The sequence below is a fragment of the Stomoxys calcitrans genome, chromosome 3 (assembly GCF_963082655.1).
Source record: "Stomoxys calcitrans chromosome 3, idStoCalc2.1, whole genome shotgun sequence".
In the NCBI taxonomy this organism is placed as follows: domain Eukaryota; kingdom Metazoa; phylum Arthropoda; class Insecta; order Diptera; family Muscidae; genus Stomoxys; species Stomoxys calcitrans.
Window position 1 is genome coordinate 95230953 of NC_081554.1, and position 144179 is coordinate 95375131.

A 144179-nucleotide genomic window follows, 5' to 3' on the forward strand; every position below is an offset into this window, starting at 1 on the left:
TATACAACGCGCTTTTCGTGAGGGCGTTTGGGGGCGTGGTATGGAAAATAGTTAAGAATTTTGTTATTAGAACGGAATTCCCAACTTTTGATTTTCTTTAAGAGGTTACATTTTGGTATTGAGAACGTACAGTAAGCCGATTACTGGCTTAGGTGTATGTCCGCAGTGGCATGGGACGGACTAATATATGCACCCTCCTTTCAAACTACTAATTGATCCAATTAAAAAATTAATTGGCTATTCCGGAAATTTCAATAATTTTTTTAAATGAACCAATAAAAAAAGGTTAATTGAAAATTGCAGTCATTTTTTAATTGAATATGCAATTTTTTATTATTTTCGTATTTGAAGCAGTTTCAATTAAAAAATTAGTTGGATCAACTAATTTCGTGATTGAAGTCCTTTTTTATTTTTTGCTATGTAGAATACCAACCTTTATAGTTAAAAAACTGGAAAAACTCATCAACATTTTAGTGTTGCCATATGACAACCCCGGAGCGTTCCGGGTTAAACATCTTAATTTTGGCTTTAAATCCAACTGTAGGTATATATCCCATACAAATGTTACCAGATTTTTGGCATTTTTGCCTTAAAAAACCCACACTTTTTTTCAATTTTTCTAAAATTTTGCACGCGACATTTTCTCGGCATAGCAAAAGTATATTCCAACCCATGGATGAATCGTTTAATATTTTGTTGAAGCTCCCACATAACGGTACATTTCGCAAATATATTCTTACACCGAATTTATTGGAGTCTACGTGGAATTTAAAGTAGATAAAATCCGAATTAGGGAATGTTTTATACATTGTTGGAAAGGTATGGAAAATTTCTATAATGGTGACGACTACAAAAAATGGGCGGCAAGGTCTGCCGCCTCAGTATACCACAGTCTGCTACTACAACAACAACAACATCCTAATTCGTATTTAATAGAAAAACACATCTTATTGTATGTATTACATTTATGATATTTATTTATAAAACGTTCGACTTCCGCTATAGACATGCGTGGGGTTTGGGTTTTGGAAGAAGAAGTCATACAAAATGACAGGATTATTAAGACACACTGAAAAAACAGGGCAAAATTTTAATGTTTTAAAATTAAACTATTCATGTGTCGTTAAAGGCACACAATGGCATGGTCAATTATGCCAAGGTCTTACATCAGAGTCCTACATATTGCAAATAAGTTTAGTAGAACAAAATTATACCCTCTAGAAGTTTGGAGAAGTGGATAGTGGTCCACTTTGACACCTTGTTTTAGATATATCGACCATTTACCTGACAAACAGATAAGTTGTGGACTTATTTCCAATTTTATCGCCGTAATAATATAAACCATAAGGACTTGTTTGAATTAGCTGATGTGAACATACTTAACTTTACTTTCATTGGCTATGACACAACATAGCCGAATGTAGAATCGCGTTCCAAGCGCCTCGATCTTCTGCGCTTCTTCTATAATCTCCAACACAAAGTTTCGAGGTGTCTCTCACCACTTGACTTTTCTATCGGGCTTTTGATCGCCCGGTTTGCGTGTACCATCGTGATCGCCTTCAAAAGACTTCTTCACTGTAGCTTCTTAATCCATTCTGACAAAATGATCTAGCAAACGCAGCCGTTGTATTTTGTTACGGGTAACTATGCTATCGTCGTCATACAGCTCGTGGTTCATACGACACCTACATTCTCCATTAACTCAAACTGGTCCATATATTTTACGAAGAATCTTTCTCTCAAACACTACAAGCACTGCCTCATCTGCTTTACAAGTACCCATGCCTCAGAACAACACAACATATAACAACACGGGTAGTATCAGGGTCTTGTATAGTGTAATCTTCGTTTTTCGAGAGGTGGCCTTGCTTCTAAACTGTCTGCTTAATCAAAAGCAGCATCTGTTTGCCAGTATTATTTTTCGCTTTATTTACGGTAGTGCAGAGGTAGATAAAGTTGCTATCTCAAAGTTGTGGTTCCCAACTTTCTCCATTTTCTTTATCTGATCGGTTGTACAAGGCGTTTTGGGAGCTGAAACCATCCATTTCGTCTTATTTTCATTTACTGCCAGACCCATTTTCACTGACTCTCTTTCGATTCTTTCACAAGCTGCAGTTACTACTTCCGGTCACCGGTGTCCTATGATATCGATGTCGTCGGTATAGGTGAGTAGCATTTGTTCTCTTGTGAGTAGTGTGCAATATCTATTCACATCTGTATCTCGTATAATCTTCTCCAGCAGGATATTAAAGAGATCACACGATAGACTGTCTGCTTGTCTGAAACCTCGTTTGGTATTGAATGGTTCGGAGAGATTCTTTCCTATTTTTAGTGAGGAACGTGTATCCCCAAGTTTCCTCCTGCAGAGTTTTATAAATTTTGCAGGGATACCAAACTCAGACATGGCTTGAAATATCTTTGAACGTATAGAGGTATCGAAAACGGCTTTGTAGTCAACAAAGAGTTGATCGATGTTGATTTGTCCTTCTCGGGTCTTTTTCAGGATTTGGTGCAGTGTGAATATCTGGTCCAAGGTGGATTTACAAGATCTAAAGACGCATTTATAGGGCCCAATTATTGGTATGGTAGCATTTCCAGACTTTATTCCGACTCCTGTATGTGAACATTCGCAAGTTATTACACTATAAAGGCCAGCCTTGAACCAGATCAAGGCTAGGAACGACAAGGCATCTTCCCTCAGCTGTGCCTGTGGTATAACATTGGATTTAAATGTCTGACTGACGACTATAATTTTAAGTTGTAAAGTAGTATACCGTTTGGACTCCGCTACAAAGCGTATACATTTATCATTGAACTAAAACTTGAATCGGACAGCACTCATTGATATGAAAGAAATTGGTTGGGCTGATAACTTAGTCTTTTATAAGGGTGAATGAAAACAACCAAAGTGAATGAAAAAACCAAGGTGCCGGTTGTACGTACCGGATTGACCTTATGGAGTTCCTCATCGGCCAGGGCTGCCGCCTCAGTGTATAACACACTGCTACAACAACAACCAAGGTGAATGAAAAAACCAAGTACTGATCCGATTGATTTATTATGCCGTTCAAAAATTGGAAATATTTCATCCATCCAAACAATTTCTCTTTAAAGGAATATCGGGCAGTTTTCTCACATATCATCATTTTATAAGTAATGTCCGACTCAAGTTAAAGCTCAATAATATGTGACCTCCTTTTTGCAGGTCTCACAGATGTTGGCAGAATAAGTGAATAAAAATATGTTCATATTACATCAGTAATTTGTAAATGCAACAATTACAAAAAATCTGTGGTCGTACTAAACTCGCCCAAGCCAAAATAAATAACATCTCACAAAAATCCATTTGTAATCATAGTAAATTTTTGAGATAACCAATTGTTGACATATGAGAATACCAGTGTACGATGCGCTATCAAAGATAACAAAAGATATCACACAACATACAATAGATACCTGACCAAACAATTGTATCTGCACTGCAAATAGAGACAAAAAACGACTCATTGTGGAGATGGGTTCTTTTGTTTCCTGTACATACGCAGTATCATTTTGTTTTATTTAAAAATAGACAATGAATTGATCACAAACTTAAAAAATCTGACTTCATAGAATTCTTAGAAAGAATATGACAAGTTCCTTATAAGTAGAGTTAACTTTTTTTAAGTAGACCATTCTCTGAACACTTTAATTTTATATCTTCGATGTCCTATTTACAATTGCTTCGAGTCCAGCTTCGATTTTAATTGATCGGCTACATATTGCCAATATTTACGACGAATTACGTCGTGTTTCTTCGACATATCATCACACAGCGAATAGACTTTACGTGATAGTGCCTCTTTTTCACCCAAGTCAGAGGTTTGCAAACATTTTTCACAGTAAACATCGATTAAAAATGCAATAAGGTACGGAGATCGGGAATTATTTGCGTAAAGTTCTTCACAAAATGCTATAACTTCGGGGAATTGGGACAATGAACCATTGCCACTGCGCCGCAATATACCTTTGAGGTAATTCCAGGAGCTTTCATTGTTCTTAACAATACGTATGCGATTCAAAGCATAGTCAAGTTCGCGTTGTATGACTTCTGTTGTAAATCCAAAATGTTTGAGTACAAAAAATCGTTGATTCCATGCTGAATTGTTGCGTATATCTTCCGAAATGAGACGATCAACGAAGGCCAGCTCATCGTCGTAAAGACTGAAAAACAAGATTAACAAATAGAAAAAAAAAACGACAAGACGTCAATAAAGATTTAAATAGTCAATTTGTTTATAGATTTGCGTCATTTAATGAAGCACTTGGTAGAATTTTTCAAAATATACAAATTGTTTTTCAACCCCCTGAAGTGAAGTATCTAACGACTACTACATGTCTTATATAATATAAAAAAAGTTTATATTTAGGGTGTAATGTTTGTAATATTATGCGACTAAATTAAAAATATTGTCATCTGCACAAGCTGAGTCACATGCAACCGATTGCTTACAAAACGCATCATGTTATTATCTTAACTAACGATGCTCCTTCTCTCTACACAACAAAAAATAGTTTATTATGATTGCCTATTACGGCTGCTCAATGAATTATGTTAACATTTTTTCTCTCAAAGGGTAGAGCTGATGATCATGAGAATAAATGTCACCAGAAATTGAAGGATTTAATTGATTACTCAAAAGAAATTGCCTGGTGATATCCATTTTCATGGTTATTAGCTCGACTCACTCCCTTTTGGGAGGAATAGCGTACACATTTTATTGTTGTTGGAGCCACATTTGTATGTGGACGTAGCGATCCTCTTCAAGTTCCATAGGTGAGCCAGCTCGGTCTGGTACAAAGGCCGATCGGTGCAGTAACATTATGGCCATTGGTTATTTAAAGGCGCTAATAACTCGCCTTGGCAAATCGAATATCACAGGCACTCAGTATTTAAGCAAGAGCTAGCTGCAGTTGCAGCTACTCTGTATATGGAGCATCTCATCCCGAACATGTGGAGCATCCCATTATCCCCAATCCCCGGCACGGGTTGGCTGTGAGCACCACACGGCGCTACCGGACGCCTTCACAGGTTGCGGATAGTGCAATGCTCTAAACGAAGTAACTGCAACTGCATTCGCGGACAATCAATCCTCTGGAAGCCGGTTGTACATACCGGATTGACCTGATGGAGTTCTTCATCGGCAAGGGCTGCCGCCTCAGTGTATAACACACTGCTAAATCAACAACAATCAACAGTATCGAGTGGAGAGTCTCAGTAGGGCCTGGCGGCACCGCCTCTTTCTTAAATACTGAGTGCTAATGATGCTCGATATGACAAGGTGAGTTATTAACGCCTTTAAATAACAAATGGCCATACATTTTTCGCGGCGATCTTTCCTATGAACTGGAACGAGCTTGTTCACTTATAAGAGCTTTCCGAGAATCGCTACTTCCACATGGAAATGTGGTGACAACAACAACAACCCAACCGGGAGGCAACAGCATTGTTTAGAGTTCACTTCAAACCTGTAGATTTAAGTCAAAATTTTGCGATTAGAAAAAAAGACTAAGAAAAACATATTTCTCAGGAGAGTGATTCACTTTAGCCGCGAGTATACCCCAATAAGTATTCCTAACTGTATACCTGTGTCGGGATTTGTTCTACTTTTTCTTTTCCTCCTAAGAAGCCTTATATCTTATAAGAAATTTTTAATTTTATAAGATGGCTTATACAGATCTCTAGTTTAAACGAAGCTGGTTTGAATAACGATTTTTTGACTGTGGTCAATGTTTAAGACTTAACGCGCCGAAATCGAAATCGTGACATAAACATAACAGAGGTCGTTATCTCTTCATAAAAATTGTAGCCGTAAGCGTTCAGCTATAAACAGAGCATATATTAAAAGAAGTCTCCATCTGTTTCTTGCTAGGATGGAAGAGGGCAAAAGTAAGATTTTTCATATTGAATGGGAATTCGAGAAAAATGTCCAATTTTGTACTTATTTTTTCATCGTTTTATCTCCTGTCAACGCAACGTTAGTTGAGGAATGATCCATAACCGACCCCTTACTTAAGACATGCTTGCATTTATCTTTCGTATTTGTTCATAGAGGATTGACCTTTATCCCTTTTGCTAAATTATATGAGAAAGATTCACTTTTCAAACATACGGATAATGTAGTTACTGCTGCCACCACGATAACTTACTTAAAGGTGCTTATAGCCCACTGCCTATGTTGCCATGCATGATAGTTTTTGGCGTCGGTGCGAAGAGCCATCTCCGTCAAATCCAATTCCTTTGAGGCATCATTCAGCATTTCAACAATAACTCGACGGTGGTGCCAAACCTGGTAATTCTTGGCATTCTCAGTAATGACATCCTCAATGTACCCCAGCTCCTCGCTTAAATCGCTTCCCAGTTCACGCAGAATATCTCGCCGATATTGCCACACTGTATAATTGGCTGGATTTAGGCGTAAAGCATCTGTGGTCAGTTCCAAGGCACGGGAGGATTTCTCTTGGCGGGCAAGAATAGCACGAAAGTAGTCAAAGATTTCGCGAACTAAAAATTTAATAAATTTGCATTCAAGGCGACACATAAATGTGAAAGCAACTTAATACTCACATTTTGCACTGTAAGCTATCTCTACGACTGGATTTTCACCATCATCCTGCGCCAAGGGTACCACATCTTTCCAATCACTTCTTTGGCTGTATGGTATCCATGATTCACTCCACTCTTCATCAGAAGTATCACTCATTTTTAAGGAATATTACTTTTGGGGAAATCGATAGAAAAAGCCAAACCAAAACTATCATACGTCAGAGATAGTTCATTCAACAAATAAATAATCAAATATGTGCGGCACGTCTTTTTTAAGGCTTTCAACTTTTTCTAATCAATGACTGCTTTCACAGAATTTAATTAATTTTCGACTAATCGATTGTTTTATGTGAAAAGGTCGATAGATAAAAAATTTAAAAATCGAATAATCGATTATAATATCGAGTCATCGACTTTTCTTTTAAATCATTGGACTCATGGTTCAATTAAGAAGGTTACGTCACCTGTCCAGCTGTAAGAATTTTCCAACTCCACAGTTGTATCCAAATCCCACTAGAACGTCAAATGCTTTGTTTGGATTATAATTTTTTCCCCATTTTGTTATTTTTTATATTTTAATTGCTTTAATTTATAATCATTAAGTTTTGATCTTGATCTTCTAAATATTATTATGCAAATAGTAATTAGAATATCAATTAAGAAGTGGCCAGAAATTTTACAATCTAGTGGGAATTTGCGCCAACATTCCCACAGGGTTGTATAGTTGATTTCGTTGTTGTTGGGCAAATGACTTAACCTTAATTGAACCATGACAAACTTTCTATAATAATAATCTATCGCTCTCAGTGAAAACTGACAACTACGAACAACGATTAGAAATCTGAAATGTTCTTTTATTTGGTTTTTAAGAGTCGCCCAAAGGCTGGTAATATGTTTACTTTAAGCTACGTTTTTCTATAAAGACTTTGAACAAAATAACTTGTTGATTTCATTCAGTAGGCATTCCCTCATTAAACCATGTTTACACTTGGAGCCAATCTAGAAATTTCGAAAAAAAATAGTTTCTCCTATTTAATTGCTGACTACAATATATATGCTGAACACAATACAAATGCAGATCACAATAAAAACGCTGTCAAAAACATCCCTGTTGATACACAGAGAGATATTTTCCTTCATAAATGTAATGATCGGGTTTCATAACCTTTTCGTTCATAAATATTATGAAAAAGTTTTATAATATTAATCAAACAATCACAAATATTATGAAAATTCTTAATGAATATGATCGTTTATGAAAAACAGTTCTCGTATTTATGAAACGTCGTTTCATACATGTAAAGAAAATTTTCAAAATATTTATAATTTTTTCATAGCTATAAAAATTTGTTATTGAAATATGTCTACGTAGGTATACAATGAAAATTGTCGCATTTATGAAAATTTGGAGGGGGAATTTTCCAAGTCAAGTCCATGTAAACTGTTTCATGAATACTTGGAAGAAGTTCAGCATTTTGTAGTTATTTCTTGTTTGTTTTCCATTCTTGCTCATATTTTCTCTTGTTTGGAAAAGAACAAATGTAAAAACACACACACGCATACCTATGTATATGTATGTTTTACATTACAACAATGCCTAACAACATGACAACATGCACAGTTAGATGTCTGCGTCATTATTCTACGTAAAAGCTTGAAGGTATTTGGTGTTTTTAACTTTGCAGTGAAGTGAAAAGTATTTTATATAGTGGTTTTTGTGCCACACAAAGTTTTCCAAATTCGAATTCGATAATCTAATAACAAATGTTTAAATTTTTAGGAGCACCCCGAACTGACTATCGCCTGTACGAGGAATTGACGCGTAAAAACTTCGTACTTAAATTGCAAAGTGAAACCATTGATTGTCCATCAAAATTTACACAAAAAATGTGACCGTGAAACAATGTTTTGTTTCAATTGTGCAACGCTTGTATTTGTGTACATAGTCGGTTTAACGAGTCGAATCGATTCAGACTTCCCAAAGGCTGGTCAAGTATTGCTACCGCTAGCCCCCTTCCATATGCAAGTGTGACTACAACAACAACAGCATAGTACCCAGATTTGTCTACAAATTTTATTTCAATAAATTTAACTAAATATCCAAACTTTTGGTTTTATTTTTATATCCACCACCGAAGGATGGGGCTATATTCACTTTGCATTCCGTTTGCAACAAATCGAAATATCTATTTCCGACCGTATAAAGGTTATATATTCTTGATCGTCTTAAAAATCTAAGACGATCTATCCATGACCGTCCGTCCGTCTGTTGAAATCACTCTACAGTCTTTAATAATAGAGATATTGAGCTGAAAACAGTTTTTTTGTCCATAAGCAGGTTGAGTTCGAAGATGGGCTATATCGGACTATATCTTGATATAGCCCAATATAGACCGATCCGCCGATTTAAAGTCTTAGGACCATAAAAGCCACATTCATTATCCGATTTTGTTGAAATTTGGGACAGTGAGTAGTGTAAGGCCATTTGACATCCCTATTCAATTTGGCCTGCATCGGTCTAGATAGATTTGGATATAGCTGTCATATAGACCGATCTCTTGATTTAAGGTCTTGGACATATAAAATGCGCATTTATTGTCCAATGTCGCAATTTGGGGCATTGTTGTATTAAGCCCATCGACATATTTCTTCAATTTGGCTCAGTTCGTTCCAGATTTGGATATAGCTGCCATACAGACCGACCTCTCGATCAAGATATAGTATATCTTGATATAGCCCAATATAGACCGATCCGCCGATTTAAAGTCTTAGGACCATAAAAGCCACATTCATTATCCGATTTTGTTGAAATTTGGGACAGTGAGTAGTGTAAGGCCATTTGACATCCCTATTCAATTTGGCCTGCATCGGTCTAGATAGATTTGGATATAGCTGTCATATAGACCGATCTCTTGATTTAAGGTCTTGGACATATAAAATGCGCATTTATTGTCCAATGTCGCAATTTGGGGCATTGTTGTATTAAGCCCATCGACATATTTCTTCAATTTGGCTCAGTTCGTTCCAGATTTGGATATAGCTGCCATACAGACCGATCTCTCGATTTAAGGTCTTGGGCCCATTAAAGGCACATTTATTGTCTGATGTCGCCGAAATTTTGGACAGTGAGTTGTGTTAGGCTTTTCGGCATATTTCTTCAATTTGACCCAAATCGGTCCAAATTTGGATATAGCTGCTATATAGACCGATCTCTCGATTTAAAGTCTTGGGCCTATAAAAGGCGCATTTATTCTCCGATTTTGCCAAAATTTAAAGCAGTGAGTTGTGTTAGGCCCATCGACATTCTTCTTCTATTTGGCTAAGTTCGTTCCAGATTTGGATATAGCTGCCATACAGACCGATCTCTCGATTTAAGGTCTTGGGCCCATTAAAGGCACATTTATTGTCTGATGTCGCCGAAATTTTGGACAGTGAGTTGTGTTAGGCTTTTCGACATATTTCTTCAATTTGACCCAAATCGGTCCAACTTTGGATATAGCTGCTATATAGACCGATCTCTCGATTTAAAGTCTTGGGCATATGGAAGGCGCACTTATTGTCCGATGTCGCCGAAAGGCACATTTATTGTCTGATGTCGCCGAAATTTTGGACAGTGAGTTGTGTTAGGCTTTTCGACATATTTCTTCAATTTGACCCAAATCGGTCCAACTTTGGATATAGCTGCTATATAGACCGATCTCTCGATTTAAAGTCTTGGGCATATAAAAGGCGCACTTATTGTCCGATGTCGCCGAAATATGAGACATTGAGTTGTGTTAGGGCCTTCGACATCTTACTTCAATTTGGCCCAGATCGGTTCAGATTTGAATATAAATGCCATATATACCGATTTCTCGATTTAAAGTCTTTGCACCATAAAAACGCATTTGTAGTCTGATTTCGCTAAAATTTGACACAGTGACTTATGTTAGGCTTTCTAATAATTGCGTCATTCTGTTTGTAACTACTCGAAATATTCCTCTGAGACGCCATAAAGTATATATATTCTTGATCGTTGCGACATTTTATGTCGATCTAGCCATATCCGTCCGTCCGTCCGTCTGTCTGTCGAAAGCACGCTAACTTTCGAAGGAATAAAGCTAGCCGCTTGTAATTTTACACAAATACTTCTTATTAGTGTAGGTCGGTTGGTATTGTAAATGGGCCATATCGGTCCATGTTTTGTTATAGCTGCCATATAAACCGAACTTGGGTCTTGAGTCTCTAGAGGGCGCAATTCTTACCCGATTGGAATGAAATTTTGCACGACGTGTTTTGTTATGATATCCAACAACTGTGCCAAGTATGGTTTAAATCGGTCCATAACCCGATATAGCTGCCATATAAACCTATCTTTGGTCTTGACTTCTTGAGCCTCTAGAGTGCGCAATTCTCATCCGATTGGAATGAAATTTTGCACGACGTGTTTTGTTATGATATCCAACAACTGTGCCAAGTATGGTTCAAATCGGTCCATAACCTGATATAGCTGCCATATAAACCGATCTTGGGTCTTGACTTCTTGAGCCACTAGAGTGCGCAATTCTTATCCGATTGGAATGAAATTTTGCACGACCTGTGTTTTTATGATATCCAACAACTGCGCCAAGTATGGTTCAAATCGGTTCATAACCTGATATAGCTGTCATAGAAACAGATCTGGGGACTTGACTTCTTAAGCTTCTAGAGGACGCATTTCCTATCCGATTTTGCTAAAATTTTGCATGACGTATTTTATTTTTATTTTCAACAACTGTTTCAAATAAGGTTTAAATCGGTTCATAACCCGATATAACTGCTATATAAACCGATCTGGGATCTTGAATTCTTGAGCCTCTAGAGGTCACAATTATTATCAGATTTGCCTGAAATGTTGTACGAATTGGCTGACATTTTACACAGGTCTCCAACATATAATTTAATTGTGGTCCAAACCGGACCATATCTTGATATCTCTCTAATAGCAGAGCAAATCTTTTCTTATATCATTTTTTGCCTAAGAAGAGATGCCGGGAAAAGAACTCGACAGATGCGATCCATGGTGGAGGGTATACAAGATTCGGTCCGGCCGAACTTTGCACGCTTTAACTTGTTAATCAAATCAAATTGCCATATTTACTATTGGGTTGCCCAAAAAGTAATTGCGGATTTTTCATATAGTCGGCGTTGACAAATTTTTTAACAGCTTGTGCCTCTGTAATTGCATTCTTTCTTCTGTCAATTATCAGCTGTTACTTTTAGCTTGCTTTAGAAAAAAAGTGTAAAAAAAGTATATTTGATTAAGTTAAGTTTTATTAAAAATGCATTTACTTTCTTTTAAAAAATCCGCAATTACTTTTTGGGCAACCCAATATTTTACCAGTCTAATTTGTCAGTCTATATATTTGGTGCAGTGGCGATACTATTAAACCATGTAAAACAAAGAAGTATTGTCCAGTAACACGTCATTTGGTCTTGTCTATCGATGAGCTAAAATGGTTACAACCTTAACGTTAAGGTTTGCAACTCATGTTATCACGCTGAACGTCACAATTCCGGAGCTATGGCGGCCTGTATTTGTTTGTGTCCCCACACATTAAATTAATCACACAGTGTCCCGTTAGGTTATTATAATTGATCGACTATTTTGAGTTGAGATGGTCCACTAGATATATGTGCAGAATAATGAGATCTGGTTCGCAGTTCACAACCTTATACCTTTAATTTAACCCCATATTGTCATGACTGGTGTATACAGCCGTTTGGTGGAGGGCGTCTATATGAAGGTTGTACGCCACACTGCCACTTGAGCATAAATTTGAACGACGCAAATTAATAGGTCAAATAACCTATTGGAGGCGATTTTAGGAGGTAAAGCACCACCTAGATTCATGGACACAAAGTTTAATGTCATATTCGTAATCTGCTCTCAAATACCTTTCATTTGAGTCGTATATGGCTATGATCGAGTAAATTTCGTATTTGGGGGGCTTTTTGTAGGTGGGCCGATCCGCAAATACTATGACATCATTTTTTATGTCATATTCGTAATCAACTCCCGCATACATTTCATTTGAGTCCCACATTTATATGTACGTCCAATATGTTTGCTCATATTGTCTCTATCGGTCCACTTTCAATTTAAAGTGGTGTTTTTGGGGTAACGGGGGCGGGACCGCCCGCTTCCAATATCAACAAACTAAATAGCCTTTTCCTCCTTCCTGACCATTTTCGTAATCTACTCCCGAATACCTTTCATTTGAATCCCATATTGTCCAGATCGATTCACTTTTATTTTGGGGTCGTACTTTTGGGATAAGGGGGAGGGCCGCCCCCTACCGATATCAATAAATTATATAGCCTATTGCTCCTTCCAGATTATTCCCCACAATCTGTCAAAATTTGAAAGAAATCGGTTCAGCCGTTTTTGAGTCTATACGGAACAAACAAATTTACAAACCCACAAACAAACATTCAAACAAACAAACAAATACAAATTCATTTTTATATATATAGATAGATAGATAGATATATTATACAAGTGTTGAAAAGTGCGAATTGCCTTGTCTGCCACTCTGCACTCCCCTGCTGAAAGGCAGGGAGATCCAAACGACCAGTTGGGTCGATCAATTGAGAAAACCGTTAGCAGTGGTGGTTTCAAAGCAGACTCTCTTTTAATTGATCAATTTCAAAAATATATATATTTTCCTTCGATCACAAATTGAACAATATTAATTATTATTAATTTAAGCCTTAATTTAAAGCCTGGAAAAAGGAATCGGAAGTAACACTCATGTATGCGTTTCAATGTTATCTCTTGTGGGCTTTTCGTATGATATTGGTCTTAATTCTTCATAAAGCCATGAAGTTAATGGCTATGTGCTAAGTGAACTTTTTATGTTTGGTTCATGAAGGCACCACAGTGAGTATGGGTTACCAGGGATATATTGGTGAATACTAGGTGACTTGGATGGTTGGGCGTAGACTTTTCAGATTGCAACATCTATAATCTGAATGAAACAGGCTCTACGAAACCTAATTTCTCCTCTATTTCCTACTGCTTGTTTGACATTTCGTCCCCATCTTATCTTAATGTTGCGCGCTTTATAAACAACTTCTTTAAAGTTTTCTGGTAGCATTTTCGAGCTGGGCAATGACAAGATCCCATACCCACCGACGAGCATAAGGCCGAGCCAAATTAGCGTGCGAATGCCATTTTGTGTGCTCATAGACATGACTAACTTGAACTGGCTTTTCGAGAAATTGATCGTTGTATACTACAATGCCCCCTATGCCTTACATGTCGTAAGCAAATTTTCAGGGTCAGGCCCGAAGGTCTACGGATGATAGATGGTCACAAAGGGGGTCTGTGATCATTCCAAAATTATGTGGCCTAATCTTGACTTGAAGAGGTCTGCCGCTTTGCTGTCACTGGGTGGAACAGACGTATCAGTCATTTCGTCCGTCTTGACATGTTACTGTCTTATCGGAAAACATGCTGACAGACTGAACGTTGACAGTAACGACTCTCGCCAAAGCTGTGAAGACGTCAAGGAAGAAGAGGGATACTGATGATAGATGGTCACTAAGGGGGGCTGTGAGCATTCCAAACTTATGTGGCCTAATCTTGACTTGAAGTGGTCTGTCGCTTTGTTGTCACTGGGTGGAACAGACGTCTCAGTCATTGTGTGAGTCATGACAGGTTACTGTCTTATCGGAAAACATGCTGACAGACTGCGCGTTAACAGTAACGACTTTCGTCGATGCTGTAAAGACGTCAAGGAAGAAGATACTATAGAACAACTGCTGTGTGTTTGTCATGCACTGGTAGTCCGAAGGAGGTCCACATTAGGTTCTCATTTCTTTGAGAACTTTTCTGATTTAGCGGTAGAAACTAAAAGGCATCTTCCTTCTCCTGTTCCTCGGTATCACAATGGACGAAAACGTCTAAGTGAGTCTGATGCCAGAGTGTCACTTTAACCCAACCTAACAAGGAAACACAAATTTTACATGCAATCGAATGTAGGGCAAATAAAAGCCTTTTTTTGATCTAATGGTTAACGCTGTTTTGTTTGTTCTTGAGCAAACAAAATGTGTTAAATAAATGTTTCTTATGTGAAAATAAAATCAAGAATAGATGAATTTGACATATTTTGGGCAAAAATGATAAAACAGATTGGGTCAATTAATTGACTTTTTTGAACGTGCCTTACGAATCATGTTGTTGTTGTTGTAGCAGTTTATTGTGTTCTAACTTTCGTCTGCTTGATTCTGTTGAGTGTCAAGACCCAGGAACTCTGCGACTAAGATGGGGTGCGTCCACAGGGATCTGGGTCCGAGTTGAGTGGGTCTGGCCGGGCAGTTAAACAGGTGACGTGTATCGTGCGGTCCCTGGTTACAATCGGGACATACATCTTGCACGTTGGCATCAATCCTAGCTCTGTGGGAATTGAGGCGGCTGCATCTGCCGAAACGTAATTGAGCCAGAACCGCTCTGGTTTGCGGGGGAGGTCGATTTCTTCGGGTGCAATGGGTAGCGGTCGTTCTCCAAGGACTACATTCACCCGGTAGCCAATTACCGCGTCTGCTACCGTGTCTGCATGAATGTTGTTCAGACCCGCTTGATATGCCGCTTGATCTAGAGGTTCTCTCTTGTAGCGCTGAACCTCACGCTCTAGATCGTGTAGATCTACCTTAAGGCTTCTGGGCGGTGGGTATCTATCCACAAGATGATGATTAGGATGGTTTCTGCGATAACAGCCCAAAAGGTATTGCTTAGACAGCATGTAGTTATGTCTTCGCACTGGTAGGATCTTTGTCTCCTGATGGAAGTGGTCCACATGAGAACTGAGGAGACAGCCCGTCGCAGTTCGGAGGGCGGAATTCTGACAGATCTGAATATTATTCCACTGCGTGTCACAAAGTTGACGTGACCACACTGGCGCTGCATAACTTACCACAGACCGGCCAATTGCTTTGTACGTGGTCAACAAGGTTTCTTTGTCTGCACCCCAAGTGCTGCCGGCGAGTGACTTGAGGACCTTGTTTCTACTTTTGACTCTATTGCAGATTGCTGTGGCATGTGAGGAGAATGTGTAAGAGCTGTCAAATGTGACGCCAAGTATTTTGGGACACTTGATGGTCGGAATCATTTCTCCATCGACCATCACAGTCAGCTCAGTATTCACCTCACGCGTATTTGTAGTGAACAGTGTGGCTGAAGATTTGGTGGCGGATATCTTCAGATTTCTTGCAGCGAAATATGAGGCAAGCTAGTTGAGGTATACGTTCTACCTATCGCAGATGTCATCAATGGGTGGGGGGCGTGATGCCACGATCGTACAATCGTCCGCATATGATACGATCTCTATGCCGTCTGGAGGGGGTGGAATGGAGGATAGGTAGAGGTTAAACAGTGCCGAAGATATCACCCCACCTTGGGGAACTCCCTGTTTCACTCTACGGTGTTTCGACTTCCTATCCCTAAATTCCACAAACGACTGGCGACCACACAGATAATTCGCGACCCATCGTTTCAGGCCTGGCTGGAGGAACGTGTTGGCGATGTCCACAAATAATTTGGCATGACCGTGTCGAATGCCTTCAAAAGGTCCAGTGCCACGAGGACCGTCCTATCACATGGCCTGGGTTGATTGAAGCCACGGCAAATGTGTGTGGTGACGGCATGCAAAGCTGTTGTTGTGCTGTGCAGTCTTCGAAATCCATGTTGATGCTCGGCGAATGGAAATTCTCCTACGAGGCTCGGGAGGAGTAATGCCTCAAGCGTCTTTGCCACTGGTGAGAGAAGGGAGATCGGTCTGTACGACTCCCCCAAACTCGGGTCTTTCCCAGGTTTCAGTAGCGGGATCACTCTGTTCATTTTCCAGACATCGGGAACTTTAAGAGTGTTCAATGACAGGTTGAAGACAGTGGTAAGGTACTCAACTCCAGGTGAATCCAGATTCTTCAATATCAATGTAGAGATTCCGTCGGGGCCCAACGCCTTAGAAGATTTGGCGCCACGGGTCGGAGACCACGAATACGGCGAATGGCTCTCCTCCTTGCCCTTTCTCTCTCGGGATGCACAATAAATTGACGGTTGAACAACCTGGCGCATCTCTTCGGATCAGTCACGGTTATCTCGCTAAAAGTGACTGAGGTCCTGTCGTCCCGTCGACCGGGGTTCGAGAGTGACTTAACAGTGGCCCACAGTTTGCCTACACCGGTGCCTAAGTTACATTTCTCCAAGTGTTCCACCCACAAATTCCGCTTATGTTCGTTGACTACCTTGTTTATTTCCAGATTCAGCTCGCTGATTCTGGGGTTAGCGGGGTCCATAGCACGAATCTCATCACGCTCGTCTGCGAGTACCACTGCTTGCGCCGGGAAATTGGGTCGCACTTGGGGTATTCGAGCGGCTGGTATAAAGCGAGCGGCTGCTGCGTTAATGATGTCTCGGAATTTCCTCCTTAAGAATCATAGAAATCGGTTTACGAAAACTCGTTTTACTCTACTTTTACTTTACTTTAATTGGCCATGACAGAACGTGTGTTCCAATAGCCGAACTCAGAATAGCCTTCCAAGTGCCTCGACCTTCTGCGCTCCTTCTATAATCTATGAGACCAAGTTTTAAGATGTGGAACTTGGTCTCGGTTTGCGTGTACCTCCCTGTTTGCATTCAAAAGACTTTTTTGCTGGAGCTTCTTCATCCATTCTGATATCATGACCTAGCCAATGCAGCCGCCGTATTTTGATACGTGTAACTTTGCTATCGTAGTCATACAGCTCACACAGCTCGAGGTTCATACGAAGACTATATTCTCCATTAACGCAAACTGGGCAGATTTTCCCTCTTGGAGTCACTGCAAGCTCATTTATTGATCAAACTTCCCTCGACGACTATCACAATATCTAAGAAGTTTGCTTGAGATCGGTTTAGATTTAGCTAAAGCTCCCCTATATATGTTCGTCCGATATTGCGATAAAGTGCTTATTTGTTAACCGATTTTTCAGATGCATTTCATAGAAATCGGTCCAGATTTAGATACAGCTGCCACATATGTGTATCGCCCGATTTTCACTTCTAGAGCCACTGCAAGCGTAATTATTGTACGATCTTGCACAACGCTTTCCTCGACGACTACCATAATATCTAAGAGGTTTTGGTCGAAATCGGTTCAGATTTCGATGTAGCTCCCAATTTGAACATATTTGCACGAAATTTGATACGGATTGTTTAATAACCCACCAGAAAACATCCACTTAGGCCTATCAATATTGGTTCAGAATTAGATAAAGCTCCCACTTATAGAGTAGGTATAGGGTATTGTATAGTCGACTCTGTCCAATTTTTACCTTTCCTTACTGGTTTTATTTATTTATTTGCCCAATTTCCCTGCTCTTATACCCTACACCACTACTATGGTACAGGGTATTATAACTTAGTGCATTTGTTTGTAACACCCAGAAGGAAGAGAGATGAACCCATTGATAAGTATACCGATCGATTTAGAAACACTTTCTGATTCGATTTAGCTATGTCCGTCTGCCCATGTAATTTGTGCACAAAGCACAGGTCGCAGTTTTCATCCGATGGTCTTAAAATTTTTTACAGGCATGTTTTTTAGCCTAGAGACGAAGCCTATTGAAACTGGAAAAATCGGTTCCGATTTGTATATAGCTCCCATATATCCAACCCAACCCACATTTATTCAAAATCTGAAATTGCCAAAATTCGTGTTACTGCAAAATTGGTAAAGATACATTATTATTTTTTTTTTTTTGAAAATTGTGGTGGCTATTGGGTGCAGGAACTGACATATCGACGGTGACATTTTGTCATAAAGTCAGAGCTGAATTTTACACAGTGCAGATGTCTTTTGGAAGTTGTATTAATGGCTTCGAACGCTAGACAATGGCAACGGCTCTTGCTACGTGTGCCCAGGTTCGCATTAACGGTGAAAATACCCAGGAATAGAGCTGCCTTAGAAAAATTTTAGCCCGAGTTAGGAAAAAGGTATCGTAATGAAGTTTAGGTTGGCTAAAGTAGACGACTTAAACCAGGTACAACAATTTTTCCTGTTATGTTTTGGAAGAAAATTGGCTTGTCATAAGTCGCCAATTTTTTATATCCCAAAATCAAACGAAAAATTCTTAGGAGCGAGATTTCTGGAACCAGTTTTAATGTCTTGTTGCATTTAATGGTTTCTATAAAAAATAAATGTATGGCAATAATCCTACATTGTTTGACAGCAGGTTCTATTGTATGTCAAAATAATTTCTTCGCTAAATGGTCATAAAAAATTAAGAAAATGTTTTTTTTTGTTGTAGGTGTAGGAAATAAAATGAGAGAACATTTTGAAGGTTTTTGTGCCGAAATGTGCGAATTAAAAAAAAAAAAAACTCTAGTCGACCGATAAATATTGTCAAGGTGTAACTGTATCGCAATTTTGAGATCTTTAGCTCAATCCGTAATGAATTACCATTTTGTACGTTTTAGCACCTAAATGTACAAATATCAAAACAATATTGTATCCCTATTTTCACAGATGTAGTTCAGTTTGTAAATAGGGTACCACTTTGTACGTTTTAGTATAAAAATGAACTAATATCAACAAAATCTTCTAGTCGTCCGGTACATACTGGGGATATGTGTCTGTATCCCAAATTTCAGATCTGTAAAGAAATCTATGTATAAGGAAAGTACTTAATAGTACCAATTACAGCACTTAAGTACTTTTTATTTCAATCCTGGTACGCTTTCAACATTTTCATGACATTTCATAGCCTACATATATTTCTGAGTAGAATCTACGTGTTAAATTTCAGAGCTCTAGCTCAATCTGTAACGAAAGTATGAAATGGTGTCAAATACGGTACTAAATGTACGTTTCTTCCGTTTCCATTACTATTTTTCATATTTTTTCTATCTACCCCCTTTATTTCGTAACAACAACCATTTAAGCCAAATTTCGAAGTTCTAGCTTTACCCGTTCGCCCTATGCAAAGTTCACCAATTTCGTACTTTCTTTTTGCTCCCCAATTTATGCTGCCATAGTCTACCAAAATTCCAAAATTCAAAGCTCCAGCTCAATTAACAAACAACCATTTTTTCCAATTCCGGTACTACAATATTTTTTGGGAAATTTTTGTCACCAAACCCTTTTTTTCGGAAAATCATAATTCTAGCCCCATCCGTTCGCGCTGGGTAAAAAGTCAACATTTCGTACTTTTTAGTACATAAACGTACGAATATCACAACACCACATCTTATCGCGCGCCTACAACTCAAGACGCACATTCGTTCCAAATTTCATGAATCTAGCTTTAGCCGTTTGGTTTCAGTCAATAACGCGTTTTTATATATAGACATAAAATTTCATTAAAGTCATCAAAGCATAAAATATTTATACAAAATTTAAATTTTGGTTTTAAAAAATAATCTCGAGGTTAGGTTATCTTTAGAGAGTTTTTCCCTGAAAGTTAGTCCTTAAAAAATTCATTAAAATGTAGTCTTTAGAACAAATTTAATCATTTTTTTATAAAAATTTTGTCTTTAGAAAAAATTTTAGAGAAATGTTGTCTTAAAAAAAAAATTCGAGGAGGTTCGGCCCGTGCTCAAGTTTTGTCATAAGAGAATATTTTGCTAAGAAATTCATTACAATATTGTCCTTAAGAAAAACAATTTGAAGGGGGCCCTGGCCTCAGCAAAATGTTGTATTTGTATTATAAATTTAAGACAAAACCATTTTGTGGGGGGGGGAGGACCCCCCTGGCTACGTCACTGGCTTCCATATATATGTTCGTCAGATTTTGGGTAATTTGTAATAATGTTGTCATTTTTTATTACAGTTTGATCATATTTGCTCGAAATTTGATACGGATTGTTTAATAAACCATTTGAAAACATCCGCCGAGGACCATCAAAATTGTTTCAGTATTGGATATAGCTCCCTCATTGTACTTATAGGGTAGGTTTAGGGTATTAAACAGTCGGCACCGCCCGACTTTTGACTTCCTTACTGGTTTACTAACTAATTTTCATAAGTGGTATAGTAGTTGTATATTATTGTAATTAAAATCGTTATCCGTTTTGTAGGCAATTTGGAACTCAATATTTAAATATACCTCTTAACAATCCCCTCATGAATGAAGCAGAACAATATTTCAAAAAACAACAGACTTTACAGATGACTATATACAGTTCTTAAATTGCAAATATTTTGTTAAAACACAAGAACTGTTGCTAAAATAGTAGCAAGATTAACTACGATAAGGTAGCATACGGTTTTTGCGGTTATAACCAGACTTTTTCTGTAAGTGGAAAATATTTCATTCAATATGCACGTCAAGGGATGTAGGAGCCACTTTATCACTTACCATTTATCGGGCGTTACACGTAAGAGGCCGATCAGTTTTAACTGCAGTCTTATCTTCTTACCCGTATCGATCTAGGATCACTACGAACTGCTTCCCGTCCGCAATTCTGCAGCTACAACAAAAACAATTGCAACAAATATGCAAATATAAACTTTAAAGGTTACGAAACCCTGTTTCTATTGCGTCCCACAAAAACGCCAAATCAATTATTTTAATAATCGTAGAGAGCCGACGATTTGTTGACATAATCACATTCATTTGTAAGTCATAATCACAAACGTTAAGTTGCAACCCCCATTGTCATAACATTTGCTGGTGTTCTATCGATTGGGTGGAACTAAATGAATTCCTGCTGAGGTGTTAAACTCCAATGCATGTTGGCCAGATCACCAAGGATACAAAACTACCAACGTACACACCCTTATCTGGCATAGACACCTTGTCCAGTTCGAGGCTAATAAAATCAAGTGCAAGTGAATTATATACCCCTGGTATGGATTTATTTGTTGTCATTGTACTGTAATTGTACATGTGTGTGACCCTCTTCCAAAGTGGGAACATTCCAAAGAACACGTATCCTAACCGAAGCAAATGAAACAAAGAACACAGTGTCTGGACAAATATTTGTAAAAAAAAATTGGGTTGAAAGTTAAGAAAAGTTATCAAAATAGGTTAGTTTTATATGGCCATTATTTTTTTTCGTCATGTCGATATTTGTTTTGTTTTATTTTTATACCCTACACTAGCACTGTGGTATAGGGTATTGTAAGTTTGTGCATTTGTTTGCAACACTAAGAAGGAGAAGAGCTAGACCCATTGATAGGTATACCGATCAACTCAGAATCACTTTCTGATTCGATTTAGCCATGTCCGTAGGTACGTCTGTGAGTTCATGAAGGACTCATATTCCCATACAGGAATTTTAGATTAAAATACAATGTTGGAAAATTATATATAAGGTAAGTTACTTTAAAATAATTAGTGGCAAGAATTTAAAAGACAAATATCAAAGAAAATAGTATTTGAATTAAAAAATCTCAATTTAAAATTTTAGTTGATCTTTGAAATTAGAGTAAAAGTTAAAAAAAAGGAAAAAAAATATAATAATATACAAGTAAAGGGGGAAAAAAAAGCTTATCAGAACTTAAAAACAGTTGATTGAGCAGATAAATCGAAATATTAATAAATTGTTTAAAAAACTTTGAACAAAAAAAATATAATAAATTTTCACGTATTTATTGAACACAAAACTTTCAAATGAAAGCGTACATCTCATATCTAAATCATTTCCTAAGTTATTACATAAAAAGGAGACAACATTTTCCTAAAGTTTACCGCATTTGTAATAGTTTGAGTGTTATAGGGGAGTGAGTTCCAAAGACGGAGTGAGTTCATAGAATTGCCACTCGGATGTAAAACATTTATGGCGTAACAAAATCAATCGATTGCCTCTATTAAATCTTGAGAATCGCAGACGCTGGTATAATTGCGTGGGTTGACAACTATAAATTATCTTGTGCAAGAAAGTTAGAACTCTTAATTTAAGAGGATTTTGAAAACTCATGTCGTACAACTGTTCCGAAAAACCAGAAATGCTGTCATATCGCCGTAAACCATAGACATGTCGTGTAATACTGGTAAACGTTCTATCCAATCACAACCTACTCTGTGCATCACATTTGTCAATCAATTTACACCCACATGTGATGATTGGAATTCGACACGACTTCGCCAATATAACCCTTATCTTAAAGGGTGTACAACGTTGTGATCGCCAAAGCGTTCAAGGCATCGAGTAAACATGACCACATGACGATATAATATGATCCGACCATGTCAAATAGCTGTTGAAACCATACCAAGATTATTCGCTCGATCAACTTTCTCAATTCTCTGATTATCCACCATAATACCAGCATTAAACTGAGTCCGTGAGGTTCGTCTAAGAATAGTAATACTTTTTAACTTCTTCGGATTAATAGTTAGACCGTTACCAGTTGCCAATAATGAAATTCTAGTCAGGTCCTCGTTCAAAGCAGCCACACAATCATCAATTTCCGACAATGTAGTCCCAGTATATACTTGGACATCATCGGCATCATCTGAATACGACAATTCCTCAACTGCGATGGGAGATCATTGATATACATCGAAAAGAGTAAGAGGTTCCAATATCGAACCCGGCGGCACACCTCGCCTGAGAGGCCGCGACCAATCCCAACGTACTGATACCGATCGCTCAGGTAGGGGGGCAGCAATCTTGCAGACGTGGCTGAGAATCCAAAAAAGTAACGTAATTTAGAGCATAGCAATTCGTGATATACAGTATCAAACGCTTTTGAGTGATCCAGGAGAACTAAAAATTCAATATTTCTATCATCCAAATAGTTCCGTACATCATCGGCAACGTCTATAAGAGCTGTTGTACAACTATTTCCCTCCCGGAAACCAGACTGCCTGTAAGACAATAAGTGATTCTCATTCAAATGTCCGTTAACTTTATCCTTCAGAATTCTCTCAAAAACTTTTGAAAAAAAATGGCAAAATAGCTATTGGCCTGTATTCCCCATTCGTCTTTGGGATAGGCATAATCCTTGCAGTTTTCCATTGTCGCGGGTAATAACTGTTAGTTATTATCTTGTTAAAAATTAATGTCAGGAATGGTAGAAGTGGCCGCAATAAAATCTTAAAAAACATTGGATGTAAACCATCTGCACCAACTGCGTTATTGACATAAAACTTGAGAAAACTTCCAACTCACTTAAACCGATAAAGTCAAAGCGATCATCTAACATATCCAAAGACATGTCGTAAAATGATTCGTCAACATCACACATCAGAATGTCCAAAAACTTACTGTTAATGCCATCAACGTCAACCATAGCAACGTCCTGTTCAGGGTTAGCCATTCTACCAATATCAAGCTATTGTATTGTCTGTCAAGTCTGTTTCGTATCAATAACATTGGAGAATTTTTCCATATAAAACTCCGATTTTGCCCCCTTTATCACATCGTGAGCCGTTCTCCTTGCATTCCGGTATTCATTGTGTAATTCAGGAGTTTTATACCGCTTCCACCTCTTATAAGCACGATCTCTCAACCGTAAGGCATTAGCAACAACAGGTGTAAGCCATGGCCGTTGTTTTGGACAAAATGTCTTAGTTCTCACAGGCACCGTGCTATTGAATATATCAACAATATTCTCCTCTAAATATGCTAATTGCTCATCGATAGATACTATATCACAAATTACACTCCATTCAACATTGTTAAACTCCACGTCAAGGCGTTCATAATTAATATTATTCAAGTCATGGTACGTAACAGATTCACACCTCGTCGCCAAATCGAAATCATATGTATGTCAAGAATATAATATCATGAGAAGAAAAGCAGGGGGCCGAAAGTTGATCATACAACAGGATATTCGACTCCTTGCCGACAAATAACAAATCTAGCAGGGTCACATTCGTAGCGGTGTAGTGGGTTGGTGTTAGTATATTGACAGAGGTTATACCCATTACTAACATGGAATTAATAAGCCTCGAATCAACGATAACATAACTATTGAAGTCCCCAGCAATAACCGCGTCCTCATTTGTGATTGTCGGAACCGCATTCGCTAGTACTTACGTGAAGAGTTTGAGTTGAAGAGTTTGAAAAAATTAACAAAAACGTCATCTTTTAGCCAATATTCATATAAAGGGTGATTTTTTTGAGGTTAGGATTTTCATGCATTAGTATTTGACAGATCACGTGGGATTTCAGACATGGTGTCAAAGAGAAAGATGCTCAGTATGCTTTGACATTTCATCATGAATAGACTTACTAACGAGCAACGCTTGCAAATCATTGAATTTTATTACCAAAATCAGTGTTCGGTTCGAAATGTGTTCATTCACCGTAACATTGCGTCCAACAGCATCTTTGAAAAAATACGGTCCAATGATTCCACCAGCGTACAAACCACACCAAACAGTGCATTTTTCGGGATGCATGGGCAGTTCTTGAACGGCTTCTGGTTGCTCTTCACTCCAAATGCGGCAATTTTGCTTATTTACGTAGCCATTCAACCAGAAATGAGCCTCATCGCTGAACAAAATTTGTCAAAATTTGAACACATTTCGAACCGAACACTGATTTTGGTAATAAAATTCAATGATTTGCAAGCGTTGCTCGTTAGTAAGTCTATTCATGATGAAATGTCAAAGCATACTGAGCATCTTTCTCTTTGACACCATGTCTGAAATCCCACGTGATCTGTCAAATACTAATGCATGAAAATCCTAACCTCAAAAAAATCACCCTTTACCTTTGTACTTTTATGTTGAACCTTTTCTTGAAAATTTAATGAAGAAAGAAATTCGGGAACAAATTTCGAATTTTTAATGTAAACAAGTAAAGAGCTGCAGCTATAAAGAATCTTTGCGATCAGTTTATAGATGATCAGTTACAGATGATACTCTAAATTTAATTTATTTTTAAACATACTGTTTTTACTTTTAAAATACAGACATTATAAGACACTCCTATTATTCAATATCAAGTAAAAAAATCTTTCACCAAAGGAAATATTTCCTTAAAAATTTGGATAATTTGACATCTTTAAATAATGTTTGTTATATATGACTCAAATCTTTAAAGTTATGACAAAATTCAAATCGAAGTGATGGAAACTGATGAGGAATTAACATAATTTTTGTATTTTTAGTTTACAGGTCACCAATATACAAAGCTCAAATTGCGCTCTAGTTGCAAGGGTTCAAATATGGAATGTTGGATAGGGACTTTGATGAAGAAGTCAAAATGTATCATATTATTAACAATTAAAACATTTTGTTAAATAAAAAAACCCAAAAACATAAAAGTTCGGTATTCAAATTAGTTCAATTCAATTATTCTCAATATTTTAATGTATGAGGAAGAAAAATAAAAGAAAGAGCTTAAAAAACATTTAAAGTTACATTTGTCCTGAATATGTTTTTTATAATTTTTTTGCGTAGGTAAAATTGAGTCAGATTTTTTATGCTAAAAGGGTTTTTTATTTTAGTTTTTATTTGTCAACACCGGTATTCATTAAAATGAAAACATCTTTATAGCTGGCTTATTTGTCAGTACTATAAAGGAAATCTGCCAAATAAGCCTACTTTATCGCTTCTTTAAGTTTTGTGGATACGGCCCCAAGTTTTTAGTTTGTCTGTTTGTGCTTTTTAATTTTGATCTTTGAAATCTTTTCGTGATTTATCGGACAACATTCTAGATCGAGATCATATTTAATGCTTTCTATTCAAAGAAAAGCATAGAAAAGAATTTATAAAAGTTTTGCAAATGTGTGTGCTGTTATTCAAAACACTTTGACTGGGATGGTAGATAGCGATTTCTGATTTTTTTCTAATTTTTCTAATTGATTAAGGTGCTCTACATACCCAACGAATATTGACTACTGTGTAAAGCACACTCAACCAAATTTGTTATTCAAAACAGCAACAATGTTTGCTAAAACATCAGTTTTTGTCTGCTGAAAATGAGAAAGCAGACATTACTGCTATTTCAGCAAACTTAAGGCTGCTGTATTATCAAACATTTCGTACTGCTTTTTTCAATTTACAAAATCTGCCGTTTTGAGTACACAAGTCTGCTGAAAAAATATTTTTATGCTACTTTTTATGGTTGCCTGTTACTTGTTTTGATTACTTTAGGCATTTTTTAGAAATTTTGTTGGAAGAGATGATATTAGTTTGTGGTACATTACTGTAAAGAAGCTACCTGATCCATCCATGGACATACATTTCGGCTGAGCTAGCTCGCATTTATTGTTATTGTCTTTTGTACCTAAATTAAAAGAAAAAAGCTAATGGAAAGTATACATTCAGTGGTGTTTATAAACATCCACTGGGACACACATTTACATATGTGTTCTTTTTGTTCTTCTAACCATTCATAATGAATTTGATCTCGAGCTAGAATTTTGTTCGTAAAATCTCTTTTAGTTTTCAACATTAATATTGGAAAAATTATTTTATCACAAGTTCAATTGTATATTCATGTGTTTAAATTCTAAATGTTTATATATACTTTTTTATATTTTGTGAAATGAAACTTCCGTCCTATCAATGTATATTCCACTTTGAGATAAAAATAAATATCTACTTATCTAATTTGATTGAATATGAAACTGGAGAAAATTTTGAGGAGCCATCTGTCGAAAAACAAATAACAGTGAGATAACTCTATTGTTTAAAAATTTACTAAACTTTTATTTTATACTAGCTGAACCGGGCCCGCTACGCTGCGCCTTCTTGTACTTTATGTGGAACATAATTATCCTTTGAATATTTATTTTCGATAATTAAAGAGCTTTTAGCGAAATACTATTGTACGAAAATAGTACATGTGTACCGATTGACTAACAGTATAACAATATATTCCTTTTTCTGAATCCAAATTATTTTTATTGGTCTATGAATTTGCTCGGAGGGTTTAGGGTCATTAAAGTTTGGATGTTGATGTACTCCATTTTTAAAAGTCTTTATTTGAGCTCGATATTTCCATGGGGATTTTAGGAGTCGGCAGAGTGGTGTGGACCCCCAGGGTGGTGTGGACTCCCGAAAGTGGATATGAATTTTATGCTCCCAAATACCTTTAATTTGAGCCCCATATTGCCATGATCGGTAAATATGTATGTCCGATTTAGGGGTGTTTTTGGGGGTGCGGTGGTCCCCCAGATACTTAGCCCTGAAAAGTATCAGCATCGTGATCTACTCTCAAATACCATTTATTTAAAGTCCATATTGTCATTGGTTTATGGGATGAGGCGTCCCCCAAACAAGACCTCAAAATTGGTCATCAAATTCGTTTTCTAATCTCAAATACCTTTCACTAGAGCCACATATTGCCATGATTGGTCAATTTGTACTCATTTGGGGGTGTTTTGGGGAAGGGAAGGTGCCTTTAGTATATGGTCCCAAATTTTGATTTCAGATTCGTATTCTACTCCCAAATACTTTTATTTAAGGCCCATATTGCGATGGTCAGTAAATAATTGCTGTTTGTGAGATGTTTTGGGGACCCCCAGAAAATTTGTTCCGAAAGTGAGTTTCAATTTAGTGCTTTACTCCCTAATACCTTTCATTTGAGCTCTACATTGATATGGTCGGCAAATAGCCCTGAAAATATGTCAGCATCGTGCTGAATCCCATATATTGATATGAGATTCGTGATTTACTACCAAAGATCTTTCATTTGACCACCATATTTCTATGGTCGTAAGTTTGTCCTCTTTGGGGGGTATATTTGGGGAGGGGCGGCCCCCAACCACTTGGTCCCACATTTGGGTATCAGATTCGTATTCTACACCAAATACCTTTTATTTGAGCCCCATTTTGCCATGCTCGGTAAATATGTCCGATTTAGGGGTGTTTTGGGGTGGTCCCCTAAACTCTTGGTCCCACAATTTGATTTCAGATACATTTGCTGCTCTTAAATACCTATCATTTAAATCCTATATTGTCGTGATTGGTCAATAGCTGTAACGTAACCTGACAGTAACGTAGTTAAGATAAGATGTTGTCGCAGGATATTGTTCTGCTTTAGACCATTGTTTAGTGTTTTCTATTCAAAGAAAAGTATAGCAAAAATCATTTTAAAATTAGCAAAAGTGTGTTGTTGCTAGAAACATTTGACTGGTTTCCCGTATCGCGATTTCATTTTCGACCAAGAAAAATCATCGGCAGGAGATGTCAAATGGATCATGATGCTTTACAACCATTCTAACTAGAGTAAGTTGTAAAACACACATTTGAATTTGAACAGGGCTCTTTAAGATGACTCGATTCATAAGCGCAATAGAAAATAAATCAAATCTTACTTCCCTTATTCAAATCCAACGATGCTAAAAGCAACAAACACAAAGATCTTTTGCAGAACACTTTTGTTCTTCGCACAGCGATCGCCCTAGATGTCAGCCGAATCGGACAAAAATTGCAGCTTCCAGGGGCTCAAGAACTCAAATCGGGAGATTGGTTTATATGGGAGATATATCTGGTTATAGACCAATTTGGACCGTATTTGGCACAGTTATTGGAAGTCATAACAGAACATTATGTGCAAAATTTTAGCCATATCGGACAGAAGTTGCGGCTTCCAGCGGCTCAAGAATACAAATCTGGAGATCGGTTTAATGGGAGCTATATCTAAATCTGAACCGATATGGCTACTAATTTCGTCATTCTGTTTGTAACTACTCGAAATATTCGTCTGAGACCCAATAAAGTATATATATTCTTGATCGTCACGACATTTTATGTCGATCTAGCCATGTCCGTCCGTCCGCCTGTCTGTCGAAAGCACCTTAACTTCCCAAGGAGTAAAGCTAGCCGCTTGAAATTTTGAACAAATACTTCTTATTAGTGTAGGTCGGTTGGTATTGTAAATGGGCCATATCGGTCCATGTTTTGATATAGCTGCAATATAAACCGATCTTGGGTCTTGATTTCTTGAGCCTCTATAGTGTGCAATTCTTATCCGATTGGAATGAAATTTTGCACAACGTGTTTTTTTATAATATCCAACAATTGTGCCAAGTATGGTTCAAATCGGTCCATAACCTGATATAGATGCCATATAAACCGATCTTTGGTCTTGACTTCTTGAGCCTCTAGAGTGCGCAATTCGTATCCAATTGGAATGAAATTTTGTACGGCGTGTTTTGTTACGATATTCAACAACTGTGCCAAGTATGGTTCAAATCCGTCCATAAACTGATATAGCTGCCATATAAACCGATCTTGGGTCTTGACTTCTTGAGCCTCTAAAAGGCGCAATTCTTACCCGATTTGAATGAATTTTTGCACGTAGTATTTTCTTATAATACCCAACAATTGTGCCAAGTATAATTCAAATCGGTTAATAACCTGATATAGCTGCCTTATAAACCGATCTGGGATTTCGATTTCTTGAGCCTCTAGAGGCCACAATTATTATCTGATTTGCCTGAAACTTTGTACGACGGATTCTCTCATGATCATCAACATACGTGTTTATTATGGTACGAATCGGTCTATAGCCTGATATCGCTCCCATATAAATCTATCTCTCTATTTTACTTCTTGAGCCCCCAAAGAGCGCAATTCTTATTCGAATTGGCTGACATTTTACACAGGTCTCCAACATATAATTTAATTGTGGTCCAAACCGGACCATATCTTGATATCGCTCTAATAGCAGAGCAAATCTTTTCTTATATCCTTTTTTGCCTAAGAAGGGATGCCGGGAGAAGAACTCGACAAATGCGATCCATGGTGAAGGGTATATAAGATTCGGCCCGGCCGAACTTTGCACGCTTTTACTTGTTTTTACTAACGGTTAACTATCATCTTTTTGACCACACTGGTTTAAACAGCTCACTCACGTTTCGTGCTTTTTTCACTGTCAAACATCTTTAGTTTGATCTATAATTTAACCATGAATCGTCTTACAAACGAACGCTTGCAAATTATTGAATTTTATTATCAAAACGCGTGCTCTGTTAATAAAGTTTGAAAGAAAGAAATTATGTTCAGCAACGAAGCTCATTTTTGGTTCATGAGTACGTAAATAAGCAGAATTGTCGATTTTGGAGTGAAGATCAGCCAGAAGCATTGCAAGAGCTACCAATGCATTCAGAAAAGGTCACAGTTTGGTTTATAGGCTGTTGGCATTGGACCGTACTTCTTCGAAGATGATGCGAATCGTAACGTAACTATGAATGGTGAACCAACTTTTTTTGTCCTAAATGCAAGAGCTTGACTTGCATGACATGTGGTTTCAAAAGGACGGTCCCACACAGCTCAATAGTGTAACCATGGAACATCTTCATTGAACATTTTATTTCATGTTCGGGACCGGTCAATCGGGCTGCTGGATCGTGCGATTTAATGCCTTTAGACTTTTTTTTTGTGTATTAAGCCAAGCCCAATTGACGCATTGGAAGACAACATTGAAGCATTTATTCGTGAGATACCGGCCGAATTGTTGGAAAGAGTATGCCAAAGTCAATGGACCATTTGAGGAGCAGTCACGGTCAACAATTGCATGAAATAATCTTCAAAAATTAAATAATATGGACCGTACTATCGATTCAAATAAAGATTTCATGCATTTATATACCCTACACCATAGGATGGTGGTATACTAGTTTCGTCATTCTCTCTGTATCACCTCGAAATGTGCGTCTGAGACCCCATAAAGTATATATATTCTGGATCGACCTGCCATTTAAAGTCGATCTAGCCATTGCGATGAAACATTCCTAGTTCCAGGTTTGATATATGCTTATGAACTTTTGTCGAATTGCGATTCTCTGAGCCTCCGAAAATTGAATGTAGCTTTTAACAGCATAGTCCGTTATGTGTATAGTTTAAAAAGGAGTCAGCATGTGTCACAAAATATAGATTCTCTATTTAGACTTAGTTTCAACAATCTTCTAAATACCAGATCATTAATATTTTTACATAAGATTATTGTGGAAAAGAAACCCAGATATTTGTTTGAGAGACTGAGGTTTGCCCAATCTGATAGAGGAAGAAAGTTAATACCTTTTAGAAGACGGAGTCTTATGTCTGAACCACAATTTTATATTAGCAACATACGTCTTTGGAATAATCTACCACACGATATTCAATGCATCAGCAACTCGATTCCATTAAAAAAAACGGCTTATTCAATTTTTCTCATAGTTAACTGATATTTAATTTCTTTAAATTTTGCTTTGAATTTTTTTAAAAAATTTTATTTTTGTAATATTTTTTATTTGTGCTTTTTGTTAAATTCCCAATTACATACGGCTGTTTTTTTTTAACACTTTTTATTTGTAAACATTGTTTCCACTTTTTATTTATTGTAACCTAGTTTATTTATTAAGAACCGACTTTAGTCGGATGTATTATATAACAATAAATCTACACTCTAATTATAAGATTATTATCTTGTTGTGAAGACAATAAATCCATAAATAAATGTCCATCCATCTGTCTGTCGAAAGCACGCTAACTTTCGAATGAGTAAAGCTAGCCGTTTGAAATTTTGCGCAAATACTTTCTAGTAGTGTAAGTCAGTTGGGATTGTAAATAGGCCAAATCGGCCCATGCTTTGATATAGCTGCCACATAAACCGATCTTGGGTCTTGACTTTTTGAGCCCCTAGAGGGCGCAATTCTAGTCTGATTTGATTGAAATTTTGCACGTGGTGTTTTGGTATCACTATCAACAACTGTGTTACTAACCGATATTGGATCTTGACTTCTTGAGCCAATAGAGCGCGCAATTCTCATCCGATTTGGAAATTTGGCATGAGGTGTTTTGTTATGACTTCCAATAACTGTGCTATGTATGGCGCAAATCGGTTCATAACCTGATATAGCTGCCATATAAACCGATCTGGGATCTTGACTTGTTGAACCTCTAGAGGGCGCAATACTTATCCGATGTGGCAGAAAATTTGTACAAATACGTGTCCTATATGGTGTGAATCTACCTATAGCTTGAAACAGCGCCCATATAAACCGCTCTCGATTTTGCTTCTTGAGCCCCTACAAGGCGCAATTCTTATCCGAATGAACTGCAATATTACACAATGACTTCTACAATGTTCAGCATTCATTTATGGTCCGAATCGTAACTTGATATAGCTCCAATGTCATAACAATTCTTATTCAATATTCTTTGTTTGCCTAAAAAGAGATACCGCGCATAGAACTCGACAAATGCGATCCATGGTGGAGGGTATATAAAATTCGGCCCGGCCGAACTTAGCACGCTCTTACTTGTTCTGAATTTTATGTGTTTTTTGAAGAACTTTCCTATAGCTCCTAAAAAAATCACACTTTATATATCAATATCACATGTAATCGGTCAAATTAAGGTCTTCATTCTTTTTGTTTTCATGTCATTATGACGATAAATGTAGATTATAATACAACATTTTGACTATTTTTTATTATAGAAATCTTGTACAGCGATAAACAACATGTGTTTTTCAGAACACTGTATTGTCTGCCACAATCGAGAGTGAGCATGGTTAACCACAACAACAATCATGAAGCTCACATGTAAACACAATTATCCTTTCAATACTCATACGTTGGTTATTTTATCACTTTGGGGGAGGGAGTGCTGCTTCCCATTCCCACTTATAAATAATTTCTTTGACTATAATTCGTTGGCATGGCATTTTCATTTGAATTCAGTTATATTTTAGAACTCGAAGTGTTAAAACTCGTTTCCGATTAGCGACTCTACCGAAAAGGATTTAAATACTTGCTACCAATACATACATATATGTTGAAAGCTATCGGTGGATCATAATGACATTTTTTTCTTTAAGATTTGTCAAAATTCTTTTAATACATTTTAATTTGATTTTGCAACAAAAAATTACGCTTGTCTCATCACAAACCAGTCAAAATATAAATGTTTGTAAGTAGAGTGCAAATTAAGGGAGTTATTACTCAAAATCAAAAACGGGCCAGTCGGTCCAATAAATTAAAAACCCGAGCAAACATTTTCCCCTTTTGTGATTCTAAAGCCATTAATGTAGGGGATGATCGCATTATTCTAGCCCTGTGGTGTTATTTAATCACTAGATCAAAATCCACAAAGGACAACAACAAACGGGTCTTCTATCGTCAGCGTAATAAATGACACGATTTTATTTTGAGTTATTCCCCTATTGGAGCAATTGTGAAAAATCAATATATGCAGCGATGACTTAATGCCATATAATTGTTTGTAATGGAATTTCTAATTCAAGTTGACTCCATTTAAAGTATTTTCTATGTATAAAAGTTAAATTTGTATAGAGAGTGTATCCAAAGGATAGCAGTTTATAATAAAATCGTTTTATATCATAGATTGTGGAACGAAAATCTATGTACGTGTTTAAAAAAATATTGTTTTATAATTTAATTCTTATCAAACTAAAATCTGTGGTAAAATTTTAAATTGATAATTTCGAAATTTTACGAAACAGTACATATGTATGTACAAACAAAAGTGGTTACTAAAAAAATTAAGGTTTTCCCTTTGTTCGAAGGATTTTGCATCACACTAAAGTGGGGAGTCCCTATATGAGGAACACGATTCCGAGATGCCGCCTTTAAGCTGCTAGTTGAAGCCGCTTCTGCAGGAAAGAAGAGTTTAATTGTGGGAAGAGATGCTAACACTGAAAAAAAGTTGACCCACGCTTAAAGATTTTGTCCATGGCGTAAGGATTTTGGTAATGATTGGGAGAGAAGGTGACGAATCTTTAAATTTAAGTAGCAGTATACTAACGGATACAACCGATTCGAATTTCAACTTTTAAAATTCAAACATTTAAAGAGGCTCCTATTTGTTAAGCATTTTTTCGTCTTAAACTAACGTACACCGTTGTCCTTGTCCCAATCTCAATATCTTAACATTTAAGGATATTTTGATCTTCATCTGGTGATTTTTGCCTTTAATTATAAGATGTAAAAGTAAGGATATATTAAAATACATTTTAAGATAACAATTCATTACCAACAAAAATATAAATAAAAAAACTTTGATCAAAGGAGTGGTTTCCTTTAAAAATTGTAAAAGTGAGCATATTAACATTAAGTATTCCATCTTTGGCTCGAATACTTAAAGTGAAAACAATTTTTTTCAGTGAATGCAAATCACCAGATATGGCGAAGTTCGGATATCAACGTAAGGGGTGAATAAATGGAATAAATCGACCTTTAGAATTAGGAACAAATTGGAGGTACTAGATGTTACCTTTATATTGGAAGACATAAGCGGCAATACAAGAGGTCACAAAGAATATTCAAAAATTCAAAAAGCTAAGTCTGTGTACTATAGAGAAAAAAAATTCAACGGCTGTTGGCAGCAAAAGTAAATGGAAAAAATATGGAGATAGGTATTGGCTAAAAAAATATATCCCTTTCAACTGTTGATATAAATATTAACGAATGAAACTCAAAGTTCGCTGGTAGTAACTGCATAAGCGACTCTGTGAATGTTTACTCGAAATTGAAAATCGTGCAAAATGAAACTGAATTTTCTTTTAGATGTATCGATCGAGATGAAGTCTTTGCTACTTTTAGAGAAACACCATCGAACGCTGAGGGAATGAATGGCATAAATGGAAGACTTTAAAGAATAGTTTTGCCAACACTTCTGTCTTATATAAAGTTTATTTTTAATACTGTTCGGATAAAATCAGTTTTTTCCGATTCTTGGAAGAGAGCAGAAATTGTGCCACTTCCAAAGCCGAATAATGATTTTCGTCCAATAGCATTATTGCCACTACAATCTAAAATTATAGAATGTTTAATTGTTAATCAAATTAGTCAATACCTGGCCAGCAATAACCTACTAACCGAACGAAAATCCAGATTTAGAAAGGATATAACCTGTGTCACTACTCTAATTGATGTAATTGAGGAGCTCCGTTTCAACATGGACAATATGAACGACTCCTTCCTTGTATTATTAGACCAAAGCAATGCATTTGGTATTGTACACCCTTCAATTTTGATACAACAGCTTGAAAAGTTATTTAATTTTTGAGTGTCTGCTTGCCGGCTGCTATCTGCTCCTTTATCTCCAAATAATGGTGTCCCACAAGTTTCAGTTTTGGATCCTTTGCTGTTTTGAAAGTTATGTGGATAAATAATCACTTGGACAACATTAATACCTGAGCCAACACAGAGTGATAACCAACAAAGAACCATCCTATCTTATCGATCGGATAATATTTGCTAACTCTAAAAGAGGCAGAAAAGTTATACAAGTGAAGTTTAAAACCTCCAAGTCAGAGAAACAGTTTTTTATACCAAAAATCCGTCTTTGGAACAGACATCCATCAAGCGTATAGACAATAAGCAACAACCTGCATTTTAAAAGAGAGTTAAAAAATTTTTAAGTATAAATCATTTATAATATTTAAGCATGTGCGTTTTATCCACTAGCACTAATCTATAAGAATTATATTTTTCTTATTGTGCTATGCTTACATCGTATGAAATAAATAATTAAATATGCGATTGGGAAGTGTTGGATGACCACAGCTTCTCTGATCATCGTTATACTAGCTAAAAAAGGTTCCGAAAAATTACTGAGTAGAATTCTGCAGCTCCGTGAAGGTTACATCTGTGGCTTCTAGGCATGGAAAATACCATCCTCAAAAACTATTAGGGCGGTTGGATACATTCAAAAGTCAGAGAATATATAGACAATATCTAGTGGGGACACACTGGAACTACTCCTTGACACACATCTCTAGCGGACAACGAGGCGCATGAAGAGATTGTCACTGGTAGCTTATTGGGAAATTTGTGTCTGAGTCGAAAATCCTTTGGGCGATAAAAAGTTTCGACTCCTTTAAGTCACCAGGCTCTGATGATGTATCACTTTGTCCTGCTGGATGCTTGGATTAGGTAGATATACTCTGCTTGTATCAGTATGTCATTTTCATTCCAAAAGCAGGGAAACCGTCATTAGTCTGTCATCCTTTATTCTGAAAACTCTCGAGAGGTTGATAGAAACATATATTATGGCAAAGATCCCTGGAGATCGCCTGTTTCGTCAACAGCATGCTTATAGCAAGGTTATGTCCACTGAAACAGCCCTTCACGAGCTAGTCGGCTACAAAGAGGGTTCTCTAGCTGTCAAGGAATATACAATGGCAGCGTTTCTTGACACTAAACGTGATTTCAATAATATAAAACCGTCATCCATCATGAAAGGGATTTAGTTTCTAGGCTTCAATACTACCGCTAGAAATTTTATTTATAACCTATGGCTGGTACTATGTTCGTTTTAAACACTTTAAATATTTGAACGATAATTTTATTAAACTTTTACCGTAAGTAGTAAGGAAATGTCCTACTGTATGAAATCAGCAAGTTTTTTGCTTTAAAATCAATTTTTAAAAAATAGTAATCGAAAAAATATTGCGAAAAGCGAACATAGTACCCGCCATTACTTACTAATGATGCATTACAGCAGACTTGGAATGGTGTAAAATGGTTATGTGTGCTGATGATGTGGGAAAAGTGTAAGTGTAAGTGATGTAGGGAAAAAGTTTCCCAGCACTCTTAGAGATATATTGTACTTCAGGAAGCTCTACCGACAGCAAAGTAGGCTACCGAAAGGAGTCTAGGCGTAAATCCGTGTAAAAGTTACCTTCAGTACATTGTGGCTAGCCAAGTTGCTGCGGCCAGTGCTGTGAGGCAAACAGAAATTTCTCTTTGGTTATGTGGCGGCTACGGACACTGTGCGGCCAATCCATCAGAGGGAGGTAAATGGGAGCTCATGGTGCAATGTATTAAAGGGTATTGCGGCTGACAATGAAGGATACATCGCCAAAAGAACACATCCTGCAGTCTCTTCTCATTGAAGAGGAGAACATAGTTAATTCGAGACCGTTGACACTCCACATGATGAAGAACCTCCCACTCCGAAATACTTCCTGCTCGACCAGCCGAGTGTCCCACAGATTCCAGCCGTCAGCACTCCTGACTTTAAACTCTTTGCCCTGAAGAAGTAGTGGCGTGTAATGAGAAGTTTAGTAACGGATTTTGAAAACGATGGGTACTCGAGTATTTGCAAATTTTGCCCATGAACAATCCACTAAGGAGCAGGGGCAAACTTCTCACATATCAATTAGTGCAGTCCGATACAAGTTTAAGCTCAATGATAAGGGGCCTCCTTTTTATCGCCGAGTCCGAACGGCGTGCCGCAGTGCTACACCTCTTTGGAGAGAAGTTTTACATCACAAATCTTGCCAGCATTAGGAGACAAAACCACAGCTGAAAAATTTTTTCCGGTGATCTCGCCAGCATTCGAAACCAGGCTTTCTGCGTCATAGGAGGACATGCTAACCTCTGCGTTAGGGTGACCTCCAATATTTACCAACTATAAATAGGGGAGTCAAATGGGGTGAGCACAGGAAACCGTTAAAAGAAGGGGATGTTATGTTTGTTTGCTAACCCAATCTTCTACAAAACCTATGGCGGCGGGGTTTGGTCACACGTTTGTAAAATGTTTTTGACGGAATATTAAGTTGATGTCAAAACAGCGGTTGGTGATTTGCAGAGAACTGTCTCACAATTAGCCCTTCTAGATCTTGATGATGGTGAAGCTGGTCGCTCCATGGGGGTGAGGGTGTCGCCGATCGCCCAATCGCATTCCAGCTGATTAGTGACGATCATTGTTCTCATTGACATCCACTGTGAATGACGCATTATTTAGGTGTTTTTTAAGCCGTTGTTTTTGCCTTAGTTTTTGTCTTTCCGTTCATTTTGTGGTGTGGAACAAATCCGTCATTAAACGTTAAAGTGTGTCCAGTATCCGTACGAGAGGGAAGTGCAAAAACTGCGGTTGGTAAAATTACAATTTTTATTTGTTTTTTAATTTAATCTTTCGTTACTTTATAGAAATAAACATTTAATACCCAAACGTGAAAAGAGCGTGTTCTGTATTTTGTTCCACCGCAAACCTTCTGATCGGGCTGTATTCGGGACAAGTCGTTTAGAAATTCAAAAAATATATACATATGATTTCCTTCAAAAGTTATACATTTGTAATTTAAAATCAGCTAACAGTGCTTGCTGATATCAGCAAACTTATTTCTCTGTGTGTACGAATAGGTGTTGGCAGCGATGAGAATTATGCTGCCTTGCTTGCTCGAGGCCATTTGACATCATTAATCACTCTATACTTTCTAGGAAATCGATTAACTACTTAAACTTTTCTAACATTTAACATTGCCGGTGCCAGGCTAAAGCCATTATATTTATAGCAATATATTTCCAACATATCTACGAATAGTAGCTTAATTTCACTGCCACTGACAAGAGAAATTCCACAAAGTTAAATACTTGAGCCACTGTTTTATGCCATATGTATAGGAAAAAATGATTTACCAAATGAAGTACGATTTTCTTACATGAAGGCTGCTATATGAACTTCTGGCTTAATAGTGTAAATGCAATTTTTTATCATCAAAAATAGTTTTATTGTTTTCAGTGTGTTTATACACTTTTTCATGCAAATTGCAAATTTTACCCATGAACATTCCACTAAGGAACAGGGGCAAACTTCTCACATATCAATGAGTGCAGTCCGATTCAAGTTTAAGCTCAATGATAAGGGGCCTCATTTTTTTATAGCTGAGTCTGAACGGCGTGCCGCAGTGCGACACCTCTTTGGAGAGAAGTTTTCCACTCTTGATGGTCTAGCCAGGATTCGAACCCAGGCGTTCAGCGTCATAGGCGGACATGCTAACCTCTGCGCTACGGTGGCCTACACTTTTTTATTCTCTTAAATCAATTGCGGAAGAACTTTTGCTACTCCGACTGAAACACCTCTAAAACATGGGTATTGAACGCTTGAACTGTATTTCTTGGCGACATTAATCATTGACCACGAATTTTTAACTTAATGTGCGGGAACAAAATAAGTCATTAGGGATGTACAGTGGATGAGTCATCAATTCGATGTCTTGGCTTTGTGATGATGTGGCTTCCAATCAAATTGTTATATTCTACAATCAAATTGTGATGTACCACTCAGAATTGATCGTCCTAAGTTGCTCAACGAGAGCAGTCGCCACATGACCAGGTTTGTCGAAGAAACCATTTGATTCAAAGTGCTTCTTCGACTTCGAAGACTCACATGGTCGATTGTTGTTTTGTTTCGGGGCCATACGCAAGGATAAAAGACTTTGAAGCACCGTGATCGTATTTTTCAAATTTCTTCGCAATAATCGATTACCAAATAGTGAGGAATCCAATGAGAACAAACTTTTTTCGCTGGGTCTTCATGCAATATTGAACGTATGGTTTTTGTATAAATGCCCAAGGATGTGTCTATCTCGCAGTATGTCACATAACCACATTGCATTATAAGTTTTTTAAACAAACTTCACGAAATTCGACCTTGAGCGAGCATTACCCACGACTGAATTCATTCAAGATTTAAGTTCATCAATGTACTCTTATCGTGATAGTTCACATCAAAGTTGAACGAAAATGTTCACGAGTTAATTCCTTTTTTTCAATCACTGTAAACAACACAATGGGAGATGGCCGTACGCCATGATTTTGTTGGAAAATGTTAACAGGCAACACTTAGCGATGCCAAAACCAGAAACGTATATAGCAGCCCTCGTATACATATGTATGTATGCCGACGTTTACGTTACATTTCTCAAGCAACTCCAATTCATTTGATACTTATGTACCAACATAATATTAATACAGATCTCTCTAGGGGATATAACAGGAATACTGCTTACGAGCTCTTAATACAATAATATGTAAGCCCTCCCCCATAGAATGAGGGGTATACTAATTTGGTCCTTCATTGTTATTGTATTTAGTCATGTTTTTATATTAAATGTTGAGTTTTTAGATTTTATTAATATCTCAATACTTTACATTGTGAACGGAACTGAAATTTGAAAGATAATACCAGTATGAATACTGGTATTATCAATCAATGAAATGAAAAATTAAATAATATGAGTTATATACACCCTCGAAAGGCCTTTACAGTGCACATATGACATTACAAAACTTCTGGATTCAAAAAGTGTTGATCTCCAGAGCAAATGGAACATGTTTATGGCAGTTTACAGAACAGTTTAAATACAGGCGGCCCACTCATATTTTGAAAAATTTCTAACGATTAAAATATGCAAGGAAAATGTTCACCTCACTTTTCATATTTTTTTTAATAGAAAAGTTTCAATTATTTATCAAAGGAATTGAAGATGAAATCAAAATTAACTGATAGGTTAGGTTAGGTTTAAGTGGCAGTCTGCCATCAGACTCACTTAGACCTTTTCGTCCATTGTGATACCACAGGAACAGCAGAAGGAGGGTGCCTTTTAGTTCCTACCGTTGAACCATCCAGATCGCTTTAAAAAGCCCAATAACTTGTGAATGTTCACATCCGCTAAATCAGACAGGTTCTCAAAGAAATGAGAACCTAAAGTGGAGCTCCTTCAAACTGCTAGTGCAGGACACACACAGAAGGTGTTCTATAGTCTCTTCTTCCTCGACGTCCCTACAGTTTTTGCAAAAGTCGTTGCTGGCAACCTTTAGTCTAACAGCATGCATTCCGATTAGACAGTGACCTTTCATGACAAAAAACACGCATAGATGTCTGGAATATCTATTACTTTTTATGAGATACTAGCCTAACTCTCTAATATCTTTTTAGGGTGGGGACACTTCGCCCTGAATGCGGATATCGAATTCGTGCCATTGAAGCATATGACGCTAAACGCGTTCGAATACTGACGAGAACATCGGACAAATCGGTGTTAATCCCCTCTTAATGTTGGCGACATTTGCGAGGTACAATGCCATGCATGGTAATTTAAAAAATTTTCCCTAAAGAGGTGTCGCACTGCGGGACGCCGTTCGGACTTGGCTATAAATAAAGGTCCCTTATCAATGAATTTAAACTTGAATCGGAAAGCACTCATTGATGTGTGAATTTGCCCCTTCTCGGTTCCTGGTGGTAATGTTCTTCCTTAGGGTACTGTTCTCATTGGGGGAGGGATGGCACCTCAGACATTTTGACTCAAAGATGGATATCAAATTCGTGCTGCACTTCAAAATCCCTTTAATTTGAGCCCCATATTGACCTACTCCCGAATACCTTTCATTTTAACCCCGTATTGAAAGTAACGTCCAATATTTCTTTTTGGAGGAATTTTGGGGTTGGAGACTCGAATTTTAATACCATATTCGTATTCTACTTTCCAATACCTTTGATACCTACATTGTCCCGATCGGTCCACTTTTGATTTTGGGTTATGTTTTTTAAATAAGGAGGAGGGTCCGTCCCCCTTCCGATACCGAAAAATTATATAGCCTATGCTTCGGTTCTGCCGTTTTGCAGTCTATACGGAACAAACAAACCGTTTGGGTGTTTTTGTGGGGGTGGGGTGACTCCCTATACTTCGACATGAATTTGTATGCCAGATTCGTAATCTACTCCCACATATTTTTCATTTGATACCCATATTGTCCTTATAGGTCTACTTTTGATTTTGGGTGGTGTTTTTGGTAAATTATAAAGTCTATTCCTACTTACTGACCATATTCGTAATCTACTCCCGAACCCGTAATCTTTCATTTGAAACCCATATTGTCATGATCGTCAAATAAACCATTTTAAGGGGTTTTGGGGTTGGGGCGGCCCCCCAGATACTCGGACCCAACTCTTATTACGAAATTCGTACTCTACTTTTGAATACCTTTCAATTTAATCCCGATCGGTCCACTTTTATTTTTGGGTTGTACTTTCGGGGTAAAGGCGAAGGTCCGCTCCTCTCCCGATATCAAAAAATTATATAACCTATGTTTCCTTCCAGACCAAACATCTGTGAAAATTTCAATGTAATCGGTTCAGCCGTTTTTGGGTCTAACACAAATTGAATTTTATATATAAGATTGGAGTTACAAACATTTTTTTAAAGATTTCAGTGAAGGTATCGTCGGCATATTTGGAATTGTGGGACTGATTATTCCATTGGACAGGTTACAAAATTCTCCAAATGATTAAAAAAAATTTATTGACATTTCCTATTAAAAGTTATACGCTTCATAACCGAAAAAACTAAATTACAAATTATGACGAAAATTTTACAGAAAATTTAAAAAATGTTGAAAAAAATATTTAAGATTTAGTTGATAATTTGAAAATGTTAAAGCCTTAAAAAAGAGAAAAAAATCTGAAATTAGAAAAAAATTCACTCCACTTAGTTAACATTTTTTTCCACAAAATTTGATTTGGTAACCCATAACTAAGCACCTTAAAGCCGTAGCACCCTTTTTAAGCATTCATGTTGTAGGCTGAACGCTTGTATATTCCCTTCAAATCATTCAGTTATCTTTCTTGGTTCAAAAGATATGATTTCTGCAACGAAAACCCTCAAGTCGGGCCATTGAGCAATGTTTCATCGAATTCCCCACATGCCACGCACTTGCCGCACCCATTTTTTTTTAAGTTGTTAATCACTTACTAATTAAAAGATGTGTTACGGAAGGGTTGGGACTTACACATATGGGCCAAGATGGAATCTTCAAGGAGATGTGCCGCCTCCACTTTGAAATATACCTATTAAAAATATATTATTTTCTCTGGAAGAATAATGTGTAAAAAGTTGTTACGTTCGCTGCTGACATGGCTGTCGCTGTTAGGGTAACGTTTCTCGACACTCTTAGAAAACTACGTCAAGAAATCCTGCATACGACAAAGTTAATAACTGTCAGTAACTTACTTAATAAAGCATGTTTCACGGCAAGCTTGGGACCTACACTTACAAGTCAAAGATAGATTCTACAAGGAGGTATACTGTCTCCACTTCATGGAATATTCCTATTTACACTATAAATTTTTGTTTCTGGAAGAAAAGTATTTTGAAGTGGTGTTGAATCGCTAATACTGTTTGGGAATGCTTTTTAAAAGCAACGCGGAAAAGTTAAACAATATCAACTTTGACGCTTGAAACCGAGCGGCATTTGTTGTTGCCACACCTGAAGTAGGTTTTTTGGTCGTCAAAGTTAAAAAGTGAGAAACTTTATTGAGTTACTTTTTTAAAATTTAGTTTGCAGAGTTGAATTTTTCAACGCGACGCTCCTCAACGCGCTCATTCTGTTTAGAAAAAAGTTCAAGAAATCCTATGTACGACGAAGTGGACGACCGAAAGTGGTGTATGTGTAAATATGTCTTAAACGAAAGTTCTTTTTTGTAAGCAGATGCAAGGTAACCACAAGACACCTGTTTTCTTGGGAGTAGTGAATAGGTCTGTTTGCGTGCTTTTCCAGTGAAAATTTGCCAGTTTTCAGCATAACATGAAAGTAAATTTTTTTTGTATTTATTTGAATTAAATAGCTGGTTTTCAAAAACAGATTTTCGATGCTGCAAATTTCTGCTAGGAAAAAAACGTCCAGTAAAAATTTGCGTGCTTTTCCAGTGAAAATTTGCCAGTTTTCAGCATAAGCAAATAAAATGCACGATCGACTTCCAGTAATAATTTGCACAAATTTTTGAGTACGCGAATACAAAGAATTACTGCGTTTTATCTACCAGTCTAGCGGATTCGCTTGCTTATGGATAAATAAAATGCTCTTTCCGCTAAATGCTTTATACTTTAACTTTGTATAAATCCTAAGAAATTTGAATTAATATGTTGTTTCTTCCTCTTTAGGTTTTGTCTTTCAAATCTTCTTATCTTCTTTTTTTGTATATAAAAATGAATTTATGTTTGTTTGTTTGTTTTTGTATGTATGTTCCGTATAGACTCAAAAAAGGGCTGAACTGATTTTTTTTGAAATTTTCGCAGATGGTGCATTATGGACCCATGGTGAAAATAGATTACTTAATTTTTTGATATCTGAAGTGGTGGGGGGACCCTCCCTCTTACCATAATTTTCAGAAATACCATATCTCGGAGATGGGTAATGCGAAATTTTGTGTGCTCTCTATAGTAACCTAAAAACAAAAATTTGGTATCCGAATTTTGGATGGGGTACATAGGGAGGCCGCCCCACCCGCAAAACCTACCAAATATATATATTGACCAATCACGACAATATGGGATTTAAATGAAAGGCTTTTAAGATCAGCAAATTTATCTGATATCCAATTGTAGGAGCAAGAGTTTGGGAGACCCCCCCAACTCCCAAAACACTCCTAAATCGGACATATTTACCGACCATGGCAATATGGGACTCAAATGAAAGGTATTTGCAAGTAGAATACGAATCTGATATCCAAATGTGGGACCAAGTTTCTGGGGGTCCATCCCTTCCCCAAAACACTTCCAATCAGGGCTTATTTTCTGACCACTGGCAATATCGGGCTCAAATAAAAGGTATTTGGGCGTATAATACGAGTTTGATATCCAAATGTAGGATGAAGTGGTTGGAGGGCAGCCCCTCCCCAAATATACCCCCATGAAAGATCTATGGTAGTAAACATTGGGGACAAAGTGTCTGTGGGGCCACCCCACCCCCATAACACTACCCATATAGGACGTATTTACTGACAATTGCAATATGGGGCTCAAATAAGAGGTATTTCAGAGTACAACAGGAATTTGATATATATTTTCAGGGGCAAGTCATTGAGTAGCCGCCTCATCCTCCAAAAAACCCCCAAACCGAACATTCTAACCACGATTCCAATATCAACATTCGGGACCAACTGTCTAGGGGATGTCAACCCCCATATAGGACGTATTTGCTCACCATGACAATTTGGATCTTAAAGAGAGTGGAGCTCGATACTGATTTTTTAGGGTCCATACCCCAACCGGATATATTTACTGACATTTGCCATAAGGGCTTTAAATGAAAGGTATTTGAGACCAGAAAACGAATTTGATAACCAGTTTTGAAGCCAATGGCAGTGTGGGGTTTAAATAAATTATATTTGAGAGTAGATCACGATGCTGATATATTTTCAGGGTTAAGTGCTGGGGGGACTACCCCACTCCCCAAAACACCCCCAAATCGGACATATTTATCGATCATGTCAATTTAGGGTTCAAATGAAAGGTATTGCGGAGTAGATCACGAAATTGATAACCACTTTCGGAAAAAATTTTCTGGGGATCTACCCCTTTCCCAAAACATCTTACAAACAGCAATTATTTACTGACCATCGCAATATGGGGCTCAAATAAAGGTATATCGGAGTAGAATACGAATCTGATATCCAAATGTGGGACCTTGGGTTCAAGTGTTTGGGGGACGCCTCATCCAATAAACTCCCCATAAACCAATGACAATAATAAATGGTATTTGAGAGTACAGCACGATGCTGATTTATTTTTTTAGGGCTAAGTATCTGGGGGACCACCGCACCTACACCTACATCGGACATGCATATTTACCGATCATGGCAATATGGGGCTCAAATAAAAATTATTTGAGAGCACGAAATTCATACCCACTTTTGGGAGTCCTCACTGGGGGTCCACACCACCCTGCCGACTCCTAAAATCCCCTTGGAAATATCGAGCTCAAATATGACCTTAAACCCTCCGAGCGAATTCAAAGACCAATAAAGATAATTTGGGATTCAGATAAGGGCATTTTTAGTGTTATAGTGTTAGTCAAGCGGTATACATGTACTATTTTCGTAGGATAGTGTTTCACTAAAAGCTCTTTAATTGTCGAAAATAAATATTCAAAGGATGAGTTGGTTCCACATAAAGAAAACGAAGGCACAGCGGAGCGGGGCCAGTTCAGCTAGTCTTTTAATAAACGGCGATAATTAGTGATAAGATTAGCCACTAAGCTAAACGGGGATAGCGTTTTTCTCCATACAAACTAAGCATTAAAATCCGCTCAACGGGTAAATAAAACACCTCTAATGTTTGTTTTAATGAAAGCGCGAAATACCTGTGTGTTTTGTTAGACAGGAAATTGAACTTCGAATCCAGCATTTTGGAAAGGGCAATTTATATCCCTTATAACTGCAAAAGGACTGTTAGCAACATTTTGAGGATTAAACCACGTGTCATGCAATGGCTGTATACTACTGTTGTCAGACCTATAATGCTATATGATGTTGTGGTTTAGTTTCAGCCGAATTCAAAAGGTTAGCTTGAATGTGCATTACAGCCACCTTGAGATGACACCATAAAAATTGAATACTACAATTAATGTTTCGGGACATTATGGCTAGAAAATTGCCCTGTTTGGCAAAGCAGCGATTTCAGCACTGTGTTCTCCTTAGTACCAAGTAAAGTACCATACCACTATAACTGATAAAGAAGATTTGAGACCCAATATCCCTGGCAATATAAGGTTCGTAAACTTTTATACGAATGGTTCTAGATAAAGCCTGGTACTAGATTCGTTTTTCGCATTATTTTCCGCCGATTACTTTTTTCGATAGTAGATTTTAAAGCAAAAAACTTGCTGATTTTATTCAGTAGGACATTCCCTCATTACTTTCGGTAAAATTATAATAAAATTGTTATTTTAAGATTGTTATTTGCGTAATTTTTCAAAAAAGTAATCACGAATAAGGGGTTTTAACGGTGAAATACGAACATAGCATCAGCCATAACTGGATAACTATTATGAATTTGGGGTTCATTTTGAAAAACTAGAACTGGGTATATCGAGAAGGTAACCTGATCACTGTAGTACGTATCAACTAGTAATCCTCGCAATAAAATAAGTATTGGAATGGACACGATCTAATGTATTAACGACGGTTGACATAAATATCTACTTCATTAAATCTCTGGAAAACATATTTCTGAATTCAAAAACAACACTTATCCATCGCTTATTCTTCACGAAAATGATGAATATTTACGAACGATCCGAAATTAGGTAGCCCAATATAAACTTCAAAGATTTTCCGTTTTGATTTCGTTGGTTAGAACAGAAGTCTTACTCAATGTGTCCGTCGTGACAGGTATCTGCAGAAAAAACCCTGCTATTTGTTTATATTGCTCGTCAAACCAAGTACCAATCGTCGTATTAACCAACTGAGAATTCTGTTTGGTGTTCTTTACCACACAAAATAAAACTTTGCCCAACATCATTCAGTACAGTTCAGTTTTTCGAGGTTACTTGTTTAGTATTTAGAGTGCACAACAATCCGCACACATTTTTCAACCTAACCCTACCTAGCCTAATTCAGTACAAGTCCTAAACGCACCAGGTATGAAAATAAAAGTTATCGCAAATCTTAACTCAGGCGATTCAAGTACTACAAACGGAATGACTAGGTTAGTTTACCCCCATCCTATGGACAAAATAGATAAATATTTCGAGGGGTTACAAACGAAAAACTAGGCACAAGCCGATTATTGGCTTAGGTATATGTCCATAGTGGCATGGGACGGATTAATATCCGTACACATTTTTCAACCTAACCCTACCTAATTCAGTAGAAGTCCTAAACGCACCAGGTATGAAAATAAAAGTTATCGTGAAGTCTTAACTCAGGCGATTCAAGTGCTACAAACGGAATGAGTAGGTTAGTTTACCCCCATCCTATGGACAAAATAGATAAATATTTCGAGGGGTCACAAACGGAAAAACTAGGTTAGTATTCCCCCATCCTATGGTGGTGGGTATAAAAATAATTTGTGTCTGTTTATTTGTATGTTTGCTCCGTATAGACTCAAAAACGGCTGGAGCAGTCCCTCCCCATCTCAAAAGTACCACCCAAAGGAAAGTAGTCCATCTAACACATGAACTACTTTTCTTAAACCGCACTCATTCTACACGGCTATCCCTTCTACACCAGAAAAGGATGTGGAAACTGCGGAGTATATAGACATAATGGTCAAGCGGATCAAGAAGGCCCTGAATAGCTCGCTTGTGTCGCCCTAGTGCCAAGCTAAGCGGCAAACAGCGACCGCCATGGTGGACCCCAGAACTGGTTGGTCTAAGAAAGGACTGCAGAAAACTCTTTATCGGAGCGAAAGCCACAAGGGAACCACACGATTCGAACGTCTATAAGGCTGAGCTAAGAAAATAACAGGAACACCTCAAGGAGGTATACTGTCTCTTCTACTTTGGATTATAGCCCTTATCACAATATTTTTGTCTCTGGAAGAAAAAGGTATAAAAGTGGTCGCGTATGCTGACAAACGTGGAGACAAATTTTCGGGTATGAGGAATGATTTTTGAAATGGAAATTACAGCTGCAATCAATCCACATCGCAATACAGTAGCTTTTTGTTAACACTGCAACAATTATCAGCTTATGAAAACATGAGTTACAAATAAATATAACACGAATTGGATCTATCTGTTTCCGGACAACATATCCAACTAATATTGAAGCAATATGTTAACCGTTTATAACAAAATGATATTCAAAAGCTTCCCTTAGTCAGCGGTATAAAGACACACGAATTTTAATTGCTGGAAAATAAAAATTATGGGGGGAAGAATAAAATTTTTATAATTTTGTGACGGAAAAATATTAATAATCCTGATTACCATCATAAATATTTGAAGGGATTCTCGATACCCACGACAAGAGTGCTACAGCCAAAACCATGGTCACGGATCCTTTATGCATTTGCTGCATTTTGAACACATGGGAAGTTACAAATATGCTTTGTTTCAACCGAAATGAATGCAGAATTATATAAGACCCCCTTAACAAAACCGTAATTGAATTTTCTGACGAATTGTGTGGACTTTTCTATAAAACAGTGCTATCCCCATGTTGAACGGTTGAAAACACATATTTTATATCAAGAAACTTAAAATGAATCCCGATTTGATCTCTTAAGCATACCATCTGCAAAGGGTTTTGCAAAATACAAGCCGTACAGGACGCTCAAAAACTTGAAACAGGCGATAATGACGAAATAGTACAAAATTGATAAAGCAACCCTAAAAAACTTGCCGTGTATACTCAAAAATGTCCTTATACACAAGGGCAAACCAAATAAATATTTAATTTAAGACAAAGAAAAATAACATAGAATTATAAAAAATAAAAGAATTTAGTTATGCACGTATAAATATATTCTATAAAATATTTTTCTTTTTTTTCAATTTTTGTTTGTTTTCTTTCGAGATGAGCTCTATGATAGGAGATGCAAAAGGAAAACGAAAGCCAAAGAAAGCAACACACACCAACCACTATGGGACGCGTTTCGTCTTTGGTTAGAAGACTTTTCAACCATATTAGGTGTGATGGCTTCAAGGGCTGTGCGTTGGTATGTTGTATTTGAATCGTATTAATAGCGAAAAGGCATCTATGATACAATAACCACATTAACCACTCTCGACAATCCTGTCTATTAGCTATAATTCTTCCCAATGCATGCATTTTTTGTGTAATGACAGACATTCTTTCTGTGGCAAATTACACTTCTTCCACACAACACATGATTTTGTGCATCTGTTGGAAATGATATTGATGGCTTCGAACGCTAGACAATGGCAACGGCTCTCGCTGTCGCTTCGTTTTTTCTACAAAAAATTCCAAATAAACCATTTGCACCATTCGTATTATAGCTTAGTAAAATTTTTGGATTGCTTAGGGTGCTGTATAAAATACACTATACACACAAAAACTCTATTACAGAGGCATCAACAAGAAATTATGAAACCGATAACTCCTCGATGACGACCTATGGATTCAAAACACGGTTTGTGTCGAATTTTCTGGCCAAACGTTTACGGACTACAAAGATATGAACATGTCTCCTCGTTTACAAAAAATGTGCGTAGTATAGCTACTAGAGATCTACTTAAAATTAGAACACTTTTAATGATGCATAAACTGGTGTACAACAGAGTTTCCGAAAATCTCCATAACAAAATTACAGTTGGTAGATCTAGCCGAAGACTCGTACGCCCATACGCTATCGTCTCCTGATATCTGAATGACAGTTTTCCACAATGCTATTCGTCTATAAAACTGATTGCCTCCTAATATTCAACTTATGGCAACGCAGATAATTTTAAGAAAGCTTTATATGATCACTATTAATATTATTTTTTTATACCCTCCACCATAGGATGGGGGGTATACTAATTTCGTCATTACGTTTGTGGCACATCGAAATATTGATCTGAGATCCAACAAAGTATATATGTTTTTGACATTTTAAGTCGATTTAGCTTTGTCCTTCCGTCTGTCGAAAGCACGCTAATTTTTGAAGGAATAAAGCTAGGCGCTTGAAATTTGGCACGGATATTTCCTACTAGTGTCGGTCGGTTGGGATTGTGCATGGGCTACTTTGGTTCATGTTTTCACATAACTGCCAAACAAACCGATCCTGGATCTTGCAATTCTCATCCGATTTGGCTGAAATTTTGCGTAAACTTCCAACAACTGCGCTAAGTATGGTCCAAATCGGTTTATTACCTGATATAGCCCGCATATAAACCGATCTCGGATCATTACTTCTTGACCTGCTAGAGGGCGCCATTATTACCCGATTAGGCTGATATTTTGCATGAAGTGGTTTGTTTTGAATTGCAACAACTGTGGCAAGTATGCCCTTAATCGGTTCATAATCTAATATAGCTTCCATATAAACTTATCTCCCGATTATACTTGTTGAGCCTCTAGAGGGCGCAATTCTTATCCCATTTGGCTGAAATTTTGCACAACGACTTTTTCTATGACTTTAACTTTCGTGCTAAATATGGCCCGAATCGGTTCATAGCCTGATGTAGCTTCCATATAAAAATTTTAATACTATTAATACTAATTTCGTCATTCTGTTTGTATCTACTCGAAATATTCGTCTGAGACCCCATAAAGTATATATATTCTTGATCGTCGTGACATTTTATGTCGATCTAGCCATGTCCGTCCATCCGTCTGTCTGTCGAAAGCACGCTAACTTTCGAAGGAGTAAAGCTAGCCGCGTGAAATTTTGCACAAATACTTCTTATTAGTGTAGGTCGGTTGGGATTGTAAATGGGCCCTGTCGGTCCATGTTTTGATATAGCTGCCATATAAACCGATCTCAGGTCTTGACTTCTTGAGTCTCTAGAGGGCGCAATTCTCATCCGATTTGACTGAAATTTTGCACGTGGTGTTTTGGTATCACTTCCAACAACTGCGCTAAGTGTGGTCTAAATCGGTCCATGTTTTGATATAGCTGCCATATTATTAATATATAAATGATCTAAGGTCTTGACTTATTGTGCCTCTAGAGTGCGAAATTCTTATCCGATTGGAATGAAATTTTCAACGACGTGTTTTGTTAGACTTCCAACAACTGTGCCAAGTATGATTCAAATCGGTCCATAACCTGATATAGCCGTCATATAAACCGATGTGGGGACTTGACTTCTTGAGCTTCTAGAGGTCGCAATTATTATCCGATTGACTGAAATTTTGTACGACGGATCCTCTCATGACCATCAACATACGTGTTTATTATGGTCGGAATCGGTTTATAGCCTGATACAGCTTCCATATAAATCGATATCTCTATTTTTACTTCTTGAGCCCCCAAAGGGCGTAATTCTCGTTCAAATTGGTTGACATTTTACACAGGTCCCCAACACATAATTTAATTGTGATCCGTATCGGACCATATCTTGATATCGCTCTAACAGCAGAGCAAATCTTTTCTTTTGTCCTATTTTGCCTAAGAAGAGATGCCAGGAAAAGAACTCGACAAATGCGATCCATGGTGGAGGGTATATAAGATTCGGCCCGGCCGAACTTAGCACACTTTTACTTGTTTTATATATTTTATTTTTCTCATTTTAACGTGGATATTTCAATTTTCATAATTCAATAATTTTATAATTTGTTTCAAATACTGTAAACATCATATTATAACCACTAAAATCCACATATTATCATTATAAGATAAAAAATCTTGTTGTATGTAAAGGTTAAACAAAGAAACAAACTTAGATTCCGTTTACCAAGGTCCACGGTGAGGCTGGTACTATTTTCGCTTTTCGCGTAAGTTGTTCGTGATAACTTTTTTAACATAATACATTTGGAAACTGATTTCTCTCAGTAGAACTTTCTCCCTTAACTTGTGAAATAATTTTAACAAAAGAGCTTTTGTGTTTTTTACTGTAAAAACAAACATAGTACCAGTCGTTAGATAAGTTCTCCGGACGAATTGTTTCTGTCCTTCCGCCAGCTATCTTTTGATCGAATACAGTAAATCAAAGAGAGCCATGTTTATATATAGCTCTCTTAAAAACGTATAAGTTTTTTTTAAACATTGAGTTCTGACCCCTCACATCCGTATAGTTTGAATTGATATGTATCGCCCACGTGAACAGAACTGCCACTTTTGAATTCTTGCGTACTTCGAGGGTCAATAAAACAAAAAAGAAATTGGTTAAATTAATATTGTATGAACTAAAGTTTTGGTTTGTACGAGAATTTTTAAATAGCATTTCTAATAATATTTTATTATTTGCAAAAATTTAATTTATTTACAAATATGATGATTAACGTAATCAAATCTTTCAGTGTTCATCAATGAACTCGACAATGATGCTGCTTCAAAAGCCATTGACATTGTTCAAACGTATCTAAAGAAAAATTCCAACTATGGCTTATCCTTGCAAATTGACAAAATCGAAGCAAATAAGACAGATGCCAAGGCTTTGCTGGAATCAAGTAAGTCGCCCAATATATTTATTTTTTTAATGGTAAAAACTATATTTTTCTTCTTCGCTTGAAGTTTGTTTAAAATATGCGGACAGCATTGAAAACAATCAACCACCCCATGTGATTTTTGATACAACTAAATCGGGTGTGGCATCCGAGACGGTCAAATCTTTTGCACAGGCTTTAGGCTTGCCTACCGTAAGTGCTTCTTATGGTCAAGAGGGCGATCTAAGGCAATGGCGGGATATGGAAGAGATTAAACAAAAGTACCTGTTGCAAGTTATACCACCAGCCGATATTATCCCAGAGGTTGTCCGCAGCATTGTGCGTAAAATGAATATCACGAATGCCGCCATTTTGTACGATGAGACATTTGTGATGGATCACAAATATAAATCGCTCCTCCAGAATATACAGACTAGACATGTTATCACAGCTGTAGCGGATGGTGATAGTGCACGAGCAGATCAAATCGAACGTTTGCGGAATTTGGATATAAATAACTTTTTTATTTTGGGCAGTTTAAAAACTATTGGTCAAGTACTAGGTAAGTATTCATATTGTACATTCAAATGTATGTATATATGCAAGAGTTTAGTAAAAAAAACTAGGAAAAAATTTATGTGAAACCAGTGGGTGTTTACCAAAAAAGGGAAACCCAGCGTCTCTTTGCGTTGCTTCCAAACGGAAAAATCAAGACCGATCTCTCGATATATATCGGAAATATATTCCGATTTGGACCTAATACTAATGAGTACACGTCATTGTTCAATTGTGTATAACAAATTATTGGTCTTTTTGGTAGCTATATCTAAAAATAAACCGATCTGAACCATATACGACACAGATATCGAAAAGCCTAACATAAATCACTGTGTCAAATTTCAGTGAAATCGGATTATGAATGCGCCTTTTATGGGGCCAAAACTTTAAATCGAGATCTGGACCGATTTGGGCCATGTTTCAGAAAAATGTCGAAGAGCCTGCAACTCACTGTCCTAATTTTCGGCGAAATCGGACAATAAATGCGGCTTTAATGGGCCCAACACCTTAAATCGAGAGATCGGTCTGTATGGCAGCTATATCCAAATCTGGACCGATCTGGGCCAACTTGAAGAAGGATGTCGAAGAGCCTAACATATCTCACTTTCCAAAATTTTTGCGACATCGTACAACAAATGCGCCTTTTATGGGCCTAAAACCTTAAATCGAGAGATCGGTCTATATGGCAGCTATATTCAAATCTGAACCGATCTGGGCCAAATTGAAGAAGGATGTCGAAGGGCCTAATACAACGCACTTTTCCAAATTTTGGCGAAATCGGACAATAAATGCGCCTTTTATGGGCGCAAGACCTTAAATAGGGAGATCGGTCTATATGGTAGCTATATCGAAATCTGGACCGATCTGGGCCAAAGTGAAGAAAGATGTTGAAGGGCCTAACGCAACTCCTTGTCCCAAATTTCCCTAAATCGGCGGATCGGTCTATATGACAGCTATATCCAAATCTTTACCGATCTGGACCAAATTGAAGAAGAATTTCAAAGGGCCTAACATAACTCACTGTCCTAAATTTCTGCAAAGTCGGATGGCGGATCGGTCTATATGGGGGCTATATCAAGATATAGTCCGATATAGCCCATCTTCGAACTTAACCTGCTTATGGACAAAAATAGAATCTGTGCAAAATTCCAGCTCAATATCTCTATTTTGAAAGACTGTAGCGTAGTTTTAACAGACTGACGGACAGACGGACGGACATGACTAGATCGTCTTAGATTTTTACGCTGACCAGCAGTATATATATGCTTTATAGGGTCGGAAATGGATATTTCGATGTATTGCAAACGGAATGACAAAATGAATATACCCCCATCCTTCGGTGGTGGTTATAAAAAAAATATTATTATCAATTGAATTAATTTTTCTTGAATTTTTTCCACAGTGCAATGTCCCGTTTTTCTAGATAAAACAAAGAAAAACTTATATATAATATGCAGCCCTTAAAATCTATATTTGGCGAATTTTAATAAAGACGACGTTGTTCTATATTCTTAGAATCTGTGAAGCCAGCGTTTTTCGAGCGAAATTTTGCCTGGCATGCCATTACTCAAAATGAAGGAGAGGTCAGTAGCAAACGAGACAATGCGACCATTATGTTCCTAAAACCCGTAGTGTATCCACAAAACCGAGAACGATTGGGACAACTTAGGACTACCTACAATTTGAATGAGGAGCCTCAGATTATGTCTGTCTTTTATTTCGATTTGGCTTTAAGGACTTTTTTGGCCGTCAAGTATGTTTATGGTTTAATTAAAGTAAATATAATTTTTATTATTGTTGTTATATTGACAGAGAAATGTTGCAGTCTGGAGCTTGGCCTGCCAATATGGAATATTTAGGTTGCGACGATTTCCAAGGAGGAAACACACCTGAAAGGAATATTGATCTGAGGCAGGCATTCATACAGGTAAATTTAATCACTTTTTAATCCCCTACACCACCACTGTGGTACAAGGTACTATAACTTTGTGCATTTGTTTGCAAAGCTAAGAAGGAGGCGAGGTAGACCCATTGATAAGTATCGGCTTAGAATAACTTCCTGATTTAATCTGTCTGTCTGTTTGTCCCTGCATACTTGTAATCAAGGTACAGGTCGCATTTGTTGTCCGACTGCCACAAAATTTTGCACAAGTCACTTTTTTGTTCCAAGGACGAATGCTATTGATTTTGAAAAAAATTGGCCTTGATTTAGATATAGCTCTCATATATATATTTCATCCGATATGGCCTTTGAAGGCTATAGAAGCCACAATTTTATTCCGCTCTTTACAAGGTATTGCATGAGAAGTTTTTTTCGCCGTCCCAATTTGGAATTTAGTGCGAGATGTTTTATTCGATGTCTTAGTATGTGTGCTAAATTTTATTAAAGTCCGTCCAGATTTAGAAATACGGAGCTCCCATATATACTTTTCATATGATATGGCCCTTAAGGCTCTAGTAGCCACAATTTAGGTCCTATTGTAAGAAAATCTTACAAGGTTTCATTCATTATATCAATAGGCCAATACAAAATTAAAATCTGAGTATATTTCAACATAGGTTCCATGCATTAAAAGTAGAACGCAGACCCGGTGGTGTTGGGTATTATATAGTTGGCACCGCCTGACGTTTGCCTTTCCTTACTGGTAATACCACTGGAATTTCAATCATGTATAAAATTTACTCATTTCAATTTGATATGAATTACAAGTAAATTACAAATATAATAAAAGCTCTGACTAGTGTTGCCGTTTTTGGTAGCTTCCTACCAAAATTAGTAGGTTTATTATTTTTTTGGTAGGTTGGACCTCAATTTTTGGTAGGTTTTTCCATGATATATATACCAAGTAAATTACTGAAAAAAATCGTCGATGATAGCTCAAAATTCGTTTCTTTGTAATCGTTAAGAGTGCAGAACAAAACCATGGATGTCGAGGGGCCAAATACTATAACAAGTGGTCTAATAGCTTCAAATTTCAGTAAAAATGCCGTAAGTTCCGATATTGGCTGTAACTGGTACGAATGTTACGGGATTTCTTCCAAACTTCGTAAATTCTGGATAGAAATTGCGATTTTGTGCGTTGAGTTCCTTCAATCGGTAAACAGGGCCATGTGGCAGCTGCATACAAATATGGTCAGATCTAGTCCATACTCAGATGTAGAGGATTCCAGTTGCATGGAACCCTCAACATCTGAATATGGGTAGTAAAGCGAATTTTTGGGCTCAAATATTTAAATATGAAGATCCCATTATCCAAACTCGGCGCGGTTGTTCTTTGAAATCAGGGCAAAACTACGACTTTCTGAACTCAAGAATTCTTATCGGGAGATCGGTTAAAAGGGTGCTCTATCAAGATATATTCCATCTTTGAACGTAAGGCTATAGAGTGATTTCGAAAAAAAGCTGGACGGACATGTCTAGATTCCAACAACGATCTAGTACTTTGTAGCGTTGAAAATATGGTAAACTCTTCGGTGGTGGGTATAAAAACATATGCCACATTTTTGGCTTGTAAAACATTTGGTAGGTTTTGGTCGGGTTTGGTAGAATTTTCCTTAAAATTTGAAATAATATTCTTGAGTGGCAACACTGGCTCTGACTACAATGCACGGTGGGGTATTTGGCATACAAAATGGAGATCAATTCAGGCAAGCGTCCCATCTTGATAAAAATTAAGCAAAATGTTGTTATGACCTAGGAAAAAATTTAAATTGGAAAAAATCGGTTCAGATTTAGATAAATCTCACGTGTATATCTTCCATCCGATATGATTGTGGTAGCCACATTTTTAGTCCGAGCATTACTAGATTTGGTAAAAGATGTACTTTTTGATCTCTCAATACGTCTGCCAAATTTCCTCAAAATCGGTTCCGATTTAGATATAGCTCCCAAATATATCTTTCATATTTCAATACTATGATGAGATCTTTAATTTAATGTCAAAACATGTGTGAATATTTAATTTCCAAATCGGTTTATATTTAGATACTAGCCGAACCGCTGCCTTTTCTTAATATGGAACAAATTATCCTTTGAATATTTATTTTCAACAATTCAAGAGCTTTAAGTGAATACCATGGTACGAAAATAGTAAATCGCTTGACTAAAAGTAGAACAATGTAAATGGCTTTATTTAATCCCTTGGTCTAATCTTTATTGGTCTATGAATTCGCTCGAAATGTTTTAGTTTGGATGTTAGATGTACTCCACTCATAAAAGACTTTGTTTAAGCCCGATATTCTCATGATGCCTGATTCGGGGGTGTTTTCGGAGGTGAGATAGTCCCCAGGCACATAACTCTGAAAACAAATATATAAGCATCGTGCTTTACTCTCAAATACCATTTATTTAAACCTCATATTGCCATAGATGAGATGATGATGATGGGATGAGGCGTCTCCAAACACTTGGCCGAAGAATTGGTTATCAAATTCGTTTTCTAATCCCCAGCACCTCATATTTGAGATACACATGGGCATGGTTGGTAAATTTTTACACTTTTGGGGATGGCTTGGGGAAAGGGCGGAGCCCCAAATACAGGGTCCAACATTTGGATATCAGATTCTTATTCTAATCCCAAATAATTTTGTTTTGACCCCATATTGCGATGGTCAGTAAATAATTGCTGTTTGTGGGTGTTTTTGGAAAGAGGTTAAACCCTAGGAAATTGGTCCTGAAAGTGGGTGCCAATTTCGTTCTCTACTCCCCAATACCTTTTTTTTGAGACCCACATTGACATGATCGGTAAATATGCCCCATTTGGTTGGTCCGCAAAACAATTAGCCCTGAACATAAATCAGCATCGTGCTCTACTTTCAAATATCATATTGGTTTTCTAATCTCAAATACTTTTAATTTAAACCCCTTATTGCAAAAGTCAGCAAATATGTTCGGTTGGGGAATGGGTGCTAAAAACTATCAATATCAAGCTCCACTCTCTTTAAGATCCAAATTGTCGTGGTGAGCAAATGCGTCCTATTTGGGCGTTGTTATGGGTATGGGACGTCCCTTAGACAGTTGGTTCCGAATGTTGAAATCACATTCATGGTCTACTCCCAAATAGTTTACATTTGAGCCTCATATTTCCATATTTGGTAAACATGTCCGGTTTGGAGGGTGTTTTGGGGGATGGGCGGCCACTCATTGACTTGGCTCTGAAAATATATCTCAGATTCCTGTTATACTATAACATACCTCTTATTTGAAACGATTATTGCAATTGTCAGCAAATACTTTCTATTTGGGGGGTGTTTTTGGGGAGGGCGCCTCCACTAACACTTGGTCCCACATTTGATATCAGATTCGTATTCTTCTCTTAAGTACCTTTTATTTGAGCCCCATATTTCCAGGGTCAGTAAAAAAGTCCTATTTGGGGGTGTTTTGGAGAAGGGACGGACCCCCAGGAACTTGGTTCCACCTTTGGATTTCAGATTCGTATTCTACTCGCAAATACCTTCCATTTGAGTTCCATATTACCATGTGGGGAAAATGTATCCGATTTAGGGGGGTTTTGGGAGTTGGGGTTATGCCCAAACACTTGATCCGACAATTGGATATCAGATACATTTTCTTATCTTAAATACTTTTCATTTGAGTCGCATATTGTCGTGATTGGTCAATATATATATTTGATAGGTTTTTGGAGTGGGGCGGCCCCCCCAGGTACGCCATCCGAAATTTGGACATCAAATTTTTGTTTTTAGGTTACTATAAGAGAGCACACAAACTTTCGCTAAAATCACACCACCCATCTCCGAAATCTGGCATTTCTGAAAATTATGATAAGGGGGAGGGTCCAGTGGCGAGTTTGGTCAAAAACGGACCGTACTTCTATATTGTTGCTATATTTTCAGAATCGGATATTAACTAAATGTTGTTTATATATACCCGAGGTGGCGGGTAGCCAAAGTTCGATCCAGCTGAACTTAATGCCTTTTGACTTGTTATCTTTAAATGCGAGGTGGCGGGTATACAAAGATCGATTAATGCCTTTTGACTTGCTATCCTTATGTGGTGTATCCACATTTATTATTCTCAATCGTTTAAATTATTTATTTTTTAACAAAGTAGGTTAAGTTTTCATTTTCCTTGTTAGTTTATATAACACTTTTGAGTTTTAAAAAATATGTTAAATTGAGTAGGCATTGGATTGTCATTTTCTTTTCATTGTACAGAAAAATTTGATTGATTCGAAAAAATATAAGTGACGTGTCAGGAAGCAAAATTTAAAATATTCATAAATTTGTTAATTGTTTGCGTTTTATTTCGTTTTGCACTCTTAACCACGTCATATACATGCGTGTAGTTTTTATTTTAAGAAATTCACTACAATATAATAGGGTTATTCACTTATTAGTCGATATAGTCACATCCGTGCGCCTACCGAACTCGCGTTATGCACGTCGTTAAGAATTGTATGTGGACAATATCGGTTCATATTCAGATTACATATACACGAGTCGCCTTATTTGACTTGTCGAGCCTATAGAAGAATTAACTGTTATCGGAATTTCGATTGAATGTCAAAGTAGTTGTTGTTGTAGTAGCAGTGTGTGGTATGCTGAGGAGGCAGCCCTTGCCGATGCAGGAGTTCATCGGTTCAATCCGGTACATACAACCGGCTGCCATGGAATTGTCAAAGTAGTAAAGTACTCTTAGTACTCCCTACCTAAACAGCCGTGTGAACTTCTCTACTAAGTGGTAACATTCTTCGGCAAGCCGTTTGGACTCGGCTTTAAAAGGGAGGTCTCTTATCATTGAGCTTAAATTTGTAACGGAAAGCACTCACTGGATATGAGAAAAGTATCTCCGCTGTTCCTTAGTGGAATGTTCATGGGTTAATCAACAATTTTGCACTCATATACTAATGCAACACTGAAATGCACTCATTCGGTCACAAATACAGTTTAGCAAATTTCAAAATTTGTTTTTTACATCCCTGTCCCAGAATAGAAATACCCCACATTAATACAAAATTAAAGTTTCGTCGAATTTTCGTATTTCTCGCTTATGATAAATCTCCCCTATGAAAGCCCTAAGAATTTATTGTATTCAACGTTCCTTAACAATAACCTTTCGACATTACACCTATTCGACACATATTTACTTAATCCAATCATAGTTGGAGCAATAATCAATATGTATACTTATTACCCTTTATAGGTTACCGAACCCACTTCGTATGGTGATTTTGAATTGGTCACGCAACCAGGGAAACCCTTCAATGGCTACAGCTATTCAAAGTTTGAAATGGATATAAACGTCGTACAGATTCGTGGTGGCACTTCGGTGAATAGCAAATCTATTGGCAGTTGGACTGCTGGTTTGGATTCGCCGCTAGTAGTGAAGGATGAAGAAGCTATGAAGAATTTAACAGCAGATACAGTCTATCGAATTTTCACTGTGGTGGTAAGCTAATGAATCTGAAAAATGTTTCTTACTGCGTAACATTTGACTGAAGAAGGGGATATTGTTATACGATATTGGAAAATTATTCTAAATTTTGAAAGCAATTTAAATCAGCATTTATGTAAGTCGAAGTAATATTTGGAAAACAAGGTTTTTATAGGGTTAGAGAAGCACTTATGAACAAATGAAAGAAATCGGACAAATCAACATTTCACATCGCAAACAAAAATTGACAGGGTATAGAAAACTCTAATTCAAATTCAGATTATTATAAAACCAAAACCAATGAAGGACCGTTTTTCTAGTTTTTGCAGCATTTTTTAGATGAATACCTCCTTAAATAAAAAAAAATTTATATAGAATTTGGTCACATTTTTTTAAGATTTTAGATTTTTCGAGAACTATACACCAAAGAAAAATAAAAAACACAAAAAAATGAGCTATGCCTTTATTATTTTTTACGGAGCAGCTCACACCATTGCGGTATAATCGAGGCGACGATAGGAAACCTGGAAGGTAGGGAAGAGGTTTCCGATAGAAATGTCAACAGGATTACGACTGCACTTGTGGGGTCCTTCGAAGATGGTTCTCCTCTTCGGGAAAGGAAATCAGCCCAAGAAAAACCCTGGATGACCGGGGAGATTCGCAGAATTTTTGACAGAGCAGGTCGTAAAAAAGCGGATGTTTACTGGGATGTGTATTACATACGGCTTAAGGAAACTGGAAACTTTTCTGCGAACAGGTTGGTAGCGTTAATGACGCCGACAAGATAAAAAAAGTTTCTCTCAAAAACCCATGTCCTAACTGAAACTTTAGTAGAAGATATGGGAGTGAGAGCAGAGACAACGGAGAAAAGGTTGAAGCTTTTGATGAAAACCCATTTTCCACAGGATACGACGGGACTCAGGAAGACACCGGAATCTTGGAATAATGACGTTGATCGAAGGTTTATAATAACGGAATTTATGGTGAAGGAATCCTTGAGGAGCTTCAAACCATTTAAGTCACCCGGACCTGATGGGATATTTCCGGCGTTACTACAGAAAGAGACAGACTATCTGGCGCCTCGTCTTGCCAAAATTTTCACAGCGTGCCTAGGACTTGCATATGTATACTCCGAAAGCCCGGCAAGGCAAGTTATGCGACTCTGTAGGCCACAGATCCATAAGCCTTACATCCTTTCTACTCAAAACCATGGAACGTATTGTGGACACCATGATAAAGAGTAGGACATCCAGCGAACTACTCAAATACAAACACCATGCTATGTCAAGGGAAGGATGGTGGAGACTGCACTGCACGAGGTTGTGGATAAAATAGAAGAATACTTCGATGTCAAAACGTACACACTGGCGGTATGCATTGACATCGAGGGGCCTTTTAACAATGGGGGGCGGACCGACACACTGATCCAATCCTTAGAACAGTACCGGTGGGATACGGTCCTTAGAGACTGGATAAACCATATGCTAAGGAACAGGTGGATAAATTGTGTGTCCCATGGCATAAATATAAGGGAGAAAGTGGCACTGGGGGGCATTTTATCGCCACTCCTATGGGTGAACACCATAAATGACCTATTACGGATGCTGACTGAGAAGGGATTTGAACCCATCTGCTACGCAGACGATGTTATTCTACTACTAAGAGGTAAGGATCCGAATCAACTATGCAGAAGGGCCGAAAGGGTCTTGCATATGGCATATAACTGGGCTAGACCCAGAGGTCTCAATGTTAACCCTGAGAAGATTGAAATATGCCTGTTCACTAGGAAGACGAAGATGGGCCAATTTAACGCACCACGTTTCCTCAATAAGACGATTTCGATATCTGACAAGGTCAAATACTTAGGTGTGATCTTGGACAGGAAACTAAATTGGAAGTGTCACATTTAGGAGCGTACTGAGAAGGCTCACAGATGTTGGCCACTATGTAGACGGGCCGTAGCCTCGAAATGGGGCCTGAATCCGGGGATAGTCCACCGGCTCTACAGGGGCGTGATTAAACCAAAACTTACTTACGCCTCAGTAGTTTGGTGGACTTTTATGGAGAAAACGTGCAACATAAGGACCATTCAACAGGTTCAGACAACATGTTATCTTGGCATAGGTGGAGCGATGAGGACAACGGCCACTAAGGCACTTGGGACTATTCTAGATATCCGACCCATTGACATACAAATAAAGTGTGGGGCAGCCACTGCGGCTATGAGACTTAAGGCGATGGGAGAATGCTCATACCATTGCGGTATAATCAAGGCGACGATAGGAAACCTGGAAGGAAGGGAAGAGGTTCCTGATCGGATACCTGAGATGAACCTTGAAGTCGAGTGCGAGGCATTGCTGCCATCGGTACAGTCTTGGATTGACGGAAACCTAGTATTGCCATCTGGAAGATCATGGTACACGGATGGATCAAAGCTAGAGGACAGAGTGGGCCTGGGGTTTACATTGAGAATCCAGGGACTGAGATCTGTTTAAGAGTGACTGACCATTATACGGTCCTGCAGGCGGAGATCCGGGCGATCACGGAATGCGTGAAGTGGTGTGGAGCTAACGCGAGGACGTCGATTGTGAACATCTTTACCGACAGTAAAATTGCCATAAGGGCAATAACAACCAGGACGGTAAGGTCACGAGCAGTCATGCAGTGTAAGAAGGAGATTAACGCCTTCTCTGAGGATGGGAAAATCCGCATGGTTTGCCGGTGCCGGGCCATAACGGAGTAAGGGGAAATGAAAAGGTAGACGATTTGGCGGTGAAGGCCAGAGGACTGCCATCAATAAACTTGGTTAACCCGAAGCCTTTTGGGTCGACGCAGTCTGAGTTAAGGGAGTGGCCGACGAATACGCATGCAACATTGTGGAACAGCGAAACGGTCGGTAGGACGGGGAAAATCCTATGGGGGGATCCAGATCGTGAGAAGACGAGGCTATTACTGAAAGGAAGCAAGAAGGAGGTCAGAATAGCTATTGGTATCATAACGGGGCACATAGGACTACGAGCTCACTTATGTAAAATCGGTGCGGCAAGTGATAGCATGTGATGAGACGTTGGAGCATTTCCTTTCTCATTGCCCAGCTTTCGCGTCTAACAGATACCGGCACTTAGGTGGATACACAATACCAGACATGAGGCAACTTAGGGGAGTGGTATTGAAAAAAATTACATTTGTAAGTAGCACGGAATTCCTAACCTAAAATTGTCTTTTCAGAGGTTATTTATAGTTTTTAGAGCGCACAGCAAGCCGATTACTGGCTTAGGTGTATGTCCATAGTGGCATGGGGAGGATTAGTATTTGCACCCTCTTTTGAACCTAACCATTTCAGAAAAAATATAGCATTCAAAGTCCGCGACGGATAGTTTCGGATTTTATAAGGTTTATTGCTGCATACTCAATAAATGCAATTTACCTTTAATAGTTCCTTGAATATATTTTTTTTATTTTAGCAAGCTCCTTTTATAATGAGGGATGAAACTGCTCCAAAGGGGTACAAAGGATATTGTATTGATCTGATCGATGAAATTGCAAATATCGTACATTTCGACTACACAATTGAAGAAGTTGAAGATGGTAAATTTGGAAATATGGATGAAAAAGGCGAATGGAATGGCATTGTGAAGAAACTAATAGACAAGAAGGCGGATATAGGTCTGGGTTCAATGTCTGTCATGGCGGAACGAGAAATTGTTATCGACTTCACGGTGCCTTACTATGATTTGGTGGGAATCACCATTATGATGCAAAGGCCAAGTACGCCTAGTTCGCTCTTCAAGTTCTTGACCGTGCTGGAGACCAACGTATGGCTGTGTATATTGGCTGCGTATTTCTTTACGAGTTTTTTGATGTGGGTCTTTGATCGCTGGAGCCCCTACAGTTATCAAAATAATAGAGAAAAATATAAGGACGACGATGAGAAACGAGAATTTAACCTAAAGGAATGCCTTTGGTTTTGTATGACTTCACTAACCCCTCAAGGTGGTGGTGAAGCACCCAAAAATCTATCTGGACGTTTGGTGGCTGCAACATGGTGGTTATTTGGGTATGTTACTCGTATTGGTTGTTCCTTGAGGAGGGTTTATCTAGACAGTTTTGCTTTCATGTTTTTATAGTTTCATTATAATCGCTTCATACACCGCCAATTTGGCTGCCTTTTTGACCGTATCCCGTTTAGATACACCCGTTGAGTCCTTGGATGATTTAGCGAAACAATACAAAATTTTGTATGCCCCCCTTAACGGCTCTTCAGCTATGGTCTACTTCGAACGCATGGCTAATATTGAGCAAATGTTTTATGAGATTTGGAAGGATCTGTCTTTGAATGATTCTTTATCGCCTCTGGAAAGATCAAAGTTAGCTGTGTGGGATTATCCAGTCAGTGATAAGTACACTAAAATGTGGCAAGCCATGCAGGAAGCACAGTTGCCGGCCACTTTAGATGAGGCGGTGGCACGTGTTCGAAATTCTACCACAGCTACGGGATTTGCTTTTCTAGGGGACGCCACGGATATTCGTTATCTTGTGATGACCAATTGTGATCTTCAAGTGGTTGGAGAGGAGTTTTCAAGAAAGCCGTACGCCATAGCCGTGCAACAAGGCTCCCATCTCAAAGATCAGTTTAATAATGCGTAAGTTTTTATCTCTGTTCGAACAATAGCAAATACCAATCCCCCATTGTTTATTTACAGCATTTTAACATTGCTTAACAAACGACAGTTGGAAAAACTCAAGGAGAAATGGTGGAAGAACGATGAGGCACAGGCCAAATGTGACAAGCCCGAAGACCAGTCCGATGGTATTTCTATTGAGAACATCGGTGGTGTATTCATAGTTATTTTCGTCGGCATTGGAATGGCGTGCATTACTCTGGTCTTTGAGTACTGGTGGTACAAATACCGCAAAAATCCCCGAATTATAGACGTGGCCGAAGCAACATCTACGCCACCTGGAAAGGATGTGAAATTGGCCGAGGGAATTATTCTTGGCCAAACAGGCAAGGAATATGAGAAAGCCAATGCTGCATTGCGCCCACGGTTCAATCAGTACCCCCAAAATTTTAAACCAAGGTTTTAAATATGGACCCTCAGCGTCTTTGAGAAATGTTTATTGAAATGAATGTAATTTCCTTAATGTTTGTTGTTTTAATCTTTAACATGGCACAGAAAAATATTAAGTTCAATAAAAGTACACCCTTTGCAAAAAAAAAAAAAAAAAAAAAAACTTCAAAAGACACAATTCAAAGCCATAATATAGAAAATTGTAGTAGATATTGTTGGAATGGTATGCCAATCTTTTTTTTTACCCACCACCGTAGGATAGGGGGTATATTTATTTAGTCATTCTGTTTGCAACACATAGAAATATCAATTTCCGACCCTACAAAGTATATATATATTTCGGATCATCGTAAAATTCTAAGACGATTTAACGATGTCCGTGTGTCTGTCCGTCTATCCGTCTGTTGTAATCACTCTGCAGCCTTCAAAAATTGAGATATTGAGCTGAAATTTGGCACAGATACGTGTTTTTGATGCACCCTGGTTAAGTTCTTGAACGGGCCAAATCAGACCATATTTGGACATAGCTGCTATATAGACCGATCTGACGATAAAGGGTCTAATGCCCATAAACGCTTAATTTTTATCCGATTTCGCCTCCCAACATCTGACTTAAATATGGATCTAGATCGAACTATATTTAGATATAGCTGCCATAAAGACCAATCTGCCGATAAAGGGTCCGAAGCCCATAAAAGCTTTATATATTACCCGATTTCGCTGAAATTTGAAAGAGTAGGTTAACAAAGCCCCCGATATCTGACATAAATATGGTTCTGATTGGACTATATCTAGATATAGCTGCCATATAGACCGATATCCCGATTAAGGGTCTGAAGCCCATAAAAGCTTTATTTTTTAACACTTAAATTTGAAACAGTAAGTAATCTTAGGCTTCCCGACATCTGGCCTAAATATTGATTAAATTAGACTATATTTAGATATAGCCGCCATATAGACCGAAAGGGTCTGAAGCCTATAAAAGCATTATTTTTTTTTTAAGATTTCGCTGAAATTTGAAACAGTGAGTAGCTTTAGGCCTCCCAACATAGGACCCAAATATAGTTCAGATCGGACTATATTTAGATGCAGCTGCTATATAGACCGATCTGCCGATAAAGGGTCTGAACCCCATAAAAGCTTTATGTTTTACCCGATAACGCTGAAATTTAAAACAGTGCGTTGTTTTGAGCCTCCCGATATCCGAGCTTTATATGGTTGAGGTGGGACTATGTTTAGATATAGCTGCCATATAGACCGATCTGCCGATAAAGGGTCTGAAGACCATAAAAGCTTTATTTTTTATACGATTTCACTGAAATTTGAAACAGTAAGTAGTTCTGGGCCACCCGCCATCTGGTTTTTAGGTCTCCCGGCATCCGTCTCAAATATGGTTGGATATAGCTGCCATATAGACCGATCTCCCGATAAAGAGCATGAAGCCGATTTTCGAATCCGATTTCGCTGAAATTTGAAACAGTAAGTAGTTTTGGGCTACCCGCCATCTGGCCCAAATATGGTAAAGATCGTACTAGATTTAGATATAGCTCTCATATAGACCGATATGCCGATTAAGGGTCTGAAGCTCAAAAAAGCTTTATTTATTACCCGATTTTGTTGAAATTTGAAATACAAAATTCAACAGTGACATATATTGATTATACCACTCAATGCCCGTGCCGAATTTGGGTACATAAGTTATCCAGTTTTCACTGGCTTTTGACGAAAGAGGATTTACATATATACCCGAGGTGGTGGGTATCCAAAGTTCGGCCCGGCCGAAATGAATGCCTTTTTACTTGTTTTTTGTATAATCGTCCCAGTGCATCGGGTACATGCACCTCTGTGTGCGTGTATCACAATGATCGTGATCGTTCAATCTGACAACATCACAAAAGTAATCATTCATTCTGACAACATGACAACAGAGTTCATTCATCCTGGCAACATGACCTAGTCAACGCAACCTTTGTATTTTGATACGTTTTTGTTTTTTATTGATTTTCAAGTGTATAGTTACAACATCCTTACAACCAGAGAAAATTTGATACCAAATGTGTTCATTCCAGTTCCATACGGTATTGATAGTAAAGCAACACCGTATGGTACTAAAAATAATACAGGATGGTATGGATGAAATATAAAATGATAAGTACTGTTTAGTACTAGCCTTATTACCGAACTGGTATTCATTTTAATACCAATCTGTTATTGATTTTAGTATCAAATCGTTATGGATTATTCCACCCCCTTATGAACCAAAAAAAACTATTGAAAGACTTGTAATCTAATTTTATTTCGATTATGTATGTTAATAATGACACAAAATAATGTTGCACCATGACGAACCTCAATTCTTTGTATTCAGCAATTGATTCTATATCCATTGATTCCCAGAAGTGGTTTTCATATGATTATACCAACACAAGATACTATCATATGTTTGATGTGGAATGTCCTTAGAATTTGTACTATTTCCAATTGCACTGCTTTCGAGTATTTGATCAGGTTTTTATGCACTCAATTTGTATTAAAACAATTTATTCATTTGTTTAACAAATATTTTACAATGGCGTCAATATTTTAAGTACAAAGCTTAGAAACACTTGTGGCGCGATGAGAAGAATACAAATATGACGCCGTCAATTCTTATAGCCTCCTTTGTCTGGTATTGAATTGATACCAAATGGTATTAAAAATCTTTGCCAATGACGCGAACAAAATAATAGCAGGCGGCATTGGCAAGCTACCGCAATTTATATATCAGTGTGCAGACCAGTATACACTATACATACTCAATAATACAATACAAATATACTATACAACACAAATTATTATTGATAACAATAACTCATATATTAATTACAAATATAGATGCTAAATAATTTTACGTTTTAGCAAAATTTTATTTTCAGGCAAATTAAAGATGTGATAGTGCTTATTGAAATCACAACAGAGGCAACGAAGAGGATCATTATTGGAGTAATCACTTTGAAGATATTGATTGAAAAGCAACTGTCATTGGTCGAATAGGAACATTTAGAGATATACGGCTCATGATTAATTCGAAAAAAAATTTTTGCTAGGTAACACATTTGTTAGAAATGTAATGTAAAACTTCTTTCTGCGGCTAAACAGAGTCAGATTAAGCCTAGATTTATACGACGGTAATGTACGATTATTTTATCCATTGCGTCGTAAACAGAAAAGAAGAAATTGTTTCTGGCAAGATTTAATTTTATCGGAATGTATGGTATAAACAGGACCGCATATTGCCGAACCATATTCCAGTAGTATTACTAAAGAAGTATATACATTATTTGTGATAGAGATATCATTAAGTTTCTTACTCCATATTTTCATAAACCATAATGATATATAAGCTTGGTTAACCATTGATATATGTGTCTTAACATTTAATCTGCTATCATAGACCTCACTATGAATTTTTCTACAAGCTGATGTTCACGTCTACAAAGAAAATTACTCGTATTCAAACTGGTGTGATTATTTTCGGTTATGGCGGTGGCAAGTTATATGAAGATGCTGATAATCCTCAAGCTGTGGTTCCCAAATTTCTCCTTTTTCTTTATCTTTTCGCGTGTACAAGATGTTGTGGCAGTTGATACTATCCATTATATCTTATCTTCATTTCTTTCAAAGGCTGCAATCACTACTTCCGCTGACCGACAAATTATATCAATGTCGCAGTCCAAACAGCTGCACTCAAAACAATTTAAAAGGCGTTAAGTTTGGCCGGGCTGAACTCTTGATACCCACCACCTCGGGTGTATATGTAAATCACCTTTCGTCATTATCTGGTGAAAAATGCATAATTTATGTCCCCATGGCAGCTATATCCAAATATGGTCCGATTTGGACCAAATTCGACACGGACATTGAGTGATCTAATAAATACAAGTCATTCTTCAATTTTATAGAGCAAAATATTGGTCTCTTTGGTAGCTACATACAAATATAGACCGATCTGAACCGTATACGACACGGATGGGGAAAAGCCTTACATAAGTCACTGTGTCAAATTTCAGCGAATTCGGATTATAAATGCGTCTTTTATGGGGCCAAGATTTTAAATCGAGAGATCGGTCTATATGGCAGCTATATCTAAATCTGAACCGATCTGGGCCAAATTGAAGAGGGATACCGAAGGGCCTGCCCCAAATATCGACGATATCGGACAATAAATGTCTCTTTTATGGGCCCAAGACCTGCGATCAAGAAATCGATCTGGCAGCTATATTCAAATCTGCACCAATCTGGGCCAAATTGAAAAAGGATGTCGAAGGATCTAACAACTCACAGTCCCGAATTTCGGCAAAATCGGACAGTAAATGCGCCTTTTATGAGCCCAACACCTTAAATCGAGAGATTGGTCTATATTGCAGCTATATCCAAATCTAGACCGATCTGAGCCAAATTGCAGAAAGTTGTGGCTATATTGAAATCTGCACCAATCTGGGCCAAATTGATAAAGGATGTCGAAGAGCCTAACATAACTCGCTGTCCCAAATTTCGGCGAAATTGGACAATAAATGCGTCTTTTTAGGCCCAAAACCTTAAATCAAGAGATCGGTCTATATGGCAGCTATATCTAAATCTGAACCAATCGGGGCGAAGTATATCAAGTGGCCTAACACAACTCATAGTCCAAAATTACAGCAAAATCGGATAATAAATGTTGCTTTTATGGGCTTAAGACCTTAAATTAGCGGATCAGTCTATATGGGGGCTATATATAGTCCGATATAGTCCATCTTCGAACTTATCCTGCTTATGGACAAAAAAGAATCTGTGCAAAATTTCAGCTCAATATCTCTATTTTTAAAGACTGTAGCATGAGGATAACGGTGCAACTCACTCAACCGATGGCAAACATAGGTGGCCCTTTCCCGAGCAGACGTATTCTTCTCTATGGGAGCAAAATTTAAGAACAGACACTGCAGACAGCATACCGAGCGAAATCCCTGCACTCGGTGCTTAGGATGGCGGTTCTTAGTTCTGCGCAGTAAGAAAATAGACCTAGACGCTGCGGCATAGTTATTCGAATGCGGAGGTCTGGACGCAGACACAACGAAGATGAAATGGATAATCACCAGATATAGGATCCACCACGAAGTAATGCGAAAGCATTTCCGAGATAGAATTAATCCCCAGGGGGTGTTTAAAATATATTGCAAATTTTCTCATAAACATTTCATTAAAGAAAAAGGCAAACTTTTCATATATCAATGAGTGCTGTCCGATTCAAGTTTAGACTCAATGATTTTTTTTTATAACCGAGTCCGAACGGCGGACCGCAGTTCGACACCTCTTTGGGAAGAAATTTTTACAAGGCATAATACCCTACAAATGTCGCCAGCATTAGAAGGGGATGACCTCGGTTGAAGTGGCAAACTATTGCCCACTCCATGGAAAATGCAGCGAAATCCGTACTTGGGTACCGGAAGCCTCCTCCAAGAAACCCATAGTACGACTAAGAGTGTCGAGATGCTAAGAATGCGGCATATAGAGCAACCCTGCAATCAGTAGTAACGCGCCAGATGAAGATGAGGTATCGGGAGATAAGGAGAGAGGAGAAACGTCTATTCCGCAGAAAAAAAAATGAAAAGACTTGAGTGTGAGCGAATTGAGATGTACAGGAGTCAGAATGAAGTCCGGAAATTCTACCAAAGAATTAAACATCAAACCGATGGCTGTGGTGCAGGCACATCCTCCTGCAGAGACAAAGAAGGAAATCTGGTAACTGACACAGATGGCAAGCTGAGGATATGGAAAGAACATTTTACCCAACTGCTGGTTTACGATGTTGGCGGCGAAGAAGATACCGCAGAACCAATCCCTGATGATGGTATAGAATGTTTACCTCCTATTCAGAATGAGGTCCAAGCAGCAGTGACCTGACTAAAGAACAACAAGGCAGCAGGAGCCGGCGGGTTACCCGTTGAACTATTTAAGACCGGAGGCGACACGCTGATAAGGCGTATGCATCAGCTTATCTGCGCAAGCTGGCTAGATGAACGCATACCCGATGATTGGAACCTCAGCATACTATGTCCCGTACACAAGAAAAAAGACAAGACGGAATGTGCCAACTACAGAGGAATAAGTCTCCTCCCCATCGCATACAAGATACACTCGAGCGTACAGCGTGAAAGATTAAAACCTAAAGTCAATGAGATAATTGGGCCCTATTAATGCGGCTTTAGGCCTGGTAAATCCACCCTGGACCAGATATTCACACTGCGCCAAGTCCTGGAAAAGACCCGAGAAGGACAAATCAACATGGTAGGTGTTGATCTCTCTATCGTGTGATCTCTTTAATATCCTGTTGGAGAAGATTATACGAGATGCAGATGTGAATAGATAACCACAAGAGAACACATGCTACTCGACTATGCCGACGACATCGATATCATAGGTCGGTCAACGGAAGTAGTATTTGCAGCCTTTGATAGAATCGAAAGAGAGTCAGTGAAAATGGGTTTGGTTGGTTGGTTTCAACTATCAACTTCCAAAAAGCCTTGCACAACCGAGCGGATAAAGAAAATGCAGAAAGTTGGGAACCACAACTATGAGACAGTCAGTAACTTTATCTACCTCGGCACCGGCGTAAACGAATCGAATGACACCAGTTTTGAGATTAAGCGAAGAATAATACTGGCAAACAGATGCTACTTTGGACTAAGTAAGCAGTTTAGGAACAAGGCCACCACTCGACAGACGAAGATTACACTATACAAGACACTGATACTATCCGTGTGTTATATGGTTCTGAAGCATGGGTACTTGTGAAAGCAGATAAGGCAATGCTTGGAGTATTTGAGAGAAAGATTCTTCGTAAAATATATGGACCAGTTTGCGTTAATGGAGAATATAGGCGAGGTATGAACCACGAGCTGTATGACGACGATAGCATGGTTACACGCATCAAAATACATCGGCTGCGTTGGCTAGGTCATGTTATCAGATTGGATGAAGAAGCTCCAGCAAAGAAGTTTGCTGGTGCACGCAAACCGGGAAGACCAAAAGCCCGATGGAAAGATCAAGTGGTGGGAGACACCTCGAAACTAGGTGTCAGATATTTTAGAATGAGCGCAGAAGATCGAGGCGCTTGGAACGCTATTCTACGTTCAGCTAGTGGAACAAATAATCTGTTATAGCCAATTAAAGTAAAATAAGTAAGTAACCTAGGTTGAAAATTATTTCCGATGTTCTCGCAAGGTTTCGAAGCCAGGCGGACATGCTAACCTCTGCCCCACGGTTGTTAAAAAATATATGTATATGGTGAAAAAAAAAACATTAAAAAATTTGAAAAAGTAAAATCTTTGGAAAGCTGCCAAATGTTCAAAAAGATGTCGTGACAAAATACTAGGTGCCGGTTGAGTTCATCATTATCACCGTGAAGTGTCTTCATTATTCATAAAGTTAATTATTCACATATTGGTTACCTTGAGTCGATAATTAGCACCACTTGATAAATTCGCGTTATGTTTGATCGATTTTTACGAAAATATTTATGAAACGGCAAAGTTATTTTCAACAAAACAATTGTCAAAATGAATAAAAATAAAATAAATCATAGTTTGTCACCTATCAGTGTTTCTTGGTGACTTGGGGACCCTTAACCCGAAGCTTCCTACAGGTAAACTTTATAAAAAACCAGTAAGGAAAGGCCAAAGTCGGTCGCGGCCGACTATATTATTCGCTACACCACCAAGTCTACCTACTACTTTTATTTAATATAACCTATGTCTAAATCTTGTCAGAAGTTAATTTTGTATACTTACTGAATTATCGCATAGAACAGCAAGATGTTTCTACAATAACATCCAAATTCTGGCTACCGCAGTTTTAGAGACGGATATTGACTGAAAAATATATATGGGAGCTACATATATATATGGACCGATTTTGATGAAAGTTTTTACAAAATTGGGACTATATCCAAATCTGGACTGATTTTTTTTTTCAAAATTAATAGCGTTCGTCCTTGAACAAAAAAAGTTACTTGTGCAAAATTTTACCACAATAGAACAACAAATACAACATACACCCTGATTACAAGAATACATGTAAAGACAGACAGACATACGGACATAGCTAAATCGAATCAGGAAGTCATTTTAAGCCGACCGGTTTACTTATCAATTGGTCAAGCTCTTCTCCTTCCTAGCGTTGCAAACAAATGCACAAAGCTATAATACCCTGTACCACAGAAGTGGTGTAGGGTATACATATTTAGTAGATAAACCAACATACAACAATATTGTAAGAAATACAACGGTTTACATTAGAGGTGTTACACGTTTTTGACCTGCCAATTGGGAAAGTAGTATGCTACAAATCTGATGCAGACAAATACACACAAATGTATCGATATGTTCTGAATAAGTACAGACGAGGAGGGCAACAGTAGTGAGTTTGATTTTGGCAAGACAGTTTGCTTCATTTTTCATTAAAGGTTCTAAAATCAGTGCTATTGTTACTATGACTTTCATATGTTCTTCGTATTTATGTCAGATGTGATTGCAGATATCCAGATAATAACGGACAACTTTTATCCAATTATCAGGAATAAATAAAGTTTTAAAGTTGAATCAACTATCATAAACTTCACGGGTTTGAACAAATTTCTTAAACTTTTTACGAAGTATTAATAAAGAATTACATACTCACCACACTTTTCATATTTATTACATAGCAAAATATTTCATTTTGAAAACTTAATTTGATAAAAACAACTCTGTCTTGTACTGTACGTATCTGGGTTATAACTATACCAAATGTTGTGATTTTTTTCACAAAACGGAATGATTGGAATTTAAAAGGAACTCATTATTATTCCTTGCCCTTGAAAGTGTTTGCTGTGATAAAGGTTCGCAAAAAAGTGTATAGAAATAACAGTTGCGTCGTCACGACACAGGCATGTTACAACGCACATTGGGATATTACACACCAAACTAATTTTAAAAATAATATTTATCGATATGGGTGTTAAATCGAAAAGTGGGTCTATGTGGAAGTTATTTAGAAAAAACGTAGGAGAGGCAAATATAAGTAAATATTTTGTACATTCAATTCAATTAGTTAATCAAAAATAACCCTCCCTGCCTGTACATTGACAGATATGCAATACTGCAAGAAATAAAACAAGTAAAAAGGCGTTAAGTTCGGCCGAATTTTTTCGGGTAATATGTAAACCACCTTTCGTTAAAATCCGATGAAAAATGCATACCTTATGCCTCATAGCAGCTATAACGAAATATGTTCCGATTTGGACCAAATACTGATATGTACATGTCATTGTTCAATTGTGTTTAGCAAAATATTGATCCTTTTAGTAACTATATCTAAAAATAAAACGATCTGAACCATATACGATAGGGATGTCGAAAAGCCTAACATAAGTCACTGTGTCAAATTTCAATGAAATCGGATATTAAATGCGCCTTTTATGGGGCCAAGACTTTAAATCGAGATATCGGTCTATGTGGCAGCTATATCCAAATCTGGACCGATTTGGGCCAAGTTACAAAAAAATTTCGAAAAGCCTAACACAACTCACTGTCTCAAATTTCGGCAAAATCGGACAATAAATGCGCCTTTTATGGCCCCAAAACCTTAAATCGAGAGATCTGTCTATATGGCAGCTGTATCCAAATCTGGATCGATCTGAGCTAAATTGAAGAAGAATGTCGAAGAGCCCAAGAACTTCGGCGACATCGGGCAATAAATGCGTCTTTTATGGGCTCAAAACCTTAAATCAAGAAATCGGTGTATGGCAGCTATATTAAAATCTTGACCGATCTGGGCCGAATTGAAGAAAGATGTCGATGGGCCCAACACTACTCACTGTCCCAAATTTCAGCAAAATCGGATATAAAATGTGGCTTTTGTAAGCCTTAGACCCCAAATCGGTGGATCGGTCTATATGACAGCTATGTCCAAATCTGGACCGATTTGGGCCAAATTGAAGAAGAATGTCGAAGGACCCAAAACAACTCACTGTCCCAAATTTCAAATCTGATAATAAATGTGGCTTTTATAGGCCTAAGACCCTAAATCGGCGCATCGGTCTATATGGGGGCTATATTAAGATATAGTCCGATATAGCCCATCTTCGAACTTAACCTGCTTATGGATAAAACAAAGAATCTGTGCAAAGTTTCAGCTTAATATCTCTATTTTAAAAACTGTAGCATGATTACAACAGACTGACGGACGGACATGTCTAGATCGTCTTAGATTTTTACGCTGATCAAGTATGTATATACTTTATAGGGTCGGAAATGGATATTTCGATGTGTTGCAAACGGAATGACAAAATGAATATACCCCCATTATTCGGTGGTGGATATAAAAGCAAAATAATTTATCTGATATATAGGAAACCTAGAAGGATTGGAAGAGGTTTGGCATTGTCAGCGGCATAGTCACGGATTGACGGAACATCTGGAAGTTCATGCTAATGGAATGGATCAAAGATACAGGGCAGAGTGGGCCTGAGGGTTTACATTGAGAACCCAGGAACTGTTTCCGACCGCCGGATTATTATACGGTCCTGCAGTCGGTGATCCGGGTGATCACGGTCGAGGACGTCGAGTGTGAACATCTTTATGGACAGTGAATTGGCCATTAGGGCTGTAGCAACCAGGACGGTATCGTCACGAGTAGTCTTGGAGTGTAAGAAGGAGATAAATGCCTTCTCTGATCCGCATTTTTTGGGTGCCAGGCTATAGCGGGTTAAGGCGGAAAGAAGAGCAGCTGATTTAGCCGTATATGCCAAAGCAATGTCGTCAATAAATTTGGTTAAAACGAAGCCTTTCGTGGCGACGCAGTCCAAGTTTAAGGCGTGATTGGCAAGCACGCATGTAACACTGTGGAACAATGAAACGGTAGAATAAAGAAAATCCTTTGGGGAGATTTGAATCTGAAAGCTAGGTGACTATTTTTGTATCCATAATCTCGCCTAACGTATTGCAATGCAATCCAATGTGATAAAATCTATCTAAATTTACCATGAACGTTCCAATGAGGAACTCTCATATCAATGAGTGGAATGGGAATAGTATCAATGAGTGCAGTTCGATTAAAGTTTAAGCTCAATGACAAGAGTCCTGCCTACATCGAATATCGTAGATAAATTGCAGTACATTTTTTTGCCATGATTTTCACCGCTTTGCAAATAAGGCTGAATGTTTGGTTCGAATTCAGCATTTGCAGATGTACATTTTTTAAGTCGCCCTGGTATCCGAACTGGTAGCATGCCCGGATTACCTACACTGGTAATCCGAGCATGCTCGTATGTTCTATTCCGATTAGAGGCCTAGTCTGTCGTCACTTTAGTTCCACAATGGACTAAAATAGTCTATGTCAGTGATGGACACCTAAACTTTTGAAAAGACGAAACTGTGTTAGTGTGAATATCATAAAACACCAACTAAATGAATTGGCTTAGAAATGTAGGCAGCCGAACGAAGCCACATAAAGTAGTTTATACTGTCCGTGTGCTTTTACTATGCCCGCGGACATAACCATCTGGGCATAATCTGGGTTCGAATCCTGGTGAGAACATCAGAAACAATTTTCAGCGGTGGTTATCCCCTCCTAATGCTGACCACATTTGTGAGGTGCCGTACCATTTGGTATGGCAGCCATGTTAAAACTTCTCTTCAAAGAGGTGTCGCACTTCGGAATGCCGTTCGGACTCGGCTATAAAAGGGTCCTACCATTGAGCTGTTTGAGAAGTTTCCTCCTGTTCCTTAATGGAATGTTCATGGGCAAATTTGCATTTCCATTGCTATAACCTAACGCACCCTATTTCCAATTAAGCGATTTAAGTTTCTAACCAGAGAACTTTACAGTCTTGACTAAATTCGGACGACACGGGATAACTGTGAGCACCATACGGCTGGTACTGCAATAAGGCCACGGGCAGTAAGCGATTTCGAGAGAAGAGTCTAGGAGAGGGGTCAGGTGCCAATGATACTCGAAATGACAAGGCGAGTGATTGGCGTCTTCAAATGGTCAATGGCCAACAACAGCGTCTGTTCCCAGGTTAGGGAAGCGAGCGTCGGACCTTTGAGCAAGCGACTCGCGAGGGACACATGTGCCATCTCACATAACCCATGCGATTGGGGCACAGGGCCGCCCCGCCGCCGAAAATTATAAGAATTACTCGGAGAAACAATAGAATAGAAAAAAACGGACTCCCCTAACGTTGACGACCCACGCAAACGAAATAAAGACCATGATTTGCAGATTTGCACCTGGAATGTCGGGATCACTAAGAGAATGTGCAGTAAACGCACTGACGGATGTATTGGAGAAGTACAAGGCGGATATTACAGGAAGTACGATGGAGCGGAAATGACGTCACAACAACACCAAACGGTGACGAACTAAGCTATAGATGCAATGGCACGAGACATGAATTTGGCCGTAGATTTGTGGTTAGGCAGAGACTGAAACACCTTGTCCGCATAAAAGCCAAATTTTTCAAGATCAGCCCATGCCCCGACAAAAAAAAAGGACGAGCAGAGCAGGGATATTTTTTACGAGCTCCTAGAAAGAGAATACGACCGCTGCCCAGCAGATAGAGAAGAAAAATTTCTTTGGTTGGTCGGAAAATGTAATCTCTACGAGATAAAGTCCGATAATGGGTTGAGGATAATAGATTCCGACGCGGAAAAAAGTGGTAGTTAGCAGCACCAGATTTCAACATAAAAAGGTAAAAAACCAAATAGATCATGTTGTGATAGGTGGAAGGCATTCATACAGCGTTTTATATGTACGATCGATCAGTGGAGCGAATATAGATTCGATTACCTTGTTGCAGCAAAGGTTCGCACCCGTTTGAGTATGGCGAGAAATTTTTCAGTGAGAATAGGAAAGAATCTTTCCGAACCATTCAAGACTAAACGATGTTTCAAACAAGCAGACAGCTTATCGTGTGATCTCTTCAATATCCTGCTAGTGAAGATTATACGAAATGCAGATGTGAATAGATATGACACACCACTCACAAGGGAACACATGCTACTCACCTATACCGACGACATCAATGCCGACATTAGTCGGTCACCGGAAGTAATAACTACATTCTGTGAAGGAAGAAAAAGAGAGAATCAGTGAAAGTGGGTCTGGCGGTAAATGGACATAAGACAAAATGGATGGCATCAACTGCCAAAATGCCTTGTACATCCGAGCAGAAAAATAAAATGGAGAAAGTTGGGAACCACAACTTTGAAATAGTCAGCAACTTTATCTGCCTTGGCACCGCTGTAACCGAAAATAATACAGGCAAACAGATGCTACTTTGGATTAAGCAAGCAGTTTAGAAACAGGGCCACCTCTCAACGGACGAAGATTACACTATACATGACACTGATACTACCCTTGTTGTTATATGGTTCCGAGGCATGGATACTTGTGAAAGCAGATGAGGCAGTGCATGGAGTGTTCGAGAGAAAGATTCTTCGTAAAATTTATGATACAGTATGCACTGATGGAGAACGAACATAGTTACACGTATCAAATTACAACGGTAGGGTTGGCTAAGCCTTGTTGTCAGAATGAATGAAGAAGATCCAGCGAAGAAGTATTTTGAAGACAATCACGGTGGTAAACGCAAAGCAGTACGACCAAAAGCGCGGTGGAAAGACCATTCGTTGAAAAACAACTCGAAACTTGGTGTTAGTAAATTTAGAAGCAGCAATGGGACAAATGTTCTGTCATGGCTAATTAAAGTAAAGAAAACTAAATACTCCATTGTGCAATATTCAGTTACTAAGAGCTCATCTTTAGTTAACCTTTTGTTGGTTAGTTTTTTAAAACTACACTGTAAAAAAGAGTAACGTATGAGTCAAAATGTCTGAGTGCCATTCCTCCCCTAAAAAGCACTTCTCATTACTCTAATGTTCAAAAACACCAGATCTCGGAGATTGGTAATGCGATTCGTTCGAAATTTTTTTTGCATTCTCACAGTCAAAACAAATCATGGTTTCTATTGAAGGGGTCGGGTGCCTCGGGCGCCGTCCAAAACCCGCCAAATGGGTATATAGACCAATCACGACAATATAGAGCTCAAACGAAAGGTGATTGAAAGAAAAAAACGAATTTGATATCCAATTGAAGAGCCATGTGTTTGGGGAACTGCCCCACCCGAAAACATCTCCCTTAAATTGATTAATTTTCGGGAAATTGATACGCATTTTCGAAACAAAGTTCCTGGGATCCACCCCATCCTTAAACAAAACTTATTTACAGATCATGCCATTATGGGGCTCATATTAAATGTATTTGATATAAGAGCACGAAGCGCATATTTACATTAAGGGCCAAGCGTCTCTCTAAACCGGAAATATTTACCAATACCATAATATAGGACTCAAAAGAAAGGTATTTGGGAGTGGAGTAAAAATTTACCCAGGAACCGAGAAGGGGCACACTTCTCACACATTAATGAAAGCTTTCCGGTCAAGTTTAAACTCAATGATAAGTTTTTTTTATAGCCGAGTCCGAATGGCGTGCCGCAGTGCAAGAATTGCATGGCAAATTTCGCCAGCATTAAGAAGGGATCACCACCGCTTTAAATTTTGTCTGATGTTGTCGCCAGGATTTTAGCGCAGGCGTTCAGCGTTATAGTCGGACATAGGCTACAGTGGCACGAATTCGATATACACATTCAGGCCGAAGTGTTACAAACCTAAAAAGATATTGGAGAGTTAAAGAAGGCACAACGGAGAGGGCTCGGTTCGGCTAGTTATGTATAAATGCGAATAAAAAGAGAAGTGTTTTTAAAAAATCAAATTTATATTTTTACAGCGACTGAAAGTTAAAAATAAGTAATCATTAGTCAAAGTTCACATTTTTTGGTTAAGTAAAACTTGTGCAGGTAAAACAATTACATACATATTTGCAAATAATGCAATACATTTTTTAGTTTAATAATACATTAAAATCACAATTTATTCCACAATATTAAAGCTTGAAGCATAGTATTCATGGGAACTAGTTATTTCTACCACCTAATGCAAATAAAACCTTACTGTTATTTTTTTCCTTATACCTGATGTATTGAAATTAATTTTCATAAAACTGGAAAAAGAGAAAAATTTTTAGAACATATATGACTAATCCTTACACTAACAAATCAAGGGTTATCCTACGACAAATTATAATAAAATTAATTAAAAACAAGTAAAAAGGCGTTAAGTTCGGCCGGGCCGGATACCCACCACCTCGGATATATATGTAAATCACCTTTCATCAAAATCTGGTGAAAATTGCATACCTTATGTCCCATAGCAGTTATATCGAAATATATTCCGATTTGGACCAAATACTAATAAGTGCAGTACCTATATCTAAAAATAAACCGATCTGGACTATGTAAAACACGGATGTCTACAAATCTAACATAAGTCACTGTGTCAAATTTCAGTGAAATCAGATTTTAAATGTGCCTTTTATGGGGCCAAGACTTTAAATCGAGATATCGGTCTATATGGCAGCTATATCCAAATCTGAACAGATTTGGGCCAAGTTGCACAGATATGTCGAAGAGCGTAACACAAAGCACTGTCCCAAATTTCGGCGAAATCGGACAACAAAGGCGCCTTTTATGGCCACAAAACTTATAACCGAGAGATCGCTCTATATGGCAGCTATATCCAAATCTGGACCGATCTTTGCCATATTGCAGAATTTCGTCCCAAATTTCGGCGACATCGGTCAATAAATGCGTCTTTTATGGGCCCAAATCCTTAAATCGAGAAATTGGTCCATATGGCAGCTATATCCAAATCTAGACCCATCAGGGCCAAATTGAAGAAAGATATCAAAGGGCCTAAGACAACTCATTGTCCCAAATTTCAGCAAAATCGGATAATAAATGTGGTTTTTATGGGCCCAAGACCCTAAATCGGAGAATCGGTCTATATGGCAGCTATATCCAAATCTGGACCGATCTGAGCCAAACTGACAAAGGATGTTGAAGGGCCTAACACAACTCACTGTCCCAAATATCAGCAAAATCGGATAATAAATGTGGCTTTTACAGGCCAAAGAGCCAAAATCGGGGGATCGGTCTATATGGGGGCTATATCAAGATATAGTCCGATATAGCCCATCTTTTTGCTTATGGACAAAAAAAGAATCTGTGCGAAATTTCAGCTCAATATCTTTATTTTTAAAGACTGTAGCGTGATTTCAACAGACAGACGGACAGACGGACGGACATGTCTAGATCGTCTTAGATTTTTACGCTGATCAAGAATATATATACTTTATAGGGTCGGAAATGGATATTTCGGTGTGTTGCAAACGGAATGACAAAATAAATATACCCCCATCCTTCGGTGGTGGGTATAAAAACATAACGCATCCTCATAATTATGTTCAAAACATGCTGAAATTCAGTTCAGATATCCCAAATTTTTGAAAATTTCAACTTATTTTGGGTCATTCGCATGTACTTAAAATAAGTAATTGGGTATAGCAAACGGGACAAAAAAATTTTAAGCGCAAAATCATGGTGAATTGTACTACCAATTTTCAATTATTTGGGGTTAATTTTTTTAAGTGTAATGTGAACTCATTATTCAAAGGCGTATTCAAATAAACTGGCAACATTTTACTACAGCCGATGTAAACAATTTTATTACTTCAAAGTACATTTGTCCCCGTCATTTACTTTGTGAAAAAAAGATTTCAAACAATTATTGTAATTTATTATTACGCATTTATCATTCAAATTTATTGAGTTAAGCAGTTACCCTTAGAGGTTAACTCACATAGCTGCAGTGTTAAGGATCCGTTAAATTCAAATTTCTTATTGATTGTGGAAATTTTTTCATTGTACGGGTACCAATATGTAACAGAGATACATATTATGTTTTGCAAATAATTTTGTAAGATTTTACTTTGCTTTGGGCTTTAGAGGCCTAACAATGAAACAATCCATTTCGAGATCACATTTTCTGATTTTTTTAGTATATGTTCTAATTTCTAAGTTGTCTTTAATAATTGAAGTTTTAAAAGGATTTGTTAAAGCATTTTTAAACGAGAGGTTATTTTATGCGAAACCATACTAAAAAATGAGGTGAAGAAGTTTCAACAAAAAACAAATAAAAATGCGTTAAGTTCGGCCGTGCCGAACTTTAGATATCCCTCACCTCGTGTATATATGCAAACCACCTTTAGTGATAATCCGGTGAAAACAGCATAATTTATGCCCCTATAGCAGCTATATCGAAATATGGTCTGATTTAGACCAAACTCGACACGGACATTGAGTGGTCTAATAAGTACAGGTCATTGTTCAATTTTGTAGGACAAATAATTTTTTTTTTTGGAGCTATATACAAATATAGACCGATCTGAACCATATACGACACGGATGTCGAAAAGCCTAACATGAGTCACTGCGTCAAATTTCAGTGAAATCGAATTATAAATACGCCTTTTTGGGGGCCAAGACTTTAAATCGAGAGATCGGTCTATATGGCAGCTATATCCAAATCTGAAAGGATGTCAAAGGGCCTTATACAATTCATTGTCCCAAATTTTGGCAATATCGGACAATAAATACTCCTTTTATGGGCCAAAGACCTTAAATCGGCGGATCGGTCTCTATGGCAGCTATATTCATATCTGGACCGATCTGCGCCAAATTGAAGAAGGATGTCGAAGGCCCTAACACAACTCATTGTCCCAAATTTTGGCAAAATCGGGTAATAAATGTTGCTTTTATGGGCCTTAGGCCTTAAATCGGCGGATCGGTCTATATGGGGGCTATATCAAGATATAACCCATCTTCGACACCAAAGGCCTATCGACCTTTAAGACTTACATCCTTTCTACTAAAAACCATGGAACGTATTGTCGATACTATGATAAAGAGTAGGACATCCAGCGAACTTCTCAAAGACAAACAGCATGCCTATGTCAAGGGAAGGTCGGTGGAGACTGCCATGCACGAGGTTGTGCATAAAATAGAAGAATCATTCGATGCCAAAACGTTTACCCTGGCGGTATGCATTGACATCGAGGGGGCTTTTAACAATGTGCGGACCGACACACTGATCTAATCCTTAGACCAGTAGCTGGTGAACCCGGTCCTTAGAGACTGCATAAACCATGTGCTAAGGAACAGGCGGATAAGTCGTGGGTCCCATGACATAAATATAAGGGAGAGGGTGGCACAGGTCACGCCACAGCATTTTATCCTATGTGTGACCGCCATAAATAACTTATTACGAATCCTGATTGAGGAGAGATTTGAACCCGTCTGCTATGCAGACGATGTTGTAATACTTCTAAGGGGTAAGGATCCGAATCAGCAATGCAGAAGTGCCGAAAGGCTCGTGCAGATGCCACACAACTGGACTTGACCTATGGGTATCAATGTTACCCCAGAGACGACTGAAATCTGCCTGTTCACGTTGAAGACGTACTTGGTCCAATTTGACGCACCGCGTTTCCGCAACAAAACGATTTCGATATCTGACAAGGTCAAATACTTGGGAGTGATCTTGGACAGGAAACTGAATTGGAAATGACACCTTCAGCAGCGAAGACGGACCATAGAATCAAAATGGGGCCTGAATCCGAGGATAGTCCACTGGTTCTACAATAGTTTGATTAGACCAATGCTAACTTTCGCCTCAGTACTTTTGTGGACTGCGATGGAGAAAACATGCAAAGTAAGGGTAAAACAACAGGTTCAAGAACGTGTTGTCTTGGCATAGGCGGAGCGATGAGGACCACGCCCACTAGAGCACTGGAGACTATTCTAGATATTGGACCCATAGACATACAGATTCGGTGTGAAGCAGCCAATGTAGCTATGAAACTTAAGGCGATGGGAGAATGTATAATCGTGGTGAAAATAGGAAACCTGGTAGGAATGGAAAAGTTTTCCGATCGTATACCTGAGACGACGCTTGAAGTCGAGTGCGAGACACTGCTGCCAGAGGCACTGTCTTGGATTGACGGAACTATACAGAAGAATAAAAAGGGCCTATTGGTCTGCATTCAAAACCCAGGGACTGAGATTTGCCTTTGACTACCTGATCGTTAAGTGCCGGCCATAGAGAAGTAAGGGGAAATGAGGCCAGAGGCCTGTCGTCAATAATCTTATTTATACCGAAGCCTTACGAAACGACGCAATCCGAGTTGGGGGCGTGGGCGACGAACACTGCGGAACAACGAAACGGTCGGTAGGATGACAAAAATCCTATGAGGAGATCCGGATCGCGAGAAGATGAGACTATTATTGAAAGGAAGTAAGAAAGACGTCAATATAGCTTTCGGTATCATAACGGGACACATAGAACTACGAGCTCACTTATTCAAAAAGGCGCAGTAAGAGATAGCATATGTAAGGCATATGTGGAAGATGATGAAACGTGTAGCATTTCCCATGTCATTGCCCGGCTGTAGTGGCTAAAAGACATCGGCTCTTAGGTGGGGACACAAGACCAGGCATTAACCAACTTAGGGGCGTAGTATGGAAAAAATTAGAGATTTTGGGCTACTTCGTAGTATTTGGAGCGCACAGTAAGCCGATTAGTGGTTTAGGTGTATGTCCATATTGGCATACCCTCTTTGCAACCTAACCTTAAGATCCAACCATGGAAACAGTCCTTCGTTGCGTTTTGAGATAAGATTTTCTTGGTTTCATATACATACCAATTTCATTGGTTGGCGACGGTGTATTTTTAATAATTTAAGTTCTATAAAAGTTTGTTAAAACATTTTTTTCGGATAGTATGAACTTTAAACTAAAAAAAAAATTAATAGCTTTGAATTGTAAAGATACATGTTCCCCTCCTAAAATAACCACTTCGTACAGTCCACTTTTTTTCATGAACACTTTTGTGGAACACTGTCCAAGGTGAACAAATATTTTCATAAATGTTAATAACTACAAATCATCAATCTCGGAAGAAAATCTAAATGTCTAAAAGTACATAACTTCGAGCATTTGCAAAGTTCTATGACAGGCAGTTATTTAAATGCATTTTGTTTGGGTGAAACTTGGTTTGTTCATAAAATACTGATTAACAGTCATAATTCAGAATTTAACTTAGTAAAACCGTTTTCGAATTAAAAAAAATTATATCAGCGATGTATTTCGACTCGGTTGTTATTAAAATTGTCATAATATTCTTATCTAAACACATTTCTTTTGACAAGATGGGTTTAGTTTCATCACAAAATATTCAAAATATAAATGTTTGTGAGTAAAGTACATTGCATTTTCTGTCCCGTTCAGAACAAAAATGGCTAAACATAATTTTTAAAACTTTTACAAAATTTAAAGTTTGGCTCCTTAGTGAAAATAGATAGATGGTGCACCGATTTTAAAGAATTTTTGGTTGCACCTTAAGCAATCAATCCAAAAACAAGAACGTACCAACAAAAAAATAATTCATTAGTCATAAACGCAATTTTCGAAAAGTAAACTTCTTTTGTGGAAAACGCTGGGACTATGTTTACAATAAAATTAATTGTTTTATGATAAATTCAGGCAAGAACACAAAGTTTGCCCAAATAATACCGTTTTATCCTAAAAAATAACTTTTATCTGGTTTTTCCTCGAAAAGCGAAAAATTGAAATGAGTATCTTTATGTTGGATGTTTTGTACAGCCCATAAATCTGCATACGACTGCGTTCCTACCAGTACTGACTACCCATTATTCAATGAAAATACCAAGAATTAGACTTCTAATCGTTCGCCTTCTTATGTTCTCGCGCTCGAACTCTTTGCCAAGTGGAAAAGACACAAGTGATATAAAGTATATAGATCAATTTTTCGTATAACAAGCATCTTTTGCTGTAAACAAAACTTTTTTGGCTTAAAATAATTTTTGAATATACGAATAAAAAAAAGGTTTTACCATAAACGAAGTGACACTATGGACATACATCTCTAGAACTAAAATAGTAACCTCGAAGTAGAAAATCTAAGTTAGGAATTCCGTGCTACTTAGAAAATCCTTAAATGTTTTCCATGCCACGCCCCTAAGATAGTTTATATCTGGTATTGTGTCCGCACCTAAGTGCCGGTATCTGTTAGACGTGAAAGCCGGACAATGATACAGGAAATGCTCCAACGTCTCATCCCCACATGCCCTACACATGCTATCACTTGTCGCACCGATTTTACATAAGTGGGCTCGTAGTCCTATGCGTCCCATGATGATACCCAAAGCTATACTGACCACCTTTTTACTTCCTTTTAGTAAAAGCCTCGACTTTTCACGATCTGTATCTCCCCACAGGATTTTCATCGTCTTACCGACCGTTTCGCTGTTCCACAGGGTTACATGCGCATTCGTCGCCCACTCCCTTAACTCGGACTGCGTCGATCAGAAAGGCTTCAGGTTAAACAAGTTTATTGACGGCAGTTCTCTGGCCTTTACCGCCAAATCGTCTTCTTTCTCATTCGCTGTTATTCCACTGTGGCCCGTGGAATAAAACAGTTTTGTTTGTCTGGAAGATATTCCAAACGTTTTATTTCTTTTTTTTTTGCGTTTAGTAAAGAAATTTGGGTTTAGCAACCTGGTGAAACTCGCCATTCCCAAGACCCCAAGAATATTAAACAGAATAACTAACATAACATTGAAGAAATACAATACACTGTTACAACAACAGTGTGATGTACACTTATGCACTTCAATACACACACTAAATAGGCCTTTATAAGTCCTTAACAAGTTATAGACTCCATAAAAATTGATCTCCGATTTGTCTTAAAGTCCCGACAACCCGTAGTTCTATAACCTACTAGCCGAACCGAGCCCGCTCCGCTGCGTCTTCTTTAACTCTTTAATATCTTTATAGGGTGGGGACACTTCGCCCTGAATGCGTTCGAATCCTGACGAGAACATCGGACAAAACGGTATTTATCCCCTCTAATATTGGCTACGTTTGGGAGGTACAATGCCATGCATGGTCATTTAAAAAATTTTCCCCAAGGAGGAGTCGAACTGCGGGACGCCTTTCGGACTCGGCTATAAAAAAAGGTGCCTTATCATTGAGTTTAAACTTGAATCGGAAAGCACTCATTGATGTGTGAGAGTTTGCCCCTTCTCGGTTCCTGGTGGTAATGTTCTTCCTTAGGGGGGTTTGTCTAAAGAAAAAAATTGAAATTAAATATATTCTAAACAAAAAATTTCAGCAACATTTTCTAAAAGGAAAACATTTCATATTTATAGTACTGTGCAAAGAGGCCTTGGCCGCCTTAAAATTATTTTTCTTAAAGACAAAATTGTAAAGAAATTCCGAGTTAAAATTAAATTTTTTCCAAACCAATTTTAACGAAATATTTCTAAAGACAAAATTTCAGCGTAAAATTCTCTAATGAGAAAACTTCAGCACTGGCCGGCCCCTCTCGCAATTGTTTTTTAAAGACAACATTTTAATAAATTAATTTAATTTAAAAACAAAAAACCTATGTATTATTTCCATAAATACACTCAAAAAATTTTGAACCTCAACACTAGTTAAAGTGAACTAAATTTGGGAAATATTGAACTTCCTATGGCACTAAAGAATATATGCTCGTTGTAAGTTAAATGATTTCTTTATAGCTACGAAATTGTATATACATACATAGTATTAGTCCACTTTCAAACTTCCACAGATGAAATATTTTTTTTGTGAAATATGACCTCAAGAGCATTGAAAACTAGAGATAAAATTATTGAAAATAAAAATCTCTTTTCCAATCACTCCGGAGCATCCAATTGGACACACCTTAACACAGTGGGAGAAAATCGAAAAAACTAGTAAAATATATGCCGTTTGAGAACGGGCAGAGATATCTCTTTGAAATTTGGAATGGTTAGAGGTGAGGTGTTACCGAGATCGTGCGCAATTTCAAGGCCTTTGATTGTCTGGGCTCCTATTGGCAGGCCTTTAAAGTTGGTCACCTCGGCAAAAAATTGTTTGGGCTGCAAATCTACATTCATGTTCCAAATTTTTGCTGGATAGTGCTAAAAAATCCCTACAAAAAAGTCTGCTTGAGGTGTACTTTATCTCCGCTGCTTTTTGGGACATACGTGTTTTAATATTTATTTGTTGACATTTTGGCCAAAATTGGTTTCGCAGTTTACGAATGCATTTGTGCTTCGATTTTCATTTTTATGCATGACTTAGCCGCTAAAAGTGTCCACATCTAACCTAAACTACATCAATCGTTTTCATGGATTAGTGTTTATTGAAAAAACTTGCAATACATATTTTTTTTTTTTTTGGTTTGTGAAGAGGACTTATTGTAAATCCGTTTTATGTGAAATTTAAATAAGATATGTTAACTTATGTGGGTGCTTTGTGTACTTCAAAATATGCAATTTTTTATTTAAAATTGGAAAACCCATAAAGCTCAAAATTTCCAAAGCTTGGTTCCCGAAAAAGGCCACATGTGTTATTGTTAATCCATATGCACCCAAAACCCATGCAAAAACTTTTATGCACCCATCAAATTTAATAAAACAATGCCGTTTTTGAAACCACCTTTGCTTGAAAGAAAGAAAAAAACTCGGCAGAATTTATTTTTAAGGACACTTTTATCTGCAGTATTCAAAATGAATTACTAACATATCTCTATTCTTTTTTTTTCTTAAAATTTTTCCAATTTTGTTTCTTCACCCGTTCTCACACGGCATAAAAAAAGGAGGCCCCTTATCACTGAGCTTAATTTTTAACCGGACTGCACGCATTGATATGAGAGAAGTATCCCCTGTGCCTTAATGTTCTATAGCACGAATGGTAGATATCTGATTCTACATTAAAAAAGAACATATGGTCTTCTCTTTCACACACATGCAAAATTTTAGACAAAAAACTCTATTTGTAAAAAACTTTGGGACTTCGTTTACGACAAGATTTCAAAATTATTAAACTTCGCTTACGAGTAGGTTCCAAGATCTTAATAAATTCATGCATGAAAAAATGCTGGTGCTAAATTCGAAGATGTTTGGATGAATATTCCGATCTGTACTTGGTACACAAATTAAGAACGACAGAAAAACGGACACACAGACAGCCGAACATAGCTAAATTTAATTAGAAAGTGATTCTGATTCGAACCGTATGCCAATCAAAGGATCATTCTCTCATCAAACATATACTCCTATTTATAACAACCTATTCCACAGTACTGGTACCAATACTGACTGCTGGCTGACCGGCCATTACTGAATGGAAAACCTCACGTTTAAGCCTCTATACGCTCATGCGCTCACAATATCTGTCAAATAGAAAAATCACAACTAAAATGTTCATCTTTTCTTGTAACAAAGCATTTTTTGCTGTAAACAAAATATTTATGACTTGAAAGTGTTTTTGAATTTAGGCGTAGTAGCGCCATCCTTTACCACAAAAGATGTGGTTCGAAACTAACGTTCAACTGTGCAGGGAAATGTTATTAAGTTCCGATGAACATAGTACTTCCCCAATAAAACGCATTTGTTTATCGGAAAAATATCCCAAACGTTTTATATTTTTGAATGCAAAAACCAAATTTCTTGCTTCTCTGTATTCGTATTACATTTCGTGCTTCCCGGATGTAATTCAAGGACACATTTAGTTAAAGGAAATTAATTGGCCAGGAAATTATGTAAGAATGAAAAATGTGAAAAATCTTCTAATTTTTAATAATTACAAATCTATAGTGTGAATGGCTGACCTTTTAAACGTTAGCTGCTTTATATCCGAACAATGTAAGGTGTTTCAAAATGCCGCTGTACTAAATTTCAATAGGTAACAAGAGAGGACTAAACAAGTAAATTCGTGCTAAGTTCGGCCTGGCCGAATCTTTTGAACACACCACCATTGATTCTGCTAAAATATGGGAGCTATATCTGGTTATAGACTGATTTGAATTGTACTTGGCACCGTCATAACAGAACACCACATGCAAAATTTCACCCAATCGGATGAAAATTGATGAAAAATTCCAGGGGCTCAAAAAGTCAAATCGGGAGATCGATTTTTATGGGAGCTAGAGTCTGATTCGAATTGTACTTAGCACAGTTGTTGGAAGTCATAACAGAGCACTATGTACAAAATTACAGCCAAATCGGACAAAAATTGCGGCTTCCAGGGACTAACGAAATCAAATCGGGAGATCGGTTTATATGGGAGCTTTCTCAGGTTATAGACCTATTCGAACCGTACTTGGCACAGTTGTTGAAAGTCATAAGTAAACATCACGTGCAATATTTCAGCCAAATCAGAAAAAAATTGTGGCCTCCAGGTGCTCAAGAAGTCAAATCGGGAGATCGGTTTATATGGGAGCTATATCCAAATCTGGGCCGATATGACCCATTTGCAATCCCCAATGACCTTCATTAATATTAAGTATCTGTGCAAAATTTCAAGCGGATAGCTTTACGCATTCGACCGCTATCGTGATTTCCATAGACGGACGGACAGACATGGCTAGTTCGATTCAGAATGTCGAGACGATCAAGAATATATATACTTTAGGCGGTCCTATTTCGAGGTGTTACAAACGGAATGACTAGATTAGTATACCCCCATCCTATGGTGGTGGGTATAACAAGTAAAAGCGTGCTATGTTCCGCCGGGCCGAATCTTATATACCCTCCACCATGAATCGCATTTGTCGAGTTCTTTCCCCGGTATCTCTTTTTAGAAAGGAATTGCTATGATATTGGAGCTATGTATAATATCAACTTACCGTTCGATTCGGACCATAATTGAACTGAATGTTTAAGACTATAGTAGAAGTCGTTAAGTAAAATTTCAGCCATTTCGAATAAAAATTTGCGCCCTTTAGGGGCTCGAGAAGTTAATAGGGGGATCGGTTTATATGGTAGCTGTATCAGGCTATAGACCGATTAAGACCATAATTGGCATGTATGTTGAAGGTCATGAGAGAAGTCGTTGTACAAAATTTCAGCCAAATCGTATAATAATTGCACCCTCTCGAGGCTGAAGAAGTTAAGACCCCCGATCGGTTTATATGACAGCAATATGAGGTTATGAACCGATTTCAACCACACTTAACACAGATCTTCTAAATTATAGCAAAACAACTCATTCTAAATTTCAGCCAATCGGATAGGAATTGCGCCCTCTAGAGGCTGAAGAAATCAAGACCCCAGATCGGTTTATATGACAGGTATATCAGGTTATGGACCAATTTGGACCACACATAACATACAGGGTGGCTGATGAATATTGCTACAATGATGAATATTGCTACATTTTTTTTTCGGTGTATGGAATACATTTTTCTTTTATTCATGTTAAATTAAATTATTAAATTAATTATTAAATTATTATTAATTAAATTAATTAATTAATTAATTAAATTAATTATTAAATTATTATTATTAAATAGAAAAAAAGTTATTACATTTTTTTTTGGTAGCGGCTTTCATCAGCCACTCTGTAGTTGTTGAAAATCAAAGCAAAACACCTCATGCTAAATTTCAGCCAAATCGGATAAGAATTGCGCTCTCTAGTGACTCAAGAAGTCAAGATCCAAGATCGGTTTATATGGCAGCTATATCAAAACATGGACCGATATGGCCCATTTACAATCCCAACCGACCTACGCTAATAAGAAGTATTCGTGCAAAATTTCACGCTATTGGCTTTACTCATTCGAACGGACGGACGGATATGACTAGATCGACTTAAAATGACATGACGATGAAGAAATATATACTTTATGGGATCTCAGAGGAATATTTCGAGGAGTTACAAACAGAATGACAAAATTAGTATACCCCATCCTATGTTGGAGGGTATAATAATGGCCGTGTAACAAATTTAAGAACGCTTTGGTATATATATAGAACACAAATATATTTTAACAAAGTTATATCATACATGTAAACAAAGCCATTGTTGAACCCACGTTCAACAAAGCAAAAAACAATCGCTTTTGAAAAAATTGGTTTGGATTTTTTTTGTCCTCTCCTCGCAGCAATGTCCAAACCAAAGCCCTGCACAAAACCATACATTGGTGACTGGTTCTGCTGAACTCGTGAATACTGAACCCACATGGTGGAGTATTTTAGCCAAACGGACAAAAATTGCGGCTTCCAGGGCGTCGAGAAGTCAAATCAAGAGATAGGTTTATGTGGGCGCTATTGCCAAATCTGAACCGATATAGCCCATTTCCAATCCCCAACGACCTGCATTAAATTAAGTATGTGTGTAAAATTTCAAGTGGTTAGCTTTACGCTTTCGACCGCTATCGTCCTTTCGACAGAAGGACGATCGGACATGGCTTGATCGACTGGGAACTTCGAGACGATCAAGAATATATATACCTTATGGGGTCTTAGACGAATATTTCGAGGTGTTACAAACAATGGAGGCCATCGTAGCGCAGAGGTTAGCATGTCCGCCTATTACGCTAAACGCCTGGGTTCGAAACCTGGCGAGAACATCAGAAAAGAAATTTAAGCGATGGTTATCCCCTCCTAATGCTGGCGACATTTTTGAGGTACTATGCCATGTAAAAACTTCTCCCCCAAAAGGTATCGCACTGCGGCATGCCGTTCGGACTGGGCTATAAAAAGGAGGCCCCTTATCATTGAGCTTAAAACTTGAATCGAACAGCACTCATTGACAGTTCCTTAATGAAATGTTCATGGCCAAATTTGCATTTACTAACGGAATGACTAGATTAGTATACCCCCATCCTATGGTGATGGGTATAAAAATGTTGTATTGAAATACATTTCGAGCTAATTTAAAAATGGTTTAGTTATGGGAAAAATATCAATTAATTACTTTAATTAGGATAGCTAAACGTGTGTGTGGTTTTTTTAAAGAATAAAAATTTTCCAATAAATTGGTGAGTGATTGGCATCAGCTTCATTTGAATTATTCAGCTTCTCATAAATGGAAAATGCAAACTCATTTATAAGGCTGTGGGTCCAACTTCCCCAAAATTTTTAATTTAATATATAATTCGTAATGAAACAAATATTTATAATTTTTTCTTTGTGTGTATTTTCAGTATTTATAAATGAGCTTGATAACTATGTGGCATCCAAGGCTGTTGATGTTGTCCAAACATATCTGGAGAAAAATTCAAATTATGGATTAGCGTTGCGAATTGACAAAGTCGAAGCAAATAAAACAGATGCGAAGGGCCTGCTGGAATCAAGTAAGACCCCAAATCGTTCCTATCTTTTTTGTTTCTGTTTCTCAAAATAATTCTCCACCTCAAGTGTGTGCAAAATATGGCGATAGTATTGAAAAGAATCAACCACCACATGTGATATTTGATTCGACAAAGTTTGGTTTGGCATCGGATACAGTCAAATCCTTTGCCATTGCGCTGGGATTACCCACTGTAAGTGCATCATGTGGTCATGATGGTGATCTTAGACAATGGTCCGATATGGATAAGGATAAACAGAATTATTTGCTGCAAGTTATGCCACCTGTCGACATTATCCCCGAAGTTATTCGCAGCATTGTGCAAAAATTGCATATCACCAATGTCGCTATATTGTACGATGAAACCTTTGTAATGGATCACAAATATAAATCGTTATTGCGAAACATGCAGACTAAACATGTGATCACATCTGTCGCTAAGGACGATAGTAAACGAACAAACCAAATTGAACGCTTGCGAAAATTGAATATAAATAATGTCTTTATTTTGGGCAATTTGTCAACGATAAATCTTATATTGGGTAAGTAATTTTCTACGCACATAACGAATGTATTACATGGAAATTGGTTAATATCTTGAAAATAAAACTGTTTTCAATGGCAATTGCCGCCTTATGAACAAATACAACATTTTAAATTATTGTACCTTCTAACAAAGGATGGGGTATTCTAACTTCTTCATTCCGTTTGTAACACATCGAATTATTTGTCTAAGAAATCATTAAGTATATATTCTCGATCGTCATAGCATTTTAAGTCGATCTAACCTGTCTGTCCGTCTGTCTGTCGAAAGCACGCTAACTTTCGGGAGATTAGAACTAGTATTTGCACAAATACTTACTATAAGTGTGGGGACCATCGTAGCCGAGAGGTCAGGGTTCAAATCCTGGCGAGAACATCAGAAAATTTTTCAGCGGTGGTTATCCCCTCCCAATGCTGGCGACATTTGTGTGGAACTATGTCATTTGAAACAAGTAAAAGCGTGCTTAGTTCGGCCGGGCCGAATCTTGAGAACCCACCACCATGAATTCTGAGAGTCACAACAGAACACTACATGCAATATGTCAGCCCAATCGAACAAAAATTGTGGCTTCCAGGGGCTCAAGAAGTCAAATCGGGATATCGGTTTATATGGGAGCTATATCAAGTTCTTGAACGATTTGAACCGTACTTGCAACAGTTGTTGGAAGTCATAACAGAACACTATGTGCCAAATTTCAGCCAAATCTAAAAAAATGCGGCTTCCAGGGGCTCAAGAAGTTAAATCGGGAGATCGGTTTTTATGGGAGCTAAATCCAATTTGAACCGATGTGGCCCATTCGCAATACCCAACGACCTACATTAATATTAAGTATCTGTGCAAAATTTAAAGCGGCTAGCGACTAGATCGACCGCTATCGTGATTTCGACAGCTGAACGGACGCACGTGGCTAGTTCGACTCAGAATGGCAAGACGATCAAGAATATATATACTTTATGGGGTCCTAGATCAATATTCTGAGGTGTTACAAAAGGATTACTAGATTAGTATACCCCCATCCTATGGTGGTGGATATAAAAATGGTATAGCAGCCATGTAGAGACTTCTCCCTAAAAGAGGTGTCGCACTGCGGCACGCCTTTCGGACTCCGCTATAAACAGGAAGAGCTTATAAAGGGTGATTTTTTTGAGGTTAGGATTTTCATGCATTAGTATTTGACATATCACGTGGGATTTCAGACATGGTGTCAAAGAGAAAGATGCTCAGTATGCTTTGACATTTCATCATGAATAGACTTACTAACGAGCAACGCTTGCAAATCATTGAATTTTATTACCAAAATCAGTGTTCGGTTCGAAATGTGTTCATTCACCGTAACGTTGCGTCCAACAGCATCTTTGAAAAAATACGGTCCAATGATTCCACCAGCGTACAAACCACACCAAACAGTGCATTTTTCGGGATGCATGGGCAGTTCTTGAACGGCTTCTGGTTGCTCTTCACTCCAAATGCGGCAATTTTGCTTATTTACGTAGCCATTCAACCAGAAATGAGCCTTATCGCTGAACAAAATTTGTCAAAATTTGAACACATTTCGAACCGAACACTGATTTTGGTAATAAAATGCATCTTTCTCTTTGACACCATGTCTGAAATCCCACGTGATCTGTCAAATACTAATGCATGAAAATCCTAACCTCAAAAAAATCACCCTTTACTTGAATCGGAAAGCATATAGTTTATAGTGTAAACTTCGTCTGTCGAGGGATCGCCTTGTTTCTAAACTGCTTGCTTAGTCCAAAGTAGCATCTGTTTGCCAGTGTTATTTTTCGCTTTATCTCAAAACTGGTGTCATTCGTTTCGGTTACGGCGATGCCGAGGTAGATAAAGTTACTGACTGTCTCAAAGTTGTGGTTACTAACTTTCTCCATTTTCTTTATCAGCAGGCCTTTTTGTGAGTTGAAACCATCCATTTCGTCTTATCTCCATTTACTGCCAGACCCATTTTCACTGACTCTCTTTCGATTCTTTCAAAGGCTGCAGTTACTACTTCCGGTGACCGACCTATGATATTGATGTCGTCGGCATAGTCGAGTAGCATGTGTTCTCTTGTGGTTATCTATTCACATGTACGGGACATAGTATGCTGAGGTTCCAATCATCGGGTATGCGTTCTTCTAGTCAGATTGCGCAGATAAGCTGATAAGCAGATATCTTGATATAGCTCTCTTATTAACCGATCTCCCTATTACACTTCTTAAGCCGTTTCTATGACATTCCACAGATGGTCCGAATCGGTCCAAAACGTGATATGGCTCCCATATTAACCGATCTATTGATTTGACTTCTTGAGCCCCTGGAAACCGCAATTATTATCCGATTTGGCGAAAATTCTACACAATGACTTCCCTTTTGACCTCCAATATACGTGTCAAGTACGTCTTGAATCGGTCTAAAACCTGATATAGCTCCCATAAAAACTGGTCTCCCTATTGCACTTCTTGAACCCCTAGATGTAGCAGTTATTGTCAGATTTGAAATTTTGCAAAATGACTGCCCCTGTGCAAAATGACATACTTGCCAAACTTGGTCTGAATAGGTCAATAACGTGATATAGCTCCCATCTAAACCGATCTCCTGATTTTACTTTTTGAGCTCCTATAAGGCGCCTTTCTTATCCTATTTGGCTGAAATTTTGCACAATGACATCCACTATGGTCTAAACCAAGTATGCCTCGGATCGGTGAATAACCTGATACAGCTCCAATAGCATGGCAAATATGATCCATTATACTTTGTTTGCTAATACAAGGCAAAAAACTTGACAAATGCGATCCATGGTGGAGGGAATATAAGATTCGGCCCGACCGAGCCTAATACGCTTTTACTTGTTACTATTCTATAACAGCGACAACTTCGATGAAAAGGAAAAAGTAATTAATGTCTGGTAAAACAGCAAAGGTATTTTGTAGTTTTACAATGTTAACAATTTATCTACAACTTTGAACTGTCGTAATTACTTAAAACATGTAGGCTCGGGTCAAGCGGACCTTTTGATACCCTACACCACTTTGGATATGCAAGCTAATCGTCAAATTTTAAATTTGATTTTTTGAGAAGATCGATTGATAAATGGGTTAGCATAGGCCTTAAAATTCAAAATCGGGAGATACACATATATGGAAGCTACATCTAAAACTGAACAAATTTCTATGAAATTCATCAGTCATTAGAAGAGTTATAAGAAAAACCTTCGTGCCAAATTTTGTGAAGATCTGTTGACAAATTATTAAATTATTGAGTCTTGTTCAAAATCGACGAAAATATATATGGGAGCTTTATACCGGGAGTCATAAGGGAATCCTTTGTGCCAATTTTCGTGTGAATCGATTAACAAATCACTAAATTATTGCAATACTAGTCCAAATCGGTCGAATTTATATATGGGAGCTATATCTAAATCTGAACCAATTTCTATGAAATTCATTTATAAGAGAATCTCTCGTCTCAGTCAAATCAGACGGGACCAATATCTAAATCTGAATCGATTTCTATGAAATTCACTAATTAAGAGTTATAAGAGAAACCCTCTTGCCAAGTTTTGTGAAGATCTGTTAACAAATTCTTAAATAATTGAGTATTGTTCAAATTATTGAGTATTGTTCAAATATTTGGGAGCTGAATCTAAATCTAAACTCGAAATTCACCAATGTCGAGACTTATAAAAGAATAACTCGTGCTAAATATCGTAAGAATCGGTTTACAAATAAAAATATATTTGCAATTTTAGTCCGAATCGGACGAACATATATATGGGAGCTATATCTAAATTTGGGCCGATTTCTTCAAAATTCACCAATAATCTCGAAACTTATAAGAGAATAACTAGTGCTATCGTGATAATCGGTTTACAAATTTTAATATAATTGCTATTTTAGTTCAAATCGGACGAACATATATTTGGGAGCTGAATCCAAATCTGACCCGATTTCCATGAAATTCACTAATAATGTCTAGTCTTATAAGAGAATCACTCGTGCAAAATTTCGTGAGAATTGGTTTACAAATAACGATATAATTCCAATTTAGTTCAATCGGATGGAAGTTATATTTAAATCTGGGCCGATTTCTTCGAAATTCACCAATAATGCCGAGACTTATAAGAGAATCACTCGTGCTATCGTGAGAATCGGTTTACAAATTTGAATATAATTGCAATTTTAGTCCAAATCGGATAACCATATATATGGGAGCTATATTTACATCCGAACCGATGAAATTTACTAGTAATGCACCGATTTTTTCCAATTTCAATAGGCATCGTCTCTAGGCCGAATAAAAGCTTTTGCCAATTTTGCAAACGATCGGATGAAAATTGCGACCTGTACTTTGTACTCGGACAGACAGACGGACATAGCTAAATCGAATCAGAAAGTGATTCTGAGTCGATCGGTATACTTATCAATGGGTCTATCTCACTTCCTTTTAGGTGTTACAAACAAATTCAATTAGTTATAATACCCTGTACCACAGTAGTTATGAAGGGTATAAATAGTATATAAATAGGTAAATTTCTATGCAAAAATGGCCAAATTAGCAGCCATGAACCTAGATTAGTTATTAGAGGTAGACTTCAATAAAAAATTCACTTATTCATTCAGTAAAGACAGCAAAAAAGTTTGCTGAAACAACAAAATTTCTGCTAAAAATTAGACATTAGTTAATTTTCGCTAAAACAGCTAACATTTTGTGCTGTTTTTAGATGATAAAAGGTGACTGTAGCTAAATAATAATAAATAAGTTAAGGCATAAAATTGTTTAAGATGCTTATTAATGCAAAGCAATTGCTTTAATTAACATTTTAAAGTTTAAGCAGAGTACGCTGTTTTTAGTTGTAAAAAACATCAAAAAAATATCTTAATGTACTTAAACATATTTACGGCACTTTTCCTTTTTCAACACAATACTGCCATCATATTACACTAGGATTAATTGTCCCAAATTGCTACTTTTAAGTCATTAGCCTCAGCTTTTTCATTTTTCACACATTTTTCCAATGATATTTTTACACCCTACACCACCACTGTGGTACAGGGTATTATAAGTTTGAGCAGTTGTTTGCAATGCTAAGAAAGAGAAGATCTAGATAAGTATACGGATCGACTCAGAATCACTTTCTGATTCGATTTAGCCATGTCCGTCTATCCGTCTGTGAGTCCATGTATTCTTGTAATCAAAGTGCAGGTCGTATTTGTTGTCCAATCATCACGAAATTTTGCACATATCACTTCTTTGGCCCAAGGACGGACGCTATTGAATATGGTAAAAATCGGTTCAGATTTAGATATAGCTCCCAATTTTCATTCGATCTGCACAAAATTTGGCACGGATTGTTTTCTTGCTGATCTTAACATATCTGCAAAATTTCATCAAAATCGGTTCAGCTTTGGATATAGCTCCCATATATATGTGTAGACCGATTTGCACTTAAATGGCCGTAGTAGCTACAATGGAGGCCCCGTAGCGCAGAGGTAAGCATGTCCGCCTATGACGCTGAACGCCTGGGTTCGAATCCTGGCGAGATCATTAGAAAAAATTTTCAGCGGTGGTTTTCCCTTCCTAATGCTGGCAACATTTGTGAGGTACTATGCCATGTAAAACTTCTCTCTAAAGAGGTGTCGCACTGCGGCACGCCGTTCGGACTCGGCTATAAAAAGGAGGGTCCTTATCATTGAATTAAAAAAAAACTTGAATCGGATTGCCCTCATTGGTATGTGAGAAGTTTGCCCCTGTTCCTTAGTGGAATGTTCATGGGCAAAATTTGCAATTTGCATTTAGCAACAAATTTCAACCGATCTGCACAAAATTTGGCACAGATTGTTTTGTTGCTGTTCTTTATATATTTACAAGATGGCAATTGCAACTCCAATTTTCAACCGATATCCACCAAATTTGGCACGGATTGTTTTGTTACTGATCTTAACATATCTCTGAGATTTCATCAAAATTGGCTCAAATTTGAATGTAGCAACCATACATATTTATCGCCAGATTTGCACTTATATGGCCGTAGTAACAACAATTTTCAAACGATCCGTTTAAAAGTCGGTTCAGATTTAGATATAGCCCTCATATATATTGCCCGAATTTATAATTGTAGGGTGGGTGTAGGGTATTATATAGTCAGCTCCGCCCGACTTTTGCCTTTCCTTACTAGTTTTTATATGGATTTGGATGGAAAAACCGAATAGAGTACCTACCCCTAAAAACTTAAAATAGTTTCCCCCAAAAGGGATACGATGAGAGAGACTTCTGCTCTGGCCAACGAAAGAAAAGTTTAATTGGGCCAAAGCGTTGTTAGCCTCCAATCTTTGACAATCTGCCATCCATTAACATTCGGGCCTTATCTCGAAGTAATAGCTTGCTTGTTTCTAAAGGCCTACTCACGATTCCAGTACCCCTAGACTTTTAAACCCGTGTGTGTGACTAAAGACAAAGCTATTTGAACCCACTTTTCTAGTTACTAAGTCCAGAGACATTGAGTGAAGTCGCTCAAGTATTTTGCGATTCTTGTAATTAAACAAATAAAAATTGTTGTGAATGTAGCAAAAATGTTTGTGTTGATGAAGTCATGTTATTGCTTTCTTTTAGAAACAGTGAAGCCAACCTTTTTAGAACGTAAATTTGCTTGGTATGCCATAACGCAAAACGAAGAAGAGATTACTACAAAGCGAGCCAATGTGTCCTTACTCTTTTTGAAACCCGTGGTTTATTCACAAAATCGAGAACGTTTGAAACAACTTAGAACTATTTACAATTTAAACGACGAACCGCAAATTATGTCTGCCTTTTACTTTGATTTAGCATTAAGGACCTTTTTAGCCGTCAAGTAAGTATGGCCTATTTTTTGCATATCAATACATGTAAATTTTGAATCGTATTACAGTGAACTGCTACAATCAGGTACCTGGCCCATTGACATGAAATATTTGCATTGTGACGACTTTCAAGGAGGAAATACACCAGAAAGAAATATTAATCTGAAACAGGCATTCGTACAAGTAAGTATTCGAGAATTGAAGTACACGCAACGAACAATTGCAAATTGCCAGAATCAGTTAGCGGATTCGTCATTCAACACCGATTTACTTAAAAAATAGTTAATGAAAGACAGCCACTATGTATAATTAAATTTAAGGATATTTCATGCATTTCACTCCACATAATTGAAAAATCACATAATTAGAATGCAAATTATGTTAAAGGAGTTATATAAAGTTGAAAAATTTATATTTACGTTTACGAGAAACATAATCCTTTTATTACTAAGTTTTTCTTTTATTGTAACTATGTAACGTTTCGCCTTAACATATCAAACAGTAGCCATAAACGTAGCATTATTGAATGTAACGAACTTGGTTTTTTTTTAACTTTAAGCAACTTCGCCTACAGTACCTTTCTTTTGTTGTAAAACGAAAAAATATTTAATGCCATAAGTGTTTCGATAGCCACAAACGATTATTCGCTTACCGGACCAATAATTATTATCTTGTGTCCCTCCTACTAGGGCGAGAGAGAGGATGAGTATTTAAGCGTATAGACCAGTGATGGATAAAAATGATGGGCGGATGGTAAACTCGGAAATCGACAATTTTTAAAGTTGTGCCATAGGTACGTCCAATGACAAAAATCATTAGAGCAACATGGAGGGCTTTTAATATAATTGTATATCATAACATCGAAATAAATCCAAATATTCTCTGAAAGAGTATGACATACCAACATCCTTTCCAACATGCACAATCTATTTTAAAATTAAATCGAATGTACATATACAATACATTAGCATGACGTTAAAAATAATTTATAAGTGTAGAAAAACTATTTGAAACCGCAAATAACACTTTATAAATCAAGAATAAAAGGTATTGTCAAAAAACAAAACTATATTTGTCACAAATTCTTGCAAGAATTTTTCGCAAAAAAACATGTCCTTTGATCGTAAACAAAATTCAACTTTTTGAGAAAAGAAGTTTGTTTGGCGAACATTTCTTTTACGCGAAACGAATTATTTTTATACCCACCATCGAAGGGTGGGGGTATATTCATTTTGTCATTCCGTTTGCAACACATCGATATATCCATTTCCGACCCTATAAAGAATATATTTCCTTGATCAGCGTAAAAATCTAAGACGATCTAACCATGTCCGTCCGTCTGTCCGTTGTAATCATGCCACAGTTTTTAAAATAGAGATATTAAGCTGAAACTTTGCACAGATTCTTTGTTTTGTCCATAAGCAGGTTAAGCTCGAAGATGACCTATGTCGGACTATATCTTGATATAGCCCCCATATAGACCGATCCGCCGATTTAGGGTCTTAGGCCAATTAAAGCCACATTTATTATCCGATTTTGCTGAAATTTGGGACAGTGAGTTGTGTTAGGCGACATCTTTCTTCAACTTGGCCAAGATCGATCCGTATTTGGATATAGCTGTCATATACACCGATCTCTCGATTTGAGGATTTGGGCTCATAAAAGGCGAATTTATTGTCCGATATCGCCGAAATTTGGTACAGTGAGTTGTGTGTTAGGCCATTTGACATCCTTCTTCACCTTGGCCAACATCGGTCCAGATTTGGATAAAGCTGCCATATAGACCGATCTCTCGATTTAAGGTTTTGGGCCCATTAAAGGCACATTTATTGTCCGATTTTGCCGAAATTTGAGACAGTGAGTTGTGTTAGGCCCTTTGACATTTTGACTCCGTTCGGTCCAGATTTGGATATAGCTGTTATATAAACCACCATCTAGAGATAAAGTCTTGGCCCCATAAAAGACGCATTTATAATCCGATTTTACTGAAATTTGACACAGTGGCTTATGTTAAGCTTTTCGACGTCCGTATCGTATATGGTTCAGATCGGTTTATTTTTAGTTATAGCTACTAAAAAGACCAATATTTTGTTATACACAATTGAACAATGACTTTCACTTATTAGTATTTGGTCCAAATTGGGACATATTTCGAAAGGTGGTTCACTCGAGGTGATGGGGATCCAAAGTTCAGCCCGACCGAACTTAACGCCTTTTTACTTGTTCTATGTAAACTTTTTTTCTAATACCAACTTTACGTTGCGTTTTTCATACTAGCTCGCAAGATCTATTCCATTTGTAAGCCGATGTAAAAAAGTTAGCGTGCTTTCGACATACAGACGGACGGGCGGACATGGCTAGATCGCCATAAAATGTCACGACGATCAATAATATATACTTTATGGGGTCTCAGGCGAATATTTCGAGTAGTTACAAACAGAATGACGAAATTAGTATACCCCCATCCTATGGTGGAGGGTATAATAAAACATGTAAGAACGGCGTTTAATATCCTACCCCTCATGCGGTATGCGGGCTAAGTTGTACAAAAAAAAATGTGGTTAAATTTGAAAATGCTTACATATTGTGGCAAACTTTTGAAAAGATCGGTTAGTATATGCGTTCGCAAAGGTCCTGAATGTGAATATCGGGGGTTTCATATTTATGTGGGCTGTATGTAAATATTAATCGATTCTAAGAAATACAAATCTTCTGATTTATTAAGAGAAACCAGAGTGTAAAATTTCGTGAGGATCGGTTAACAAATCACAAAATTGTTGCAGTATTAGTTAAAATCGGACGACCCCATGTATAGGAACTTTATCTAATCCGAACCGATTCCGATGAAAATCCGTACATATTGTGGTAGTCGTAAAAGAAAGCGTGTGTAAAATGTTAAGAAGATCTGTTAATTATTGCGCCTGCAAAGGCCCTAGAAATAAAAATCGGGTGAATATTTTACATATATGGGAGGTATATCGAAATCCGAATCGATTTCAAAGAAATGTACTAGTGATCTAAAGGGAAATTAGGGAAGTTTTGTGCCCAATTTTTTAAGGGATAGGTTAGCAATTTTTGCGTTTCTTTCAAATAATAAAAATCAAAAATAAAACAAAATCAATGAATTTTTAGTCAAATGCTGTTTGAATCCGTCCCGGTTTGCGTGTACCACCATGTTTGCCTTCAAAAATCTTCTTTGCTGGAGCTTCTTCATCCATTCTGACAACATGACCTAGCCAACGCAGCCGCTGCATTTTGATGCGTGTAACTATGGCATCGCCGTCATACAGCTCGTGGTTCATACGTCGCCTATATTCTCCATTAACGCAAACTGGTCCATGTATTTTACGAAGAATCTTCCTCTCAAATACTCGTAGCACTGCCTCATCTGCTTTTACAAGTTTCCATGCCTCAGAACCACATAACGACACGGGTAGTATCAGTGTCTTGTATAGTGTAATATTCGTCTGTCGAGAGGTTGCCCAGTTTCTTAATTTCTTACTTAGTCCAAAGTAGCATCTGTTTTCCAGTATTATTGTTCGCTTCACCTCAAAACTGGTGTCATTCGTTTCGGTTACGGTGGTGCGGAGGTAGATAAAGTTTCCGACTATATCAAAGTTGTGGTTTCCAACTTTCTCAATTTTCTTTATCTAACAATTCTAACTCAATTTTTTTTATTTAAATTATAAGAAGATCTAAGTTGGTAATTCAAACTCTTCCAGAGTATATTTGAATTTATTTCGATGTTATGACACACAAATAAAGAGCCTTCCATGTTGATGATTTTTTGTCGTTGGATGTATATACATATATATATAAATATATATATATATATATATATATATATATATATATATATATATATATATATATATATATATATATATATATATATATATATATATATATATATATATATATATATATATACATATATGTCTTTTATTTGCAATTGCAGTATATTAAATATATTACAATAAAATATGGTCAATAGTAAACTGTTCAGTGTGAACATAGGGCACCAGTGTCATTGAACGTACCTATGGCGAAAGTTTAAAATTGTCAATTTCCGAGCTTACCATCACTTTTTATCCATCACGCCTAAATACTCACGCACTCTTTCTAGTAGGAGAGACACAAGAGGATAATTATTGGTCCGGTAAACGAATAGTCGTTTGCCTCTATCGAAACACTTTTGTCATCAAAGAGTTTTTGGTTTTACAACCGTAGACGATGTTGCTAAAGGGTTTACAATAAACAAATTTAGTTACATTCGATAATACTACGTTTATAGCTAACGTTTGATATTTTGAATCGAAACATCACACAGTTACAATAAATGAAAAACTTCGTAATAAATGTAATTTGTTTCTCGAAAAAAGGTCTCAAACGTTTTATTTTTTTTTTTGCATGTGAATATTTAGATAATTTAAAAATATCTCCACCAAAAATAGTAAACAAAATTGATACACGCATTCAGTTTTGCACTTTTGTAGTAATTTTGGAAAATGGTTTATTTTTGAATGGCCCATTTGCTACAGTCAATGACCTACATCATTCGTTCGAACGCTATCGTTGAACGGAAGGACGAATATGAAAAGACTACTTAAAATGTGCGGACAATTGAGAATAAATACTTTGGAAGGTCACAGTGCGAATATCCTATTAAAAATTGGGTACAGGTATCTAAGGGGACCGACCAAGCCCAAAACCATGCCAAACCTAAGACAGTCCCAAATAGGCATTTTCAAGCCGATATAGGACTCAAATGGAAGGTGTTCAGAAGGAAATTACGAATATGACATTAAAAATTAGGTCCAAGAAATGAGAGGCCGCCCAACCGCCTAAACTAGTCCCCAAACCGTATTATTAGCTGATCATGACTTTATGAAAGGTATTTGAGAGTAGATTACGAATCTGAAACAAAAAATTGTGTCCAAATATCTGGATGGCGCTCTATCCCCTAAAAGCACCCCAATTAGGTCATCTGGTCAATCATGACCTTGTGGGGATCAATTTATATATATTTTAAATTGAGTGCGAATCTAACATACAAACCTATACAATCTGAAATTCTCACAGGTTGTGTAAGTTGGCCTGAAGGGAATAAGAGGCTATATAATTTGTTAATATCGGAAAGGGGCGGACCCTTCCCTAAAAGCCGCCCATGAAGGTTCAAAGGAAAGGAACTCAAAATTGGTATCCGCTCCTGGGGCCAAGTACCTGGGTGTCCGCCACACCCCAAAACAGGACACACTTATCGAACATGGCAATATGGGGGTGGGGCGGGCTCCCAGACTCTTGGCACCAAATCCGTGTTCTATTTCGAAATACTTTTCTTATGAGCCCCATATATCCAAGATAAATATGTCCGGCTTGTGGGGTGTGGCGGCCATCCAGACACTTGATTCTGAAAAAAAGATATCAGTTTCGTGCCCTACTTCCAAATGCCTTTCATTTGAGTTGTAATGATCAGTCTGTATGCCTGTTTTAAAGTGTTTTTTGGGGAATGGCGGCCCACAGATACTTTGACTTAAATTTTAATACCGTATTCGTATTCTACTCACCAATAACTTTCATTTGAAACCTATATTGCCATTTTAGGCCAATATGGCTGTTTAATGGGGGGTTTAGGGTGGAAACGGCTCCCTAAATACTTGGATCCAATTTTTAATATCAAATTTGTACTTTAATCTCAAATAGCTTCAATTTGAATCCCATATTAAGCCGATCGGTTCAATTTTATTTTTAGAGATGTTTTTGTGGTAATGGATGGGTCCGCCTGCTTCCGATTTTAAAACATCATATTGCTCTTTCTAGACCATATTCGTAATCTACTCTTGAATTTGAGGGGTTTTGTGGTTGGGGCGACTGTCTAGGTACTTGCACCCAATTTTTATATTAAATTCGTACTCTACACACATTTCATTTGAGTTCCATTTTGTCCCGATCGGCCCACTTATATTTTTGGGTAATGCTTTTAGACAAGCGGTAGGGTCCGCCCCCTTTCCGATATCAAAAAATTATATAGACTGATTTGGACCGTATATGGTACAATTGTTGGAAGACAGAACAGAACACCGCATGCAAAATTTCAGCTAAATCAAACAAAAATTGCGTCTTGTAAAGACTCGAGAAGTCAAATCGGGAGATGGGGTTATATAGGAGCTATATCAGGTCACAGACCGATTAAGACCGTACTTGACACAGCCGTAATAGAACACCGCATGCAAAATTTCATCCAAATTGGACAAAAATTGAGGCTTCTAAGGACTCAAGATGTCAAATCGAGAGATGGATTTATGTGGCAGCTATATCAGGTTATAAACTAATTCGGACCGTACTTGCCACAGTTGTTGGAAGTCTTAACAGAACACTAAATGCAAAATTTCTGCCAGATTGGACAAAAATTGCGGCTTGTAAGGGTTCAAGAAGTCAAATCGGTAGATCGGTAGATCGGTTTATATGGGAGCTATATAAAGTTATAGACCGATTTGAACCGGACTTGGCACGGTAATTGAAAGTCAGCCAAATCGAACAAAAACTGTGACTTCCAGGGGCTTAAGAGTCAAATCGGGTGATAGGTTCATATGAGAGCTATATCTTAATCGGAACCGATATGGCCCATTTGCAATCCCCGACGACCTACATCAATACTTAGTATCTGTGCAAAATTTCAAATGGACGGACAAGGCTAGATCGACTCGGAACTTCGAGACGATCAAGAATATACAATATATACTATATGGGGTCTTAGACGAATATTTCGATGTTTTACAAACGGAAAAACTAGATTAGTATACCCCCTTCCTATGGTGGTGGTTATAAAATAGGCGAGTAATCGGGTTAAGTAAACCACTAAAGCGGCGATAAGATTTAATAAATTTGTAGAAAGACTCAGGATTCGATTTTAAGTCCGATTTCATTTTATTCAAGTAATTGCGACGAGCCAGCTTGTTTTCCATATTGTACTTTGATCTTGATACTGAATAGTTTGAGAAATTGAATTTAGTTCCCTATTTCTTATATTTCTTATACAGTTTATTCTTGTTTTTTTTTAGTCCAGAATTATCGCCTACAATAATTCGAGGGACTGATTTAGCAAAGCAGTCCTGTAGAACAAAGTAAATTTTGATAAATTTTCATCAACATTATTAGATCGTAAAACATTATCCCAATTGGTGGCAGAAATCAGAGATCTGAGCTTAGTATAATCGGTTTTATCGAAACAATATTTTTTCTAGGGGAAAGACATTTAGGAGAAATTAGTTTTGGGAAAAATAGTAGTGTTTAGGATAGGATGGAAACGATCCTCGTGATAAGTAATTGGATTGGAAGATGATTTAGAAATGTCGGATGCATGGTTGACGAATATTAGAAGTTGGTTTCTCTCTAGTCATTTGTCTTCATGCAGAGAGCCTTCGCCGTCGAGAGCTTATTTTCTAGCAGTCGCTCACTTTGTCCAACGCAATGTGCCTTCCGCGCTCGCTTTGAAATTCCTCCTCACAGACTCGTTCCTGACCGTTAGTCGATTCTGTCATGGGTCAACTTATTTCGGGAATGTGGAAGTGTCGATAAACCCGGAAACAGACTTTAACGATCCATCAGAACTCCGGAAAATATCGAAAGAGTGAGGGCTCGCTCGTTGGGCTCGCAAACATAGGAATTTCTGATAGCACTGTTCGACGAATTCTCCATCAAGATCTTAAATGTCATCCCTATAAATGGCTGTTATGCAAGAATTAACTGAACGCAATTTATTGCGACAACATTTCCCCGACCACCTCATTGCCTCAAAGGAGATCTCTAATGACCGGCACGATCTCCAGATTGACCACGGACCATAACACATATCAAGAACAACATTTGCGACGTCATAGTCAACATACCGATTAATATGGTGTAAAGAGTGGACACGAATTTCAAAAATCGACTTAATAAGTACACAATGGGGGTCGCAACTTGCCCGATTTCAATTTCAAGTCTGCATGAAAAAATGGGATATTGTATTCTCAAATAAAAAGGAACTAAAACAAAAGCTGAAGAACTTTTGCTTTTATTAACCTTTCAAATACGTAAGTTTCTCTGGCGCACCCTGTACTACGTTTATGACTGACGTGTGATATGTTGAATAGAAACGTTATACAGTTACAATCAAAAATTAAAGTATTTTGTTTTTCGCAAAAAATGTCCCAAAAGTTTTATTTTTTTGCGTGTAGGGTCGAACAAGATTAATGACAATGGAAAGAGAACAGAACCCAGGCAATTTTTTTTTATTTAAATCTACAGATAATAAATACCCTTACAGACTAATAACAATATATTTACAAATGTATAAACCTAATAATTTAATAATAATATTATATAATTTTCCTTTTTAAACTTTCTCGATTCCCAGATAGATCTATTATATCATTCAGTTGATTAAATTGATAACATAGGTGCCGAAAAGGATCATTATTGGCATAGTTGGTTTTATAATAAGAAATTTTCAAAAGATCAAAATATCTGGTAGGTCTGATAGGAACGTTAAAGAAAATTCGACTCAAAAGAAAGCAGGAATCTATTATAAGCTTTATAAGATTTAATCGGTACTCATACGAAGGTAATGAACTTCTGTCCCACCTATTTCGACGGAGAATGGTGGATCGAATGTCGAAACCCAATCCTATTTCTTTCTTCTAGCCTTGAACACCCGAGTAGCATAATCTTCCAGCTCCTCAAATCCAAGATTGTATTGCTGTAATTAGTGTTTACCACCCGTCTCAAACGCCTAGCTACATATGTATGTATATAGTGCAATATGTAGTTCCTTGCGTTTTATAAAATTAAAATACCAGGTGAACGTTTCAAAACAGTTTTAGAACAATTTCTTCCAATCAGTACTGATGTATTAATGATATCTATACTACTAATTTCAATCTAGATTAACGAACCAACCTCGTACAGTGACTTCGAGTTGGCCAAACAGCCAGGAACCCCTTTTAATGGACACAGCTATGCTAGGTTTGCAATGGAAATCAATGTCGTACAGTTTCTTGATAAGAATTCACCCAATCGTAAATCCATTGGTATTTGGAATGCTGGTTTAGATTCCCCATTTGAAGTCGAAGATGAGGAAAATATAAAATCTATAGCCGCACCAATTGTCTATCGAGTTTCCACAATTGTGGTAAGTTAACATACTTATAAGAAGCATTTCTTTACGAATTCTTTTTTTTTCAATTTAATCTTTAAATTTATATATATATATACTATATACTTATACTAATTTCGTCATTCTGTTTGTAATTACTCGAAATATGCCTCAAAAACCCTATAAAGAATATATATATTTTTGATCGCCATGTCATTCTAAGTCGATCTAGCCATGTCCGTTCGTCCGTCTGTCTGTCAAAAGCACGCTAACTTCCGAAGAAGTAAAGCTAGGCGCTTGAAATTTTGGATTGTAAATGGGCCAAATCGGTCCATGTTTTGATATATCTACCATATAAACCGATCTTGGGTCTTGATTTCATGAGCCTCTAAAGAGCGCAATTATCGTCCGATTTGACTGAAATTTCGCACCTGGTGTTTTGGTATCTCTTCCAACAACTGCGTTAAGTATGGTTCAAATCGGTTTATTACCTGATACAACTGCCATATAAACCGATCTGAGGTCTTGACTTCTTCAGCTTTTAGAGGGCGCAATTCTCATCCGATTTGGCTGAAATTTTTCATGAGGTGTTTTGTTATGACTGCCAATAACTGTGCTAAGTATGACGGAAATCAGTACATAACCTGATATAGCTGCCATATAAACCGATCTGGGATCTTGATTTCTTGAGCCTCTAGAGGTCGCAATTCTCATCTGATTTGGCAGAAATTTTGTACAACAACTTCTCCCATGACTTTCAATATACGTGTTCAATATGGTGTGAATCGATCTATAGCTTGATACAGCTCCCATATAAACCGATTTCCCCATTATGCTTCTTGAGTCCCTACAAGGCGCAATTCTGAATGGTCTGAAATATTACCCAATGACTTCTACTACAGTCTTTAATATTCAATTCATTCGGACTATGGCTTGATAAATAGCATAACAATTCTTATCCATTATTCTTTGTTTGCCTAAAAAGAGACACCGCGCAAAGAACTCAATAAATGCGATCCATGGTGGAGGGTATATAAGATTCGGCCCTTCCGAACTTAGCACGCTCTTACTTGTTTATACCTAAAGGTAATTTTTCATACAAATATTAAGGTCATAAATAATTTTTGCTTGAGTTTGGATTATATTGTATAGATACCATCAGCTATGATTTTATTATTTGCTGCTTACTTTTCAGCAAGCTCCTTTCATAATGAGAGATGAAACTGCTCCAAAGGGCTATAAAGGCTTTTGCATTGATTTGATGGATGAAATCGCGCAAATTGCCAATTTCGCCTACACAATAGAAGAGGTGAGTGATGGTAAATTTGGACATATGAATGAGAAGGGAGAATGGAATGGCATTGTGAAGGAGCTATTGGACAATAAATCAGACATTGGACTGGCGTCATTAACTGTCAGGGCAGAACGAGAAAATGTTATCGACTTTACGGTGCCCTATTACGATTTGGTGGGTATAGCCATTATGATGCAGAAACCTAAAATTCCCAGCACATTGTTCAAGTTTCTGACAGTGCTAGAGCCGAATGTATGGCTGTGTATATTAGGTGCCTATTTCTTCACCAGCTTCCTGATGTATATTCTTGATCGTTGGAGTCCCTATAGTTATCAGAATAATATAGACAAATATGTAGATGATGAGGTAAAGCGAGTGTTTAACCTGAAAGAATGTCTTTGGTTTTGTATCACCTCCTTAACTCCTCAAGGTGGGGGTGAGGCCCCCACAAATCTATCAGGGCGTTTAGTGGCTGCAACTTGGTGGTTGTTTAGGTAAGCGAACTTTTGGCTTGCGTGCAATTTATTTGAACGACAATCTGCTTTTGTTTCCTAGTTTTATTATAATCGCCTCATACACAGCCAATTTGGCTGCCTTTCTGACCGTTTCGCGTTTGAGTACGCCCATTGAGTCCTTAGATGATTTGGCAAAACAATACAAAATATCATATGCTCCCATCCATGATTCTCCGGAAATGATCTATTTCGAGCGCATGGCTAATATAGAGCACATGTTTTATGAGATTTGGAAAGACCTCTCTTTAAACACATCCTTGACGCTCCGGCAAAAATCAAAATTTTCTGTATGGGAATATCCAGTCAGTGTCAAATATACTAGAATATGGCAGGCCATGCAGGACGCAAAATTACCAAACACCCTAGACGAGGCAGTGGCACGCGTTCGAAATTCCACCCACGGCAACGAATTTGCTTTCCTAGGAGATTCCACAGACATTCGTTATCTTGTACTGACCAGTTGTGATCTTGAAATGATCGGAGAAGAGTTCTCAAGAAAACCCTATGGTATTGCGGTTCAACAAGGCTCTCATCTCAAGGAGATGCTAAATGACGCGTAAGTATGAGTCAATAATATGTAGGAGATAACTCCTTCACCTACACCTACTTACACTTATAAATTTACAGCATCTTGAAACTGCTAAACAAGCAACGATTGGAACAACTTAAGATAAAATGGTGGCTGAAAAACAAAGATGAACTCAAATGCAGAAAGTCAAAAGATCAAGCGGATGGCATTACTATTGAAAACATTGGTGGTGTTTTTATAATAATTGTTGTAGGTATAGGAGTATCGTGCATCATCCTGGTCTTTGAGTATTGGTGGTTTATACTACGTAAAAGACCCCGAGTTATCACTGTGACCGAATCCGCACTATCGACCGATGTGAAATTAGCCCAAGGAATCCATTTAGGCCGCGAAATCTGCAACTAATGAAGCTTTATAAACTTTTTACCAAATTGTTTCTTAGGATTTGTTGTTTAGATTTAGAAGGTCATCATTGCAATAAATTTGCTGTTAATGTATTTTATTGTCTTGATTCCCCGTTAGTTGCAATGTAAGAAAAATTATATAAATTGTTATATTCCATATTGCCTTTAAACTCACATTTAATATATGTTATACGGCTATTGGCATGAAATTTTATATAGCATTTTGTTGCTGAATTAATGTACCAAATATTGTATTTAGCCGATTATTCGTAGATAAAATTTGTAATTTTGTTAAACCTGTTACACACCTTGAATGGTAGGACAACAAGCATGCAACTCACTGTGGTGTAGAATCGAAATCCCTAGTCCAAAAAGTCTTCAGCTCTAACTTCAATAAGAATTGTTTAATTCTGCAAAATGGTGATTGGACGAAAACATTCTTCATAATTATTTTGATTTAAATTATCCATTAACGTTACCCAAATATATATGAAAATGAAAAAAGGACAAAATAAAACCATTTTTCCTATAAAGAAAATTAAAAAAATATGATAAGTTATCCTTTTCAGGTGTGCAAACGATGTAAGCTCGAGTTGATGTCAATTCTGTACACAAAATAAGCTATATATATTATAAACACAATTAAAATAATTATACTCGTAGAAACAAATAAAACAGATGAAGAAAACTCGTTTTACTAAATCAAAGAATTTAACCGAGTAGGCAGCGGTGGTTGAATTGCAGTCAATATAAAGGAGCACATAAATTACACATTAGGTAGAGGGTAAGGTAAATACCCAATAAATACCTTTTTTGGGTATTTATAATTTTGCAGATATCATGGGTATAACAACATTTTCCAAACAGTTTTTGATGATTTCGTATTCTTTGTACAATATATAAACCTGATCTCTTTTAATCGGATTTTATTTATATATAGCCGCTATATAGACCGATCTCCAGACTTAAAGTCTTGAGGCAATAAATTGGTCATTTTTCATCCTATTTCGATGAAATTTGCACAGTGTATTCTGGTAGGCCTCTACCCATTTCCGTGAAGTGTGGTTCAGATCGGAGTATATTTGTATATAGTTGCCCTACAGACCGACCGCCCGATCTCCGGTTATACGGTGTTGAGGCCATGAAAGATCCATTTATTACCCAAATTCTATGAAATTTGGCACAGTGTATTCCGGTAGACCCCTACAAATGCGGTCCAGATCGGACCATGTTTGGATATAGCTACCATATCGACCTATCTCCCGATATAGTTAATGAGTCGTTAATAAGACATTTTTCATCCTATTTCGATGAAATTTGGCACAGCGAGTTCTGGTACCCCTATAAACCTCTTTGTTGAATATCGTTTAGATCGGACCATATTTGGATATAGCTGCCATATAGATCGATCTCCCGATATAGAGAATTGAGCCCACAAAAGTAGCATTTTGGAATTGATTGAAATTGGAAACAGTGAGTTTTGATAGACCTTTACACCTTTGTGTTGAATTCCGTCCAGTTCGGACCATATTTGGATATAGCTGCTATATAGACCGTTCTCCCGACATGGAGCCCATAGAAGGAGCATTTTTCATCCGATTCGGATGAATCTTATTTCAGAATTACCGTGTCGATTTTAAAATTACAATTCTGACAAACGGTTGACAAATGACAACATTATTTCAAATTACCCAAAATCTGACGAACACATATATGTGATTTCGATCAAACTTTTAAGATATTGTGGTAGTCGTCGAGGAAAGCGTTGTGCAAAATTTTGACAAGATTGGTCAATACATGCGCTTGCAGTGGCACTAGAAGTGAAAATCGGACGACATACATATATGACAGCTATATCTAAAAATATATGAAATTTACCATTAATATAAAGAGTCATTAGAAAATGCATCGTGCCAAATTTCGAGAGAATCGATTAACAAATGAGATCTTTATTGCATCATTTCTCGAAACCGGACGATCATATATGTGGGAGTTATATCTAAATCTGATTTTCTTTGAAAATGGAAAAGAAAACCCACCAACCACTATGGGACGCGTTTCTTTTTTGGTTAGAAGGCTTTTCAACCATATTAGGTGTGATGGCTTCAAGGGTCATACGTTGGTATGTTGCATTTGTATCGCATAAATTGCGAAAACGCCGCTATGACATTAACCACGCTCGACAACCCTGTCTATTAGCTGTACTTTTCCCAATGCATGCTTTTTTTATTAATGACAGATATTTTGTCTGTACACTTTATCTTTCACATGGGCCCAAAGGAAGAACTCACAAGATGTTGAACACAAGATCTCATTCGCCAATTGTGATCACCTCTTTCAGAGATAACACTGACTCGAAACTTTTCGCGTAAAAGAGCAATGGCTTGTGGCACGTAGTACCGTCTTGTTGAAAGTAAACGTTCTCCAGATCAATACCATCCAAATCCTACTACAAAAAAATCATCTCTCGATAGCGCAATCCATTCACCGTAGCTGTTGATCCAACCTCATTTTCCAAAAGTACGACCCAACAGCCCGGCCGAACCAAAAATCGGACCAAACAGTCATACGTTTCGGGTGCCCCCGATGCGACAATTTAGCTTGTTGACATGTAAGCTAAATTTTCAGGACCAGGCCCGAGGGACAACGAATGATGGATGGTCACATAGAGGGGGCTGTGAGTATTCCAAAACTATGTGGTATAATCTAGACTTGAAGAGGTCTACTGCTTTGCTGTCAAGCTAGAACATCCGTCTCAGTCATTGTGTCCGTCATGACAGGTGACTGTCTAATCGGAAAACATGCTGACAAACTGAAGGTTGCCAGCAACGCCTTTTGCAGAAGCTGTGAGGACATCGAAGAAGTAGAGACTATAGAACACCTTCTGTGTGTTTTTGCCGCTCTAGCAGTTAGAAAGAGTTCCACTTTAGAACCTATCTTTGAGAACCTATCTGAACATTCGGAAGTTATTGGGCTTTTCAAAGCGATCTTGATGGTTCAACGGTAGGAACTTGAAGGCATCTTCCTTCTTCTGTTCCTATGGTATCACAATGGACGAAAACGTCTAAGTGAGTCTGATGGCAGACTACCACTTAAACCTAACCTAATCATATACAGATATAAGTGTTTTTTTTTTTTGCTTATATGAGTAGTGTTCATATTTCTATGTACACAAAAAACCACAATTCAAATCATAAAATTATTAGTTAAAAACAGTAATATGAACAGCAATTACAATATACCAGTACCAACAGAGGTCAACTATTATCATTTGTTACAAAAAAAAAATGGAATTTTAAATATATATAAATCTGTAATAGTAAATGAATTTCAAAAGGGCTTCTATATAGAACAAATAAATTATCGATACAACACATGAAACCGATTTAAAGGAAAATACAAAGTTCCCATATTCAACTCAAAATAAGCAAATAATTCTCTAAATATTCAATAACCTAAAACATTAAATTCTATGCCAATTGATAATTACCAATACAAACAAATTTGCGAGAAAAAGGTTTTAATAGAAATAAAAAAAAATCACTTTATTTTAAGACCACAAATTTGAAAACAAATTTAATTACCAATGAAAACAAAATTTATTACAAATGGAATACTTTAACTTTTAATTTTAAAATATGCGTTCCTTTTTAATTTTAATTAATTAATTTTTTTTTTAATTTTAATTATCCCTGCATACAAGCTTTGCTTTGCGGGGTTTTCAATAATTGTTTGAAATTGAAATTAACTTTGTTATTATAATTTATATAATGTATTTATTGACAATAAAATAGTAAATAAATAAAAAATAGGGGAAATAAAAAATTAATTTGTTAAAAATATGTTTTTTTTTTTCTCTAAAAGTTCCGCATATGAACATGTTCGATTGAAAATGTAAAAAGTGCAACACTTTGAAAGGATTTGCAAAAAATTCTTTCATATAAGTGTTACATTTTTTTCTATAATCAAAATTACCATAGCGTCTTTAATAGTAGAGTAGGAATAATACTCCCAGATTTAAAATAAGGTTGATCCAATAAGGTCCTGTGGGACTTCAAAACTTTTGTATCAGATATTGTATGTATTTGAACAACACATACGATGAACAGATGAACGAAAGTAGTAGATCCCAAAAAGTCCCATGGATCTGGACACTAGCTTCATATCATTAAAAGAATCATTCAACTTTAATTATCCCAGCAAAAACTTGGTAAGTACATTCCATCATTTTTGGAATGAAAAATAATGGATAACTCATTATCCTTAGATTTACTAGCTGCTAAAATATAACGAGTTATCAACAGGAATACCATCTGTATTACCGGTAGTGCATTACACACAACATTCAATAAAGCTCAAGAATAAGCACTTATTTGTAATAATAGAAAAAAAACATTATTATAACCTTGGTATTGATAAAAATGCCGTTAAGAAACTGCAGGCAAAGTTCTCTGCTGTCCGTTACAAGGTTAAGCTCAATGATAAGGGACCTCCATTTTATTGGCGATTTCGAATGGCTAGCCGCAAAGCGACACCACTTAGTAGCACTAGAAGAGAAATACTGTGGCGTTATTAATATAAACAAGTAAGAGCGTGCTAAGTTCGGCCGGGCCGAATCTTATATACCCTCCACCATGGATCGCATTTATCGAGTTCTATGCGCGGTATCTCTTTTTAGGCAAACAAAGAATATTAAATAAGAACTGTTATTCTATTGGATCTATATCAAGTCATAGTCCAATTCGGACCATAAATGAATGCTGAACATTGTAGAAGTCATTGTGTAATATTTCAGTTCATTCGGATAAAAATTCGGGCTCAAGAAGCAAAATCTCGAGATGAGTTTATATGGGAGCTGTATCAAGCTATTGATCTATTCAGACCATATTAGACACGCATGTTCAAGGTCAAGAGAGAAGCTGTTGTACAAAATTTCTGCCAAATCGGATGAGCCCTCCAGAGGCTCAAGAAGTCAAGATCCAAGATCGGTTTATATGGCAGCTATATCAAATTTGGCCCATTTACAATCCCAACTGACCTACACTAATAAAAAGTATTTGTGCAAAATTTCAAGCGGCTAGCTTTACTCCTTCGAAAGTTAGCGTGCTTTCGACAGACATGGCTAGATCGACTTAAAATTACATGACGATCAAGAATATATATACTTTATGGGGTCTCAAACGCATATTTCGAGGTGTTACAAACAGAATGACATTGATTGGTCCGCAAAATAAAAAATTTAAAAATCGTTTTGCTGGTTTGAGATTCGAACGCTCTGTGCAACAAAACTACTAAAATCACTCCCATTTGCTAGAATATGTGTCATTAACTGGAATATGTCAAACATAAACACAAAGTCATGTCCATCTTTGATGAAATAGAATTAAAGTTTGCTTTGTGTTGTTTTGTCATAACAGAACACTACATGCAAAATTGTGGCTTCCAGGAGCTCAAGAAAATTTGGGAGATAGGTTGATATGGATGCTATATCTAAAACTGATCCGATATGGCCCATTTGCATTAGCCATCGACCTACATCAATATTAAGTATGTGTGCAAAATTTCAAGCGATTAGCTTTGCGCGTTCGACCGCTATCGTGATTTCGACAGACGGACGGACATGGTAAGTTCGACTCAGAACGTCGAGATGATCAAGAATATATACAGATGATCAAGAATATATACCGATTTGACTTCTTTTCCCCCTGGAAGCTTGTTTGGTGTTGGGTTCCCAATATTCGGCCCGGCCGAACTTAGCACATTTTTACTTGTTTGATCAGACCTCTTATATAAGGATCTATATTCCACTGAAGTTCAAAGTCAAATAAAATTAAATTTGTTTTGTATAAATGACGGGAATATAGTCATCTTATTTACTAGACACATGTGTCCGTGAACTTTATTGAGGCACTGTATATAAATTCGACGATATTTTAGTGATAACTATAGCCGGTAGCCGAGTTTGTGGCGTGCTCGGATTACCAGTGCGGGGGTCTTTTATTCGATTCCCCAAAAGGCATAATCTGTCGCTATTGTGGTATCACAGTGGGCTAGTCTAGTCTAAGTGAGTCTGTTTAGCAAATAGACTGCTGCTCTAACCAAACCTACTTCCAGTTAATCCCTTTTAGTTACTGCCTATTGAAAAAAACCCTCCAGAGTACTTTACAATCACAAACCTTACTGTAGTTTAAAACGTATATACATGAGTACAATAAATCCAACTGAATTCTGATAATAAACTATTTAAAGAAATATGTATAGTTAAATTTTTATACGAATACTTCCACCCATAGGATGAGGTTATACTAATTTCGCCATACCGTTTTTATACCCTCCACCATAAGATGGGGGGTATACTAATATCGTCATTCTGTTTGTAACTACTCGAAATATTCGTCTGAGACCCCATAAAGTATATATATTCTTGATCGTCGCGACATTTTATGTCGATCTAGCCATGTCCGTCCGTCTGTCCGTCCGTCCGTCTGTCTGTCGAAAGCACGCTAACTTCCGAAGGAGTAAAGCTAGCCGCTGGAAATTTTGCACAAATACTTCTTATTAGTGTAGGTCGGTTGGTATTGTAAATGAGCCATATCGGTCCATGTTTTGATATAGCTGCCATATAAACCGATCTTGGGTCTTGACTTCTTGAGCCTCTGGAGTGCGCAATTCTTATCCGATTGGAATGAAATTTTGAACGACGTGTTTTGTTATGATATCCAACAACTGTGCCAAGTATGGTTCAAATCGGTTAATAACCTGATATAGCTGCCATATAAACCGATCTGGGATCTTGACTTCTTGAGCCTCTAGAGTGCGCAATTATTATCCGATTTGCCTGAAATTATGTACTACGGATCCTCTCATGCCCATCAACATAGGTGCTTATTATGATCTGAATCGGTCTATAGCCCGATACAGCTCCCATATAAATCGATCTCTCTATTTTACTTCTTGAGCCCCCAAAGGGCGCAATTCTTATTCGAATTGGCTGACATTTTACACAGGTCTCCAACATGTAATAATATAATAATAGCAGAGCAAATCTTTTCCTATATCCTTTTTTGCCTAAGAAGAGATGCCGGGAGAAGAACTCGGCAAATGCGATCCATGGTGGAGGGTATGTAAGATTCGGCCCGGCCGAACTTAGCACGCTTTTACTTGTTGCATATATACTTGTTATTAGTGCAGGTCGGATGGGCCATGTTTTGGCATAGCTGCCATATAAACCGATCTCGGATCTTGCCTTCTTGAGCCGCTAGGAGGCGCAATTTTTATCCGATTTGGCTGAAATTTTGCACGATGTGTTTCGGTTTAGCCATCAACAGCTGTGGTATGGTCTAAATCGGTTCATAACCTCATATAGCTCCCATATACACCGATATCAGAAATTGACTTCTTGAGCCGCTAGAAGGCGCAATTTTTATCCGATTTGGCTGAAATTTTGCACGATGTATTTCGTTCTAACTTCTAACAACTACTCCAAGTATGGTTGAAATCGGTTCATAACTTGAAGTAGCTCCCTTATAAACAGATCTCCCAGTTTTATTTCTTGAGCCATTATAGGGCGCAATTCATATCCCCCATTTGAATGAAATTTTGCACAATGAATTCGACTTTGGTCTCCAACAAACAAACCAATATGTCCTCAATCGGTTCATAACTTGATATAGCTGAGATAGCATAGCAATTCACCGGCCACAGTAGCGCAGAGGTTAGCATGTCCGCCTATGACGCTGAACGCCTGGGTTCGAATCCTGGCGAGACCATCAGAAAATTTTTCAGCGGTGGTTTTCCCCTCCTAATGCTGGCAACATTTGTGAGGTACTATGCCATGTAAAACTTCTCTCCAAAAAGGTGTCGCACTTCGGCACGCCGTTCGGACTCGGCTATAAAAAGGAGGCCCCTTATCATTGAGCTTAAAACTTGAATCGGACTGCACTCATTGATAGGTGAGAAGTTTGCCCCTGTTCCTTAGTGGAATGTTCATGGGCAAAATTCGCATTTGCATAGCTATTCTTATCTATTATCCTTTGTTCGTCTGTAAAGGGATACCGGCCAAAGAACTTGACAAATGCGATTCACGGTGGAGGGTATATAAGATTCGGCCCGACCGAACTTAGCACACTTTTACTTGTTTAAACTAAATACTCCATTGTGCAATATTCAGTTATTAAGACCTCGTCTATAGTTAACCTTTATTTAGTTATTTATAACTAATGTGAACTCATTATTCAAAGGAGTATTCAAACAAACTGGAAACATTTTACAACTACCGATGTAAACAATTTTATTTCTCCAAAGTTTATTTATCCCCGTTATTCGCATTATGAAAAAAGAGTACATACATATTATTTATTGTTATGCATTTATCATTCAAATTTTCACAATATATACGGTTAAGCAGCTACGCTTTAAGGTTAGCTCACATGGCTGCAGTGTTTTAGGACCCGTTAAAGTTCTGTTCTTTTACGAATACTACTCAAATTTCTTCTTGACCATTCTACAATAGCCAATATGTACGTAAGAGGAAAAAAATATATTTTTTGGCAATAAGTTTGTAAGATTTTATTTCGCTTTGAGACCCAGCAGTGGCTCTGCATCAGCGTAGTCCACACAGTCATTGTTGCGTTTAGAGATAAAATTTTCTGTTTTTTTTTTGTTTATATACTAATTTCAATGGTTAGCGGAAGGTATGTTCTAATAATTTAAGTTTAAAGCAGGTTTGTTAAAAAAATTTGTATACCATCCATCAATATTTCGAAGCGTTACAAACGGAATGACGATGTTAGTATACCTCCAACTTCGTCATTCCGTTTGTAGCACTTCGAAATATTGGTCTAAGATCCCATAAAGTATATTTATTCCTGATCGTCATGACATTATAAGTTGATCTAGCCATGTCAGTCCGTCTGTCCGCCTGCCCGTCAGTCCGTATGTCGAAAGCACGCTAACTTTCGGAGGAGTAAGAGTGAAGCTATGAAATGTAGCACAAAGACTTTCTATAAGGTCGGTTGGGGTTGGGGCCATATCGGTTCATGTTTTGATATAGCTCCCATGTAAACCAATCTCCCGATTACACTTCTTGAGCGCCTACACAGCGCAATACTTATCCTATTTGGCTGAAACAGATGTGCCACGTACGGTCCGAATCGGTCCAAACCCTCATATGGCTTCCATATAAACCAATCCTTTGATTTGACTTCTTGAGCACCCGGGAAGCGGTAATTGTTATCCGATTTGGCTGAAATTTTGCATGCAGTATAGTGTTAAGACAGTCAACTACTGTGCCAAGGACGGTCTGAGCCGGTATATAACCTGATATAGTTCCCATAAAAACCGATCTCCCTATTGCATTCCTTAAACCCCTAGATGTCGCAGTTCCTGTCTGATTTGGCTGACTTTTTGCACAATGAGTTCTCATATGACCTTCAACATACACGTCTGAGTCGGTTCATAACCTGAAATAGCTCCAATATAAACCTATCTCCAGATTTTACTTCTTAAGCACCTTTATGGCGAAATTCTTATCTGATTTATCTAAAAATGTGCACAATGACCTCTACTATGGTATTCAACATCCAAACCAAGCATGCCGCGAATCAGAGCACAACTTGAGACAACTCCAATGGCATACTGATTCTTATACATTATCTTTGTTTTCTAATCATGAGATAAGGACAGAGAACTTTAGTAATGCGATCCATGGTAGAGGGTATATAAGATTCGGAACGGCCGAACTTACTACACTTTTACTTGTTTTAAGTTAAGTTTAAGTCAAGTTTTTTTCATGCGAAACCAAACTAGGAGGTTGCCTTTGAGAAGTTTAAACTAAAAAGTGTTCATAAGACATAAATTGAAAAGCTACGTGTTTCGCCTCTAAAAAATTATTTCGAAAATCCTCCTTCTCTTATAACATTTCTTTGGAACACTGTTCATGCTAGTAAACAAATATTTTTATACCCTCCACCATAAGATGGGGGGTATACTAATTTCGTCATTCTGATTGTAACTACTCGAAATATTCGTCTGAGACCCCATAAAGTATATATATTCTTGATCGTCGTGAAATTTTATGTCGATCTAGCCATGTCCGTCCGTCTGTCCGTCCGTCCGTCCGGCTATCTGTCGAAAGCACGCTAACTTCCGAAGGAGTAAAGCTAGCCGCTTGAAATTTTGCACAAATACTTCTTATTAGTGTAGGTCGTTTGGTATTGTAAATGGGCCATATCGGTCTATGTTTTGATATAGCTGCCATATAAACCGATCTTGGGTCTTGACTTCTTGAGCCTGTAGAGTGCGCAATTCTTATCCGATTGGGATGAAATTTTGCACGACGTGTTTTGTTATGATATCCAACAACTGTGCCAAGTATGGTTCAAATCGGTTCATAACCTGATGTAGCTGCCATATAAACCGATCTTGGGTCTTGACTTCTTGAGCCTCTAGAGTGCGCAATTCTTATCCGATTGGAATGAAATTTTGCACGACGTGTTTTGTTATTATATCCAACAACTGTGCCAAGTATGGTTCAAATCGGTCTATAACCTGATATAGCTGCCATATAAACCGATCTGGGGTCTTGACTTCTTGAGCCTCTATAGTGCGCAATTCTTATCCGATTGGAATGAAATTTTGCACGACGTGTTTTGTTACGATATCCAACAACTGTGCCAAGTATGGTTCAAATCAGTCCATAACCTTATATAGCTGTCATATAAACCGATCTTGGGTCTTGACTTCTTGAGCCTCTAGAGGGCGCAATTCTTATCCAATTTTGGCACGTAGTATTTTGTTATGATATCCAACAACTGTGCCAAATATGTTTTAAATCGGTTCATAACCTGATATAGCTGTCTTATAAACAGATCTGGGGACTTGACTTCTTGAACTTCTAGAGGGCTCAATTTCTATCAGATTTGGTTGAAATTTCGCAAGACGTTTTTTATTGTTACTTTCAACAACTATATCAAATAAAGTACAAGTCGGTTCATAACCTGATATAGCTGCCATATAAATCGATCTGGGATCTTGACTTCTTGAGCCTCTAGAGGTCGCAATTATTATCCGATTTGCATGACATTTTGTATGGATTCTCTCATGACCATACGTGTTTATTATGGTCTGAATCGGTCTATAGACCGATACAGCTCCCATATAAATCGATCTCTCTATTTTACTTCTTTAGCCCACAAAGGGCGCAATTCTTATTCGAATTGGCTGACATTTTACGTAGGTCTCCAACATATAATTTAATTGCGGTCCCAACCGGACCATATCTTGATATCGCTCTAATAGCAGAGCAAATCTTTTCTTATATCCTTTTTTTTGCCTAAGAAGAGATGCCGGAAAAAGAACTCGACAAATGCGATCCATGGTGGAGGGTATATATGATTCGGCCCGGCCGAACTTAGCACGCTTTTACTTGTTATTAATGTATTGTTATTAGCGTAAAACAATTCATCAATCTTGAATGAAAATATTAATGTATTTAAAAGTTCATAACTTCAACCATATGCAGAACGATGTGCAAGGTCGTTTAATTGCGAATTGCATGGTTGAAAATATTTTTTTTGTTTATAAAGTACTTATTCACAGTAGTAATTCGAAGTCTAACTTGTTTAAACTCTTATCGAATAAAAAAAATTTATTTCGGCGATGCATTTTGACTCGGTTTTTATTAAAATATTCATAATATTCTTATTTAAAAAAATTTCTTTTGACAAAGCTTTGGTTTCATCACAAAATATTCAAAATATAAATGTTTGTAAGTTAAGTACATCGCAACCAATTTCTTTTTCGAGCATGACTTTTTGGTACATGGCTTTTGGTATTATTTTTGTCAGTGTTTTAAAGTGTTACAGTACAACTGTGGATACCACCTTAGCGCAGAGGTTAGCATTTTCGTCTATGACGCTGAACGACTGGGTTCGAATGCTGGCGAGAACATCAGAAAAATGTTCCTCCTAATGCTGATGACATTTGTGAGGAACACTGCCATTTGAAACAAGTAAAACCGTGCTAAGTTCGGTCGGGCCGAATCTTATATACCCTCCACCATGGTTCGCATTGGTCAAGTTTGTTAAATGACTTTTTCAATATATATATGAGCTATATCAATTTATTGACCGATATGGACCGTACTCGTCATGGCTTTTAGAAGTCATAGAAAAATATCACCTCCAAAATTTCCCTCCAGTGGCTCAGAGTGTCAAATTGGAAGATCTGTTAATATGGCAGCTATATCCGATTGTCAACCAATTTAGAACATACTTGGCACAGTTATTTGAAGTCATACCAAAGCGACATATGCAAAACTTCAACCAAATCGGATAAGAAATTCACGCTCTAGAAGCTCAAGATGTCTAATCAGGAGATCGGTTTATATGGCGACTATATCTGGTTATGAACCGATTTAGACCATACTTAACATAGTTGTTGGAAGTTATTTGTGCAAAATTTTAGCCAAATCGGACAAGATTCGCACCCTCTAGAAGCTCAAAAAGTCAAGACCCAAGATGGGTTTATTTGGCAGCTATATCAAAACATGGACGGATTTGGCCAATTTACAATCCCAACCGACCTACACTAATAATAAGTATCTGTACAAAATTACAAGCCCCAAAACTCCTTCGAAAGTTAGCGTGTTTTCGACATACAGACGGACGAAAATGGTTAGATCGACTTAAATGTCATGACGATAAAGAAAATATATTACAATATTTATGGGGTCGAGGTGTTACAAACAGAATGACGAAATTATTATACCCCCATCCTATGGTGGAGGGTATAAAAACGGTATGACAACCATGTAAAAACTTCTCCCCAAAGATGCGTCGCACTGCGGCACGCCGTTCAACTCGACATTATAAAGGAGGCCCTTATCATTGATCTAAAACTTAAATCGGACAGCACCCATTGATATGTGAGAAGTTTGCCCCGGTTCCCTAATGAAATATTTATTGGCAAATTTGCATTTTTACAATACAATTGTTACGATATCCAACAACTGTGCCAAGTATGGTTCAAATCGGTAAATAACCTTATATAGCTGTCATATAAACCGATCTTGGGTCTTGACTTCTTGAGCCTCTAGAGGGCGCAATTCTTATCCAATTTGAATAAATTTTGGCACGTAGTATTTTGTTATGATATCCAACAACTGTGCCAAATATGTTTTAAATCGGTTCATAACCTGATATAGCTGGCTTATAAACAGATCTGGGGACTTGACTTCTTGAACTTCTAGAGGGCTCAATTTCTATCAGATTTGGTTGAAATTTCGCAAGACGTTTTTTATTGTTACTTTCAACAACTATATCAAATAAAGTACAAGTCGGTTCATAACCTGATATAGCTGCCATATAAATCGATCTGGGATCTTGACTTCTTGAGCCTCTAGAGGTCGCAATTATTATCCGATTTGCATGAAATTTTGTACGACCATACGTGTTTATTATGGTCTGAATCGGTCTATAGGCCGATACAGCTCCCATATAAATCGATCTCTCTATTTTACTTCTTTAGCCCACAAAGGGCGCAATTCTTGTTCGAATTGGCTGACATTTTACGTAGGTCTCCAACATATAATTTAATTGCGGTCCAAACCGGACCATATCTTGATATCGCTCTAATAGCAGAGCAAATCTTTTCTTATATCCTTTTTTTTTGCCTAAGAAGAGATGCCGGAAAAAGAACTCGACAAATGCGATCCATGGCGGAGGGTATATAAGATTCGGCCCGGCCGAACTTAGCACGCTTTTACTTGTTTTCAAATACGATCGTGATTGAAATTTTTCCAATTCTCAGTTAAAATTGAACTTCTACACAACAATTATTAATACTTTTACAAAACTATTAATGATATTACAAAAACTGTGATTGATATTATCATTTTCGTGGACTAAATAAAGTAAGGAACATATGTTGTTGCTACGTCCATGATTAAATCTTACATCACCGAAGGTCTTGTTACGCTGGGCATCAGCCTTAGGTTAGGTTAGATTTGAATGACAGTCTGCCATCAGACTCACTTAGACGTTTTCGTGCATTGTGAAACCACAGGAGGTGTTATCCATCCAGATCGCCTTAAAAAGCGCAATAACTTGCGAATGTTCACATCCGCTAAATCAGATAGGTTCTCAGAGAAATGAGAACTCAAAGTGAAACTCCTTCTGTTCTACAGTCTCTTCTTTTTTGATGTCCTCACAGCTTCTGCAAAAGTCGTTGCTGGCAACCTTCAGGCTGTCAGCATGTTTTCCGATTAGACAGTGACCTGTCATGACGGACACAATGACTGAGACGTCTGTTCTAGCCAATGGCAGCAAAGCGGTAGACCTCTTCAAGTCTAGATTAGGCCACATAGTTATTGAATACTCACAGCCACCTCTTTGTAATCATCTATTGTTCTCCTTAGGGTCTGGTTCTGAAAACTTAGCTTGCATGTCGCTAGAGGCATACCCACAGATTTCAGTTTCCCTGGAATGTGAAAGGTTATTCCTAGTCTCACAAGCTCATCCGCTTTACAATTCCCTGGGTTATCTCTGTGGCCCGGCACCCAGAACAAATAAATTTTTAACTGTTCAGCCATCTTGTTGAGAGATCTGCGACAGTTGAGGGCGGATTTTGTGCTCAGAAATACTTTCTCCATGGATTTAATGGCTGCCTGGCTGTCTGAGAAAATATTTATATCAGTTGTCGGAATGACGTTATATCTTAGTCCGGTATAATTCGATACGCCCTAAAGTGGGGTTTTAAAAATAATTACATTATATTCAGGAGGCCACCGTAGCGCAGAGGTTAGCATGTCCGCCTATGACGCTGAACGCCTGTGTTCGAATCCTGACAGACCATCGGAAAAAATTGTCTGCGGTGGTTTTCCCCTCCTAATGCTGGCAACATTTGTGAGGTACGATTCCATGTAAAACTTCTCTCCAAAGATGTGTCGCACTGCGGCACGCCGTTCGGACTCGGCTATAAAAAGGAGGCCCTTTATCATTGGGTTAAAAAAAAAAACATGAATCGGACTGCACTCATTGATATGTGAAGAGTTTGCCCCTGTTCCTTAGTGGAATGTTCAAGGGCAAAATTTGCATTTCCATTTTACATTATATTCTTTGTTTATAGTATTTGTTATTGACTTTCAAATAAATGTCTAAAAAGTAAAATAACCGTGTATAGGGTGGGTCCCTATCAGAGATCTGCAGCGGTCGAACGCAACTAATGCCTCAACGCATCATGTTTTAATTTTGAATGGCTCAAACAGAATATTTCTATGTATTGAAAACAACCCTACTTGAATGAACACACAAACACATGACGTTTCAGGTGGTGGGTTTTTTTGTGTGTAACCGCATGTTGCTTATGAGTGGCGTTGATTTTGCTTTTTTGCCTTTATGGATGTCGAGTATATGATTCTGAGTGGAAGTTAAAAAAATAATGAAACATCCAAACCAACGCAAAATTGTCATAAAATCTTATTTTGCATGTACTCGTAAGAGGGTGAAGTATTGTTACCGTTGTGCGACTAATGTCGGAATTTCCAACCTTTTGAGAGTCAAATTACATTTAGTTTAACCTTTTAAAACTGACAAATTCTCTGTGCTACTTCCTGCAAAAGTGCAACTTACGAATTCTTACAAGATCCTGTCTACTATTTTTTGTTTTTTTTTTTTTTTTTTAATTTTTTTAATCGAATTTTTATGGGACCTTATCAAAAATCTGAACGGTAACCCCGTTTTAAACTATCAACAGAACTACCAAGATACCAATTTACCATCCGTTACGTGTTGACATCCATTTTTTTTTTTTTTTTTTGAGTATAACGCAAATCAAAAAAATGACATTGCTTGCAGTTCTCTGGCCCCTATAAACACCCATAAAAAATTGATACCAAACGTGCTTATTTCAGTACCATACGGTATTGATAGTAAAGTCTGACCCCTATAAACACCCATAAAAAAATTGATACCAAGCGTGCTTATTTCAGTACCATACGGTATTGATAGTAAAGTAACACCATATGGCATCAAAGCATGCTGCATAGTATGGATGATATATAAAATGATTATTAAATAGATGATATATAAAATGATCGTTTGGTACTAGCCTTATTTATCAACCGGTATTGCTGTTAATACCAATCTGTTATTGGTATTTGTATCAAATTGTTTTAATCCCACTCTTGTTATCACTTGAATATTCCACACCCAATGAACCAAAATAAAAAATTCATTGATCAATAATTAGTTTCTACGGGCTAGCGGAGATCCGAGCGGTCACGGAATGAGTGAGGTGGTATGGTGACCATCAGCGCAATACCCACCAGGACGGTAGTGTTAGAAGGAGATTCGGTATCACAACGGGACACATTCGACTACAAGCTCACTTATGCAATATCGGTACGGCAAGTGATAGTAGATAGATAGGTGTAAGGCTTGTGGGGAGGGTGATGAGGATTTGAAGTATTTCCTATGTCACTGCCCGGCGACTAACAGACACCGGCACTTTTAGATATAATTTCCATATAAACCGATCTCCCGATATGACATCTTGAGCCCTTGGAAGCTGCAATTTTTGGCTTCCAACAACTGTGCTAAGTACAATCTAAATCGGTCTATAACGTGATATATACCTCATATAAACCGACCTCCCAATTTCACGTCTGGAGCCTCCGAAAGCCTCAATATTTGTCCGATTTGGCTAAAATTTTGCATAAAGTGTTCTGTTACAACTTCCAATAACTTTGATAAGTATGGTCCAAATAGGTCTTTAAACTGATATAGCTCCCATATTAACCGAGCTGCCGATTAGACGATTGCGCTGAAATTTAGCACTGGGTGTTTTTCGTGACTTCCTAAAACTGTGCTAAATACGGTCCAAATCGGTCTTTAATCTAACAAAGCTCCCATATAAACCGATCTATTTATTATCCTTGTTTGGTTCCTAAAAACTTTAATTATTGCCTGGTTTAGCAGAATTTTGGCATGTAGAATAAAATTATTAAAACTAAATTTATTTTCTATAAATTTTTAGCAGAATTCATGGTGGTTTCCCAAGTTTCAGCCCGGGCGAACTTAGCACTTTTTTGCTTGTTTCATATTATTTTGTTGATATTTATATTTATTATAATAACAAAAAAATTACAAAATATAATGCCACACCGTGACCAAACTCGATTCTATGTACTTTGCAATTGATTCCATATTCTTTAATTCTCCTTCCTCCTCCTTCTGGCCTGGTATTTAATTTATACCAAATGGTATTAAAGGTATTTGCCAATAACACGACTAAAATAATAACAGCCTATATTGCCAAAGTACCGTGCTTTGCGTACCTTTCATTTCATTCCCATATTGTGTTTTTTTTGGGGTAAGGGGGGAGAGTCCGCTCTCCTTCCAATATTAAAAAAAATTATATAGCCTATAAATCCTTCCGACAAAATCTATGAAAAGTTTAAGTTTAAATTGGTTCAGCCGTTTTCGATTCTAGACGGAACAAACAATCAAACAACCTAAATTCTATATAAAAGACTTGTACAAGGCTTCATTAGGGTGTACCCAGACCCACCGGGCCAGTTATTATCCTCATATTATTATTATATCATAATATCAAACTTGGTTTGTCTGTGTTATTTCCGTTCCGTAAAAACCAAAAATGGTGGTGAGTTCTTCAGGTTCTGTCCGTTCGTAACTTTTTTCTTTCTTATTATTCTTTTTTTACACCATGTTGAAGAAAACAAATAGTTGTAACCAAATTCTTTCAACTGGAAACATATATGTATGTATTTTCAGTATTCATTAATGAGCTTGATAACTATGTGGCATCCAAGGCAGTTGATATTGTTCAAACTTATCTGGAGAAAAATTCAAATTATGGATTAACATTGCGAATTGACAAAGTCGAAGCAAATAAAACAGATGCGAAGGGCCTGCTGGAATCAAGTAAGACGCCAGATCGTTCCTATCTTTTTTTACTGTATCTCAAAACTATTCTCCACTTCAAGTGTGTGCAAAATATGGCGATAGTATTGAAAAGAATCAACTACCACATGTGATATTTGATTCGACAAAGTTTGGTTTGGCATCGGATACGGTCAAATCCTTTGCCATTGCGCTGGGATTACCCACTGTAAGTGCATCATGTGGTCATGATGGTGATCTCAGACAATGGTCCAATATGGATGAGGATAAACAGAATTATTTGCTACAAGTTATGCCACCTATCGATATTATCCCCGAAGTTATCCGCAGTATTGTGCAAAAATTGCATGTCACCAATGTCGCTATATTGTACGATGAAACCTTTGTAATGGATCACAAATATAAATCGCTATTGCGAAACATGCAGACTAAACATGTGATCACATCTGTCGCTAAGGACGATAGTAAACGAAAAAAACAAATTGAACGCTTGCGAAAATTGAATATAACTAATTTCTTTATTTTGGGCAATTTGTCAACGATAAATCTTATATTGGGTAAGTAATTTTTTATTTAATTTGGTTAATATCAAAAAAAAATCAAACTGTTTTCAATGGCAATTGCCACCTTATCAATAACGAAATATTTAAATTATTTCATCTACACTCAATGAAATTTTTTGTAGGCACAGCAAAATAACTATTCTATAACAGCAACACTTTCGATGAAAAGCAAAAAGTTATTAAAGTCTGGTAAAACCGCAAACGTAATTTGCAGACTGCAATCAAACACATTTGTACATTTTGGTTCATTAGGATAACACAAAAACAAGAGAAGAACTATCTCTTAGTTCCTAGCGTTGATGAAGAAAGATCTTGTAACTTGCGAATGTTCACATCCTCTAACTCAGACAAGTCTACAACCTAAAGTGGAACTCGTTTTGCTTACCAGTGCGGCTTAGTGACTTATCGTCCCGAAAAATACAGCTGTTTATTTATTTACCGATTGCTGCATAATATTAGGTGTGTTCGCGTACTTATCCAGTAACAATCAAATGCCAGGAAAAACTGGCAGAAGAGTAAGAAACTTCTTCTGAAGAAAAAAAAACCTCCAGTTAAAATTGAAACCACTCCTTCACAAAACTCTCCACATTTTTTTCGCTCTCACCCTCTCTCTTTCTAGAAAACGATCAAATATCCTTAAAAGTTTGTGCAAATTTTTGAGCACACGAAATCTCTAATTGCTGCATAATGTTGCCATATTTTCTAAATTACCATAAAAGTGTACGATAAAACCAAATTTTTTAACAGGCGGTTTATCCCTACTACAAATTAATGTTCCGGTCAACAAGAGCTTTTTTCTATGAGAAAACTGCTCTGAGTCTTTCCTAATAGATAGGAAACTGGCATAAAGGACACGTTGTAGCGTTCATAGCCTCCAATCTGTGACAATGTATCATCCGTTAACCTTATCTCGAAGCATTAGCTTGCATGTTGCTGGATGCATATTCACAGATTTCACAATTCCCTTAAATATCTATGTGACCCGGCACCTAGAGTAGGTGAACTTTAAATTGTCTAGCCATCTAATTAAAGCGTCTGCGACGATTTTGGATTCAGAAATACGTTCTTCAGAGATTTTATGGCTGTCTGAGAAAACATTTATGCCCAGAATCGACGACGCTCTGTGGAGACATTATATAATAGCCAATCTATCACTTATTCAGTTGCAGCGATTTCCCAATCGCGTGGTGCCCTTGTGGCTTTCGCCCTGTTGAAAAGTTTTCAACAGTTCTTCCTTCATCCAACCAATTCTGAGATATACCATGGCGGTCGCTGTTTGCCCCTTGGTATGGCTCTAGTAAATGATATAACAAGCGAGTTAATCGGGGCCTTTTTGATCCACTTAACCATTATGTCCTCCGTAGTTTCCACTTCCTTTTCTAGTCTAGAAGGGATAGCCGGGCAAAATGTAGGGACCACTTCTGCAGTACTTTCTGCGAGGCTGAAACTAATGATCAGAGAAACTATGGTCATCCAACATTTCTCCTCCGATATAAAGGTAATATCTAGTACCTCCTGCCTGTTCCTAGTAATAAAGGTCAGATTATTCCATTTATTACAAGTCGCCAGATTGCAACTTAAAATATATTCGATAAGTAGACCACCACTTTCGCCGATATCCGAACTTCCTCACATCTGGTAAAGTGCATTAGAATCACTTCCTACAATGACGCTCTTTTAGCTTGCAGAAACGGCTTCAACAAGTAACTTAAAGCTTGAAGGAGCCATCTTTGAATCGTGTGCCAAATATTGGAAAGCCAGCCAATAATGAGACTTATTAGATTCAACGCTGGCTACTACTGAGTCTTCAGAAAACAAAGAAAAGCACTCTTTGCAAGAATACAGACTTTGTTTCTCCCATTCCTCATATCCTTGAGTAGTTAGTTAATCCAGGAATCCACGAACCATGCCTCCGCACACCCTTGGTTCCTGGACAGGAACCACGTCAAATCCTCCTGCCATCAGATGAACCTTTCGTGTCGCCGAAGCGGCCTTCAATGGTAGACATTTATCTGCAGAAATCGGACCACAGTCAGGATTCAGAATTTCCATTAATGTTGCGTTAGCCTCGTCTTCCGAGTCCGCCAGGTGTTTATCTTCACAAGATTCGTTCGATCTCGTGATGACAAGTTTTCTAACTCATCCAGGCATTTGAGAAAGCAGTGGAACCACTCTTCCTCAGCTCTCTGGAGACTTTCGGTGTGGACGATACCTCCTCAGATGATTCACTAGTTGCTGCTGTTCCGTCCTTCCCCGCTGGCGACAAAAAATCCCCAATGTTTTTTTCTGAGAAAATCCCCTAAAGAAAAAAAAAATAACTAAAGTTTTTTTTATAAGAAATTAAGTTTTATGACCACAACCAAAGGATTGGTACATACAAAATGTCAGGAGATAACAACGCAGCTTACAAGGGCTCAAGATATCAAATTTGGAGATAGTTTTGTGCGGTTTATGATGGAGGTATTATATCACATTATAAACCGAATTTGACTATACTTGGCACGATTGTTAGAAGTCGTAACAGAACGAGCAAAATAGTATCATATTTAGATATAGCTGCCATATAGATCGATCTCCCGGTTAGGGTCTTGAGCCCATAAAACCCTCATTTATTATCCGATTTGGCAAAAATTTTAAACCGCTAGTTTTACTTAGACCCCCGATATCCGTATCGAAAATGGCCCATATCGGGCCATTATTAGATATAGCTTCCATATGGACCAACCTACCGATTAAACGGCATATTTATTATCCGATTTTTTTTTTTTATTTTGAACAATGACATCCTGTCGATATCGGTCTATAAGGCAGCTATATTAAAATCTGTACCGATCTGGGCCAAATTGAAGGAGGATGTCGAAGACAGTAACACAACTCACTGTCCCAAATTTCGGCGACATCGGACAATAAATACGTTTTTTATGGGCCCAAAACCTTAAATCGAGAGATCGGTCCATATGTCAGTTATATCCAAATCTGTACCGATCTTCGCCACATTGCAGAAGTATATCGAGGGGCTTAACTTAACTCACCATCTCAATTTTCGGCGACATCGGAAAATAAATGCGATTTTTATGGACCCAAAACCATCAATCGAGAGATCAGTCTATATGGCAGCTTTATCCAAATCTGGATCGATCTGGGCCAAATTGCAGAAAGATGTCAAGGGGCCTAATGCAACTCACTGTCCCAAATGTTGGCAAAATCGGACAATAAATGGGCCTTTTATGGGCGCAAGACCTTAAATCAAGTGAACGGTCTATATGGCAGCTATATCCAAATGTGGACCGATCTGAGCCAAATTGAAGAAAGATGTCGAAGGGCCTAACACAACACACTGTCCCAAATTTCAGCAAAATCGGATAATGAATATGGCTTTTATGGGCTAAGACCCTAAATCGGCGGATTTAAAAGGATAGGAGTGTGGAGTGGAACAGAGCGGAATAGAGGTACCCGCTACGAATTCCTGGTCAAGACCATCAAGAATATATACACCTTATGGTGTCGCACATCAATATTTCCAGGTGTTACGAACGGAATGACTAGATTAGTATGCCCCGCATCCTACAGTGGGTAGGTATAAAAAGTTACCCCAGTATTTTGGATGCCGCGACCTTAGTCGACCTTCAATTGTTGGAAACATTTCTACAACAAACACCAGTGTAGGTGAATACACTTTCCATTACATCACACCCAATCCAAGGGTAATGGCCAGTACTAAGCATAAGGAAAATTCCTATACTCAAAAAAATTAATTTTGAAGTTATGCTGATGGAATTTCTCCTTTAAAATCCCCAAATTTTTACTTTTTCCCCGTACCCCAAACAGTATTCCTCTATTTTCTGAAACAGCAGTCATGTCAGCTTTTCCAGACTAAAACTGTTGGTTTAGCAAACATATTTGCTATTTTGAATAAAAAAATTCGTCGAGTGCACAAGCTTATCTGCAAATTCCATTGCTGGGGACGTTGTTGTTCCAATCGGCTCTAACTGGTACTATACCAGTTAGAGCCGATAGTGCAGTACTTCAAACTAAATCGCTTGCGTTCTATCAACGTAAACACAATGTCCGCAACCGTAGCACCATTAACCCTATTGCAGTTCCATATTCGCAAAGTACCGAGACATTATTGTCGCTAAAATATTTGCCAATTCTTGCATTTAATTAAAACAAGTAAAAGCGTGCTAAGTTCGGCCGGGCCGAATCTTATATACAATCCACCATGGATCGCATTTGTCGAGTTCCTTTTTCCGGCATATCTTCTTAGGCAAAACAAAGGATATAAGAAAAGATTTGCTCTGCTATTAGAGCGATATCAAGATATGGTCCGGTTTGGACCGCAATTAAATTATATGTTGGAGACCTACGTAAAATGTCAGCCAATTCGAATAAGAATTGCGCCCTTTGTGGGCTAAAGAAGTAAAATAGAGAGATCGATTTATATGGGAGCTGTATCGGCCTATAGGCCGATTCAGACCATAATAAACCGTATGGTCATGAGAGAATCCGTCGTACAAAATTTTATGCAAATCGGATAATAATTGCGACCTCTAGAGGCTCAAAAAGTCAAGATCCCAGATCGATTTATATGGCAGCTATATCAGGTTATGAACCGACTTGTACTTTATTTGATATAGTTGTTGAAAGTAACAATAAAAAACGTCTTGCGAAATTTCAACCAAATCTGATAGAAATTGAGCCCTCTAGAAGTTCAAGAAGTCAAGTCCCCAGATCTGTTTATAAGACAGCTATATCAGGTTATGAACCGATTTAAACCATATTTGGCACAGTTGTTGGATATCATAACAAAATACTACGTGCCAAAATTCATTCAAATTGGATAAGAATTGCGCCCTCTAGAGGCTCAAGAAGTCAAGACCCAAGATCGGTTTATATGACAGCTATATAAGGTTATTTACCGATTTGAACCATACTTGGCACAGTTGTTGGATATCGTAACAAAACACGTCGTGCAAAATTTAATTCCAATCGTATAAGAATTGCGCACTATAGAGGCTCAAGAAGTCAAGACCCCAGATCGGTTTATATGGCAGCTATATCAGGTTATAGACCGATTTGAACCATACTTGGCACAGTTATTGGATACAATAACAAAACACTTCGTGCAAAATTTCATTCCAATCGGATAAGAATTGCGCACTCTAGAGGCTCAAGAAGTCAAGACCCAAGATCGGTTTATATGTCAGCTATATCAGGTTATGAACCGATTTGAACCATACTTGGCACAGTTGTTGGATATCGTAACAAAACACGTCGTGCAAAATTTCATCCCAATCGGATAAGAATTGCGCACTCTAGAGGCTCAAGAAGTCAAGACCCCAGATCGGTTTATATGGCAGCTATATCAGGTTATGAACCGATTTGAACCATACTTGGCACAGTTGTTGGATATCATAACAAAACACGTCGTGCAAAATTTCATCCCAATCGGATAAGAATTGCGCACTCTACAGGCTCAAGAAGTCAAGACCCAAGATCGGTTTATATGGCAGCTATATCAAAACATAGACCGATATGGCCCATTTACAATACCAACCGACCTACACTAATAAGAAGTATTTGTGCAAAATTTCAAGCGGCTAGCTTTACTCCTTCGGAAGTTAGCGTGCTTTCGACAGACAGGCGGACGGACGGACAGACGGACGGACATGGCTAGATCGACATAAAATTTCACGACGATCAAGAATATATATACTTTATGGGGTCTCAGACGAATATTTCGAGTAGTTACAATCAGAATGACGAAATTAGTATACCCCCCATCTTATGGTGGAGGGTATAAAAATGTGAAACGCTAATATTTGATGTGGACGTAACAAAAATGTTTGTGCTGAAGAAGTCATGTTATTGCTTTCTTTTAGAAACAGTGAAGCCAACCTTTTTTGAACGTACATTTGCTTGGTATGCCATAACGCAAAACGAAGGCGAAATTACTACAAAGCGAGCCAATGTGTCCTTACTCTTTTTGAAACCCGTGGTTTATTCACAGAATCGAGAACGTTTGATACAACTTAGAACTATTTACAACTTAAACGAAGAACCGCAAATTATGTCTGCCTTTTACTTTGATTTAGCATTAAGGACCTTTCTGGCCGTCAAGTAAGTATGGTCCACTTTTACTGCATGTTAGTACATGTTAATTTTTAATTTTATTACAGTGAACTGCTGCAATCAGGTACTTGGCCCATTGACATGGAATATTTGCATTGTGACGACTTTCAAGGAGGAAATACACCAAAAAGAAATATTAATCTGAAACAGGCATTCATGCAAGTAAGTACTTGTGTATGGAAGTACACTCGACTAGCAATCGCAAATTTCTAGAATAGGTACTTATATAAATGATTCACCTACTAACTTTTAAAGAAAATATGTGTTTCTTTATTATTTTCTGTTTAATTTAAATAAACAAAAAGTTGTATCACTTGGTATGTTCAATATCCAATTCATGTCGGAAACAAATAGAACAGTGCCTGCCTAGCATAGCTTTTACATATCTTGTTTCTTTGTTTTGGCCGACATCATTTAAATAAAGGGTGATTTTTTAAGAGCTATAGGAAAGTTTTTCCAACAAGAACACATTAAATTTAGAAAAATTCATGAAATCTTTATTTGAATCGATAGTACGGTCCATATAATTTAATGTTTGAAGACTATTTCATGCAAACGTTGACCGTGACTGCGCCTCAAATGGTCCACCCGATTAGTCCAATTTTGGCTTACACTTATCAACATTTCAGCCGATATCTCACGAATAAATGCTTAATTGTCCTGAAGCATAGACCTATGCTTAAGCATAGCCTCACAAAAAATAGTCTAAAGGTGTAAAATCGCACGATCTAGGCGGCCAATTGACCGATCCCGAACGTGAAATAAAATGTTCATTGAACTCGTCTCTCAATAAGTCCGTTATTTCGCGTGCTGTGTGACATGTGGCACCGTCTTGTTGAAAGCACATGTCATACAAGTCAAGCTCTTGCATTTTGAGCAAAAAAAGTTGGATATCACGCTAGCGCTCACCATTCACAGTTACGCTGCGATTTGCATCATCTTTGAAGAACTACGGCCCAATGATGCCACCATACCATAAACCGCACGTAAATGTGACTTTTATGGATGCATTGGTAGCTCTTGCTACTGCTTTTGGCTGATCTTCACTCCAAAATCGACAACTCTGCTTATTTACGACCCATTGAGCCAACAATGAACTTCGTCCCTCAATGGAAGAAGCTCGCGATGAACTTTCTTAACAGAGCACGCATTTTGATAATAAAATTCAATAATTTGCAAGCGTTGTACGTTTGTAAGACGATTCATGTTTAAATTATAGACCAAACTGAAGATGTTTGACATTGAAACAAAACACGAAACGTGTGTGAGCTGTTTAAACCAGTGTTACCAAAAATATAATAGCTAAAAAATCATCCTTTATGTACATTCTTTGTGTTAATTACCCCATATCGTATTGAACAAGTTTAACAACCACGGAAACGGAGCAGAACTCAAACAAATGGCAACAGAAATCGGTTTCTGTGCCCACTACGGAAAAAAATTTGAAAACACAGAAATTCGTTTCATCGAATGTAGGTTTAGAAAACGCTACAAAATTTTTGCATATTTTTGCATATATTTTGTAGATATACATGCATATTTTGCATATTTTGAATATCTTTTGCATAATTTGCATATCTTTTGCATAATTTGCATATTTATTGACTAAACATCGCCAGTTATCAAAGATGGCTTATCCGATTTAAGCTTTTTTTGTATGTACTCGTATAATTACTTAAAAATACGAATCTGGTGGTACGTTTGGGGTCAAGCTATTGGGGGAACGGCCCAACCCAAACAGACTTTCGTAGATTGGGACAATATCTGATTTAAATGTAAGGTATTTGGACACATATCATCTAGACCCGACCGATGGGTATCTAAAATTTGGTTCTACAGAATACTAACTTAGCACTAGAAAGACCAACCGGTCATATAAATATTGTTTTTTGTTTAAAAAATTTATGTAGCTTTTTTTAAATTGATGTAAACTTTATGTTAAATACATTTTTTTATTTGTAAAATTTTCTTGAACGGAAATGCGTATGCGGTATACCTAAATACACTTACCGGTCATTTTGATCCCTTGTATAAAATATTACCACTGTTCGTAAATTTTGTCAAAATACTTCTTAAACCGGTTTGGTCCAAGTAGGTACGTATATTCATGGTCTTTCTTGTGTTAAACACTAAGGTCATCTTTTTTACATTCACTGTAAAACAAAACAATTGCCAACCGCTTTGCCAAATAATTTTACATAGTAGGCTTTGGTTTATGTATTTTACACACATACATATATATTTATTATTATTTAAAATATGTATGAATATTTAAGAACAAATAACTTGTTAACAATTAAAAGATATGGTTTAAAAAATATTTTTTTATTTAGGTATTTCTTCTGTACAAATATTCAAATCTTAATTACTTTCACTCCTATGAACTTTATACATATATATTAAAAATGAATTCAAATATACCAATATTAAAATGAATTTAAATAAACGGTTTCTTTTTTTTTGCAAAACCCCGATACATTGAAAATGCGGAAGGAAAATTTTTAAAAATCTGATCAACTTAAATAATAAGATCAGTCTATATAGGAGCTATGCTAAGGTATAGACCGATCTAAAGCATATTTAGTACAGATATCAAATCTAAACACAACTCGTTGTACCAATTTGCAGCGAAATCGGGAAATATTGGTTGCGGATTTTTTAAAAGAAAGTAAATACATTTTTTATAAAACTTAGAATGAACTTTAATCAAATATATAATTGCCATTTTGTTCGATAACCTTTTGCCATCTTCCTGGCAAATTTAGTATTCCACGCTCATAGAACTTCTGGCCTTTATCTGCAAAAAAACTGAACCAAGTGCGATTTAATAGCCTCATCATTGCCGAAAGTTTTACCATTTAAGGAGTTTTGCAAAGATCGAAATAAATGGTAGTCTGATGGTGCAGGTCAGGGCTATATGGTGGATGCATCAAAAGTTCCCAGCCAAGCTCACTCAGTTTTTGGCGAGTGACCAAAGATGTGTGCGGTCTAGCGTTGTCCTGGTGGAATATGACACCTTTACGATTGACCAATTCTGGTAGCTTCTCCTTGATGGCTGTATTCAATTTGTCCAATTGTTGACAGTAAACATCCGAATTAATCGTTTGGTTCCTTGGAAGCTGCTCAAAATATACCACCCCCTTCCAATCACACCAAACAGACAGCATAACCTTCTTTTGGTGGATATCAGCCTTTGAAGTGGTTTGAGCTGGTTCACCATGCTTGGACCATGATCGTTTTCGACTAACGTTGTTGTAAACAATCCATTTTTCATCTCCAGTTATAATTCGTTTTAAAAACGGATTCAATTCATTGCGTTTAAGGTGCATATCACAAGCGTTGATTCGGTTTGTTAAATGAATTTTTTTCAATACATATGGAACCCAAATATCAAGTTTTTCACCAGTCCAAGACTTTTTATGTGATAATGAACGGTTGATTTTGGTATATTTAAATTCTCTCCTATCTCACGCTCAGTTACATGACGATCCAATCCGATTAATGCTTTGATTTGGTCATCATCAACTTCATTTGGCCGACCTGAACGTGGCTCATCTTTAAGTGAAAAATCTCCAGGACGGAATTTGCGAAACCAATTTTGACACTGTCTTCCTTTTAAGGCTTTATCACCATACACATCTCGTAACTTTTTAGCAACCTGCTCCGCGTTTTTTCCTTTACGGAAATGATAAAGGGCTCCATATTAAAACTGACGCCAAACAAACAAATGTAAACAAAATTTCACGCACTTTTTTTCTAAAGCAAGCTAAAAGTAACAGCTGATAACTGACAGAAGAAAGAATGCAATTGCAGAGTCACAAGCCGTTGAAAAAAATTTACTTACTTTTACTTTTTGGGCAACCTTTACAATTACTTTTTGGGCAACCCATAAATACGGCTTTTAAGGGCCTAAGACCTTAAATCGGGATATCGGTCTATATGGGAGCTATGCTAAGATATAGACCGATCTGAACCATATTTGGCACAGATATCTGAGATCTTAACACAAATTTCAGCCAAATCGGGTAATAAATATGGCTTTTATGGGCTTAAAACCTTAAATCGGGAAATAGGTCTGTCTATATGGGAGCTATACTAAGATATAGACCGATCTGAACCATATAAGGCACAAATATCAGCCAAATCGGAGTGAGGATCAGGGTCAATTTGGAGAATGACAAGATAAATTTCCTTGTTCTTCTTGACCATTCTAAGGCATTTGACACTGTGGATCATTCCTTATTATGTGATAAGATGAGACATCTTTACATTTTTTCTTCTACGTCCGTTCGTCTTATTTTGTCGTACATGTCACACCGCACTCAGTCCGTCAGTTATAAGTCTTCCGTATCGTCACCTCTGCTTGTTTTAAAAAGGTGTTTCTCAGGGATCAATTCTGGGTCCTCTTCTCTTTTCATTGTACAGAAACGACTTGGCGAGTCAATTGCCTTATTGTGAGGTACATATGTACGCTGACGATATACAAATATATGTCGCCAGTCCGAGGGATGAGATTGCTGAAAACATACGTCTGCTTAATCATGATCTGTCAAGAGTCAGCACGTGGGCGAAAGCCAATGGCCTGTGTCTCAAACCTGTAAAGTGTGTGTTATCAGAAAGAGGCTGTCACGTTTTTCATGTGATGTCGGTATATTTATTAACGACTCTAGATTGGAAATCGTTCCTCATGCAAAGAACTTGGGCGTGGTTACTAACAGCACTCTGACATGGAGTAATCATATCGACTATGTCGTTGGCCAGGGATATTCAAAATTGCGTGCTCTCTGGGCCACTCAGTCGGTTAATCCGCTGCGTGTTAGGTCTCTCTTGGCAAAGACTTATCTTGTTCCTGACATTCTCCACGGATGTAAGTTGTTTGCTAATTGCGACTCGGTAAGTAGACGTAAGCTAAACACCTTTTTTAATAGCGTTACTCATTATGTATTTGGCTTGAGAAGGCGCGATTCCATCTCTGAATACTCTTTTCCCCTGTATGGCGTCTCCTTACAGCACTTGTTGTACCTGAGATCGCTTACTTTCCCGCATAAACTGATCTACACACAGGCACCACAATATATGTATGGACTTATTGATTTCGCCAGATCTATTGGAGGTAAAAAAATCATTCCCAAAATTTATCGGAGGCTTGTTTCTGAATGGCATATGTTCATATTCGCTATACGTCTCTGGAACTCACTTCCTAACGATCTGCAATTACTCAGTAACTCAGTAACATTTAAAACCAGACTTTGGAAACATTTTACTGCATTAAGTTGATGAATGTTAAGACTCATTTATTTATTTATTTTTATTCTTACATACTTACCTTAATTTCTTTTTTTTCGGATCAACTAAGTCTATTAAATCCTTTTTATTTGATAAATTAATTTTTGTTTTTTTTTTCTTTTAAATTCATTCAAAAACTGTGATGTATTGTATTGAGATATTACCCGCACTTAAATAATAAGAATTTTATATTCTTGTTGTGCGGGTGTAAATAAATAAATTACAAATGTGGCTTTTATAGGCCAAAGACCCAAAATCGGGAGACCGGTACAAATTTGGACCTAGTAGGTTCTTAGGATACAATTGGAGGAAAATGGATTTAAAGAGGACATTTATACCCACAAAAGTACTTAGAACCCAAACCATTAAACCATTTAAGGTTCTAAACTTATCTATTCTGACTCGTACATTTTGCATATTTTTTGCATATATCAGATATGACGTCAAAATTCGCTTTCTTACACCAAATAATGCCTAAATACAAATTTTGGTCAAAATCGGTCCATAAATAAAAAGTGCATATGTATCCGCTCTCTAGTTATGTGCAAATAAAACAAGTAAAAGCGTGCTAAGTTCGGCCGGGCCGAATCTTATGTACCCTCCACCATGGATCGCATTTTTCGAGCTCTTGCCACGGTATCTCTTTTTAGGCAAACAAAGGATAAAAGAAAATTTGAACCATTATTAATATAGTTGCTGGAAGTCATAAAAAATACGTAACGCAATATATCGGCCAAATCGGATAGGAATTGCTCCC

The 144179-nt window shown here is 37.5% G+C and overlaps 4 protein-coding genes across 7 annotated transcripts in view; 3 read left to right on the forward strand and 1 right to left on the reverse strand.

Moving 5' to 3' along the window:
• Positions 1 to 3519: 3519 nt before the first annotated feature.
• LOC106084859 (protein farnesyltransferase/geranylgeranyltransferase type-1 subunit alpha) lies at positions 3520 to 74882 on the reverse strand. Of its 2 annotated transcripts, none has more exons than XM_013248793.2 (4): positions 74774 to 74882; positions 6608 to 6758; positions 6190 to 6544; positions 3520 to 4203 (listed from the first exon to the last, which is right to left on the reverse strand). In XM_013248793.2, exons 2-4 carry the CDS (start codon positions 6741 to 6743, stop codon positions 3714 to 3716), a joined length of 981 nt encoding a protein of 326 aa, XP_013104247.1. In that variant the 5' UTR covers positions 6744 to 6758; positions 74774 to 74882; the 3' UTR covers positions 3520 to 3713. The 2 variants fall into 2 exon arrangements, with proteins under 2 accessions (XP_013104247.1, XP_013104249.1); XM_013248795.2 differs by having other exon boundaries at positions 6608 to 6794; positions 74774 to 74876.
• On the forward strand, positions 33104 to 66205 carry LOC106084856 (ionotropic receptor 25a). Its single transcript, XM_013248790.2, has 9 exons — positions 33104 to 33397; positions 52928 to 53077; positions 53142 to 53615; positions 55127 to 55364; positions 55424 to 55538; positions 60774 to 61019; positions 64469 to 65061; positions 65132 to 65647; positions 65708 to 66205. The coding sequence occupies exons 1-9, from the start codon at positions 33286 to 33288 to the stop codon at positions 66090 to 66092; spliced, it is 2829 nt and encodes a 942-aa protein (XP_013104244.2). The 5' UTR covers positions 33104 to 33285; the 3' UTR covers positions 66093 to 66205.
• An 11348-nt stretch (positions 74883 to 86230) lies between the features above and the next one.
• LOC106084850 (ionotropic receptor 25a-like) lies at positions 86231 to 113521 on the forward strand. The gene is made up of 9 exons (XM_013248780.2): positions 86231 to 86342; positions 94117 to 94266; positions 94331 to 94804; positions 101416 to 101653; positions 101711 to 101825; positions 110569 to 110814; positions 111974 to 112566; positions 112628 to 113143; positions 113215 to 113521. The coding sequence occupies exons 1-9, from the start codon at positions 86231 to 86233 to the stop codon at positions 113519 to 113521; spliced, it is 2751 nt and encodes a 916-aa protein (XP_013104234.2).
• Positions 113522 to 131317: 17796 nt separating this feature from the next.
• LOC106084858 (ionotropic receptor 25a) overlaps positions 131318 to 144179 on the forward strand; it is a 16591-nt gene continuing 3729 nt past the window's right edge. For 2 of the 3 annotated variants that reach the window (XM_013248791.2, XM_059365300.1), the window contains exons 1-4: positions 131318 to 131462; positions 131525 to 131998; positions 137887 to 138124; positions 138184 to 138298. In XM_013248791.2, the coding sequence (XP_013104245.2) occupies position 131462; positions 131525 to 131998; positions 137887 to 138124; positions 138184 to 138298 (828 nt within the window). In that variant the 5' untranslated portion in view covers positions 131318 to 131461. The remainder of the gene's footprint in view (positions 131463 to 131524; positions 131999 to 137886; positions 138125 to 138183; positions 138299 to 144179) is intronic. The other variant, XM_059365299.1, reaches the window with a different exon arrangement.

Coding starts and splice junctions, on each gene's coding strand:
- LOC106084859 (XM_013248793.2), bottom strand. CDS start 6,743: ATGAGTGATACTTCTGATGAAGAGTGGAGTGAATCATGGATACCATAC. Junction 6,545..6,607: donor GATAGCTTACAGTGCAAAAT/GTGAGTATTAAG, acceptor TTAAATTTTTAG/TTCGCGAAATCTTTGACTAC. Junction 4,204..6,189: donor TGGGCTATAAGCACCTTTAA/GTAAGTTATCGT, acceptor CTTGTTTTTCAG/TCTTTACGACGATGAGCTGG.
- LOC106084856 (XM_013248790.2), top strand. CDS start 33,286: ATGACATTTTTTTCTTTAAGATTTGTCAAAATTCTTTTAATACATTTT. Junction 55,539..60,773: donor TGAGGCAGGCATTCATACAG/GTAAATTTAATC, acceptor TACCCTTTATAG/GTTACCGAACCCACTTCGTA. Junction 61,020..64,468: donor ATCGAATTTTCACTGTGGTG/GTAAGCTAATGA, acceptor TTTTTATTTTAG/CAAGCTCCTTTTATAATGAG.
- LOC106084850 (XM_013248780.2), top strand. CDS start 86,231: ATGTATTTCGACTCGGTTGTTATTAAAATTGTCATAATATTCTTATCT. Junction 101,654..101,710: donor AGGACCTTTTTAGCCGTCAA/GTAAGTATGGCC, acceptor ATCGTATTACAG/TGAACTGCTACAATCAGGTA. Junction 113,144..113,214: donor AAGGAGATGCTAAATGACGC/GTAAGTATGAGT, acceptor ATAAATTTACAG/CATCTTGAAACTGCTAAACA.